The sequence below is a fragment of the Oncorhynchus clarkii genome, chromosome 1, assembly GCF_045791955.1.
Source record: "Oncorhynchus clarkii lewisi isolate Uvic-CL-2024 chromosome 1, UVic_Ocla_1.0, whole genome shotgun sequence".
Taxonomy (NCBI): Eukaryota; Metazoa; Chordata; class Actinopteri; order Salmoniformes; family Salmonidae; genus Oncorhynchus; species Oncorhynchus clarkii.
In genome coordinates this window covers 10,506,167-10,650,345 of record NC_092147.1, presented here as the reverse complement: position 1 = coordinate 10,650,345, position 144,179 = coordinate 10,506,167, and the positions used below count along the sequence as shown (strand labels likewise).

Genomic DNA, 144,179 nt, shown 5'->3' with positions numbered 1-144,179 from the left:
GGTTTTATACAGGGGACTGTGGTTCTTTTCTAGGGATTGTGAACTTACAATGAATTTCTTTTAGGAGATGTTCTCCTACCCGGAATAACTTTAGGTCAGTGCGTCACAAGACAAGAATTCACAAGGTTTCCTGGATAAGTCAAAAACATAGTTATTTTTTCGTTGCAAAAATACATTTTATGATTTGTGATTGTGAAATAGAGCCCCACAGTGGAGGCATCATAATATTCGCAAAGCTTAGCAGTCGAACAGGGAAATGGTTCAAAGTGTCGTTTCACCATTCCTTTTTCCCATAGGGGATTTTAGGAATCCTTAAAATAAGGGCTGTGTTTCTTGTAGGTTTACCCTGGCGTGATGTTTTGATCACCATATAAATCTCTCTCGGACAAGGTGACTTTTATCAATATATTTCGGCTCTATTTACTCTCAGATTCGAAAAATGCTAATTAGCATCAAAGTAGACATCGTGCAAGGCTAGACATTTCTGCATGCTCCTGCATGTCTTCTCTATCTGGCACTTTTGCTAACAGATACATTTAAAGAAATGTAGCCAATTTATTCACTACTACATTTAGCTAACATTAGATCGTTAATCCAGAGATTCTTACTTTTGCCTTGATTCTGCAGTCTTGTCCAGATCATCATGGCATTAAGTCGTTCTTTATGATAACCACATAAGCAGCTAATTAGAATGTTTACTTATTTATTTATTTAATCTATATTTAACCAGGTAGGTTAGTTCTCATTTACAACTGTGACCTGGTCAAGATAAAGCAAAGAAGTTTGACACAAACAACAACACAGAATTACACATGGAATAAAAAAACATACAGTCAATAATACAATAGAAAAAGTCTATATACTGTGTGTGGAAATGAGGTAGGATAAGGGAGGTAAGGCAATAAATAGGCCATAGTGGCGAAATAATTACAATATAGCAATTAAACCCTGGAGTGATAGATGTACAGAAGATGAGTGTGCAAGAGATACTGGGGTGCAAAGGAGCAAGATAAATAAAATAAATAACAGTATGGGGATGAGGTAGTTGGATGGGCTATTTACAGATGGGCTATGTACAGGTGCAGTGATCTGTGAGCTGCTCTGACAGCTGGTGCTTAAAGTTAGTGAGGAAGATATGAGTCTCCAGCTTCAGTGATTTTTGCAGTTCATCCAAAATTTGTTGGGGGTTAATACAGGCGAATATATTTATAAAAGTCCCCTTGTCCGAGAGAGATTGACACAGTTATAAAAATGTCACGTCAGGGTAAGCCGAGTTATTAAGTTCTTCAAGTTCTACTTAAGTAGTTTTTTTGTATCTGTACTTTACTATTTTTTTTATTTTTGACAACTTTTACTTTTACTTCACTACATTCCTAAAGATAATCATGTACTTTTTATTCCAAACATTTTCCCTGGCACCTAAAAGTACTCGTTACATTTTGAATGTTTAGCAGGACAGGAAAATGGTCTAATTCACACACAAAATGCTTTGTATGTAAATTATGGCTGAGTGTTGGAGTGTTGGCTATCCTTAAATAAAAATAAATAAAAAATGGTGCTGCCTGGTTTACCTAATATGAGGAATTTGAAATGATTTAAACTTTTACATTTGATACGTAAGTATATGTTATAAATAACTGTCACACCCTGGCCATAGAGAGGCTTTTTCTCTAGTTTGGGTAGGCCAGGGTGTGACTAGGGTGGGCAGTCTAGTTTCTTAAATTTCTATGTTTTCTGTTTCTATGTTTTGGCCTAGTATGGTTCTCAATCAGGGACAGCTGTCATTCGTTGTCTCTGATTGGGAATCATATAGGCAGCCTGTTTTGCCACCTTAGTTGTGGGTAGTTGTCTGTGTTAGTGGCCTGTATAGCCCTAGTCAGCTTCACGTTCGTTTTTGTTGGCGACATTTATAACATTAAAAGAAAATGTACGCTCACCACGCTGCACCTTGGTCCGGTCATTTCCCTGACGACGTTTGTGACAGAACTACCCACTACAAACGGACCAAGCAGCGTGGTAAGGAGGACTGGACATGGGAGGACATCCTGAATGTGAAAGGATCCTGGATGTGGGAGGACATCCTGAATGTGAAAGGATCCTGGATGTGGGAGGACATCCTGAATGGGAAAGGATCCTGGACGTGGGAGGAGATCCTGGCAGGAAAGGATCGCCTGCCGTGGGAGCAGGTGGAAGCAGCGAGGAAGGCGGAGGCAGTGAGTAAAAGGGCCCAGGATTACACAGGGTCATGGCTGGCACAAAAGACAGGAAGGCCACTCCAAAACAAAAAAATTGGGGGGGCACACGAGGAGATTGGCTGAGTCAGGTTGGAGACCTGAGCCAACTCCTCGTGCTTACCGTAGGGAGCGTGGTACTGGTCAGGCACCGTGTTATGCGGTGGAGCGCACGGTGTCTCCAGTGCGCGTTCACAGCCCGGTGCGCTACATTCCAGCTCCCTGCATCGGCCAGGCTAGAGTGGGCATCCAGCCAGGACGGATGGTGCCGGCTCAGCGCATCTGGCCGCCAGTGCGTCTCCGGTGCGTCTGCACAGCCCAGTGCGTCCTGTGCAAGCTCCCCGCCCTTGCCGGGCGAAGGTAACCATCCAGCCAGGACGGGTTGTGCAGGCTCTATGCACGAGACCTCCAGTGCTCCTCCACGGCCCAGTGTATCCGGTGCATACTCCAAGAACCAGGCCTCCTGTATGTCTCCCCAGCCTGGTGAGTCCTGTGCCTGCTCCCAGAACCAGGCCTCCTGTATGTCTCCCCAGCCTGGTCTCCTGTATGTCTCCCCAGCCTGGTAAGCCCTGTGGCAGCACCACGCACCAGGCTGTCCATACGTCTCCTCACTCCAGTGATGATCCATGGCACAAAGCCTCCAGTGGTGATCCATGGCACAAAGCCTCCGGTGATGATCCATGGCACGAAGCCTCCGGTGATGAGCCATGGCACGAAGCCTCCGGTGATGATCCATGGCACGAAGCCTCCGGTGATGATCCATGGCACGAAGCCTCCGGTGATGATCCATGGCCCTGAGCCTGCGGTGAGGATCCATGGCAAGAAGCCTCCAGTATTGATCCACCGTCCTAAGCCTCCAGCGACGGTCCCCAGTCCGGAGCCTCCAGCGACGGTCCCCAGTCCGGAGCCTCCAGCGACGGTCCCCAGTCCGGGGCCTGCAGAGAAGGTCCCCAGTCCAGGGTCGACGACGAGGGTCCCCGCACCAGAGGCGCCACCAAAATGGGGGGAGCCAGAGGTGGAGCGGGGTCTCCGTACCAGAGCCGCCGCCGTAAGGGATGCCCAACTGGACCCTCCCCTTTAGAGTCAGGTTTTGCGGCCAGAGTCCGCACCTTTGGTGGGGGGGGGGGGGGTACTACTGTCACGCCCTGGCCATAGAGGCTTTTATTCTCTAGTTTAAGTAGGCCAGGGTGTGATTAGGGTGGGCAGTCTAGTGTCTTTATTTCTATGTTTTCTGTTTCTATGTTTTGGCCGGGTATGGTTCTCAATCAGGGGCAGCTGTCATTCGTTGTCTCTGATTGGGAGTCATACTTAGGCAGCCTGTTTTGCCACCTTAGTTGTGGGTAGTTGTCTGTGTTAGTGGCCTGTATAGACCTAGTCAGCTTCAAGGTAATTTTTGTTGTTTCTTGTTTTGTTGGCGACATTTATAACATTAAAAGAAAATGTACGCTCACCACGCTGCACCTTGGTCCGGTCATTTCCCTGACGACGTTCGTGACAATAACATTTACTTTTGATACTTAAGTATATTAAAAACCAAATACTTTTACTCAAGGAGTATTTACTGAGTGACTTTCACTTTTACTTGAGTCATTTTCTTTTAATGTTTCTTTACTTTTATTAAAGTGTGACAACTGGGTACTTTTTCCACCACTTCTCATGGGTCGTTACCACTGCCAACACGAAACACAGCCCTTATATGAAGTGTTGCTAAAAATCCCCTCTGGGAAAAACGATTACAACCATTTCTCTGTTTGACCGCTAGGTTTTATGGGTATTATGACTCATACTGTGGTACTCTATTGCTTTAATAACTGCTGGTGAAAATATATTTCCTGACCTTTCAAAATCATATTTTGCAGTGTTATGTTAATTTCTTTATGTATACTCCAAAGAGTCTAGTTCGCGTTATACTGACTATTGGTAAATGTTTCTGTTATTGTTATATGTGGTATAAATGTACAGTGCCTTCAGAAAGTATTCACACCCCTTGACCATTTCCCCAAGAAATTGGGTTAGAACCTGAATTTAAAATGGATTAAATTTAGATGTGTCACTGACCTACAAACACAATACCCCATAATGTCAAAGTGGAACTATGTTTTCAGACATTTTTACAAATTCATAAAAAATGAAATGGTGAAATGTCTTGAGTCACTAAGAATTCAACCCCTTTGTTTTTATTTTATTTAACCAGGAAGGGCTCATTGAGATTAAAATCTATTTTTCAAGAGCGCCCTGGCCAAGATAGGCAGCACTAAGTCATTACAAACAAATTACAGACAACATGAAAAACTACAAGTAATCTAGTAAAAACCAGTGAATTCACAAGAGTATAAAACAGCAAATCAAAAACATTGACAGGTCAGGGAATCGGCCTCAAAATCCTTCATCAGTGATTTAAAAAAAACTATCGGGACAAGTTCTTCCAGTTTAAAAGTATTTTGTAAGGTGTTCCAAGACTATGGTGCAGAGTGCATAAAAGCCCTTTTACCAAATTAAGTTTGGATATTTGGAACTGTTAGCACGATAAAGTCCAGCGAACGAAGAGAGTACCCACCACATTTCTGAACAATAAAAATGTGCAAATATAAAGGTAGTAAACCCAAAATGGCTTTGTAAATAAAAGTATACCAGTGACTGAGCCTACGAGTGACTAGAGAAGGCCAGCCAACCCTGGTATACAAAGTGCAGTGGTGCGTAAGGGTTTTGCAGTTTAAAATAAATTTCAAAGTGCCATGGTAAAGAGTGTCAATTGATCTCAAACACTCAAACACGTGTTATGGCAAGCCTAAATAAGTTCAGGAGTAAAAATGTGCTTAACAAGTCACATAATGAGTTGCATGGACTCATTCTGTGTGCAATAATAGTGTTTAACATGATTGTTGAATGACTACCTCATCTCTGTACCCCACACATATCATTATCTGTAAGGTCCCTCAGTCAAGCAGTGAATTTCAAACAAAGATTCAACCACAAAGACCAGGAAGGTTTTCCAACACCTCGCAAAGAAGGGCACCTATTGGTAGATGGGTAAAAATAAAAATACAGACATTGAATATCCATTTGAGCATGGTGAAATTATTAATTTGACTTTTGATGGTGTGTAAATACACCCAGTCACTACAAAAATGCAGGTGTCCTTCCTAACTTTGTTGCCGGAAAGGAAGGAAACTGTGAATGGATTAACAGCATTGTAGTTACTCCACAATAAACGACAGAGTGAAAAGAAGGAAGCCTGTAAAGAATACAAATAAATATTCCAAAACATAAATCCTGTTTGCGATAAGACACTAAAATAAAACTGCTAAACATTTGGAAAATAAATTAACTTTATGTCCAGAATTGAAAGTGTTATGTTTGGGGCAAATCCAACAACACATCATTGAGTACCACTCTTCATATTTTCAAACAAGGTGGTGACTGCATCATGTTATGGGTATGCTTGTCATCAGCAAGGATTAGGGAGTTTTTTGTTTGTTGTATAAAAAGAAACAGAATTGAGCTAAATTCTAGAGGAAAACATGGTTCAGTCTGCTTTCCAACAGACACTAGGAGTTAAATTCACTTTTCAGCAAGACAATAACCTAAAACACAAGGACAAAAATGCACTGGAGTTGCTTACCAAGAAGACATTGAATGTTCCTGAGTGGCCTAGTTACATTTTTGACTTAAATTGGCTTGAACATCTATGGCAAGACTTAAAATAGTCTGTCTAACAATGATCATTAACCAACTTGACAGAGCTTAAAGAACTTAAAAAATAATAAATGTGAAAATATTGTAAAATCCAGGTATGCAAAGCTCTTCGAGACTTACCCAGAGAGACTCGCAGCTGCAATCACTGCCATTGGGTGTTTCTGTATTGACTCAGGGGTGTGAATACTTGTGTAAATTAGATATTTTTGTATTTAATTGTCAATACATTTGAAAAAATATATAGAAATCTGTTTTCACTTCGTCATTATTTGTGTGTAGCTGAGTGAGACTTTTGTTCATATTTGATCTATTTTTAATTCAGGCTGTAACACAACAAAATATGGAATAAGTCAAGGGGTATGAATACTTTCTGAAGGCCCTGTATGTAGTATTTTGGTCGATGCCAGTTACCACAATCCTCAAGACAGAGACTCCCTGAAACAACCATGACCAGAGGATACACAACTATCTCCAATCTGAAGCATTTGTTATTCATGCAGATTCCAACAGCCATCTGTATGGCACTACTCTGTACGAACACAGAGAGGGCCTTCTAAAGACACATTAAATGAAAACTGATGTTCTCAATAGCATCTCAGGACAGCTTATTCAGTCCAGATGGGCCCTGAGAGTGCTGGATTGGCCCCCAGAAAGGCCCCTGCAAAAACATTATTATGTGCCTGTGTGCTCAACCATTGATGGGCCCTGCATTATTTTGTCCGCCTAGCCTAGCCCAACCTCGTCAAGGACCAGGTTTCCCTAAAACAGGAAGCCTGGGGAATTTCATGGCAGAAAAATAGCTATATAGGGGGGATGACACGGTGTAAATCAGTGACGGCTCGCAACACGTCAAACCAATCAAATGCCTTTCTTTGGCGGAACTCCAATAGCGCTGACTTGATAAGTGTCGTTGTTGCAACAGTGCGTCAGAATGACTGGGAAATCGCAGCTTCAAACCCCATCAAAATATGTTGATGTACAGTACCAGTCAAAAGTTTGGACACACCTACACATTCAAGGGTTTTTCTTTATGTTTAATATTTTCTACATTGTAGAATAAGAAGACATCAAAACTATGAAATAACACATATGAAATCTTGTAGTAACCAAAAATGTGTTAAACAAATCAAAATATATTTTAGATTTTAGATTCTTCAAAGTAACCACCCCTTTCCTTGTTGACAGCATTCCACATTCTTGGCATTCTCTCAACAAGCTTCACAAGGAACGCTTTTCCAACAGTCTTGAAGGAGTTCCCACATGTGCTGAGCACTTGTTGGTTGCTTTTCCTTCACTCTGCGGTCCAACTCATCCCAAACCATCTCAACTGGGTTGAGATCGTGTGATTGTGGAGGCCAGGTCATCTGAAGCAGCACTCCATCACTCTCCTTCTTGGTAAAATAGCCCTTAAACACCCTGAAGGTGTGTTGGGTAATTGTCCTGTTGAAAAATGAATGATACTACCACTAAACGCAAACCAGATGGTATGGCATATCGCTGCAGAATGCTGTGGTAGCCATGCTGGTTAAGTATGCCTTGAATTCTAAACAACTCACAGACAAGTTCACCAGAAAAGCGCCTCCACACCATCACACCTCCTCCTCCATGCTTGATGGTGGGAACCACACATGCAGAGATCATCCGTTCACCTACTCTGCGTCTCACAAAGACACGGTAGTTGGATCAAAAATCTCAAATTTGGACTCATCAGACCAAAGTACAGATTTCCACAGGTCTAATGTCCATTGCTCATGTCTCTTGGCCCAAAAAAGTATCTTCTTCTTATTGGTGTCCTTTAGTAGTGGTTTCTTTGCAGCAATTCAACCATGAAGGCCTAGTTCACGCAGTCTCCTCTGAACGGCTGATGTTGAGATGTGTCTGTTACTTGAACTCTGTGAAGCATTTATTTGGGCTGCAATTTCTGAGGCTGGTAACTCTAATGAACTTATCCTCTGCAGCAGGTCTTCTTTTCCTGTGGCAGTCCTCATGAGAGCCAGTTTCATTATAGTGCTTGATGGTTTTTGCAACTGCACTTGAAGAAACTTTAAACATTTTTGAAATGTTCCGTATTGACTGACCTTCATGTCTTAAAGTAATGATGAACTGTTGTTTCTCTTTGCTTATTTGAGCTGTTCTTAATATGGGCTTGGTCTTTTACCAAATAGGGCCATCTTCTGTATACCACCACAACTGAATGGCTCAAACGCATTAAGAAGGAAAGAAATTTGACAAATTAACTTTAAAGATATACTTCTCCTTAATGCAACCGCTGTGTCAGATTTCAAAAAAGCTTTACAGAGAAAGCACACCATGGAATAATCTGAGTGCTCAGAGACAAGCCATACAGATACCCGCCATGTTGTGGAGCCAGAAATAGCATTATAAATATTCACTTACCTTTGATGATCTTTATCGGAATGCACTCCCAGGAATCCCAGTTCCACAATAAATATTTGTTTTGTTCAATAAAGTCCATAATTTATGTCCAAATACCTCTTTTGTGTTTGAGCGTTTAGTTCACAAATCCAAATTCACAAGGCCGCAGGCACTTAGTTCAGACGACAGTTCCATTACAGTTTGTAGAAACATGTCAAACGATGTATAGAATCAATCTTTAGGATATTATTATCATACATCTTCAATAATATTCCAACCGGACAATTCCTTTGTCTTTAGAAATGAAAAAGAACAGAACTCGTGCTCATGGCCGCGCACGAGACTTAGCTCATGACATTCTGCCAGACCCCTTAGTCAAACAGCTCTTATTCGCTCCCCCTTCACAGTAGAAGCCTGAAACAAGGTTCTAAAGACTGTTGACATCTCGTGGAAGCCATAGGAAGTGCAATCAGACCAAATTTTACACTGTATATTGGATAAGACTTGAAAACCTACAAACCTCAGATTTCCCACTTCCTGATTGGATTTTTTAGAAACTTCAGTGTTTTCTATCCAAATCTACTAATAATATGCATATCTTAGCTTCTGGGCCTGAGTAGCAGGCAGTTTACTCTGGGCACCTTATTCATCCAAGCTACTCAATGCTGCCCCCCAGCCATAAGAAGTTTTAACAAGGCACACCTGTTATTTGAAATGCATTCCAGGTGACTACCTCATGAAGCTGGTTGAGAGAATGCCAAGAGTATGCAAATCTGTCATTAAGACAAAAAGGGTGGATACTTTGAAGAATCTAAAATCAAAAATATATTTTGATTTGTTTAAGACTTGTTTGGTTACTACATGATTCCATGTGTGTTATTTCATAGTTTTGATGTCTTCACTATTATTCTTCAAAGTAGAAAAGAGTAAAAATAAAGAAAAACCCTGGAATGAGAAGGTGTGTCCAAACTTTTGACTGGTACTCTATGTCGATTTTGTGTATAGGGCATCAACTTCTGACAAAACAGAATTCCGTTTTCTTAAATTTTCTACAATATTGCAAACTAGCATACAGAACTATTCTCTGCAAAATATATCCCGGTCTGAAAACAGTGACAGACATAATACGTCGCACTAACGGGCATGTGAAAGAGGGTTCTTGAAATGTAACATCCAGCGGACTATAAAATGGGAGCTAGCGAACTATAAAAATTGTTTCTGCAATATAACATTCTCCAGACCTTCAAGGGAGGCCTGACAAAAATGTGATTTTGGAGGTATGGCAATGTGAGACTAGTGGCCGCCAGGCCGGCAACCCTCATTAGCCCGAGCCACCGGTGTACCCCGATCCCCTCACTTTCACTCACTCTCGCCCCCCCCCCCTCGTCTTGACCACTCGCCCCCGAGGGCCTTTTGTCAGTGGTAGCTAACCAGCTACTATGGCCCTCCTCACAGCAGGGTGCCCTCCTCACAGCAGGGTGCCCTCCTCACAGCAGGGTGCAAGCTAGGCATGCGAACCGCTGGAAAGGGAGCAGGGGTGCACGAGCTGGTGTGGAGTCCGCTCCCGGGTTGTTGACACTGGGCTCTGACCCTGACCTGGTGCTCCTGTGGAGAGTAGAGGAATCAGGTTGTATTCAGCAGAGGCTAACTAGGGCCTGGACTGCTGAGTGCTGACCGATGGGGACACGACAGGTCACACACCAGCTGCTCTCTAGAGCTCAGGCAGTAAAATCACACTCAACAGCAGCTGCATCCAGACTGGAAATATGTGTGAAAAATCACAATGAGGTGGAATTACATATCAAGTAAGAATATGGATCCAGTATTCATCATATTCTTCCGATTGATCAAATCCATCCATATAAAAGTCCCAATTAGATAGTATTACGTTTCAAGTCCCCAAATCATCCCCCAAAAGATATTGTCATACTCCTTAAACTCATTGTCTTCTTTAAACCTCTATGTAACTCCACAAGACAAGCAGCACTAACAAATGAGCAGACAATCCATCAGAGTCTTGAGTCTCTCTTTACACCAGTATCCACACATGGCCCAGTCACCCACATACTGTAGGAGAACCATCCCAGCCCAGACGTCCAGAGCAGTGGTGTGTATCTAATCTGATCTCAGTGTAATGGGTCAGCTGTGGTGGGTTGGGCATCTTCCCTGGCTGTTTGTTGTTCCAGATGACACCTCTGATCAGTGGGCTGGTAAGAGAAGTATGGTGAGGGCTGTGGATCGGGCTGTGGTGTCTATAGGGTGAAGAGGAGGCTGATGAGGCTGCCCTGAGGTATGGGGTTATGAAGTGGTTCTTTGGTGTAAGTAGAAGATAAGCAAGGTTCTAAATTGTCCCTTTCTGTATTAAACATAGCCTAAAATGCCTATTCTATAGAGTAGAGGGGGTACAGAAGACCGAGGATAAACGGGTAGAGGGTATAGAGGAGGGGAAGGGGATAGAGGGGGTAGACGGGTAGAGGGTGAGAGGGGTAAAGCGGTTTAGGATAGAGGGGGAGAGAATAGAGGTGGTAGAGGATAGAGGGAGTAAAGGGGAGAGGAGGAAAGGGGTAGAGGATAGATGAGATAGAGGGGGAGTGGATAGAGGGGGTAGAAGGGGAGAGGGTAGAGGGTAGAATATAGGTAGAGGCAGAGAGAGGGGGTAGAGGATAGAGGGGGTAGAGGGGGTAGAAGGGGAGAGGGTAGAAGATAGGTAGAGGCAGAGAGAGGGGGTAGAGGATAGAGGGGGTAGAGGGTGAGAGGGGTAAGTTTCAGTAGAGGAGATAGAGGTGGTAGAGGGGGTATAGTGGTAAGAGGGGGTAGAAGGGGGAGAGGGGATAGAGGGTGTAGAGCGATAGAGGGGATAGAGGGGTAGTGTAGGAGAGGATCAAATCAAATCAAATCAAATTTTATTTGTCACATACACATGGTTAGCAGATGTTAATGCGAGTGTAGCGAAATGCTTGTGCTTCTAGTTCCGACAATGCAGTAATAACAAGTAATCTAACTAACAATTCCAAAACTACTGTCTTGTACACAGTGTAAGGGGATAAAGAATATGTACATAAGGATATATGAATGAGTGAGCAGCATAGGCAAGATACAGTAGATGGTATCGAGTACGGTATGTACAAATTAGATGAGTATGTAAACAAAGTGGCATAGTTTAAAGTGGCTAGTGATACATGTATTACATAAGGATACAGTTGATGATATAGAGTACAGTATATACGTATGCATATGAGATGAATAATGTAGGGTAAGTAACATTATATAAGGTAGCATTGTTTAAAGTGGCTAGTGATATATTTACATAATTTCCCATCAATTCCCATTATTAAAGTGGCTGGAGTTGAGTCAGTGTCAGTGTGTTGGCAGCAGCCACTCAGTGTTAGTGGTGGCTGTTTAACAGTCTGATGGCCTTGAGATAGAAGCTGTTTTTCAGTCTCTCGGTCCCAGCTTTGATGCACCTGTACTGACCTCGCCTTCTGGATGATAGCGGGGTGAACAGGCAGTGGCTCGGGTGGTTGATGTCCTTGATGATCTTTATGGCCTTCCTGTGACATCGGGTGGTGTAGGTGTCCTGGAGGGCAGGTAGTTTGCCCCCGGTGATGCGTTGTGCAGACCTCACTACCCTCTGGAGAGCCTTACGGTTGAGGGCGGTGCAGTTGCCATACCAGGCGGTGATACAGCCCGCCGGGATGCTCTCGATTGTGCATCTGTACAAGTTTGTGAGTGCTTTTGGTGACAAGCCGAATTTCTTCAGCCTCCTGAGGTTGAAGAGGCGCTGCTGCGCCTTCTTCACGATGCTGTCTGTGTGAGTGGACCAATTCAGTTTGTCTGTGATGTGTATGCCGAGGAACTTAAAACTTGCTACCCTCTCCACTACTGTTCCATCGATGTGGATAGGGGGGTGTTCCCTCTGCTGTTTCCTGAAGTCCACAATCATCTCCTTAGTTTTGTTGACGTTGAGTGTGAGGTTATTTTCCTGACACCACACTCCGAGGGCCCTCACCTCCTCCCTGTAGGCCGTCTCGTCGTTGTTGGTAATCAAGCCTACCACTGTTGTGTCGTCCGCAAACTTGATGATTGAGTTGGAGGCGTGCGTGGCCACGCAGTCGTGGTTGAACAGGGAGTACAGGAGAGGGCTCAGAACGCACCCTTGTGGGGCCCCAGTGTTGAGGATCAGCGGGGAGGAGATGTTGTTGCCTACCCTCACCACCTGGGGGCGGCCCGTCAGGAAGTCCAGTACCCAGTTGCACAGGGCGGGGTCGAGACCCAGGGTCTCGAGCTTGATGACGAGCTTGGAGGGTACTATGGTGTTGAATGCCGAGCTGTAGTCGATGAACAGCATTCTCACATAGGTATTCCTCTTGTCCAGATGGGTTAGGGCAGTGTGCAGTGTGGTTGAGATTGCATCGTCTGTGGACCTATTTGGGCGGTAAGCAAATTGGAGTGGGTCTAGGGTGTCAGGTAGGGTGGAGGTGATATGGTCCTTGACTAGTCTCTCAAAGCACTTCATGATGACGGATGTGAGTGCTACGGGGCGGTAGTCGTTTAGCTCAGTTACCTTAGCTTTCTTGGGAACAGGAACAATGGTGGCCCTCTTGAAGCATGTGGGAACAGCAGACTGGTATAGGGATTGATTGAATATGTCCGTAAACACACCGGCCAGCTGGTGGGCGCGGCTGGGGATGCCGTCTGGGCCTGCATCCTTGCGAGGGTTAACACGTTTAAATGTCTTACTCACCTCGGCTGCAGTGAAGGAGAGACCGCATGTTTTCGTTGCAGGCCGTGTCAGTGGCACTGTATTGACCTCAAAGCGGGCAAAAAAGTTACTTAGTCTGCCTGGGAGCAAGACATCCTGGTCCGTGACTGGGCTGGATTTCTTCCTGTAGTCCGTGATTGACTGTAGACCCTGCCACATGCCTCTTGTGTCTGAGCCGTTGAATTGAGATTCTACTTTGTCTCTGTACTGGCGCTTAGCTTGTTTGATAGCCTTGCGGAGGGAATAGCTGCACTGTTTGTATTCGGTCATGTTACCAGACACCTTGCCCTGATTAAAAGCAGTGGTTCGCGCTTTCAGTTTCACACGAATGCTGCCATCAATCCACGGTTTCTGGTTAGGGAATGTTTTAGTCGTTGCTATGGGAACGACATCTTCAACGCACGTTCTAATGAACTCGCACACCGAATCAGCGTATTCGTCAATGTTGTTATCTGACGCAATACGAAACATCTCCCAGTCCACGTGATGGAAGCAGTCTTGGAGTGTGGAGTCAGCTTGGTCGGACCAGCGTTGGACAGACCTCAGCGTGGGAGCCTCTTGTTTTAGTTTCTGTCTGTAGGCAGGGATCAACAAAATGGAGTCGTGGTCAGCTTTTCCGAAAGGGGGGCGGGGCAGGGCCTTATATGCGTCGCGGAAGTTAGAGTAACAATGATCCAAGGTCTTTCCACCCCTGGATGGAAGAGGCATGATGAGTGTGACAAGGACGGGTTTCATCTTTCCCCCTCAGTCCCCTCATCAATCACTCTCCCATCCATCCATCTGTCCCTGCCGACAGACAGTGTTTGACTGGGCTCAAACATTGGGAGGAAGCCGCTGTCGAGATACGGCTGTTATCAGGTCTGTGCCTTGCTGCCTCCATCCATCCATCCATCAGCCGGCCAGCCGACTGGAAGACTGAGTACGCCTCACCTCAGACATTCTTAACCTTGATTGGACTGCCCGTAACCAAGACAGAGACATGGGGAGAAAGAGAGAAGTGCAGGTCAGTTAGACATTATACATGAATAAATAGACGGCCATACATAATACATACCAATCATTAAATAATCATCAGATACAAACTATCTTCCCAACACAATATGTATTGCCACATAAACAATAGGCTATGAGGAAAACATGAAAAGGGAAGAGTTTCAAATGTACAGTCACAGACACCATCAAAAGCCTTCTACTGGATTCCGATTCCGTTCCTCACACGGTGCCCTGGCCCATATTTTCACAACTTTGAGATGGGGAAAGCCTTGGATCCCTAGAGGCACCCTCTAGACTCCTCCTCATCCCTCTCTCATCCCCTTGCATCTCTCTCTCCTCCTCCCTATGTGTATTTCTCTGCATGAGAACCTCAGAGAGACAGATTATGAATCAACTGAGCAACAGTAAGCTCCATCTCGTGATAAAATAAGTGGGCAATTAATGCCAAGATGGCCGTGTGCAGTTGTCCTGTTCTGACTGTAGATTAATGACCGGCGACCAGTTTCCCTTCCCATGGCCATTTATCAGGCAACTAGGTCACCTGATGATTAAAGGCCCGGCTCCGGGCCTCCAAGGACACCCAGTCCCAGGCTCCAATTGCATTTAATTGCTCCTCTTGGTTGTGTGGGCGGAGAGAAAAGTAAAGAGCCTCCATTGCCAGGTCCTATTAGCCTGTAAAGTGCCAGAGACCAGGCTTCTGGGTCCTCGCACATCCTCCGTAGAGCCAAGATGCTGGGCAGTCTGCTTTATTAGAGGAGACACACTGAGCTACAGTTGGACTCTTCCTTCTCAGATTCAGTGCAACGTCAGCCATTTTGGGTCAAACTTACTGGAATGGGTTTCTGGTGGTATTTAGAGGGGAAGATGCCAACTCATTAGGGTAATGAAGAGCATTACCAGGAATCTACGTTTGTGTGTGCATTCCAGGAAGGCATCAGATGTACTGTATTTGAGGAAAAGGTTGTTGATTGACTGAGAGACATCAGATCAATATGAAAAGATGGTTATTTTAACCTGCAGTCAACAGTCAAGATAACAGAGCCACAAAAGGTGCAATGCTCTGTAGTAAGGACTCCTGACCAGACTGACAATAAGCAAAACTAATTCACCTTCAAATCCAGCACCAAATATCCTATTACTCAAAGAGTGCTCCACAAATATCAGCCACAAGATAACCTCCAACACAGAATGTTATGGTCAACAGGAAAAGTAGGTTTCATCCTAACATTTCCAGTTGAATGTGTGCAAAAACAGGCTGTCCCTATAGCTGCCTGCCCACTGATTAATGTATCTCTATTGGCAGCTTCAGTGATTGCTATTCGTTAGACTGGAATGTGATTAGTACGTTTAAGTTAGCACGGGACACTTGATGAAATTACCAGACGCTGTGGAACATGCATCTCTAATAGAGTTAGCGTCTTTAGGCTAGCTCTATGAAGGGAGGCTCAAGACATTAGCGGCTGTGCTCAAATGACTTGGCCCTGTGCGTTTATCAGCCCTACGTGAGTTCTGTATCAACAAACGGAGTACATGTCTGGAGAGTGAAGGAAGTTGGGGACTCCTTACATAGCAGAGTGCAAACTCAATTAGGACACCTGTTAAAAATCTTCTGTATAAGGACAGTGATGGACCACTGGTATCTTTATGTCCTGTACAAACTGTACATCCAATATGAACCCATTTTGATTTACCTTCCGTCATAAGAATGATATAGAACTATATTTTGCTGATGGATAAGTACATTTTGTCCATAGTTGCTATAACAACTAGCACCCGTGGATAGCGTCCTTTGCAGAGCGGACTGGAGCAGAACAGAGTGGACGGGCGAGGAGGAGCTACCGATGACCGCTCCCTGCATTCCCATTCAGCGCCAGGTCTTTGAGAGGGCAACTGGACAAAGCCAGCCGGGCCCAGACCAGCCTCTGAACTGATTACAGACTGGAACTGCCACTGAGAGAGGCCCCGCTATGAGGCACCTGGTCTCTGCTATCGCCCCGCTATGCCCTGACGCCCTCTCAACCGGAGGACCACCGTGGGGCCACCAAGGACCAAGGTCAGTGGCCAGCGTGACCTCTGACCACCCCACCATGTTTGGACACGTCCAGAGACAAAGCAGCCCTGGGCCTAATCCAGCAGATTAGAATATGTGAGGATGAAAAAGGGCAAAGGGCTCCGGACTCTGTGGTGATGGGGGGAGGAGAGGACGGTGGGTATTAGAGCAGGGTCGATGTGGAGACGTGGTCAGAGAATGGCCACCGGCCCGGCTGTGGGGGCGGTAGGGGGAGGAGAGGACGGGGGGGTGTTAGAGCAGGGTCGATGTGGAGACGTGGTCAGAGAATGGCCACCGGCCCGGCTGTGGGGGCGGTAGGGGGAGGAGAGGACGGGGGGTGTTAGAGCAGGGTCGATGTGGAGACGTGGTCAGAGAATGGCCACCGGCCCGGCTGTGGGGACGGTGGGGGGAGGAGAGGACGGGGGGTGTTAGAGCAGGGTCGATGTGGAGACGTGGTCAGAGAATGGCCACCGGCCCGGCTGTGGGGACGGTGGGGGGAGGAGAGGACGGGGGGTGTTAGAGCAGGGTCGATGTGGAGACGTGGTCAGAGAATGGCCACCGGCCCGGCTGTGGGGGCGGTAGGGGGAGGAGAGGACGGGGGGGTGTTAGAGCAGGGTCGATGTGGAGACGTGGTCAGAGAATGGCCACCGGCCCGGCTGTGGGGGCGGTAGGGGGAGGAGAGGACGGGGGGGTGTTAGAGCAGGGTCGATGTGGAGACGTGGTCAGAGAATGGCCACCGGCCCGGCTGTGGGGGCGGTAGGGGGAGGAGAGGACGGGGGGTGTTAGAGCAGGGTCGATGTGGAGACGTGGTCAGAGAATGGCCACCGGCCCGGCTGTGGGGGCGGTAGGGGGAGGAGAGGACGGGGGGGGGGTGTTAGAGCAGGGTCGATGTGGAGACGTGGTCAGAGAATGGCCACCGGCCCGGCTGTGGGGACGGTGGGGGGAGGAGAGGACGGGGGGTGTTAGAGCAGGGTCGATGTGGAGACGTGGTCAGAGAATGGCCACCGGCCCGGCTGTGGGGACGGTGGGGGGAGGAGAGGACGGTGGGTGTTAGAGCAGGGTCGATGTGGAGACGTGGTCAGAGAATGGCCACCGGCCCGGCTGTGGGGGCGGTAGGGGGAGGAGAGGACGGGGGGTGTTAGAGCAGGGTCGATGTGGAGACGTGGTCAGAGAATGGCCACCGGCCCGGCTGTGGGGGCGGTAGGGGGAGGAGAGGACGGGGGGTGTTAGAGCAGGGTCGATGTGGAGACGTGGTCAGAGAATGGCCACCGGCCCGGCTGTGGGGACGGTGGGGGGAGGAGAGGACGGGGGGGTGTTAGAGCAGGGTCGACGTGGAGACGTGGTCAGAGAATGGCCACCGGCTGTGGGGGCAGTAGGGGGAGGTAGGGCCGTATTACAGCAGGGATGATCCCATATTACTGGGTCCTCTCTGCTCTTTCAGGTTGGACTTAGTTTTGTTGTCTGGCCTCAGTAGTCTTATCCTCCTATGTCTAAACCACTGAGCTGGGAGCTTTGATGTCCTGATACACTGACCAACAGGGAACCGGAAGCTATAGCACACAGTGATGGAACCATCCAGATAAACATTTCAGAAGTAAGAAACAAGTGGTTAATGGTGAGCAGACATTTTTAAAGAGGTACTCACCACCGTTCAAAAGTTTGGGGTCACATAGAAATGACCTTGTTTTTGAAAGAAAAGCTTCTTTTTTTTGTCAATTCAAATAACATAAAATTGATCAGAAATACAGTGTAGACATTGTTAATGTTGTAAATTACTATTGTAGCTGGAAAGGGAAGATTTTTTTTATGGAATACCTACATAGGTGTACAGAGGCCCATTATCAGCAACCATCACTCCTGTGTTCCAATGGCACGTTGTGTTAGCTAATCCATGTTAATTATTTTAAAAGGCTAATTGATCATTAGAAAACCATTTTGCAATAATGTTAGCATAGCTGAAAACTGTTGTTCTGATTAAAGAAGTAATAAAGCTGGCCTTCTTTAGACTAGTTGAGTGTCGGAAGTATCAGCATTTGTGGGTTCAATTACAGGCTCAAAATGGCCAGAAACAAAGCACTTTCTTATGGAACTCGTCGGTCTATTCTTGTTCTGAGAAATGAAGGCTATTCCATGCGAGAAATTGACAAGAACCTGAAGATCTTGTACAACGCTGTGTACTACTCCCTTCACAGAACAGCGCAAACTGGCTCTAACCAGACTAGAAAGAGTGGGATGCCCCGGTACACAACTGAGCAAGAGAACAAGTACATTAGAGTGTCTAGTTTGAGAAACAGACGCCTCACAAGTCCTCAATTGGCAGCTTCATTAATTAGTACCCACAAAACACCAGTCTCAACGTCAACAGTAAAGAGGCGATTCCAGGATGCTGGCGTCTGTTTCTCAAACTAGATACTCAACTAGCCTAAAGAAGGCCAGTTTTATTATGTCTTTAATCAGCACAAATTTCTGATCAATTTAATGTAATTTTAATGGACAAAAAAAATGGCTTTATATTTCTAAGTGACCGCAAACTTTTGAATGGTGGTGTACATCTAAATCTCAACAAATACAAATTGTCATCCTCAGCATTACGACAGAATTTACCCAACCGAAACGGTAGCTTCATACTGACTGATTGTTCCTCGTTTCCTTCAGGTAGTCCTAGGGAAATAACGTTTCTCAACCTACACGGCTAATTGATAAGATATTTACATTGTATTTGGTACATGATAGACAATGCATGTTGTGATAAACAAAGTCAGCAGTGAGCCTTTACTGTGTAAGAAAGTCTCTCTGTCCACTAACCTGAGCGTGGCCTACATCTGCTATGGGCCTCTTAAGCCATTGTCTTCCTGGCTGGGAAGTAGACTTGTGCGTAATCAATTATTCTGTATGCTTTAGTCTTTATTAAACACTTTTACAAATCGCTCTGTGTGTGTTTATGCGTACGTGTATGTACCCTGTAATAATGTCTTACCATAGTCTATATAGTGCCACCGTCACGGGCTGTAGTCTGCAGATTATCAGAGATGCTGCTGTCAGCCCCAGTCTACAGCTGTTCTGACCCTCCCCAATCTGGACTGTATTCACCTATGCCCCCAACTTACCCCTCACCCTCTATCTCTCTGTGTGTTTGTGTGTGTGCTCGTGGAGGGTGGAAATGCTTGGGGTCTCGCTCTGAGACTCCTGTGTGTTCTCATTCAGCACAAAGATTGTGTGTCAGGGGGGGTCGGTAGGGGTCGGTAGGGGTGGGATGGTCTCAGGCAGTTAAACACTCTCTTAATTGGTCCCTGAAGACCTCAGCAGAATGGTGTGCCTGTCAGGTGTGTGTGTGTGTGGGGGGGGGGGGGGGGGGGGGGGGTGTATCTTGACGGACGTGGAGCACACTAGGGCGAGCAGAGGTGTGTGTTGAGAGATCAGGGGGAGGGGAATAGGAGTTTCGAGAGGGGAAATGAGGCCTTCAGGTAAAGCTATTGAACTCTCCTACTGTCTCCACCTTGACACTGCGATGGAGGTCAGGGTGTGCAGAGTGATGAAACCAGTGGATATGTTCTCAAAGGATGACAGTCAGGACATGATGAAAGTGTCCATATGTTTGAGTTGGTGTGTGTGTGTGTGTGTGTGTGTGTGTGTGTGTGTGTGTGTGTGTGTGTGTGTGTGTGTGTGTGTGTGTGTGTGCGTGCCAGCACGGTTGAAATGGAGACCGAGATTTAATTGCAAGGCGCCAATTGATTGATTGATGAGTTTATTGTACTTCACGACAGTCTTTCCACAGCATCAACATGATAAGATAGTCCGGAAAATACACATTCCTGACAAACACATAGCAACAATTCTCCACTAACAATGCTCAGAGGCTATGGGCATTTAACCACCCAGGTCAATGGCCCCCAGGCCCAGTGTTCAGCATGTGGAATCACCAGGTGACAAAGGCTGTGTTTACACAGGCAGTCCTGATCTGATCTTTTTTTTCTTCATAAATTGGTGACCAGATTAGCTCTGAAAAAGAGTTGTCAAAAAAAGACTGGTCAAAAGACCAATAAGTGGAAAAAATATCAGAATTGGGCTGCCTGTGTAAACACAGCTAAAGTGCTGTAGGTCTATGATGGAGTCCCATCCCATCTGCGGGCATGGAAGCTAGTAACACTTTAAGGGTTTCCTGGGTTTCCTGGTCACATAAAGGCTAGTCCTGGACTAAGGAGCACTTTCAATGGAGGACCTCATTTGAAAATATATTTTAGTCTAGGACTAGCCCTAATCTGTGCCCAGTAGTCTGGCCCAAACTAATTTCACTTTAGTGAGACCACTACAGAACCATTTTGGGAAGGATATAAAAATTGTATTGACGAATCTACCAGACTAATGCAAAAAAAATGCATTAAGTTTGAATTGATTAAAAATGTGATGTTAGTCTATTTGAGTATGAATTCATCATCAAAACCTCTCTTTCAGTCGTAGATAGAGAATCCCACTGTGATAGTCACACAGATTCTCCTTAATCAACAGAACCGACACAAAGACAAAACTCACTCTCTTGTATTGTATGTGTTTCAGATGAAAGCCCAGAATGTGTGTGTTTCAGATCTTTACATCTCTCCGCAGTCAGATCTCTTTGGTCAGTGTGCAGGAACGTGCTGTATCCCTCTGGTCAGAGGACGGGTCTGTTTACACAGTCCCAGTCAGCCCATGCACCACATTACACACCTACTAAAGCCCTGGCATTATTTACCTTCCTCTTCTTAAAGGATGACCCACGTCTCTGAGATAAAGGGCCTCCTCTCAGCTCTCGGCCAGCCAGTGTCTGTGACATGAGGGGAGAGGGGAGAGGGGAGAGGGGAGAGGCAGGGACTACAGTTGCTCTGTATAGTCAGAGCAAACATTTCTGAGCACCACATCAGTGATATGAGGGATACACACACACACACACACACACACAAAGGGTGTACACACACACATGGACACACATACTTTGTTTACCCTGGCTTGGAGGGGCAAAGGGGCCATGTACCCTTGCTGGAAAATAGGGACAAAGCTCTTGGCTAGCTACTGTCAACCGCAACAGGCAGCGTAGCAGCCTCCCCAAGACACTGCCCCAATATTTGAGGAAGCGCCGGGATGCCCTTGTCTAAGAAGGGGCGTGTGGAGGCTGGTGAGGGGGCAGAGGGCAGGAGTTGGACCTTTCAGAGGGAACTGACAGCCAGGCAGGTGAGCAAGCAGGCTCAAGATAGAGGGAGAAAGAAGGAGGGAGAGAGAAGTAGAGAGAGAGAGAAAGATCATGTCAGAATTATAGGGAGAGATGGAAGAGAAAGAGAGAGAAAGAAAGAAATGTGCCACAGGGGTCCAGATGGAATGTGATTCAGCATTTCCACACATACGTGTTCCCATAGGAGTACGAGCCAGTTCAGCACGAGTCCACACCTCTGACTCCGTGAGAGACATGACCTTATTGTCTCCACAAAACGCTCTAATTCAACATTGGATCAGATCTGATATTTATTTGTCTGTAGGATTGCAGAATTCTGGTAACTTGCCAGTCATAATCTTATCCATACTAACCCACTACCACATCCACGACAAGGCCCGGGCCACGTTTTCTCCTCTTACTTTAAGAGTTTGTGTGGTGATGTGTTTTTCCATGGCAACATGAAATTATCACACACACACACACACATGCACACACACAAAAGCATGCACATACACACACACACCACTACCTCAGTATTCACACGCGTGCACTGCTCTTACAATACAGTCATTAACTCTAGGAACTCATCGTAATTTATGGCTCACCCAGAATCTGAGGACAGTGGGTGAGAGGATGCGAGATGTGTGTGTGTGTGTGTGTGTGTGTGTAGGGTCACTTGTGTGTGTGTGGAGGGTCGCTGACCTCTGTGACTTGGTGAAATCCCCATGGGCTCAATTCAGCGTTGGAATAAACCCCACAGTCCGCAACATAATGAGCACAATAGTGACATCTTTTCTACCCCGCCCAGAAAGCACACTGGGCCCTGGGGACAGTCAAGGGTTTGTTGCTGAAAGTGGAGAATGAAACCTGTTGCCTACAGCCCTCTGATAAGATACAGACTGTGTCAGTTTGCCAGAAGGGTGCAAACGATTTACATATTTACTTGCCAATTGACATATGTTTACTTTTTTTTTAAAATCCCTGTGAATCAATAAATAAGATGACCTCTGATGGAATTTGAAAAGGAAAACATGATGTTTCAATTCACCTAATGACCTGAGGCCAACCACAGAATATTTGACAAAACATGTAGATGGCAGTTTGCTCAATAGCCGAGTTGTTGTAGGCTACACCTCTTGCCTGATCTCCCCTCCACTGGTGGACCAGTTTTGGGGTTCCCAGGGTCTCACACCCTGTCCCTCAGCCTCTCCGTACTTCTCTCTCTAACCCAGGAGGCACACAGCGAGACAATGAATAAAGTCTGCCTATCGGACAAGCCGGCAAACAAATGCTAACACGACCCAAACTGCCCAAAATCGTATATTTTTTCAAGATTGATTCACAGTAGTGCTAACCACCCCTCACACTGACTGACCTATTTCACTAAAAGGCAAGGGAGGGAGGGGTGCGTGTGAAGGAAGGGAGGGGTGCGTGTGAAGGGAGGGAGGGGTGAGGGGAGGGAGGGGGGAGGTGAGGGGAAGGAGTGGTGAGGGAAGGGAGGGGAGATTAAAAAAGAGAACAAGATGACTCTTTGGGAAAGAAGATCAAATCCACACTACAAAGGGAAGCACAGCCGAGAACTGCCCAGTGACACAAGCATCCCAGATGAGCTTGTATCCAAATCCGGCTTTAAACTTCTTCACAACAGTATCTCGGACCTGCCTGGTGTGTTCCTTGTTCTTCATGATGCTCTCTGCGCTTTTAACGGACCTCTGAGACTATCACAGTGCAGGTGCATTTATACTGAGACTTGATTACACACAGGTGGATTGTATTTATCATCATTAGTCATTTACAGTGCCTTGCGAAAGTATTCGGCCCCCTTGAACTTTGCGACCTTTTGCCACATTTCAGGCTTCAAACATAAAGATATAAAACTGTATTTTTTTGTGAAGAATCAACAACAAGTGGGACACAATCATGAAGTGGAACGACATTTATTGGATATTTCAAACTTTTTTAACAGATCAAAAACTGAAAAATTGGGCGTGCAAAATTATTCAGCCCCTTTACTTTCAGTGCAGCAAACTCTCTCCAGAAGTTCAGTGAGGATCTCTGAATGATCCAATGTTGACCTAAATGACTAATGATGATAAATACAATCCACCTGTGTGTAATCAAGTCTCCGTATAAATGCACCTGCACTGTGATAGTCTCAGAGGTCCGTTAAAAGCGCAGAGAGCATCATGAAGAACAAGGAACACACCAGGCAGGTCCGAGATACTGTTGTGAAGAAGTTTAAAGCCGGATTTGGATACAAAAAGATTTCCCAATTTCCCTTTAAACATCCCAAGGAGCACTGTGCAAGCGATAATATTGAAATGGAAGGAGTTTCAGACCACTGCAAATCTACCAAGACCTGGCCGTCCCTCTAAACTTTCAGCTCATACAAGGAGAAGACTGATCAGAGATGCAGCCAAGAGGCCCATGATCACTCTGGATGAACTGCAGAGATCTACAGCTGAGGTGGGAGACTCTGTTCATAGGACAATAATCAGTCGTGTATTGCACAAATCTGGCCTTTATGGAAGAGTGGCAAGAAGAAAGACATTTCTTAAAGATATCCATAAAAAGTGTTGTTTAAAGTTTGCCACAAGCCACCTGGGAGACACACCAAACATGTGGAAGAAGGTGCTCTGGTCAGATGAAACCAAAATTGAACTTTTTGGCAACATTGCAAAACATTATGTTTGGCGTAAAAGCAACACAGCTGAACACACCATCCCCACTGTCAAACATGGTGGTGGCAGCATCATGGTTTGGACCTGCTTTTCTTCAGCAGGGACAGGGAAGATGGTTAAAATTGATGGGAAGATGGATGGAGCCAAATACAGGACCATTCTGGAAGAAAACCTGATGGAGTCTGCAAAAGACCTGAGACTGGGACGGAGATTTGTCTTCCAACAAGACAATGATCCAAAACATAAAGCAAAATCTACAATGGAATGGTTCAAAAATAAACATATCCAGGTGTTAGAATGGCCAAGTCAAAGTCCAGACCTGAATCCAATCGAGAATCTGTGGAAAGAACTGAAAACTGCTGTTCACAAATGCTCTCCATCCAACCTCACTGAGCTCGAGCTGTTTTGCAAGGAGGAATGGGAAAAAATCCAGTCTATCAGTTTTGCACATCGAGAGAGACATACCCCAAGCGACTTACAGCTGTAATCGCAGCAAAAGGTGGCGCTACAAAGTATTAACTTAAGGGGGCTGAATAATTTTGCACGCCCAATTTTTCAGTTTTTGATTTGTTAAAAAAGTTTGAAATATCCAATAAATGTCGTTCCACTTCATGATTGTGTCCCACTTGTTGTTGATTCTTCACAAAAAAATACAGTTTTATATCTTTATGTTTGAAGCCTGAAATGTGGCAAAAGGTCGCAAAGTTCAAGGGGGCCGAATACTTTCGCAAGGCACTGTAAATCACTTCTATGCTCGCTTCGAGGCAAGCAACACTGAAACATGCATGAGAGCACCAGCTGTTCTGGACAACTGTGTGATCACGCTCTCCGCAGCTGATGTGAGTAAGACCTTTAAACAGGTCAATATTCATAAGGCCGCAGGGCCAGACAGATTACCAGGACATGCACTCTGAGCATTCTCTGACCAACTAGCAAGTGTCTTCACTGATATTTTCAACCTCTCCCTGTCTGAGTCTGTAATACCAACATGTTTCAAGCAGACCACCATAGTCCCTGTGCCCAAGAAGACTAAACTAACCTGCCTAAATGACTACCAACCCGTAACACTCACGTATGTAGCCATGAAATACTTTCAAAGGCTGGTCATGGCTCACATCAACACCATTATCCCAGAAACCCTAGACCCACTCCAATTTTCATACCGCCCCAACAGATGCACAGATGATGCAATCTCAATTGCACTCCACACTGCCCTTTCCCCTCCTGTACTCCCTGTTCGATCATGACTGCACGGCCAGGCACAACTCCAACACCATCATTAAGTTGGCCGATGACACAACAGTGGTAGGCCTGATCACCGACAATAACGAGATAGCCTATTGGGAAGTCAGAGACCTGACCGTATGGTGCAAGGACAACAACCTCTCCCTCAACGTGAGCAAAGGAGATAATTATGGACTACAGGAAAAGGATGACCGAGCACGCCCCCATTCTCATCGACGGGATTATAGTGGAGCAGATTGAGAGCTTCAAGTTCATTGGCGTCCACATCATCAACAAACTAACATAGTCCAAGCACACCAAGACAGTTGTGAAGAGGGCACGACAAAACCTATTCCTCCTCGGGAGACTGAAAAGATTTGGCATGGGTCCTCAGATCCTCAAAAGGTTATACAGCTGCACCATCGAGAGCATCCTGACGGGTTGCATCACCGCCTGGTATGGCAACTGCTCAGCCTCCGACCGCAATGAACTACAGAGGGTAGTGCGTACGGCCCAGTACATCACTGGGGCCAATCTTCCTGCCATCCAGGACCTCGAAACCAGGTGTGTCGAAACCAGTGTCAGAGGAAGGCCCTAAAAATGGTCAAAGACTCCAGCCACCCTAGTCATAGACTGTTCTCTCTGCAACCGCACAGCAAGCGGTACCAGAGCACCAAGTCTAGGTCCAAGAGGCTTCTAAACAGCTTCAACCCCTAAGCCATAAGACTCCTGAACATCTAATCAAATGGCTACCCAGACTATTTGCATTCCCCCGCCTACTTTTACGCTGCTGCTACTCTGTGTTATTATCTATGCATAGTCACTTTAATAACTCTACCTACATATTACCTCAACTAACCAGTGCCCCTGCACACTGACTCTATACCGGTACACAGTGTATATAGCCTTGCAATTGTTATTTTACTCTTTTATTATTTGTTACTTTTATTTATTTATTTTCTTAAAACTGCATTGTTGGTTAAGGGCTTGTAAGTAAGCATTTCACTGTAAGGGCTGCACCTGTGGATTTGGCGCATGTGACAAATACTTATGCATGTATAAATAAAATTTAATTGTATGTAGACACCCCTTAAAATGTGTGGTTTCTATCTCCATTCTCCATAGACAAACATTGGCAGTAGAATGGCCTGACTGAAGAGCTCAGTGACTTTCAACGTGGCACCGTCATAGGATGCACCAAAGTGGTAGACGAGACAAGCTCACAGAACGGGACCGCGGAGTGCTGAAGCGCGTAAAAATCGTCAGTCCTCGGTGCAACACTCACTACAGAGTTCCAAACTGCCTCTGGAAGCAGCGTCAGCACAAAAACTGTTCGACTGGAGCTTCTTGAAATGGGTTTCCATGGCCAAGCAGCCTCACACAAGGCTAAGATCAAGCGTCGGATGGAGTGGTTTGAAGCTCGGCTCCATTGGACTCTGGAGCAGTGGAAATGCTTTCTATGGAGTGATCAAATCAAATGTATTTATATAGCCCTTCGTACATCAGCTGATATCTCAAAGTGCTGTACAGAAACCCAGCCTAAAACCCCAAACAGCAAGCAATGCAGGTGTAGAAGCACGGTGGCTAGGAAAAACTCCCTAGAAAGGCCAAAACCTAGGAAGAAACCTAGAGAGGAACCAGGCTATGTGGGGTGGCCAGTCCTCTTCTGGCTGTGCCGGGTGGAGATTATAACAGAACATGGCCAAGATGTTCAAATGTTCATAAATGACCAGCATGGTTAAATAATAATAATCACAGGCAGAACAGTTGAAACTGGAGCAGCAGCACGTCCAGGTGGACTAGGGACAGCAAGGAGTCATCATGTCAGGTAGTCCTGAGGCATGGTCCTAGGGCTCAGGTCCTCAGAGAGAGAGAAAGAAAGAGAGAAAGAGAGAATTAGAGAGGGCATACTTAAATTCACACAGGACACCGGATAGGACAGGAGAAGTACTCCAGATATAACAAACTGACCCTAGCCCCCCGACACATAAACTACTGCAGCATAAATACTGGAGGCTGAGACAAGAGGGGTCAGGAGACACTGTGGCCCCATCCGAGGACACCCCCGGACAGGGCCAAACAGGAACGATATAACCCCACCCGCTTTGCCAAAGCACAGCCCCCACACCACTAGAGGGACATCTTCAACCACCAACTTACCATCCTGAGACAAGGCCGAGTATAGCCCAGATCTCCGCCACGGCACAACCCAAGGGGGGGCGCCAACCCAGACAGGAAGATCACATCAGCAACTCAACCCACTCAAGTGACGCACCCCTCCTAGGGACGGTATGAAAGAGCCCCAGTAAGCCAGTGACTCAGCCTCTGTAATAGGGTTAGAGGCAGAGATGGCACTATGCACTGGGGCAGACAGTGGCAGTCTGACGGACAAATCTGGGTTTGGCGGATGCCAGGAGAACTCTACCTGCCCCAGTGCATAGTGCCAACTGTGAAGTTTGGTGGAGGAGGAATAATGTACTGGGGCTGTTTTTCATGGTTAGGGCTAGGCCCCCTTAGTTCCAGTGAAGGGAAATCGATGCTACAACATACAATGACATGAAAGACGATTCTGTGCTTCCAACTTTGTGGCAACAATTTTAGAAAGGCCCTTTCCTGTTTCAGCATGACAATGTCTTCGTGCACAAAGCGAGGTCCATACAGAAATGGTTTCTCAAGATCAGTGTGGAAGAACATGACTGGCTTGCACAGAGCCCTGACCTCAACCCCCTCGAACACCTTTGGGAAGAATTGGAATGTCGACTGCGGGCCTAATCGCCCAACATCAGTGCCTGACCTCACCAAAGCCCGCGGCTGAATGGAAGCAAGTCCCTGAAGCTATGTTGCAACATCTAGTGGAAAGCCTTCCCAGAAGAGTGGAGCTTGTTTTAGCAGCAAAGGGGGGACCAAACTCCATGTTAATGCCCATGATTTTGGAATGAGATGTTTTACAAGCAGGTGTCCACATACGTTTGGTCATGTAGTGTATATATTGTCTCGGTGGGAACATGGACGTGTACAAGCAGACCAGCTACGACCTCCGTAAGGTAATCAGAGAGGCAAAAAAACAGTGCCGGGACAAAGTGTAGTCGCAAATCAATGGCTCAGACATGAGACGCATGTGGCAGGGACACCAGACTGTAAAGGCGACGCTCACAAGGACTGTGTGCTCTTGTTCTCTGTAGATGACGTGAGTAAGTCATTTAATGTGATAACCCTCGCAAGGCTGCCGGCCCTGACGGCATTCCAAGCCGCATCCATAAAGCATGTGCAGACCAGCTGGCTGGAGTGTTTTCGGACATATTCAATTCGCTCCATATCCCAGTCTGATGTCCGCACCTGCTTCAAGATGTACACCATTGTTCCTGTACCCTAGAAAGAAAAGGTAATTAAACTAAATGACTATCGCCTGTAGCACTCACTTCTGTAATCATGAAGTGCTTTGAGAGGCTGGTTAAGGACTATATCACCTCCACCTTACCCAACACCCTAGGCCCACTACAATTCACAGTATCGCACCCACAGAACCACAGAATCCCCATTGCACTGCACACTGCCCTATCCCATCTGGACAAGATAAATATCTATGTAAGAATGATGTTCATTGACTACAGCTCAGCTGCCCTGAACCTTAGTCACTGTTCTAGCCGGCCTCCGCCCAGTACCCTGCCCTGAACCTTAGTCACTGTTCTAGCCGGCCTCCGCCCAGTACCCTGCCCTGAACCTTAGTTACTGTTCTAGCCGGCCTCCGCCCAGTACCCTGCCCTGAACCTTAGTCACTGTTCTAGCCGGCCTCCGCCCAGTACCCTGCCCTGAACCTTAGTTACTGTTCTAGCCGGCCTCCGCCCAGTACCCTTCCCTGAACCTTAGTCACTGTTCTAGCCGGCCTCCGCCCAGTACCCTGCCCTGAACCTTAGTTACTGTTCTAGCCGGCCTCCGTCCAGTACCCTGCCCTGAACCTTAGTTACTGTTCTAGCCGGCCTCCGCCCAGTACCCTGCCCTGAACCTTAGTCACTGTTCTAGCCGGCCTCCGCCCAGTACCCTGCCTTGAACCCTAGTCACTGTTCTAGCCGGCCTCCGCCCAGTACCCTGCCCTGAACCTTAGTTACTGTTCTAGCCGGCCTCCGCCCAGTACCCTGCCCTGAACCTTAGTCACTGTTCTAGCCGGCCTCCGCCCAGTACCCTGCCCTGAACCTTAGTCACTGTTCTAGCTGGCCTCCGCCCAGTACCCTGCCCTGAACCTTAGTCACTGTTCTAGCCGGCTACCACCTGGTCCTGCTCCTTAGACACTGCTGCCCTTTGTACATAGAGTCATTGAGAACTGGACACAGTAATGTTCACATACTGTTACACTCACTTTATATGTGTATATTGTATTCATGGCTCATTCTATATAACTACTGCTGTACACACCTTTTCTATTCATATACTGTCCATACACAGCACGATATGTATATCCATACATTTATATTCCGTCTCCTACATTGTTTGTTCTGATATTTCTTAATTTCTTGATTTTATTTTTCTGGATTACGTGTGTATTGTGTTTTTTCTTCTTTGCTAGGTATCAGTGCTCTGTTGGAGCTAGTAACACCAGCATTTGGCTAGGCATTACTGCACTGTTGGAGCTAGAAACACCAGCATGTGGCTAGGTATTACTGCTCTGTTGGACCTAGAAACACCAGCATTCGGCTCAGTATTACTGCTCTGTTGGAGCTAGAAACACCAGCATTTGGCTAGGCATTACTGCACTGTTGGAGCTAGAAACACCAGCATGTGGCTAGGTATTACTGCTCTGTTGGACCTAGAAACACCAGCATTCGGCTCAGTATTACTGCTCTGTTGGAGCTAGAAACACCAGCATTCGGCTAGGTATTACTGCTCTGTTGGAGCTAGAAACACCAGCATTCGGCTAGGTATTACTGCTCTGTTGGAGCTAGAAACACCAGCATTCGGCTAGGCATTACTGCTCTGTTGGAGCTAGAAACACCAGCATTTGGCTAGGTATTACTCTTCTGTTGGAGCTAGAAACACAAGCATTTGGCTAGGTAATACTGCTCTGTTGGACCTAGAAACACCAGCATTTGGCTTGGTATTACTGCTCTGTTGGAGCTAGTAACACAAGCATTTCGCAAGTATATGTACGCAACCAATAAACATTTATTTTGATACCCTGGAGTACTGTAGTTTCAGGACAATATAGGCTTGAGCAACAAACACACATCTCTAAAGAGAGGCAGATACTGTAAGCAAATGGTGTGGACATTTAAGGATAGGTACTAATTTACACTACAAAAGCGACAATCTTTAAAAAAACATTTTTTTTTACTGAAGTTATACATTGGTCTTAGAATAAGGAACAAACCTGACGGAGGAATTATACAACTGTATGAGGATTAGTATGGGTGAGGAGAATGCATACTGTCTGCAAGAAAACTAAATAATAAAGTACAAGACAGACCAACAGGATCGGCGGCCATGCACAGTAGATCACCCGCTTGTTTTTGATAAACGGTGGCGATTCAACATGTAGAATCGCCTGGAGATTAGCTGAAAATGACGGCCAATGTTCTGTGATCAGAGGCTATAGGACGACCACCCGTTGCATTTAACGTTTCGTCAGCAACGGTCTGTTTAGTCTTTCACACTACAAGACTGTGGTAACAAAAGGTAGTATGTGCTAGGTAAAGCGTTGCCTTATCTCAGCTCACTGGTCACCATAGCAACACCCACCCGTAGCATGCTCTCCAGCAGGTATATTTCACTTGTCATCCCCAAAGCAAACACCTCCTTTGGCCGCCTTTCCTTCCAGTTCTCTGCTGCCAATGACTGGAACGAATTGCAAAAATCGCTCTAGTTGGAGACTTATGTCTCCCTCACCAACGTTAAAGTCAGCTGTAGGAGCAGCTTATCGACCACTGCAGCTGTACATAGTCCATCTGTAAATAGCCCATCCAACCAACTACCTACCTCATATTTTTGGCATACTATTGGCCTATTTATTTCCTTACCTCCTTACGTCATTTGCACACACTGTATACAGATTGTTCTATTGTATTATTGACTATACGTTTGTTTATCCCATGTGTAACTCTGTGTTGTTTAAGTCGCACTGCTTTGCTTTATCTTGGCCAGGTCGCAGTTGTAAATGAGAACTTGTTCTCAACTGGCCAACCTGATTAAATAAAGTTAAAATAAAAAAACATTTTAAAAGACAAATGTCAATGACATAAAACGGAAACAACTTCTTGGAAAATTACATTTTTATTAACATCAATTTTATTTTCACTTTCTTAAACAATCAAATTTGTAATAAATAAAGCACATCTGATGGGGTATACCATGCAAACATTACATTCTATAACATCAAAGAGAACTGTAGGTGTTGAACCAACCGATGGATATCTTGTTACAAGAGCATCACACTCTGACATTCATCCCATAAGCAATAACGGATTCATGATTGGTATTAACTTTACATGTACACCACGTACGGTATTAACCCATATACACATATGAAGGACCGGGGTTAAGTATACCAGTCACCATTTCATTCCACTCTTTAGAGCCGGGAAGAGTGGGGGGGGTGAAATAGGAGACAGAGAGTATAGAAGATGAGGGCTTGAGAGAAGAGCAAGAGAGAGGATCAAAAATAAAGAAAACATGGATGGATGGAGTAGAGCAGAGAGAGAAAAAGGTCCCTCAGGAGACACCAGTAGAGACCAGCAAGTCAGACAGTGTGACCTGCCCAGAGGCAGAGGAGCATAAAGAAGCAGAAAAAGTGAAAGGAATGAATGTACCAAGAACCCAAAGATGCCTGTGCAGCTCTGTCACCACGTTTGAATACAACGAGCATCTTTCCTCCAACGTGATTGGACAATATGGTTCCATCCACTGCAGGTTGAACTAGATTCTAGTCCAACACTGGATCTTCACCCAGAACAAAGATAGTAGAGGCCGTTTCGTCCAACAGTGAAATGAAATGCCATAATATAAACCCTTTTGATGATGAGGTGCACACAGTAGGGCAGAGAGAGTGGTGCATAGTGGGGCATTGCGCGCTGCCTATCAATAGCAAACATAACTCTCTTAAGTCAGCTTCCCTGAAATAAGAAATCCAATCTATATTATATTATCTTTGTTACAACTAGTGTGGAATATTCTACCCACTGTTCATATATTCTAGTTTTAGGAGGATGGAGGTTGACTGTTGTGCAAGTGAGGGTTAATAACTGAGGCCTGTACCTGTACGGTTAGTGACGCACTGGCTTAAAGCTAGCTGCTGGGATAACTGAAGTGAATTCACATTAAGTCTTATGTGGAACGAGTGCTAACAATAGGCAGGAGAATGGCTTCAACCCAACAGGCAATTCAACCCCTTGCGTTAATTTACAGCTAGTCAATCCACAGAGAGGAGGGTGGTTCCCGTCACCCTTCCATCACACACCACGTCTGACTCACCTGGTCACCAGCAGACATTCTGGGATGCGTCCCAAATGGCATCCTACTCCCTCCACAGTGCACTACTTTTGACCAGTGCAATTTGGGACACAACTTCTGACAGGTGCTCAAGCCGATTAAAGACATTCCCAAACAAAGGAAAGGAAGTTGGCAGTGAGAGAGAAAACCTTCACAACCGCCTCATTTATTAGAAACGAGGGAGCAATGAGAGAGCGAGGAAGACGACATGAGGTCGATCCGTCAGTCAGTCACGAGGTGTGTAACTTCAATCTTGTCCTCCCCCTTCTCTCTTCGTCTTCCCTGCCAAAAATGCAGAGCAAAAAAAAGCCCGGAGACAGTTGTTGGATTCCTGTGTGAAGAGGACATGTCTGGTGTACTCATCATGGGCCTATAAAGCATGGTGCCCACTCTGAGCAGAGGAAGTGCTATCTGCTCAGCAACACTGATAACCTGATCCTCCTCAGTGTTAAGGGCTCCATCCGATAAACTCCACTCGCAGAAAAAAAACTAGGAGCAACAGTTGGGCGTCACTGGGGGGGGGTTCAGTCATTTACAGAGGGAGGATTTAGTCTTCTTTGATCAGTGCAATGCTTCTGTGATCCATTGGTTTCTGCCAAGGAGAAATGGTGAGATGAATTACTGTATATCTATATCACACACACACACACTCAAAAGTTTGGAGTGACTTAGAAATGTCCTTGTTTTTGAAAGAAAATCAATTTTTTTGTCCATTAAAATAACATAAAATTGTTCAGAAATACAGTGTAGACATTGTTAATGTTGTAAATTACCATTGTAGCTGGAAACAGCTGAAACGATAGTGTATATGTATTTGTATGTGTATATATGTATTCAAATCAAATTCTAATCATATCATATTTGTCGGATGTGCCGAATACAACAGGTGTACACAGTGAAATGCTTACACATATATATTTATATTAGAGACATTTCTGTACAACACTGCTCACTAATAGTCTATGTACTGCAGCATGTGAGATGCTTGACAGGCAGATACCTGGTGTTCTACTTCTCCTCGTGAAGAGCTTCTATGAAGGCTTCAAGTTTCTCCTGAATCTCACGGACCTTCTCTGCAGAGGAGGAAAGAGAGGATGAGGGTTAGTTGAGTCTTTGCAAAACAAAAACAGTAGATATGGAGAGCATCCAAGATGCCTCAATTGATACAGTACAACCCAGGAAACCACTGTTGTCATGGAAGTTGGTTGAGTTGGCTAAACAGGCCTATTCTATTGTGTTTCCACCTGCGAGACCCAACACTACTTGAAGTTTCTCAGACTCTACGTCCTCCTGTTGTGACCATGGCCTTCCAACTACCAGCACACAAGAAATATATACACAAGAAATATATACACAATAAATATCCTGTGGCATACTTTCTTAGAATGAGTGTGAAACCAATGACCTGACATTCTGTATGTATTCACTAGCAGAATAACAGACGTGTCACAGGCCATTGTTCTGCCACCTCTTGTGTCAGCTAATCAGCAGACAGTCCCCACTGACATCCCTCAAACCTAAATAAAACTACCACTTAAGTGAAATATTCTATTGAAGAGGGGAGTTGTTGACCATACCATACCTCACACACCCACACCACATTAAAGACCCCCCCCCCCAAAAAAAAACATGACATGGTATGTCCCTCCAGGCACATGTCTAGCTAATGGATGGGAGATACCATAACATTATTCCACATGAAAGGGAAAATACACTGAAGAAAAGTTAAGTCACCGCGTCCCGCTGTTGGGGTCCTTTTGTCCGAGATGGTGTTCTGAGGAGAAATCCGTCCGTACAACATGTACTGTCACACGATGGGCTGCAGTTATAAAGAGTCTTTAAAATCGCTGAATAAACAAATGGCAAGAGTAAGTCTTAGCAAATTAGAAAAAAAGAGGCCTATAGGGGACTAGCAGTGCCAGCTGCCCCGTCTCTCCGTCTCACTCTATTCCAGTAGACTAATCCAACTGGAGCTGCCCCAAGCACAAACAAAACTCTGAGGCGAGATATTATCAGAAGAGAATCTTCAAATGCTCTTGACAACAAACAAAAAACTTAAGACAAAGGTCTGAAAGCTTCAAAACCAGAAGACTCCTTGATTTCTACGGCTCGATAAATCATAGCGGTTTAGCAGACCAACAGTGTTTTAAAAAGGAGTAGATCACAGCTTGACATTAGATGGTTCTTCACCCTTAAAGTAGTCTATGGGCCAAGAGGAACTGTAATCCATGGTTCAGTTCTTTAAAAAACAGCCACTTCAGCTAATCTTAACCACCACAAGCTAACAGTCAATGGAAGTCAGAGGCATGTGAGCATGTTAACAAAAAAACAGTATGAGGAATCATCTAACACATCAAGCTGTAAAAAAGTGAAGTACTCCTTTAAGTGTCCATTTCAACACGACGGTGGGAGCTGCATTTAGAGGGTAACCTTATCCTAAAGAGAGGGGCTGGGGCAAGACCCTTTGGTGGGGGGCACGGGTGTAGATGTATCCCTTTCTGAAAGATGAAAGTCACACGGCAGTCTTTAAGTACACACACACACCTCAGAGTCCTGAAATATGACACTAAAAGTGCTGAGAAATCACTATGACCAACACACACATCTAAGCCATGAAAAACAGCAGAAGAGTGGTAGAAAAACACCTTTCCCCTCCTCCCTCTCTCAACACACACACACACACACACACACACAAATAAATTCCCCCAGTCTTTGATACTTTAACACAGAGGCACATGGGGAGATTCCAACGCGTACTGGTGGCATTAGGGCTGGGAAAGAGGGCACGGTGACACGGTTCCACCCAGTCTTTGATACTTTAACACAGAGGCACATGGGGAGATTCCAACAAAATAGGAAAAATGTCAAGGGGGGTGAATAGGGCTGGGAAAGAGGGCACGGCGACACGGTTCCACCCAGTCTTTGATACTTTAACACAGAGGCACATGGGGAGATTCCAACAAAATAGGAAAAATGTCAAGGGGGGTGAATAGGGCTGGGAAAGAGGGCACGGTGACACGGTTCCACCCAGTCTTTGATAATTTAACACAGAGGCACATGGGGAGATTCCAACACGTACTGGTGGCATTAGGGCTGGGAAAGAGGGCACGGTGACACGGTTCCACCCAGTCTTTGATACTTTAACACAGAGGCACATGGGGAGATTCCAATACGTACTGGTGGCATTAGGTCTGGGAAAGAGGGCACGGTGACACGGTTCCACCCAGTCTTTGATACTTTAACACAGAGGCACATGGGGAGATTCCAACACGTACTGGTGGCATTAGGGCTGGGAAAGAGGGCACGGTGACACGGTGCCACCATCACGGCAGGTGCGTTGGGGCTGAAACCTAACCTGGCTGGAGCCCCACTCTAGAACTCTCTACCCAACCACAAGGGTGCAAAAGAAGTTAAGGAACACACATACCGGGTGAAGGAGAGTGGGTCGGGCACCGAACGCAAAACATAACTCAAATGGAGTCAATAGCAACATCTATCTGTCCCAGACCCATGAAGGAGGAGGGAGGGACATCTCTGTCATATCAAAACAAGCCAAGGGAAAACCCCTGCCGCTCAGCGGAGTCTAGATGTGCCACTTATAAAAGAGCTACTGTGTACAGTTCATTTATTTTTTTATGAACCTTTATTTTAACAGTCTTTTCAAAATCAACCCTGCATACAAACATCAACACAATAAAATACTCAATCACAAAACAAACCCAATCTTCACTTAGAGGATTCCCCACTAATGTTATAAATTCTCTAAAGGGCAACAGGTATTCAAGCCTGAGCTTCCCCCGCAACACATTTCACATCTATGGAGCATAAAAACCTTGGAACCTCTAGCACTACACAATGTTGTGCTCTTGTACCGTACGCTGTTGTTGTGACCTTGACCAGTGTTGTCAGATACATGGGAAGTCTCTGCAGGAGTGCTTTGTAAATAAACCAAAGAAAACGCTGCTCTCTTCTTAGATACAGAGGCCCAACCCACTTTTTGATACAATACACAATGGTGAGTTCTAAAACGATCAGCAGTAATGAATCCAAGGGCACAATGGAAAGCAGCATCTAGTGGTTTAAGTGTGGAAGCTGCTGCATGCATATAGATAATATCCCCGGAATCTAAAACAGACATAAGTGGCCTGGACAACTTCCTTTTTATTAGCAAAACAACAGTTAATCACATCTTGATCTTCAATTTCCTAACCAGCTCAGAAACATGCGTTTTAAACCCCAATATATCATCTAGCCACATACCAAGATATTTAGAAGAGGGCAAGTCATTTAAAAAGGTCAAATATGTCTAAGTTACAGGACCTATAGCATGTATTTTGTTTTGTTTGCATTAAGAACTAACTAAAGATCCAAGTGTGACTTCTGCAGCGCATGGAAATCACACTGCAAATGTGAAAAGGCTTGGTTTACAAATGGTGCAACAGAGTACAACACTGTTTGATCAGCATAAACATTTATATATATATTTTAAATCACAGTAGTTCCAATGTTATTTATATACAGCGTAAACAATAGTGGCCCCTGAATCGAACCCTGGGCTATCCCTTTATGCACATCAAGTAATTCAGATTTGACCCCCCCTCTGTCACAATATAGTTATATTACAGAGATAGTTCCGAAACCACATACAGGCATCAGTGTTCAGGCCTACTGAGGACAACTTACTCAATAAAACAGAACGATCAAATGGTGTCAAAAGCCTTTGACAAGTCAACAAAACGAGGCAGCACAATTCATTTAGGCATCTAAAGCATTGACAATATCATTTACAACTATTGTGGTTACAGTAACAGTACTGCGCCCTGGTCTAAACCCTGAATGATGTGCAGTGGCTGGTGATAGTATTCACCCCCCTTGACATTTTTCCTATTTTGTTGCCTTACAACCTGGAATTAAAATGGATTTTTGGGGGATTTGTATCATTTGATTTTCACAACATGCCTACCACTTTGAATATGCAAAATATTTTTAAATTGTGAAACAAGAAATAAGACAAAAAAAACTAACAAAAGTGCATAACTATTCATCCCCCCCAAAGTCAATACCTTGTAGAGACACCTTTTGTAGCAATTACAGCTGCAAGTCTCTTGGGGTATGTCTCTATAAGCTTGGCACATCTAGCCACTGGGATCTTTGCACATTCAAGGCAAAACTGCTCCAGCTCCTTCAAGTCGGATGGGTTCCGCTGGTGTACAGCAATCTAAGTCATAGAACAGATTCTCAATTGGATTGAGGTCTGGGCTTTGACTAGGCCATCCCAAGACATTTAAATGTTAACCCTTAAACCACTTGAGGGTTGCTTTAGCAGTATGCTTAGGGTCATTGTCATGCTGGAAGGTGAACCTCTGTCCCAGTATCAAATCTCTGGAAGACAGAAACTGGTTTCCCTCAAGAATTTCCCTGTATTTAGTGGCATCCATCATTCCTTCAATTCTGAACAGTTTCCAAGTCTCTGCTGATGAAAAACATCCCCATAGAACGATGCTGCCACCACGAGTCACTGTGGGGATGGTGTTCCCGGGGTGATGAGAGGTGTTGGGTTTGCGCCAGACATACAGTTGAAGTCGGAAGTTTACATACACTTAGGTTGGAGTCATTAAAACTTGCCTTTCAGGCCTCCTGGGTGGCGCAGTGGTTAAGGGCGCTGTACTGCAGCGCCAGCAGTGCCACCAGAGACTCTGGGTTCGCGCCCAGGCTCTGTCGTAACCGGCTGCGACTGGGAGGTCCGTGGGGCGACGCACAATTGGCCTAGCGTCGTCCGGGTTAGGGAAGGTTTGGCCGGTAGGGATATCCTTGCCTCATCAAGCACCAGCGACTCCTGTGGCGGGCCGGGCGCAGTGCGCGCTAACCAAAGTTGCCAGGTGCACGTTGCGTGCTGTGTTAAGAAGCAGTGCGCCTTGGTTGGGTTGTGTATCGGAGGACTTTCAACCTTCGTCTCTCCCGAGCCCGCACGGGAGTTGTAGCGATGAGACAAGATATTAGCTACTAAACAATTGGATACCACGAAATTTGGGAGAAAAAGGTGTAAAAAAAACAAACAAAAAAAACTCGCTTTTCATCCACTCCATAAATTTCTTGTTAAACTATAGTTTTGGCAAGTCGGATAGGACATCTACTTTGTGCATGACACAAGTCATTTTTCCAACAATTGTTTACAGACAGATTATTTCACTGTATCACAATTCCAGTGGGTCAGAGGTATATATACACGAAGTTGACTATGTCTTTAAACCGCTTGAAAAAATGCCATAAAATGATGTCATGGCATTCGAAGCTTCTGATGGGCTAATTAACATAATTCGAATCAATTGGAGGTGTACCTGTGGATGTATTTCAAGGCCTACCTTCAAACTCAGTGCCTCTTAGCTTGACATCATGGGAAAATCAAAAGAAATCAGCCAAGACCTCAGAGAAAAAATTGTAGACCTTCACAAGTCTTTGACCATCCTTGGGTGCTATTTCCAAAACGTCTGAAGGTACCATGTTCATCTGTACAAACAACAGTACGCAAGTATAAACACCATGGGACCACACAGCCGTCATACCACTCAGGAAGGAGACGCATTCTGTCTCCTAGAGCTCAACGTGCTTTGTTGCGAAAAGTGCAAATCAATCCCAGAACAACAACAAAGGACCTTGTGAAGATGCTGGAGAAAACAGGTACAAAAGTATCTATAACCACAGTAAAACGAGTCCTATATCGACATAACCTGAAAGGTTGTTCAGCAAGGAAGAAGCCACTGCTCCAAAACCGGCATAATAAAGCCAGACTACGGTTTGCAACTGCACATGGGGACAAAGATCGTACTTTTGGGAATAATGTCCTCTTGTCTGATGAAACAAAACTAGAACTGTTTGGCCATAATGACCATCGTTATGTTTGGAGGAAAAGGGGGATGCTTGCAAGCCGAAGAACACCATCCGAAACCGTGAAGCATGGGGGCTTCAGCATCATGTTTTGGGGGTGCTTTGCTACAAGAGGGACTGGTGCACTTCACAAAATAGATGGCACCATGAGGAAGGAAAATTATGTGGATTTATTGAAGCAACATCTCAAGACATCATTTAAAGCTTGGTCACAAATGGGTCTTCCAAATGGACAATGACACCAAGCATACTTCCAATGTTGTAGCAAATGGCTTAACTTCTTGGTGACGGCGGCAGTATTGAGTAGCTTGGATGAATAAGGTGCCCAGAGTAAACTGCCTACTACTCTGTCCCAGATGTTAATATATGCATATTATTAGTAGTATTGGATAGAAAACACTGACGTTTCTAAAACTGTTTGAATGATGTCTGTAAGTGGTAGGCAAAAACCTGAGAAAAATCCAACCAGGAAGTGGGAAATCTGAGACTCGTACTTTAACTCAGCCCCTATTGTCGATACAGTGGATTATTGGTTATGTTGCACTTCTTAAGGCTTCCACTAGATACCAACAGTCTTTAGAATGTTGTTTCAGGCTTCTACTGTGAGTGTGACCGAATGAGAGAGGAATGAGTCAGGTGTCTGGCAGAGTGCCACAGGCCCTGAGGCGCGGTCACGAGAGAGTTAGCTCTCGTTCCATTGCTTTTCTACAGACATTGGAATTCTCCAGTTAGAACATTATTGAAGATTTATGATTTTAAAAAATCCTAAAGATTGATTCTATACTCAGTTTGACAAGTTTCTACGGGCTGTAACGGAACTTTTTGAACTTTTCTGAACACACTTTTGGATTTGTTTACTAAACGCCCTAACAAAAGAAGCTATTTGGACATAAATGGACATTTTCGAACAAAACAAACATTTATTGTGGAACTGTGATTCCTGGGAGTGCATTCTGATGAAGATCAAAAGGTAAGTGAATATTTATAATGCTATTTATGACTAATGCTGACTACCCAATATGGAGGATATCTTTTTGGCTGCTTTGTTGTCTGAACGCTGAACTCAGATTATTGCATGGTTTGCCTTTTCCGTCAAGTTTTTAAAAAATCTGACACAGCGGTTGAATTAAGGAGAAGTATATCTCTAATTCCATGTATAACACTATTTTCATCAACATTTATAATGAGTATTTCTGTAAATAGATGTGGCTCTCGGCACAATCACTGCATGTTTTATAACTACTGAACGCCAATGTAAACAGATTTTTGTATATAAATATGCACTTTATCGAACAAAACATGCATGTATTCTGTAACATGAAGTCCTATGAGTGTCATCTGATGAAGACCATCAAAGGTTAGTGATTAATTTTAATCTCTATTTGTGCTTTTTGTGACTCCTCTCCTTGGCTGGAAAAATGGATGTGTTTTTTTGTGAGTTGGTGGTGACCTAACATAATCGTTTGTGGTGCTTTCGCTGTAAAGCATTTTTGAAATCAGACACTGTGGCTGGATGAACCGTTAATTTTATATTTAAAATGGTGTAAAATACTTGAATGCTTGAGGAATTTTAATTATGAGATTTTTGTTGTTTTGAATTTGGCGCCCTGCACTTTCACTGGCTGTTGGCGAGGTGGGACGCTACCGTCCCACATATCCCAGAGAGGTTAAGGACAACAAAGTCAAGGTCTTGGAGTGGCCATCACAAAGCCCTGACCTCAATCCTATAGAACATTTGTGGGCAGAACTGAAAAAGCGTGTTCGACCAAGGAGGCCTACAAACCTGACTCAGTTACACCAGCTCTGTCAGGAGGAATGGGCCAAAATTCACCCAACTTATTGTGGGAAGCTTGTGGAAGGCTAGCGAAAACGTTTCACACAAATTAAACCATTTAAAGCCCATGTATGTAAACTTCTGACCCACTGGGAATATGATGAAAGAAATAAAAGCTGAAATAAATCACTAAACTATTATTCTGACATTTCACATTCTTACAATAAAGTGGTGATCCTAACTGACCTAAAACAGGGGATTTTTACTAGGATTAAATGTTAGCAATTGTGAAAAACTGAGTTTAAATGTATTTGGCTAAGGTGTATGTAAACTTCTGACTTCAACTGAAGCATTTTCCTTAGTGGCCAAAAAGCTCAATTTTAGTCTCGTCTGAACAGAGTAGCTTCTTCCATATGTTTGGGGAGCCTCCCACATGCCTTTTGGTGAACACCAAACGTGTTTGCTTATTTTTTTCTTTAAGCAATGGCTTTTTTTCTGGCCACTCTTCCGTAAAGCCCAGCTCTGTGGAGTGTACGGCTTAAAGTGGTCCTATGGACAGATACTCCAATCTCCACTGTGGAGCTTTGCAGCTCCTTCAGGTTTATCTTTGGTCTCTTTGTTGCCTCTCTGATTAATGCCCTCCTTGCCTGGTCCGTGAGTTGATGGGCAGCCATCTCTTGGCAGGTTTGTTGTGGTGCCATATTCTTTCCATGTTTTAATAATGGATGTAATGGTGCTCTGTGGGATGATCAAAGTTTAGGATATATTTTTATAACCCAACCCTGATCTGTACTTCTCCACAACTTTGTCCCTGACCTGTTTGGAGAGCTCCTTGGTCTTCATGGTGCTGCTTGCTTGGTTGTGCCCCTTGCTTAGTGATGTGCAGACTCTGGGGCCTTTCAGAACAGGTGTAGATACTGAGATCATGTGGCACTTAAAGTTCACTTGTGTGACTTATGTGACTTCTGAAGGTAATTGGTTGCACCAGATCTTATGTAGGGGCTTCATAGCAAAGGGGTGAATACAAATGAGCACCACTTGTCCGTTTTTTTTCCTTCCATTTCACTTCAACAATTTTGACTATGTCCATTCCATGAAATCCAAATAAAAATCCATTTAAATTACAGGTTGCAATGCAAGAAAATAGGAAAAACGCCATGGGGGTGAATACTTTTGCAAGGCAGTGAGTGTACATTCAGAATATAATTCTCAGATAAAAAGGAATGAAGTTGTACATTTACATTGTACATAGACAAGAAACCCAAGACATGGCATGATAATGACGAAGAACACTAGTGTCCCCAACCTTCTGGAGTAGCGACACATAAGCAGCCTTCCATACTTGTGGAATATTTCCCGATATCAATTTTTTAAATTGATTTCAAATGTGGTTTATTACGCCAGCGATGATGCAGCCCGGCTCCAGTTTATCAGCCCCTGTGGACTTTTGTGTCTATAGATAGCAGGGCATCTAAGTCCTCTTTTTATGCAAATTGCAGAAAATAATATCCTCAACTACCATTTTCCAAATCATTCCGCAAATTCCCCCTATCAGCATTAAGTCCAAACTCCTAGAGAGTAGGCCTAGCAGTTATTTCAAAGCCAGCTGAAATAAAAATGGTGGTTAAATTGCTCGATGTGGACCACTTACTGCATCAGGTCAACCACGGAGGAGACGACACACGTCGAACAAACCTTAACTGAAGTACATTTTACATCTCTCGCCATTTAGATCAGAATTTGATAGGCAAAATGTTACGCCATTCATTTAATGCCATTCATTTATAACAGCGTTACAATTATGCCCCTGTCATCATGAAGGGAAAAGCGAGGGGATGCACAAAAAAAAATCTAATATTCTGGTTAGTAATGGTGCGAAACAGATTGATTTCTCCTCTGCCATCTGTTTGTCCCACAAGACGACAAGGGACATAAACAGCTTTTCTTTCAGGACGCGCGGAAACGCAACACACAAAGTGGACAGAGTCGCCGTTCGCTGCCTGTTGCCTCAGAGGGAGGCAACAATTTAGGCGCCTGTTTACCTAAGAGATGAGCCCCAAGACACTGCCATTCAGCTGCCCTCCCTTTTATCTGGTCATGAATATTCCCATAATCCTCTGAAATCCCTTATTTCAGGTCCCTCTTTCGGCTGATCTCCACAGGAAATGATAGGTCTCTTTCACTCCCACTCATCTGCGCCGTAAGGCTGCAAAGCCTTCAGTGAACAGAGCAGGAACTGCAGAAGGGACTGAGGGAAAAGCTTTTAATTGACCTGTAATTAGACTGTGAAACAGTGTGGCCGTGGTCAAACAACCGCTCCATACAGATGGAAAGAGAGTAGAAAGAAGGTGAGAGGGGGTCGTAGGGCACGCTGTGAGGGAGGGTCGTATAGCACGCTGTGAGGGTAGTAGGGCACGCTGTTAGAGAGGGTCGTGTAGCACGCTGTGAGAGAGGGTCGTGTAGCACGCTGTGAGAGAGGGTCGTGTAGCACGCTGTGAGAGAGGGTCGTATAGCACGCTGTGAGAGAGGGTCGTATAGCACGCTGTGAGAGGGTCGTATAGCACGCTGTGAGAGGGTCGTGTAGCACGCTGTGAGAGAGGGTCGTGTAGCACGCTGTGAGAGAGGGTCGTGTAGCACGCTGTGAGAGAGGGTCGTGTAGCACGCTGTGAGAGAGGGTCGTGTAGCACGCTGTGAGAGAGGGTCGTGTAGCACGCTGTGAGAGAGGGTCGTATAGCACGCTGTGAGAGAGGGTCGTATAGCACGCTGTGAGAGAGGGTCGTATAGCACGCTGTGAGAGAGGGTCGTATAGCACGCTGTGAGAGAGGGTCGTATAGCACGCTGTGAGAGAGGGTCGTATAGCACGCTGTGAGAGAGGGTCGTATAGCACGCTGTGAGAGAGGGTCGTATAGCACGCTGTGAGAGAGGGTCGTATAGCACGCTGTGAGAGAGGGTCGTAGGGCACGCTGTGAGAGAGGGTCGTATAGCACACTGTGAGAGAGGGTCGTATAGCACGCTGTGAGAGAGGGTCGTATAGCACGCTGTGAGAGAGGGTCGTATAGCACGCTGTGAGAGAGGGTCGTATAGCACGCTGTGAGAGAGGGTCGTAGGGCACGCTGTGAGAGAGGGTCGTATAGCACACTGTGAGAGAGGGACCTTAATCTCTTTAAATATTGAGGATGCTCCTCTCTGGAGTTTGATGTGAAAGGAGAGAGGCAACCGTTAGAAATGGGAGACTTTGTTATAAAATGTGTCAACGGAAGAGTTTCAGTGGCTAACATTTGGTGCCAAGACAGAGTTTCAGTGGCTAACATTTGGTGCCAAGACAGAGTTTCAGTGGCTAACATTTGGTGCCAAGACAGAGTTTCAGTGGCTAACATTTGGTGCCAAGACAGAGTTTCAGTGGCTAACATTTGGTGCCAAGACAGAGTTTCAGTGGCTAACATTTGGTGCCAAGACAGAGTTTCAGTGGCTAACATTTGGTGCCAAGACAGTTTCAGTGGCTAACATTTGGTGCCAAGACAGAGATTCAGTGGCTAACATTTGGTGCCAAGACAGAGATTCAGTGGCTAACATTTGGTGCCAAGACAGAGATTCAGTGGCTAACATTTGGTGCCAAGACAGAGATTCAGTGGCTAACATTTGGTGCCAAAACAGAGTTTCAGTGGCTAACATTTGGTGCCAAGACAGAGATTCAGTGGCTAACATTTGGTGCCAAGACAGAGATTCAGTGGCTAACATTTGGTGCCAAGACAGAGATTCAGTGGCTAACATTTGGTGCCAAGACAGAGATTCAGTGGCTAACATTTGGTGCCAAGACAGAGATTCAGTGGCTAACATTTGGTGCCAAAACAGAGTTTCAGTGGCTAACATTTGGTGCCAAGACAGAGTTTCAGTGGCTAACATTTGGTGCCAAGACAGAGTTTCAGTGGCTAACATTTGGTGCCAAGACAGAGATTCAGTGGCTAACATTTGGTGCCAAGACAGAGATTCAGTGGCTAACATTTGGTGCCAAGACAGAGATTCAGTGGCTAACATTTGGTGCCAAGACAGAGATTCAGTGGCTAACATTTGGTGCCAAGACAGAGTTTCAGTGGCTAACATTTGGTGCCAAGACAGAGTTTCAGTGGCTAACATTTGGTGCCAAGACAAACAGCAGTTTTTTTTGTATGGTGCTCCAGTCCATCAGCCAACTCTGAAGACAGGACTGAGTTCAGCGCCTGGTCAGGACGAGTCTCCCGTACCAAACGGTCATGATTCAGAAACACATTTTTACATTCAACTTCTGTCACCGGCAAGGTTACAGTCGAGACGGGATCCTTGTACGTCTGCATGATCCTGTCCCACCTGAAAAGCCATGTCTTAAAGTAAAAAACAGAAGAGGAGGCATGGCCTTGTCACTGGATTTGTCTCTGAATCCGTATGTTAACATGCTATAAAAAGGCAGGGAGGCGGATGCAGAAAGCTGGGATCTTGTGGGCAAAACCCCCATCAGTGGCAAAGCCATGAATCACAGCTGGCTCTGGGGGGCTTATCTAGAAACCAGATGCATGAGGAGAACAGAACCAAGAAGTCGAGCCCTGGGACTGAACAGGTTCAACCTGGGGTCACATGGGCCAGACCAAACAAAAAAGCAGAGTGGGGAAAACAACACGTGAAACCGTCAGATGTTGTGTAGTCCCCTGGGTAGTTATGTCAGGTGTTGTGTAGTCCCCTGGGTAGTTACGCCAGGTGTTGTGTAGTCCCCTGGGTAGTTATGTCAGGTGTTGTGTAGTCCCCTGGGTAGTTACGCCAGGTGTTGTGTAGTCTCCTGGGTAGTTATGTCAGGTGTTGTGTAGTCCCCTGGGTAGTTACGCCAGGTGTTGTGTAGTCCCCTGGGTAGTTACGTCAGGTGTTGTGTAGTCCCCTGGGTAGTTATGTCAGGTGTTGTGTAGTCCCCTGGGTAGTTACGCCAGGTGTTGTGTAGTCCCCTGGGTAGTTATGTCAGGTGTTGTGTAGTCCCCTGGGTAGTTACGCCAGGTGTTGTGTAGTCTCCTGGGTAGTTATGTCAGGTGTTGTGTAGTCCCCTGGGTAGTTACGCCAGGTGTTGTGTAGTCCCCTGGGTAGTTATGTCAGGTGTTGTGTAGTCCCCTGGGTAGTTACGCCAGGTGTTGTGTAGTCCCCTGGGTAGTTACACCAGGTGTTGTGTAGTCCCCTGGGTAGTTACGCCAGGTGTTGTGTAGTCCCCTGGGTAGTTACGCCAGGTGTTGTGTAGTCCCCTGGGTAGTTACACCAGGTGTTGTGTAGTCCCCTGGGTAGTTACGTCAGGTGTTGTGTAGTCCCCTGGGTAGTTATGTCAGGTGTTGTGTAGTCCCCTGGGTAGTTACGCCAGGTGTTGTGTAGTCCCCTGGGTAGTTACGCCAGGTGTTGTGTAGTCCCCTGGGTAGTTACACCAGGTGTTGTGTAGTCCCCTGGGTAGTTACGCCAGGTGTTGTGTAGTCCCCTGGGTAGTTACACCAGGTGTTGTGTAGTCCCCTGGGTAGTTACGCCAGGTGTTGTGTAGTCCCCTGGGTAGTTATGTCAGGTGTTGTGTAGTCCCCTGGGTAGTTATGTCAGGTGTTGTGTAGTCCCCTGGGTAGTTATGTCAGGTGTTGTGTAGTCCCCTGGGTAGTTACGTCAGGTGTTGTGTAGTCCCCTGGGTAGTTACGCCAGGTGTTGTGTAGTCCCCTGGGTAGTTACGCCAGGTGTTGTGTAGTCCCCTGGGTAGATACGCCAGGTGTTGTGTAGTCCCCTGGGTAGTTACGCCAGGTGTTGTGTAGTCCCCTGGGTAGTTACGCCAGGTGTTGTGTAGTCCCCTGGGTAGTTACGCCAGGTGTTGTGTAGTCCCCTGGGTAGTTACGCCAGGTGTTGTGTAGTCCCCTGGGTAGTTACGCCAGGTGTTGTGTAGTCCCCTGGGTAGTTACGCCAGGTGTTGTGTAGTCCCCTGGGTAGTTACGCCAGGTGTTGTGTAGTCCCCTGGGTAGTTACGCCAGGTGTTGTGTAGTCCCCTGGGTAGTTACGCCAGGTGTTGTGTAGTCCCCTGGGTAGTTACGCCAGGTGTTGTGTAGTCCCCTGGGTAGTTACGCCAGGTGTTGTGTAGTCCCCTGGGTAGTTACGCCAGGTGTTGTGTAGTCCCCTGGGTAGTTACGCCAGGTGTTGTGTAGTCCCCTGGGTAGTTACGCCAGGTGTTGTGTAGTCCCCTGGGTAGTTACGCCAGGTGTTGTGTAGTCCCCTGGGTAGTTACGCCAGGTGTTGTGTAGTCCCCTGGGTAGTTACGCCAGGTGTTGTGTAGTCCCCTGGGTAGTTACGCCAGGTGTTGTGTAGTCCCCTGGGTAGTTACGGGTAGTTACGCCAGGTGTTGTGTAGTCCCCTGGGTAGTTACGCCAGGTGTTGTGTAGTCCCCTGGGTAGTTACGCCAGGTGTTGTGTAGTCCCCTGGGTAGTTACGCCAGGTGTTGTGTAGTCCCCTGGGTAGTTACGCCAGGTGTTGTGTAGTCCCCTGGGTAGTTACACCAGGTGTTGTGTAGTCCCCTGGGTAGTTACGCCAGGTGTTGTGTAGTCCCCTGGGTAGTTACGCCAGGTGTTGTGTAGTCTCCTGGGTAGTTACGCCAGGTGTTGTGTAGTCTCCTGGGTAGTTATGTCAGGTGTTGTGTAGTCTCCTGGGCAGGATGTGTTGTGTAGTCTCCTGGGTAGTTATGCCAGGTGTTGTGTAGTCTCCTGGGCAGGATGTGTTTCGTAGTCTCCTGGACAGGTCAGGACGTGTTGCCAGGTGAGGATGTGTTTTGTAGTCTCCTGGGCAAGATTTATTGACAGACATTACTATGGCTTTGAAGGGTGACAGGTAAAAATTGGGTTACGGGGGAAAATATGGAGATTTAATTTGCAAAGTAGATTTATCCTAGCTAGCTCTGCTGGGTTCCAAAAGCTTTCATGCAGGAAAACATTAGAATTATTCAACGCAGAGGAGTAGGCCTAACCAGAGAGAGCAGAGGAGTAGGCCTAACCAGAGAGAGCAGAGGAGTAGGCCTAATCAGAGAGAGCAGAGGAGTAGGCCTAACCAGAGAGAACAGAGGAGTAGGCCTAATCAGAGAGAGCAGAGGAGTAGGCCTAACCAAGGGGGGAGAGGAGTAGGTCTAACCAGAGAGAGGAGAGCAGAGGAGTAGGCCTAACCAGAGAGGAGAGCAGAGGAGTAGGCCTAACCAGAGAGAGGAGAGGAGAGGAGTAGGCCTAACCAGAGAGAGGAGAGCAGAGGAGTAGGTCTAACCAGAGAGAGGAGAGGAGGAGTATGCCTAACCAGAGAGAGGAGAGGAGGAGTAGGCCTAACCAGAGAGAGGAGAGGAGTAGTCCTAACCAGAGAGAGGAGAGGAGGAGTAGGCCTAACCAGAGAGAGGAGAGGAGGAGTAGACCTAACCAGAAAGAGGAGAGGAGAAGTAGGCCTAACCAGAGAGAGGAGAGGAGTAGTCCTAACCAGAGAGAGGAGAGGAGTAGTAGGCCTAACCAGAGAGAGGAGAGAAGTAGTCCTAACCAGAGACAGGAGAGGAGGAGTAGGCCTAACCAGAGAGAGGAGAGGAGGAGTAGGCCTAACCAGAGAGAGGAGAGGAGGAGTAGGCCTAACCAGAGAGAGGAGATGAGGAGTAGGCCTAACCAGAAAGAGAGGAGAGGAGTAGGCCTAACCAGAGAGAGGAGAGGAGTAGTCCTAACCAGAGACAGGAGAGGAGGAGTAGGCCTAACCAGAGAGAGGAGAGGAGGAGTAGGCCTAACCAGAGAGAGGAGAGGAGGAGTAGGCCTAACCAGAGAGAGGAGAGGAGGAGTAGGCCTAACCAGAAAGAGGAGAGGAGAAGTAGGCCTAACCAGAGAGAGGAGAGGAGGAGTAGGCCTAACCAGAGAGAGGAGAGGAGGAGTAGGCCTAACCAGAGAGAGGAGAGGAGGAGTAGGCCTAACCAGAGAGAGGAGAGGAGGAGTAGGCCTAACCAGAGAGAGGAGAGGAGGAGTAGGCCTAACCAGAGAGAGGAGAGGAGGAGTAGGCCTAACCAGAGAGAGGAGAGGAGGAGTAGGCCTAACCAGAGAGAGGAGAGGAGTAGGCCTAACCAGAGAGAGGAGAGGAGTAGGCCTAACCAGAGAGAGGAGAGGAGTAGGCCTAACCAGAGACAGGAGAGGAGTAGGCCTAACCAGCCTAACCAGAGAGAGGAGAGGAGTAGGCCTAACCAGAGAGAGGAGAGGAGTAGGCCTAACCAGAGAGAGGAGAGGAGTAGGCCTAACCAGAGAGAGGAGAGGAGTAGGCCTAACCAGAGGGAGGAGAGGAGTAGGCCTAACCAGCCTAACCAGAGAGAGGAGAGGAGGAGTAGGCCTAACCAGAGAGAGGAGAGGAGGAGTAGGCCTAACCAGAGAGAGGAGAGGAGTAGGCCTAACCAGAGAGAGGAGAGGAGTAGGCCTAACCAGAGAGAGGAGAGGAGTAGGCCTAACCAGAGAGATGAGAGGAGTAGGCCTAACCAGAGAGAGGAGAGGAGTAGGCCTAACCAGAGAGAGGAGAGGAGTAGGCCTAACCAGAGACAGGAGAGGAGTAGGCCTAACCAGCCTAACCAGAGAGAGGAGAGGAGTAGGCCTAACCAGAGAGAGGAGAGGAGTAGGCCTAACCAGAGAGAGGAGAGGAGTAGGCCTAACCAGAGGGAGGAGAGGAGTAGGCCTAACCAGCCTAACCAGACAGAGTTTCAGTGGCTAACATTTGGTGCCAAGACAGAGTTTCAGTGGCTAACATTTGGTGCCAAGACAGAGTTTCAGTGGCTAACATTTGGTGCCAAGACAGAGTTTCAGTGGCTAACATTTGGTGCCAAGACAGAGTTTCAGTGGCTAACATTTGGTGCCAAGACAAACAGCAGTTTTTTTTGTATGGTGCTCCAGTCCATCAGCCAACTCTGAAGACAGGACTGAGTTCAGCGCCTGGTCAGGACGAGTCTCCCGTACCAAACGGTCATGATTCAGAAACACATTTTTACATTCAACTTCTGTCACCGGCAAGGTTACAGTCGAGACGGGATCCTTGTACGTCTGCATGATCCTGTCCCACCTGAAAAGCCATGTCTTAAAGTAAAAAACAGAAGAGGAGGCATGGCCTTGTCACTGGATTTGTCTCTGAATCCGTATGTTAACATGCTATAAAAAGGCAGGGAGGCGGATGCAGAAAGCTGGGATCTTGTGGGCAAAACCCCCATCAGTGGCAAAGCCATGAATCACAGCTGGCTCTGGGGGGCTTATCTAGAAACCAGATGCATGAGGAGAACAGAACCAAGAAGTCGAGCCCTGGGACTGAACAGGTTCAACCTGGGGTCACATGGGCCAGACCAAACAAAAAAGCAGAGTGGGGAAAACAACACGTGAAACCGTCAGATGTTGTGTAGTCCCCTGGGTAGTTATGTCAGGTGTTGTGTAGTCCCCTGGGTAGTTATGTCAGGTGTTGTGTAGTCCCCTGGGTAGTTACGCCAGGTGTTGTGTAGTCCCCTGGGTAGTTACGCCAGGTGTTGTGTAGTCCCCTGGGTAGTTACGCCAGGTGTTGTGTAGTCTCCTGGGTAGTTACGCCAGGTGTTGTGTAGTCTCCTGGGTAGTTATGTCAGGTGTTGTGTAGTCCCCTGGGTAGTTACGCCAGGTGTTGTGTAGTCCCCTGGGTAGTTACACCAGGTGTTGTGTAGTCCCCTGGGTAGTTATGTCAGGTGTTGTGTAGTCCCCTGGGTAGTTATGTCAGGTGTTGTGTAGTCCCCTGGGTAGTTATGTCAGGTGTTGTGTAGTCCCCTGGGTAGTTACGTCAGGTGTTGTGTAGTCCCCTGGGTAGTTACGCCAGGTGTTGTGTAGTCCCCTGGGTAGTTACGCCAGGTGTTGTGTAGTCCCCTGGGTAGATACGCCAGGTGTTGTGTAGTCCCCTGGGTAGTTACGCCAGGTGTTGTGTAGTCCCCTGGGTAGTTACGCCAGGTGTTGTGTAGTCCCCTGGGTAGTTACGCCAGGTGTTGTGTAGTCCCCTGGGTAGTTACGCCAGGTGTTGTGTAGTCCCCTGGGTAGTTACGCCAGGTGTTGTGTAGTCCCCTGGGTAGTTACGCCAGGTGTTGTGTAGTCCCCTGGGTAGTTACGCCAGGTGTTGTGTAGTCCCCTGGGTAGTTACGCCAGGTGTTGTGTAGTCCCCTGGGTAGTTACACCAGGTGTTGTGTAGTCCCCTGGGTAGTTACGCCAGGTGTTGTGTAGTCCCCTGGGTAGTTACGCCAGGTGTTGTGTAGTCTCCTGGGTAGTTACGCCAGGTGTTGTGTAGTCTCCTGGGTAGTTATGTCAGGTGTTGTGTAGTCTCCTGGGCAGGATGTGTTGTGTAGTCTCCTGGGTAGTTATGCCAGGTGTTGTGTAGTCTCCTGGGCAGGATGTGTTTCATAGTCTCCTGGACAGGTCAGGACGTGTTGCCAGGTGAGGATGTGTTTTGTAGTCTCCTGGGCAAGATTTATTGACAGACATTACTATGGCTTTGAAGGGTGACAGGTAAAAATTGGGTTACGGGGGAAAATATGGAGATTTAATTTGCAAAGTAGATTTATCCTAGCTAGCTCTGCTGGGTTCCAAAAGCTTTCATGCAGGAAAACATTAGAATTATTCAACGCAGAGGAGTAGGCCTAACCAGAGAGAGCAGAGGAGTAGGCCTAACCAGAGAGAGCAGAGGAGTAGGCCTAATCAGAGAGAGCAGAGGAGTAGGCCTAACCAGAGAGAACAGAGGAGTAGGCCTAATCAGAGAGAGCAGAGGAGTAGGCCTAACCAAGGGGGGAGAGGAGTAGGTCTAACCAGAGAGAGGAGAGCAGAGGAGTAGGCCTAACCAGAGAGAGGAGAGCAGAGGAGTAGGCCTAACCAGAGAGAGGAGAGGAGAGGAGTAGGCCTAACCAAAAAGAGAGGAGAGGAGGAGTAGGCCTAACCAGAGAGAGGAGAGGAGGAGTATGCCTAACCAGAGAGAGGAGAGGAGGAGTAGGCCTAACCAGAGAGAGGAGAGGAGGAGTATGCCTAACCAGAGAGAGGAGAGGAGGAGTAGGCCTAACCAGAGAGAGGAGAGGAGTAGTCCTAACCAGAGAGAGGAGAGGAGGAGTAGGCCTAACCAGAGAGAGGAGAGGAGGAGTAGGCCTAACCAGAAAGAGGAGAGGAGAAGTAGGCCTAACCAGAGAGAGGAGAGGAGTAGTCCTAACCAGAGAGAGGAGAGGAGTAGTAGGCCTAACCAGAGAGAGGAGAGAAGTAGTCCTAACCAGAGACAGGAGAGGAGGAGTAGGCCTAACCAGAGAGAGGAGAGGAGGAGTAGGCCTAACCAGAGAGAGGAGAGGAGGAGTAGGCCTAACCAGAGAGAGGAGAGGAGGAGTAGGCCTAACCAGAGAGAGGAGAGGAGGAGTAGGCCTAACCAGAAAGAGGAGAGGAGAAGTAGGCCTAACCAGAGAGAGGAGAGGAGGAGTAGGCCTAACCAGAGAGAGGAGAGGAGGAGTAGGCCTAACCAGAGAGAGGAGAGGAGGAGTAGGCCTAACCAGAGAGAGGAGAGGAGGAGTAGGCCTAACCAGAGAGAGGAGAGGAGTAGGCCTAACCAGAGAGAGGAGAGGAGTAGTCCTAACCAGAGACAGGAGAGGAGGAATAGGCCTAACCAGAGAGAGGAGAGGAGGAGTAGGCCTAACCAGAGAGAGGAGAGGAGGAGTAGGCCTAACCAGAGAGAGGAGAGGAGGAGTAGGCCTAACCAGAAAGAGGAGAGGAGAAGTAGGCCTAACCAGAGAGAGGAGAGGAGGAGTAGGCCTAACCAGAGAGAGGAGAGGAGGAGTAGGCCTAACCAGAGAGAGGAGAGGAGGAGTAGGCCTAACCAGAGAGAGGAGAGGAGGAGTAGGCCTAACCAGAGAGAGGAGAGGAGGAGTAGGCCTAACCAGAGAGAGGAGAGGAGGAGTAGGCCTAACCAGAGAGAGGAGAGGAGGAGTAGGCCTAACCAGAGAGAGGAGAGGAGTAGGCCTAACCAGAGAGAGGAGAGGAGTAGGCCTAACCAGAGAGAGGAGAGGAGTAGGCCTAACCAGAGACAGGAGAGGAGTAGGCCTAACCAGCCTAACCAGAGAGAGGAGAGGAGTAGGCCTAACCAGAGAGAGGAGAGGAGTAGGCCTAACCAGAGAGAGGAGAGGAGTAGGCCTAACCAGAGAGAGGAGAGGAGTAGGCCTAACCAGAGGGAGGAGAGGAGTAGGCCTAACCAGCCTAACCAGAGAGAGGAGAGGAGGAGTAGGCCTAACCAGAGAGAGGAGAGGAGGAGTAGGCCTAACCAGAGAGAGGAGAGGAGGAGTAGGCCTAACCAGAGAGAGGAGAGGAGTAGGCCTAACCAGAGAGAGGAGAGGAGTAGGCCTAACCAGAGAGATGAGAGGAGTAGGCCTAACCAGAGAGAGGAGAGGAGTAGGCCTAACCAGAGACAGGAGAGGAGTAGGCCTAACCAGCCTAACCAGAGAGAGGAGAGGAGTAGGTCTAACCAGAGAGAGGAGAGGAGTAGGCCTAACCAGAGAGAGGAGAGGAGTAGGCCTAACCAGAGGGAGGAGAGGAGTAGGCCTAACCAGCCTAACCAGAGAGAGGAGAGGAGGAGTAGGCCTAACCAGAGAGAGGAGAGGAGGAGTAGGCCTAACCAGAGAGAGGAGAGGAGTAGGCCTAACCAGAGAGAGGAGAGGAGTAGGCCTAACCAGAGAGAGGAGAGGAGTAGGCCTAACCAGAGAGAGGAGAGGAGTAGGCCTAACCAGAGAGAGGAGAGGAGTAGGCCTAACCAGAGACAGGAGAGGAGTAGGCCTAACCAGCCTAACCAGAGAGAGGAGAGGAGTAGGCCTAACCAGAGAGAGGAGAGGAGTAGGCCTAACCAGAGAGAGGAGAGGAGTAGGCCTAACCAGAGAGAGGAGAGGAGTAGGCCTAACCAGAGACAGGAGAGGAGTAGGCCTAACCAGAGAGAGGAGAGGAGTAGGCCTAACCAGCCTAACCAGAGAGAGACTTACAAAAAACAAGCCAATACAACATTTTGTTTTGGGGGGGGGGTGACTTCACTGACAAGTAATCAAGTAATGACGTCTGTATACAGTTAAAGCTGTGAGTTAAAGATACTCAAGTTGTAAATTCAGAAAATGTCTATGTAAATTGTGAGTTGATTTTTGGGGGGGAGGGGTTGTAAGTCATGGTAAACCACAGAGAGCCAGTTAAGTAGCCTGGACAATCAATCTTACGGGGTAACGTTGGCCTCGGGATGACAGAGTGTTTAAAATGAAGTCGCTGTTATAATCCCTCAGAGCCACAGGTGTGTGGACTTTCCACTGATGAACTCCGGGTGTGCACGCCGCAGTCACGCACATAGGCAGGCAGGCAGGCAGGCAGGCAAACACACACCACACACACACAGACAGGCAGGCAAACACACACACACACACACACAGGCAGGCAAACAAACACACACCACACACACAGGCAGGCAAACAAACACACACCACACACACACACAGGCAGGCAAACACACACCACACACACACACAGGCAGGCAAACACACAGGCAGGCAAACACACACCACACACACCACACACACACACAGGCAGGCAAACACACAGGCATGCAAACATACAGGGACAGACATAGACAAACTGACCTGAATCACCTGTGATGTCAATTCCAAGGCAAACCAGGGTCCCACTCTGGTAAAGCCACACCTGTCTCAGTCTCCATGTCTTCTATCAGACAAGGATGAATCTGGTGGTCCGACTCGGGACATACCCTAAAGCCTGCATGTCACTACATCCCATTAGGCACAGCGCTGATCCTAAACAACCTCAAAAACCACAGAGATTGCACGGCCGATGCCGACCGACACATCATACTCTGCACATCAGCCCCCAGAAGAACACCCAACACTTAAACACCCTCAGGTAAATACGGGCCTCTAGCTGGTGCTGAGCCCACACACACATCCCATTGTGCAGGAGCAGCAAACCACAAACTAAATTCCCTAAAGACACGATTGAGTGAAACATACATTCAAACTCTATCTGAAAACGGATATGTGCCTTTATCTAGGACAGCGGGAGACGGGGAAAAGTCTGGATGAAATATCTAATACACAATTAGAAGACCAGCCAACTTTAACCATTCAGCAATAAACACGACAAATCATCTACATATTAGCTAAGAGTTGCCCTGGCAACCCACCTACTGGGAAACATCATCTGTTCAGAAGCCGAACCTGACCAGGAGAAACAGAAGAGACCAAGAGAGAGCTCTTAAAAACAGCCCTGCTCAATTTTCACAATGTAAAGGAGGAAGTGTATGGTTTTCCTAACACCTCGTCCAGGTTATCTGAGCGATGGACAGCTAGCAGGAGCCTCGTGTGTGAACAGCAATGGTACACCAGTGTTAGCTTCTCTACACTGGCTTCGTGTTAAGGCTAGGGCTGATTTCAAGGTTTTACTGCTAACCTACAACGCATTACATGGGCTTGCTCTTACCTATCTTTCTGATTTGGTCCTGACGTACATACCTACACGTACGCTACGGTCACAAGACGCAGGCCTCCTAATTGTCCCTAGAATTTGTAAGCAAACAGCTGGAGGCAGGGCTTTCTCCTATAGAGCTCCATTTTTATGGAATGATCTGCCTATCCATGTGAGAAACGCAGACTCGGTCTCAACCTTTAAGTCTCTACTGAAGACTCATCTCTTCAGTGGGTCATATGATTGAGTGTAGCCTGGACCAGGAGTGTGAAGGTGAACAGAAAGGCTCTGGAGCAACGAACCACCCTTGCTGTCTCTGCCTGGCCGGTTCCCCTCTCTCCACTGGGATTCTCTGCCTCTAACCCTATTACAGGGGCTGAGTCACTGGCTTACTGGTGCTCTTCCATGCCGTTCCTAGAAGGGGTGCGTCACTTGAGTGGGTTGAGGTTTGGCGCCACCCTCGAGTTTGTGCCTTGACGGAGATCTTCGTGGGCTATACTCAGACTTGTCTCGTAGGTTGGTGGTTGAAGATATCCCTCTAGTGGTGTGGGGACTGTGCTTTGGCAAAGTGGGTGGGGTTATATTCTGCCTGTTTGGCCCTGTCTGGGGGTATAGTCAGACGGGGCCACAGTGTCTCGACACCTGTCTCAGCCTCCAGTCATTAGGCTGCAATAGTTTGTGTCGGGGGGGGCTGTTATATCTGGAGTATTTCTCCTGTTTTCTGTGTGTTCCTCCTCCCTCCCCTCAGGACTAACTGGCCTGATGACTCTTTGCTGTCCCCAGTCTACCTGGTCGTGCTTCTGCTCCTGTTTCAACTGTTCTGCCTGCGGCTATGGAACCCTGACCTGTTCACCGGACGTGCTACCCTGTCCCGGACCTGCTGTTTTCGACTCTCTCTCTACCGCACCTGCTGTCTCTAACTCATGGGTTGGCTATGAAAAGCCAACTGACATTTACTCCTGAGGTGCTGACCTGTGGCACCCTCAACAACCACTGTGATTATTATTATTTGACCCTGTTGGTCATCTATGAACATTTGAACATCTTGGCCATGTTCTGTTATAATCTCCACCAGGCACAGACAGAAGAGGACTTGCCACCCCTCAGAGCCTGGTTCCTTTCTAGGTTTCTTCCTAGGTTTCTGCCTTTCTAGGGAGTTTTTCCTAGCCACCGTGCTTCTACATCTGCATTGCTTTCTGTTTGGGGTTTTAGGCTGGGTTTCTGTACAGCACTTTGTGACATCGGCTGATGTAAAACGGGATTTATAAATACATTTGATTGATTGATTGATTGATTGAGCTCTAAGCCTGTGGATTTTCTCTCAAATGGCATCCTATTCCTCTATATAGCAAACTAGGCTTGGGCGGGTCCAGATTGTCATATGGTCATACCGACCATGTGCCATCCCAGGATATTCATAATAACAGCACAGAACACAAGGTGGGTGCTATTTCCAACGCCCACTGCCTCTGTAATCCAAAAGGTTATCAATGCTAACAAGTACATGTAAAATCTCAGAGAATGCTAACTAAATGTTAATGAGCACACTGCAAAAATGTTATACAATCTCTGGCCTAAACTATTTATTTGCAAGACAGACATCCCCAGCTCATGAATTATACAAGTAACTACAAAATGCTAGTCACAGTTAGCTGCTCACTCAAACAAATAGACAGCAAGGCTCTTGATCCAAGGGGGATTCTCTGCTGTTACCAGGGAAAGCTTGATTTTAAAAGAAGCTAACCACTTAGCTACACAGCTACTAAATTAGCAAAGCAAATGCACCAACCGCAGAGCATTTAGCACATTTTATACAGTTAACTTATTAGTTAAGATCTCTAGCTGGAAAACATTCAGTTGTGAATTCCATACTGTAACTAGATCACCTGGTGCGTGTTGCACCCGTGAGTGACTCACAAGGCTCCGGTCTCTAGTCACTGTGTGCTTATAAACCAATGAAAAACTACAGTGCATTCGCAAAGAATTTAGACTGTGGATATTGATACTTTGCACCTGTTTTCTCCAGCATCTTCACAAGGTTTTTTGCTGTTGTTCTGGGATTGATTTGCACTTTTCGCACCAAAGTACGTTCATCTCTAGGAGACAGAACGCGTCTCCTTCCTGAACGGTATGACGGCTGTGTGGTCCCATGGTGTTTATACTTGCGTACTATTGTTTGTACAGATGAACGTGGTACCTTCAGGCATTTGGAAATTGTTCCCAAGGATGAACCAGACTTGTGGCGGTCTGCAATTCTTTATCTGAGGTCTTGACTAATTTTGTTTGATCTTTCCACGATGTGAAGCAAAGAGGCACTGAGTTTGAAGGTAGGCCTTGAAATACATCCACAGGTACACCTCCAATTGACTTAAATGTCAATTAGCCTATCAGGAACTTCTAAAACCATGACATCATTATCTGGAATTTTCCAAGCTGTTTAAAGTCACAGTCAACTTAGTGCATGTAAACTTCTGACCCACTGGAATTGTGATACAGTGAATTATAAGTGAAATGATCTGTCTGTAAACAATTGTTGGAAAATTACGTGTCATGCAAAGTAGATGTCCTAATCGACTTGCCAAAACTATAGTTTGTTAACAAGAAATGTATGGAGTGATTGAAAAATTAGTTTTAATGACTCCAACCTAAGTGTAAGTAAACGTCCGACTTCAACTAAGTATTCAGCCACTTTACACAGTACTTTGTTAAAGCACTTTTTGCAGCGATTACAGCCCCGAGTCTTCCTGGGTATGACACTACAAGCTTGCACACATTAATTATCAGGTCTCTCCAGAGATGTTCGATCAGGTTCAAGTCCGGGCTCTGGCTGGGCCACTCAAGGACATTGAGACTTGTCTGAAGCCACTCATGCGTTGTCTTGGCTGTGTGCTTTGGGTCGTTGTCCTATTGGAAGGTGAACCGTTGCCCCAGTCTGAGGTCCTGAGTGCTCTGGAGCAAGTTTTGATCAAGGATCTGTTTAGACTTTGCTCAGTTCATTTTCCCCCTCGATCCTGGCTAGTCTCCTAGTTCCTGCCACTGAAAAACATTCCCACAGCATGATGCTGCCACCACGCTTCACCGTAGGGACGGTGCCAGGTTTCCTCCAGACGTGGCGCTTGGCATTCAGGCCAAGAGTTAGAGAGTCCTTTAGGTGCCTTTTGGAAAACTCCAAGCGGGCTGTCATATGCCTTTTACTGAGGAGTAGCTTCCGTCTGGCCACTCTACCATAAAGGCCTGATTGGTGGATTGCTGCAGAAATCGTTGTACTTCTGGAAGGTTCTCCCATCTCCACAGAGGAACTCTGGAGCTCTGTCACAGTGATCATCGGGTTCTTGGGCACCTCCCTGACCAAGGCCCTTCTCCCCCTGATTGCTCAGTTTGGCCGTGCGGCCAGCTCTAGGAAGAGTCTTGGTGGTTCCAAACTTCTTCCATTTAAGAATTTTGGAAGTCACTGTGTTCTTGGAGACCTTCAATGCTGCAGAAATGTTTTGGTACCCTTCCCTAGATCTGTGCCTCGACACAATCCTGTCTTGGCACTTTAAGGCTAATTCATTCGATCTCATGGCTTGGTTTTTGCTCTGACATGCACTGTCAACAGTGGGACCTTATATAGACAGGTGTGTGCCTTTCAAAATCAAGTCCAATCAATTTAATTTACCACAGGTGGACACCAATCAAGTTGTAGAAACATCTCAATGACGATCAATGGAAACGGGATGCTGTAACGGTTTTCTTGATGCGAAGGAGAGTCGGACCAAAATGCGGCGTGTAGATTGCGATCCATGTTTATTAAACAAACGTAAAACACGAATCAAAATACAAACACTACAAAATAATAAACGTAATGAAAACCGAAACAGCCTAAACTGGTGCAAACTAACACTAAGGACACTAAGGACACTAAGGACAATCACCCACACCAAACTCAAAGAATATGGCTGCCTAAATATGGTTCCCAATCAGAGACAACGATAAACACCTGCCTCTGATTGAGAACCACTTCAGACAGCCATAGACTTAGCTAGAACACCCCACTAGCTACAATCCCCATACATACACACCACATACAAAAACCCATGCCACACCCTGGCCTGACCAAATAAATAAAGATAAACACAAAATACTTTGACCAGGGTGTGACAGAACCCCCCCCCTAAGGTGCGGACTCCCGAACGCACCTCAAAACAATAGGGAGGGTCCGGGTGGGCGTCTGTCCATGGTGGCGGCTCCGGCGCGGGACGTGGACCCCACTCAATCAATGTCTTAGTCCCTTCTCCTCGCGTCCCTGGATAGTCCACCCTCGCCGCCGACCATGGCCTAGTAGTCCTCACCCAGAACCCCACTGGACTGAGGGGCAGCTCGGGACTGAGGCAGCTCGGGACTGAGGGGAAGCTCAGGAGTGAGAGGAAGCTCAGGAGTGAGAGGAAGCTCAGGCAGGTTGATGAATCTACCAGATCCAGGCTGGCTGGTGGTTTCGGCAGATCCTGGCTGACTGGCAGATCTGGAAGAGTCTGGTCGACTGGCAGATCTGGAAGAGTCTGGTCGACTGGCAGATCTGGAAGAGTCTGGTCGACTGGCAGATCTGGAAGAGTCTGGTCGACTGGCAGATCTGGAAGAGTCTGGTCGACTGGCAGATCTGGAAGAGTCTGGTCGACTGGCAGATCTGGAAGAGTCTGGTCGACTGGCAGATCTGGAAGAGTCTGGTCGACTGGCAGATCTGGAAGAGTCTGGTCGACTGGCAGATCTGGAAGAGTCTGGTCGACTGGCAGATCTGGAAGAGTCTGGTCGACTGGCAGATCTGGAAGAGTCTGGTCGACTGGCAGATCTGGAAGAGTCTGGTCGACTGGCAGATCTGGAAGAGTCTGGTCGACTGGCAGATCTGGGAGAGTCTGGTCGACTGGCAGATCTGGGAGAGTCTGGTCGACTGGCAGATCTGGGAGAGTCTGGTCGACTGGCAGATCTGGGAGAGTCTGGTCGACTGGCAGATCTGGGAGAGTCTGGTCGACTGGCAGATCTGGGAGAGTCTGGTCGACTGGCAGCTCTGGCTGCTCCATGCTGACTGGCTGCTCCATGCTGACTGGCTGCTCCATGCTGACTGGCAGCTCTGGCTGCTCCATGCTGACTGGCTGCTCCATGCTGACTGGCAGCTCTGGCTGCTCCATGCTGACTGGCTGCTCCATGCTGACTGGCAGCTCTGGCTGCTCCATGCTGACTGGCTGCTCTGGCTGCTCCATGCTGACTGGCTGCTCCATGCTGACTGGCGGCCCTGGCTGCTCCATGCTGACTGGCGGCCCTGGCTGCTCCATGCTGACTGGCGGCCCTGGCTGCTCCATGCTGACTGGCGGCCCTGGCTGCTCCATGCTGACTGGCGGCCCTGGCTGCTCCATGCTAACTGGCAGCTCTGGCGGCTCCTTGCAGACTGGCAGCTCTGGCGGCTCCTTGCAGACTGGCAGCTTTGGCGGCATCCTGCAGACAGGCAGCTCTGGCGGCTCCTTGCAGACTGGCAGCTCCTTGCAGACTGGCAGCTCTATGCAGACTGGCAGCTCCTTGCAGACTGGCAGCTCCTTGCTAACTGGCAGCTCCTTGCTAACTGGCAGCTCTATGCTAACTGGCAGCTCTATGCTAACTGGCAGCTCTATGCTAACTGGCAGCTCTATGCTAACTGGCAGCTCTATGCTAACTGGCAGTTCTGAACAGGCGGGAGACTCCGGCAGCGCTGTAGAGAAGGAAGGCTCTAACAGCGCTAAACAGGCGGGAGACTCCGACAGCGCTGGAGAGGAGGAGGGCTCCGACAGCGCTGGACAGGCGAGGCGCACTGTAGGCCTGATGCGTGGTGCTGGCACTGGTGGTACTGGGCCGAGGACACGCACAGGAAGCCTGGTGCGGGGAGCTGCTACCGGAGGGCTGGGGTGTGGAGGTGGCACAGGATGGGTTAGACCGTGAAGGCGTACTGGAGATCTTGAGAGCGGTGCTGGCACAGGACGTGCAAGGCTAGGGAGGTGCACAGGAGGCCTGGTACGTGAGACTGGCACCATCTTCACCAGCCGACTAACACGCACCTCAGGACGAGTATGGAGCGCTGACCCAGGTGCCATCAAATCCCCGACACGCTCCGTCGGGCGAATTCCATGTTTAAAACACCAACACAGCAACTCCCTCATTTCTCTCTCCTCCAATTTCCCCATTAACTCCTTCACAGTCTCTGTTTCGCTCACCTCCAATTTCCCCATTAACTCCTTCACAGTCTCTGTTTCGCTCACCTCCAACACCGGCTCTGGTCTCCTCCTTGGCTCCTCACGATAAACAGGGAGAGTTGGCTCAGGTCTGGCTCCTGACTCTGCCACACTCTCCCTGAGCCCCCCCCCAAGAAATTTTTGGGGCTGACTATGGGGCCTCCGTCCGCGCCGCCTTGCTTGCTTCGCAAACTCCATTCTCCTATATCCTTCCGCGCACTGCTCCATCGAATCCCAGGCGGGCTCCGGCACTCTCCCTGGGTCGACCGCCCACCTGTCTATCTCCTCCCAAGAAGTATAGTCCATACTGTACTCCACTTTGGGCTGTTCTTGCCTGTTGACACGCTGCTTGGTCCCTTTGTGGTGGGTGATTCTGTAACGGCTTTCTTGATGCGAAGGAGAGTCGGACCAAAATGCGGCGTGTAGATTGCGATCCATGTTTATTAAACAAACGTAAAACACGAATCAAAATACAAACACTACAAAATAATAAACGTAATGAAAACCGAAACAGCCTAAACTGGTGCAAACTAACACTAAGGACACTAAGGACACTAAGGACAATCACCCACACCAAACTCAAAGAATATGGCTGCCTAAATATGGTTCCCAATCAGAGACAACGATAAACACCTGCCTCTGATTGAGAACCACTTCAGACAGCCATAGACTTAGCTAGAACACCCCACTAGCTACAATCCCCATACATACACACCACATACAAAAACCCATGCCACACCCTGGCCTGACCAAATAAATAAAGATAAACACAAAATACTTTGACCAGGGTGTGACAGATGCACCTGAGCTCAATTTCGAGTCTCATAGCAAATGGTCTGAATACTTATGTAATAAGGTATCTGTTTTTTGTTTGTAACATATTTGTAAACATCTCTAAAAACCTGTTTTTGCTTTGTTATTATGGGGTACTGTGTGTAGATTGATTAGTACATTTTTAAAAAACATTATTATTATTATTTTTTTTAAAGGCTTGGACGTAAAAATTAAAAATGACTTTAGTTTGTGTTTTAGGCAAAGAAAAAATTACTTTGAGAAGCTCCACAGTGATGGTGAGTTAAGACAATCAAAAATACCATCAGATCCCCAGATGGGAACAGTAGGACTACATTTGCGCGCAGGCCAGGTAACCTAGGCCTACTTCTTCAAGTAATCAGGCGCACTTCCTTTCTCAAGATTGACAGGAGCGCTCCAAACAAAAGACAATTAATAAATTTACAACCCATACATGGGATTAAATAAACAACAAACTTTTGTTTAGTGTAGCCTAGCAAACATAGAAGATGAGAAATTATGGGAACTAATGGCAAATGTACTACTGATGATACTTGTGTGCCATCCTAGTGGCCTCTGCAATGGATTAGTCCACTCAGAAAGGTGAGAGTCAGACAGGTGTCTTGTGTGCCATACATTTTTTATATATTTGCCACTGTTCGGGAAAAAAAAAAAAAAAAGTCCACCAACAGCCTATCAACCAAACAATCGACTAAATGGGATCAGCAGTAGATAGGTGACAGGTAAGGTTGTGTCCTAATAGTTTAAAAATAGCTTCCTTTGCTCTTTACTTCATTATCATGGATAAATGAAAGGACTTGATTGGTTACTTTTAACATTATTGCTTTCACCTGTTGCCTTCAGTGATCTTGGAAAAGACGAGGCAAGATGAGAGTAATGAGGCCGGTCCTGGGAAAGGCAGGGCCAACAGCCTAGCCCTTTTCCTTCTGGCTGGGTGTCTGACAGACTGAACAGTCTCCCAGAACACACCTCTCTCCCATCCACACACTCAGGCCCAGTGAGGACAGATTTACACCCACCCAGAGACTGTTGCTGCAGGGCTGTCAAACACATGTGGTGGAGCAGGATGTGTGTAGAGAGCGGAGCGGGTCACTAAAACACCAGGTGTCGGAGGGAGCGTGGACAGCCCCGGTTCCCAGCCTCAGAGAAGAAGGGGAGGGGGGAGGAAAATAGAGAGGTGAAGGCAGGGGGTTGTAACTGGGACTGGGAGCGGCTGGCTGGCCGAGGTGTGGAGAGCAGAGGAGGAGGAGGAATGGAGGGCCTCTGATCCAGCTGTAGGAATGGCGGAAGCTGTTTCCTCCCCTGGCAGTCAGGGAGGGGTATAAACAGTCCTGTGTTGGCGAGAGGGTGGGAAAAACAGAGGAAGAACTGCTCAAAGAAAAGGAGGGGGGAGAAACAAAAATAGCGATGAAAGATATGGAGGGAGAAGAAGTGAGATGGAGGACTGCGTGAGAGAGGAAGGGGAACAGGTACAGACTACCAAGAGTGCTACTGTGGTCTTTACACAGCACAGGAACAGCTCAAAAAGACCTGGGGTAAAAGGTGAAAAGGCTCTAGTCTGGTGTGAGTGTGTGGCCGTGCTGGCGGGCGCATGCGTCTGTATACACACGCCGTGTATATAAAAAGGACTCCTCCGCCTGCCTGCCTGTCTTCCCGTCTGCCTGTGTGTGTGTGAGTACTGTTATACACGTTCCCTCCATCAACGAGAGATAGAAAGAGAGAGCTAGAGAGTGAGTAAGAGAGCGAGAGAAAGAAAGAGCTAATGTTTCCCTTCCATCCAGTAACTACCAGACTCCTGGGGCTGAGTCCTGACCAAATACCTTTACGAGGGGCCGTCATCTCGCCTCCACAGAAGAGGAGCGTGTAAAAACAGATCGGAGGGGATTTCAAGTACCACCGTGTTCAGTTTTACACACCCACACACACCCACCTCCCCACCCAGCACGGCTAAACTGGTGGAATCTCCTGTTGAGTCTTGCAGGGGAGGGCGAAACAGCACACAGGTGTGCGAGAGGGGACATGCTTACGTCAGAGTTTAACCTAATTTCCCAGCTGCTCCCTACATCACAAGACTTTTGTTCGCACCATATCACAAGTCTATCTCCATCACACACACAATAGCTCGGTATTGACTATTTACCAGGAAAAATCATTGAATAACATGAAACGTTAACATCATAGATGGTTAACAATCATCATCAGATGATTAATGTTGGGTTCACAGACTAGATCTGGTGTCTCAAACTCATTTTGCCTGGGGACTGCATTTGGATCGCAGACCAGTAGTTGAGACTTGATGGAGAGGAGAAATTACAAGAGCATAACCACATATTGAACAATGAGACCAATATTTCAGATATAAAACGACAGGCTGTGGTCTATCTTGGTTAGGTTATAAAACATCTTTGGAATAACTTTCAGCGAGAGCTCAAAACGTTCTAGTTGGAGATGGAGTCCATAGTTGGACTTCCACACTTAGTCTTGTGACTGTGTGTTGAGGATCCCCTTGGAGACAGCAGTCGACCAAGCAAAATCATGGTCGACTGAAAGTCATCTGTCCTTTCGACCAATCGATTCGTAATCATTTTTAAGTCTATTGTCCATGTATAGACAGACATAGATAGACATGTGTTTTAATAAAATCAACTATATATCCATTGAGCTTGTCTGATGAAATATAATACAAATGACTCAAGAGGGAGCCAGAGATCAAAATAAATACAAATAATCACCTGTCCCGACCATCCTCCTCCCGCTCCTACTGGCCTACTGGCAGTTACTCTCCTGAAGTTGTCGGTAATAGGCTACAAGAGGAGTCTGCAAAATCCTCATTTGGAATGCAAATTTATCTTAGCATTTTCTGCCAATCTGCATGCCAGTTATGGTTTTCATTTGCACATTTTCGTGGAACAGTTTCATTTCGTATCTCAAAATGTTCATGTGGTTAATCCAAATGCGATCCAAATGTAAATGACAAACCTAAAAACTATCTTCTATTGCCAACTATGTAAAAATAGTCTATAAAGTCAACAAATATAAACATTGCAGCCTGCAGGTAGAAAATACCCTGATAAAAATAAATATCCTATAAAATCACATTGTTGCAGACAAGCCATGCATAGCCAAACTTGAAACATTTAATCAACTACCAACTAATGTGTCCATCCAGAAGCTCATGCTTGCAAAACTGTATAAAATATTCTGGACCCTCTGAGTTTCCTGCACCAGTGAGCTCAGGACAGACAGCTGTAAGCTATTTGCACAAGGGATAAGAAGAAATTATGTTTCCACTGGCATTTTTCCCTTTTCACGCTTAGTGGTTATCAAAAGAGAGAAGGGAGAAATGGAAAGATTTTTCAAACACATTTGACAAACTATTATTCACGCTTAATGGTTATAAAAAAGGGAGAGAGATGGAATTATTTTTCAAACACATCGAGGAACTTTTGTTATTCTCATATAAAAATATAAGATATTAAAAAAAAAAGACGTTTGCTTGCTGTTTGAGGTGAAGAAAACACTATTTTGAGAAGCTCCACAGCTCATTAGTAGTGGTGTGTTAAGCCAATCATACATAGTAATAAGATCCCCAAATGGGCACATTTATATGCCTACAGTTGAGCGCAGGCCAGGTAGCCTCTAGGCCTAATTCTATGCGTAATCTGGTGCGCGTGATTACCCAACATTGACAGGAGCGCTCCAAACAAAAGACAATTACTAAATTACTAAACTAAACTCGTAAAAGGAATGATAAACCAAAACTTGTTTCTCATAAGTGTAGCATAGGTTGTCCACTCCGACAGTGAGAACGGTAAAATACCAGAATAATATTATATTGAATGCAATAAGACGTTAACCTAACCAAACAAACATTACAGATTAGAAATAGGAATGAATAGTAAATGTACTAGAGGTCGACCGATTATGATTTTTCAACGCCGATACCGATTATTGGAGAACCAAAAAAAAAGCCGATAGCGATTAAACCGGCCGATTTTTTAATATATATTTGTAATAATGACAATTACAACACTGAATGAACACTTAACTTAATATAATGCAAAAATAAGATCAATTTTGTCTCAAATAAATAATGAAACATGTTCAATTTGGTTTAAATAATGCAAAAACAAAGTGTTGGAGAAGTAAAAGTTCAATATGTGTCATGTAAAAAAGCAAACGTTTGAGTTCCTTGCTCAGAACATATGAAAGCTGGTGGTTCCTTTTAACATGAGTCTTCAATATTCCCAGGTAAGAAGTTTTAGGTTGTAGTTATTATAGGACTATTTCTCTCTATACCATTTGTATTTCATATACCTTTGCCAGCCTAATCTCGGGAGTTGATAGGCTTGAAGTCAGCTGAAGCACAGCAAAGAGCTGCTGGCAAATGCAGGACAGTGCTGTTTGAGTGAATGTTTACGAGCTTGCTGCTTCCTACCACCGCTCAGTGAGACTGCTCTATCAAATAATAGATTTAATTATAATATAATAACACACAGAAATACGAGCCTTAGGCCATAAATATGGTTAAATCCGGAAACTATCATTTCGAAAACAAAACGTTTATTCTTTCAGTGAAATACAGAACCGTTCAGTATTTTATTTAACGGGTGGCATCCATAAGTCTAAATATTGCTGTTACATTGCACAACCTTCAATGTTATGTCATAATTACGTAAAATCCTGGCAAATAAGTTCGCAACGAGCCAGGCGGCCCAAACTGTTGCATATACCCTGACTCTGCGTGCAATGAACGCAAGAGAAGTGACACAATTTCACCTGGTTAATATTGCCTGCTAACCAAGATTTGTTTTTAACTAAATATGCAGGTTTAAGAAAATATACTTCTGTGTATTGATTTTAAGAAAGGCATTGATGTTTATGGTTAGGTACATTCATAAAACGATATGCTTTTTTCGCAAATGCGCTTTTGTTAAATCATCTCCCGTTTGGCGAAGTTGGCTGTCTTTGTTAGGAACAAATAGTCTTCACACAGTTCGCAACGAGCCAGGCGGACCAAACTGCTGCATATACCCTGACTCTGATGCACAGAATGCAAGAGACATGACACAATTTCCCTAGTTAAAATACATTCATGTTAGCAGGCATTATTAACAAAAATGTATACTAGTGTATTGATTTTAAGAAAGGCGTTGATGTTTATGGTTAGGTACATTGGTGCAACGACAGTGCTTTTTTTTGCAAATGCGCTTGTTAAATCACCCGTTTGGCGAAGTAGGCTGTGATTCAATGATAAATTAACAGGCAGCGCATCGATTATTTGCAACGCAGGACAAGCTAGATAAACTAGTAATATAATCAACCATACGAGTTCACGAGTGATTATGTTAAGATTGATTGTTTTTTATAAGATCCGGTTAATGCAGGCTAGCACCTTACCTTGGTGCACTCCTTGCTGCACTCGCATAACAGGTAGTCAGCCTGCCACGCAGTCTCCTCGTGGAGTGCAATATAATCAGCAATGATCGGTGTCCAAAAATGCCGATTACTGATTGTTATGAAAACTTGAAATCGGCCCTAAATAAAAATCGGCCATTCTGATGAATAGGTCGACCTCTAAAATGTACTATTGGTGATACATGTAATGGGGAATGGTTAGACTAGCAATCAAATGCAAATAATTCACACAATGAAGATATGAAACAATGAATGTGCACAAATTGGCGGGAGAGCCTGCATTCTGGTGAGAGAAGTGCATCGTGCAGCCACATTCCCCTTCTTCTTGGACTGTGCCATCCCCAAACTGCCGCAATCAATTCGTTTAGTAAGATGGGCGCGAATAAGACAGGTGTCTAGTGGGCCATAAAAATATATACACTACTGATCAAAAGTTTGGGGTCACTTAGAAATGTCCTTGTTTTTTGTCCATTAAAATAACAAATTGATCAGAATTACAGTGTAGACATTGTTAATGTTGTAAATGGCTATTGTAGCTGGAAACAGCAGATTTTTTATGGAATATCTACATAGGCGTACAGAGGCCAGCAACCATCACTCCTGTGTTCCAATGGCACATTATGTTAGCCTGTTCACCCCGCTATCATCCAGAAGGCGAGGTCAGTACAGGTGCATCAAAGCTGGGACCGAGAGACTGAAAAACAGCTTCTATCTCAAGGCTATCAGACTGTTAAACAGCCACCACTAACATTGAGTGGCTGCTGCCAACACACTGACACTGACTCAACTCCAGCCACTTTAATAATGGGAATTGATGGGAAATGATGTAAATATATCACTAGCCACTTTAAACAATGCTACCTTATATACGTATATACTGTACTCTATATCATCGACTGTATCCTTATGTAATACATGTATCACTAGCCACTTTAACTATGCCACTTTGTTTACATACTCATCTCATATGTATATACTGTACTCGATACAATCTACTGTATCTGCCTATGCTGCTCTGTACCATCACTCATTCATATATCCTTATGTACATATTCTTTATCCCCTCACACTGTGTACAAGACAGTAGTTTTGGAATTGTTAGTTAGATTACTTGTTGGTTATTACTGCATTGTCGGAACTAGAAGCACAAGCATTTCGCTACACTCGCATTAACATCTGCTAACCATGTGTATGTGACAAATAAAATTTGATTTGATTTGATGATTTGATTTGAATCCAAGTTGATCATTTTAAATGGCTAATTGATCATTAGAAAACCCTTTTTACAGTGATGTTAGCACAGCTGAAAACTGTTGTTCTGATTAAAGAAGCAATAAAACCTTCTTTAGATTAGTTGAGTATCTGGAGCATCAGCATTTGTGGGTTCGATTACAGGCTCAAAATGGCCAGAAACAAAGACCTTTCTTCTGAAACTCGTCAGTCTATTCTTATTCTGAGAAATGAATGCTATTCCATGCGAGAAATTGGAACGAAACTGAAGATCTCGTACAACGCTGTGTACTACTCCCTTCACAGAACAGAGCAAACTGGCTCTAACCAGAATAGAAACAGGAGTGGGAGGCCCCGGTGCACAACTGAGCAACAGGAAAAATAGTGTCTAGTTAGCAGCTTCATTAAATAGTACCCGCAAAACACCAGTCACAACTTCTACAGTGAAGAGGGAACTCCGGGATGCTGGCCTTTTAGGCAGAGTTCCTCTGTCCAGTGTCTGTGTTCTTTTGCCCATCTTAATCTTTTCATTTTTTTGGACAGTATGAGATATGGCTTTTTCTTTGCAACTCTGCCTAGAAGGCCAGCATCCCAGAGTCGCCTCTTCTTTGGCGGTGAGGTGGCACACAGTGAAAGAGAGATGTGTATGTTTAAGGAAACACCTGGATACCTGTCTACCTAGCTGGCACCCAGGTAGGAGTGAAACATTAGCGCCTCTACAAAACAACATCAATAGCTGCAGGTGGAAGGCTTTAGCAATGCAGACACCTTCACCAAACTTAGGGGGAAATAACAACACTCTAGTGTTAGTGTGAGGGTGTGTGTGTGTCTAGGGTTCAAATTGACTAAACATTGACTTGTGACTCATAAGGGTGCCCTGATTGGTTTTGAGAGAGCCCAGCACCCTTATTTGTCTAACACTGTGTATGTGTATGTGTATGTGTATGTGTGTGTGTGTGTGTGTGTGACCAAGACAACAAGGGCCTGGCAGCTTCACTAATGCACACTTATAGGAAAATACCATTCAAAAAATATATTTTGGTATTTATTTCATTAGTCCACTGTTGATACAGTTCCTAAATGTCAGCAGTCACGTTGTCAAGACATTGAAGAAGCAATGTGTCACCTGCCACATGATCATGTGCTAATTGAGGTGGCAGCACAAAAAATTTGCTTCCTCTGTTTTCGGAGTGTGAGAGGGCGTGCGGGCAGTGTACGAGAGGACAGGCGGGTGGTGTGCGAGAGGGAGGACGGGCGGGCGTTGTGCGAGAGGGCGGGCGTTGTGCGAGAGGGCGGGTGGGCGGTGTGCGAGAGGGCGGGCGGGCGGGCGGTGTGTGGCTTGTGTGTGTGAGAGTGCGAGCTAGTCTGGGCTTGTCGGCAATCCACTCGGCCGCTCCACAAATTGCTGTGTTTAATCAGTAGGGCTTCTTACCAGGGAGCAGGGCAGGGAGGGTGGACATGACAGGTGGCAGGCAGCATACTGTTAGCTACTGCTGCCTGGCACTCTCCCTTCCTCTCTTTCCACCTCCTCTCCTGAGAGAAGCAAGTGAAGTCTCAAGCCTCATGGAGAGACAGACAGCATGGGAAGAGCGAGAGAGAAAGAGAGAGAAAGCGTGGAAAGAGCTAGGGAGAGCGTGGAAAGAGCGAGAGAGTGTGGAAAGAGAGAGAGAGAGCGAGGAAAGAGCGAGAGCGAGGAAAGAGCGAGAGAGAGACAGCGAGGAAAGAGCGAGAGAGAGAGAGCGAGGAAAGAGCGAGAGTGAGAGCGAGGAAAGAGCGAGAGAGAGAGAGCGAGGAAAGAGCGAGAGTGAGAGAGAGCGAGGAAAGAGCGAGAGCGCGAGGAAAGAGCGAGAGGAAAGAGCGAGAGAGAGCGCGAGGAAAGAGCGAGAGAGAGCGCGAGGAAAGAGCGAGAGAGAGCGCGAGGAAAGAGCGAGAGAGAGCGCGAGGAAAGAGCGAGAGAGAGAGCGAGGAAAGAGCGAGAGAGAGAGCGAGGAAAGAGCGAGAGAGAGAGCGAGGAAAGAGCGAGAGAGAGAGCGAGGAAAGAGCGAGAGAGAAAGTGAGGAAAGAGCGAGAGAGAGAGAGCGAGGAAAGAGCGAGAGAGAGAGCGAGGAAAGAGCGAGAGAGCGAGCGAGGAAAGAGCGAGAGAGCGAGCGAGGAAAGAGCGAGAGAGCGAGCGAGGAAAGAGCGAGAGAGAGAGAGACAGTGTGAAAAGAGCAAAAAGAGAGAAGAGAGAAGAGGAAAGAGAATGAGGATCAAGAGAAAGAACATGTTTCTCGAAGGAGAGAATGTGTGTCTTTCCCAATGGAAGGCACATGTACAGTGAGGGAAAAAAGTATTTGATCCCCTGCTGATTCTGTACGTTTGCCCACTGACAAAGAAATGATCAGTCTATAATTTTAATGGTAGGTTTATTTGAACAGTGAGACAGAATAACAACAAAAAAAATCCAGAAAAACCCACGTCAAAAATTGATTCACATTTTAATGAAGGAAATAAGTATTTGACCCCTCTGCAAAACATGACTTAGTGGCAAAACCCTTGTTGTCAATCAGAGGTCAGAGGTTTCTTGTAGTTGGCCACCAGATTTGCACACATCTCAGGAGGGATTTTGTCCCACTCCTCTTTTCAGATCTTCTCCAAGTCATTATGGTTTTGAGGCTGACGTTTGGCAACTCGAACCTTCAGCTCCCTCCACAGATTGTCTATGGGATTAAGGTCGGGAGACTGGCTAGGCCACTCCAGGACCTTAATGTGCTTCTTCTTGAGCCATTCCTTTGTTGCCTTGGCCGTGTGTTTTGGGTCATTGTCATGCTGGAATACCCATGCACAACCCATTTTCAATGCCCTGGCTGAGGGAAGGAGGTTCTCACCCAAGATTTGATTGTACATGGCCCTGTCCATCGTCCCTTTGATGCGGTGAAGTTGTCTTGTCCCCTTAGCAGAAAAACACCCCCAAAGCATAATGTTTCCACCTCCATGTTTGACGGTGGGGATGGTGTTCTTGGGGTCATAGGCAGCATTCCTCCTCCTCCAAACACAGCGAGTTGAGGTGATGCCAAAGAGCTCCATTTCGGTCTCATCTGACCACAACACTTTCACCCAGTTGTCCTCTGAATCATTCAGATGTTCATTGGCAAACTTCAGACGGGCAAGTATATGTGCTTTCTTGAGCAGGGGGACCTTGCGGGCGCTGCAGGATTTCAGTCCTTCACGGCGTAGTGTGTTACCAATTGTTTTCTTGGTGACTATGGTCCCAGCTGCCTTGAGATCATTGACAAGATCCTCCCATGTAGTTCTGGGCTGATTCCTCACCGTTCTCATGATCATTGCAACTCCACAAGGTGAGATCTTGCATGGAGCCCCAGGCCGAGGGAGATTGACAGTTCTTTTGTGTTTCTTCCATTTGCGAACAATCGCACCCACTGTTGTCACCTTCTCACCAAGCTGCTTGGCGATGGTCTTGTAGCCCATTCCAGCCTTGTGTAGGTCTACAATCTTGTCCCTGACATCCTTGGAGAGCTCTTTGGTCTTGGCCATGGTGGAGAGTTTGGAATCTGATTGATTGATTGCTTCTGTGGACAGGTGTCTTTTATACAGGTAACAAACTGAGATTAGGAGCACTCCCTTTAAGAGTGTGTTCCTAATCTTAGCTCGTTACCTGTATAAAAGACACCAGGGAGCCAGAAATCTTTCTGATTGAGAGGGGGTCAAATACTTATTTCCCTCATAATTTATTTTGTTGTTATTCTGTCTCTCACTGTTCAAATAAACCTACCATTAAAATGATAGACTGATCATTTCTGTGTCATTGGGCAAACGTACAAAATCAGCAGGGGATCAAATACTTTTTTCCCCTCACTGTATAGGCTATAGGTAAATAAGCTACACAGTGGTCAGCCAGCCTTTTGCCTTTTCTTAGGCAGTCACTGTAAATAAGAATTTGTTCTTAACTGACTTGCCTAGTTAAATAAAGTTTAAATAAATAAAAATGAAAAAGCAGACACCCTCCTTCTGAGCAGCTGTCAATCTGTAGCAGTAACAGAAACAGGAGAGATCCACTCGACCCTGTCCAATGAGTGACGACTTCACCTCTTCTTCATGGTAACCATGACTACATGCTGTGGCAGATTTAGGTATGGCCTAGATGAGCGGCATCTTGCCGGGGGTGGCAAGATCGGTTGTGCGATCGGTTTTCTATCGCTCATTTGCACATCATGTCAATGATATCATGTCACCGTGTAGGACTGTAGGTATATTAACCTTGTCTGAGTATGCGCCCCGATTCTAGTTTGTGAGCTAAGTAGGCTACTTTCTGGGAAGGTCTCCCACTCAGAAGTACGAGATGGGGAGGGGGGCGGGTTGACCTCAGGTCTCCCCACTGTAAGCCCGAGGTAGGGGGGCGGGGGTAGGTTGACCTCAGGTCTCCCCTCTGGAAGCCCGAGGTAGGGGGCGGGGGTAGGTTGACCTCAGGTCTCCCCACTGGAAGCCCGAGGTAGGGGGGCAGGGGTAGGTTGACCTCAGGTCTCCCCACTGGAAGCCCGAGGTAGGGGGGGGGGGGGGTAGGTTGACCTCAGGTCTCCCCACTGGAAGCCCGAGCAATCAAATAGCGCACCTCTAACTTTGTACAGTACTAATGCAATTAGATGTGTAATTTAGTTTGTGTGTTTCTTGTTTGAAATTCAATAGTGTAATAATCAGGTTCTCTTCTTTATAAGTGTGCTATTCTATTTGTGTATTTGTGTCATAGAGGATTTGTGCAATTTAGTTTTATTTGTGTTTTTTGTTTGCAATAGGGTAATAATTAAATTCTCTTTTCTATTTGTATTTATATACTACAATTTGTTTTTATTTGTCTTTAATTATTTTTGATATTTATGAATCTTATTTTTTGTATATATTTTTAAAATGTCATGATTATTTACAGGTGTTCCAAAAAATGAGTTAGTGCAGAATGGGGGGGGGGGGTTCACCCTGGGAGCCATACAACCTAGAACCGCCACTGCCTACATGGAACTGTACTCCACATCAAGTTACTCATGTAAGCAGTAAAATTAGATACAAAAAAACAGATAAAAAAATACACCTTATGGAACAGCGGGGACTGTGAAGCAACACAAACACATGGATACAAACACACAATAACATACACACTAAACATTTTGTGTTGTAGATATGTGGTAGTGGAGTAGGGACCTGAGGGAACACACTTAATATGTTGTGAAATCTGTTGTGAATGTTTTTAGTTTTTTTTTTACATGTAGAACTGCCTTAATTTAGCTGGACCACAGGAAGAGTAGTTGCTGCCTTGGCAGAAGCTAATGGGATCCATAATAAATACAAAGATAAAAACACCACTGCCATCTAGTGGTGTCAGGTATATTGCACTAAACACACAATTTACAGTGCCATCAAATCAAAGAAATCTCACAGCCGATTCAATCACATTCATTTATCTGCATAAAAAGTCTCTGTTGCTCCTCATATTATCACTATAATATAAATGATTTTCCATAATATAGGTAGTAATCTATTCACTATTATAAACTGGGCGGTTCAAACCCTGAATGCTGATTGGCTGAAAGCCAGATACGACAAAACATTTCTTTATAATGCTCTAATTACGTTGGCAACCAGTTTATAATAGCAGTAAGGCACCTCGGGGGTTTGTGATATATGCCCAATATACCATGGCTAAGGGTTGTATCCAGGCACTCAGCAATGCGTCGTGCCCAAGAACAGCCCTTTGCTGTGGTATATTGGCCATATATCACACCCCCTCGGAACTTATTGCTTAAGGAAGGTATAAGCAGGAGGGACCAGCACAAATGTGACTAACGATACCATTCTGGTTAAACCCAAATTGGTGTAATGTAGTCTGTGTGTATACACCCAGTGTGTGTCTGTGTAGCCAGTGTGTATGTGTACCCAGTGTGTGTGTGGTGTGTGTGTACCCAGTGTGTGTGTGTGTGTGTGTGTGTGTGTGTGTGTGTGTATGTTTAGGTGACTCACTAAGGTCTTCTGCCAGCTGTACTCTGCGTCCGGTGATGAGGTGGACCTTCCTCTCGTTGTCCTCACCAAAGTCCTCCAGCACCTCCTTCACGTTCTTTTCCAGGCGCCGGACTGAGTGTGCAAATGCAAACACACAACCCCACACACACACACCCAGAGACAAAATGTCAGACATCAAAGATAAAGGGAACACAGGCCTACAGACAGACAAGACAAGGACTCCAGACAGACAAGACAGGCCTCCAGACAGACAAGACAAGACAGGGCAGGCCTCCAGACGAGACAGGCCTCCAGACGAGACAGGCCTCCAGACGAGACAGGCCTCCAGACGAGACAGGCCTCCAGACGAGACAGGCCTCCAGACGAGACAGGCCTCCAGACGAGACAGGCCTCCAGACGAGACAGGCCTCCAGACAAGACAGGCCTCCAGACAGGGGCCTATACAGCCCTGTAACACAGCCCCAGATCTAGTCCCAGCCTACCCTCTGTGTTGATGAGCTGCTGTCTGAGTGTGTTGGCTGTGATGAGCAGCATCCTCTGAATCCTCCAGAACAGGACTACATCATTGCACTCCAGCTGTGGTGAGAGAGAAACATGATGCACTGAGACAGGGCATGTATTATATTATTAAGTTACATGCAACAGTCAGAGACAACAGGATGTTGTGTAGATGGACAACTTACTACAGTCCACAAAGGGTTACAAAATTCCAATATCTTTCCCAGATTTCCAAGATATTCCAAAAATCTTTCCAGGAATCTTCCAACCGGGATTTCTGGAATTACAGAGAACGTTGGGAAAGTTACTGGAATTTTGCAAACCCACGTCCAAACCTACGTCCCTCTGAAAACCTACGTCCCTCTGAAAACCTACGTCCAAACCTACGTCCAAACCTACGTCCAAACCTACGTCCAAACCTACGTCCCTCTGAAATCAGCTAACTCTGGCAGCTTACCAAAGAGCCTAGGACCCTTACCTCCGAGTCAACAAATTGTCTCTGGTAGTAGTAGAAGCCTCGTCTACACAGGTTACAGTGATGCAGCGCCTTCTGCAGGAAGTGACGTCGGTACAGCTGGTGCCACGTGTCCTTGATCTAGAAATACAGGAAGTAAAAGAGGGAACCGAAGTGAGAGAGGAAATGCATAGGCAAAAGACATGCAGAGCTGTGGTCTTCCTGGCACGTCACATATACAACAACAACGGAGACGGGGTTCAATACCCGCGTCCACCTCTCCCACACCTGCTAGTCTCCCTCTCTGATTACATTACTGTCTGAAGTAAGAATAGGTATGAGTCCTCAAAACAGACAATGTCAAAAATCCATATTTAACTAAAGATCACATTGTTTTCAAATACAGTAAAAGTAATTGGTGGAATGTGTCTTGAACACAACGTTCATTTGCCGGGGCACAAAAAAACAAGGCAAGCATCACACAGTTCTTCTCCCTAAATTCCATTTCCCCTCCATGTTTCACTCATTCAATTGCGTTCCGACCACTCCCTCTGCACACGCGTGCCGAGTTTGCACACAAGCTACAGTTAGGCCTACAGAAATAAATGCCTATAAAAGGTGGGCATAAAAAAATCCCTCTAACTGACGGGATACACAAGCTACATTCCATGCCAAACGACAACAGTTTTATCACTAATTCAAAATGGACTGGTTAATTGAAGTACGAAAGTGTGTTGAAACAACGAGCTGCAGTTTGGGAATAATTGCTTCTCGTCTATTTTCCGCTAAGGCTACTTTGTGAACTGCTAGTACCATTTAGAATAGGTTAGCCTAGGCTATAACCCCACTAAACATACAGGTTCCACATTGAGCATATGGCTAAGGCTACTTTGCGAACTGCTAGTACCATTTAGAATAGGTTAGCCTAGGCTATAACCCCACTAAACATACAGGTTCCACACTGAGCATATGGAAACACACTTTGATGAAGACAAAGAGCATATTTCATCAGTCATTGAGCTATGGCCTACTCATCAAATAGATGTAGTGGCCGTAATTCATCACCATGCAGCCAGTGTTCAATGTAGAACTGTTAATTACATTTAGAAAATGACAAAGAACACGCAAAATAAAATCTAATCAAATGTATGCAGGCCATTAGCAAAAAGACGACAGATTTTGGTTTGTAACCCTGAAAAAAAATTGGTATTTCAAAGGAGCCAAACTAAGCCCTGTTTCAAACGGTCACAGAGAATAACTCTCCCAGAGAGGCACCACTTCGCAATGGCAACTTTTCTTATCTGGAAAAATATTCTGTTCTATTTAACTCTGTTACATTACATCATGTTTTTTTTGCTATAAAATAGGTGTCTTGACTGTAGGGCCCCTGACCCCATTTAGTCGACTGGTCTATTGAATGGTCGACAGGCTGTTGGGCGACCAAGATTTCTTTAGAAAAACAATAGACCCCCCAAAAAATGGTGTACAAGATACTTGTCTGATTGGTACTAGTCTGAGTGGACTCAACCATTGTGGAGGCCTTGAGGATGGCACAGTCCATCACTCTAAGACATGTGCTACTGAAATTGTATGAGGTTATATTACGTAAGAACACTAACAACATTTGTATTATTGAATTGGCGACTTTTCCTCAACCATGCTGCTAAGTGCATAATAGAGAAGTTATTGAATATTGGTGTTGAGAACAACGAGGCAGCAGCGGAGTTCAGGGACGAGAGAACAGCCCTCGTCTAATGGAAGTGAGGAGACGAGAGAACAGCCCTCGTCTAATGGAAGTGAGGAGACGAGAGAACAGCCCTCGTCTAATGGAAGTGAGGAGACGAGAGAACAGCCCTCGTCTAATGGAAGTGAGGAGACGAGAGAACAGCCCTCGTCTAATGGAAGTGAGGAGACGAGAGAACAGCCCTCGTCTAATGGAAGTGAGGAGACGAGAGAACAGCCCTCGTCTAATGGAAGTGAGGAGACGAGAGAACAGCCCTCGTCTAATGGAAGTGAGGAGACGAGAGAACAGCCCTCGTCTAATGGAAGTGAGGAGACGAGAGAACAGCCCTCGTCTAATGGAAGTGAGGAGACGAGAGAACAGCCCTCGTCTAATGGAAGTGAGGAGACGAGAGAACAGCCCTCGTCTAATGGAAGTGAGGAGACGAGAGAACAGCCCTCGTCTAATGGAAGTGAGGAGACGAGAGAACAGCCCTCGTCTAATGGAAGTGAGGAGACGAGAGAACAGCCCTCGTCTAATGGAAGTGAGGAGACGAGAGAACAGCCCTCGTCTAATGGAAGTGAGGAGACGAGAGAACAGCCCTCGTCTAATGGAAGTGAGGAGACGAGAGAACAGCCCTCGTCTAATAGAAGTGAGGAGACGAGAGAACAGCCCTCGTCTAATAGAAGTGAGGAGACGAGAGAACAGCCCTCGTCTAATAGAAGTGAGGAGACGAGAGAACAGCCCTCGTCTAATAGAAGTGAGGAGACGAGAGAACAGCCCTCGTCTAATAGAAGTGAGGAGACGAGAGAACAGCCCTCGTCTAATGGAAGTGAGGAGACGAGAGAACAGCCCTCGTCTAATGGAAGTGAGGAGACGAGAGAACAGCCCTCGTCTAATAGAAGTGAGGAGACGAGAGAACAGCCCTCGTCTAATAGAAGTGAGGAGACGAGAGAACAGCCCTCGTCTAATAGAAGTGAGGAGACGAGAGAACAGCCCTTGTCTAATAGAAGTGAGGAGACGAGAGAACAGCCCTCGTCTAATAGAAGTGAGGAGACGAGAGAACAGCCCTCATCTAATGGAAGTGAGGAGACGAGAGAACAGTCCTGGCCTAATAGAAGTGAGGAGACGAGAGAACAGTCCTTGTCTAATAGAAGTGAGGAGACCAGAGAACAGCCCTCGTCTAATAGAAGTGAGGAGACGAGAGAACAGCCCTCGTCTAATGGAAGTGAGGAGACGAGAGAACAGTCACACAAATATATGGCTCTAATTTATCAATGCAAACAACGTATATATCTCCACGTATGCTAGAATTTAGTAAGAAATGTACACATGGTTGATAAATGAGGGCCCTGGTTCCAGGTTCTCACCAGGACAGGGTCCACCTCCACCCCTCCAGGTTCTCACCAGGACAGGGTCCACCTCCACCCCTCCAGGTTCTCACCAGGACAGGGTCCACCTCCACCCCTCCAGGTTCTCACCAGGACAGGGTCCACCTCCACCCCTCCAGGTTCTCACCAGGACAGGGTCCACCTCCACCCTCCAGGTTCTCACCAGGACAGGGTCCACCTCCACCCCACGACCCACAGGTTCTCACCAGGACAGAGTCACCTCCACTCCTCCAGGTTCTCACCAGGACAGGGTCCACCTCCACCCTCCAGGTTCTCACCAGGACAGGGTCCACCTCCACCCCACGACCCTCCAGGTTCTCACCAGGACAGGATCTACCTCCACCCCTCAGCCCTCCAGGTTCTCACCAGGACAGGGTCCACCTCCACCCCACAACCCTCCAGGTTCTCACCAGGACAGGGTCTACCTCTACCCCTCAGCCCTCCAGGTTCTTACCAGGACAGGGTCCACCTCCACCCCTCGACCCTCCAGGTTCTTGCGGACGGTTGTGACCTCGTCGTTGGCCAGGTATGCTGTGTGGTCCTCATGGAGTTTTAGCAGGCGCTCCAGCTCCTTTTTGGTTTCGTTGCAGATGTGCTGTTCGGGCGAGCGGCTCGTCCAGCTCATCCAGCGTTGTTTCCAGTAAGGACCTGCCATGTCATTTATCACAGAGTCAGCTAGAAAGAAAGAGAGAGAGCGAGAGAGAGAGAGAGAGAGAGAGAGTGACGAAGGGGAGTGAGAAGAGAAGATGGCAAGAAAGACAGCGATAGTGGTAGTAAGAGAGACAGAGCAGAGATAGGAGGGGGAGAAATATTTGAATGTCTGACATATCTGACCATAACCCAGAAAGCAGGTGAAGTAAATAAAGCATGTGACAGAACAGGGGAGAAGTCATGGTGGGGGTGTATAACCCACTGTCTTTGAGGCGTGCCTGCAGGGTCTCCTCCATGAACTGGATGGCTGCGTCCCACTGGGGCTTGTCTGTGATGGAGCGGTCCTCCAGAGTATTGTGCTGGATCACCCTCTGACAACACACAGAGAGGAGAAACTACATTACCCACAAGGCATGGCAAGACAGGAAAAAAATGCATACTAATGTTTGCCTGCTGTATATGTGGTTGAATATAACAAAGTGTGTGTGTGCCTGTTTGTAAACGTACGCATGTCTGTACAGGCGCATGAATGTGTGTACACGGGCACGTGTGTGTGTGTGTGTGTGTGTGTGTGTGTGTGCAGGGATTTTTTAAATCTTGGGGTTTTCCGGTCGCCCAACAGTGTAAAATAAAATATATACAGTATCAGTCAAAAGTTGGGACACACCTACTCATTCAAGGGTCTTTATTTTTTGCTATTTTCTATATTGTAGAATAATAGTGAAGACATCAAAACTATGAAATAACACATGGAAAGTGTTAAACAAAATCAAAAAATATTTTATATTTGAGATTCTTCAAAGTAGCCACCCTTTGCCTTGATGACAGCTTTGCATACTCTTGGCATTCTCTCAACCAGCTTCAGTAGGTAGTCACCTGGAATGCATTTCAATTAACTAGTGTACCTTGTTAAAAGTTAATTTGTGTAATTTCTTTCCTTCTTAATGCATTTGAGCCAATCAATCAGTTGTGTTGTGACAAGGTAGGGGTGGTATACAGAAGATAGCCCTATTTGGTAAAAGACCAAGTCCATATTGTGTCAAGAACAGCTCAAATAAGCAAAGAGGAACAACAGTCCATCATTACTTTAAGACATGAAGGTCAGTCAATAAGGAACATTTCAAGAACTTTGAAAGTATCTTCAAGTGCAGTTGCAGAAGCCACAAAGCGCTATGATGAAACTGGCTCTCATGAGGACCGCCACAGGAAAGGAAGACCCAGAGTTACCTCTGCTGCAGAGGATAAGTTCATTAGAGTTAACTGCACGTCAGATTGCAGCCTAAATGAATGCTTCACAGTGTTCAAGTAACAGACATCTCAACATCAACTGTTCAGAGGAGACTGTAAATCAGACCTTCATGGTTGAATTGCTGCAAAGAAACCACTACTAAAGGACACCAATAAGAAGAAGAGACTTGCTTGGGCTAAGAAACACGAGCAAGGGACATTAGACTTGTGTAAATCTGTCCTCTGGTCTGATGAAACCTGTTTAAATTGATCATTCTTGAGATGTTCCTACAACTTGATTGCAGTCTACCTGTGGTAAATTCAATTGATTGAACATGACTTGGAAAGGCACACACCTGTCTTTATAAGGTCCCACAGTTGACAGTGCATGTCAGCGGAAAAACCAATACTTCCCGAATGCACTGTATACACATATACGTGGACACCCCTTCAAATTAGTTGATTTGGCTATTTCAGCCAAACCCATTTCTGACAGGTGTATAGAATCAAGCACACAGCCATGCATTCTCCATAGACAAACATTGGCAGTAGAATGGCCTTACTGAAGAGCTCAGTGACATCCAATGTGACAACGTCATAGAATGCCACCTTTCCAACTAGTCAGTTGGTCAACATTCTGCCCTGCTAGATCTTCCCCAGTCAACTGTAAGTGCTGTTATTGAGAAGTGGAAACGTCGAGGAGAAACAACGGCTCAGCCGTAAGCTAACAGAACGGGACCTCAAAGTGCTGTAGTGCGTAAAAATGTTCTGTCCTTGGTAGCAACACTCACGACCGAGTTCCAAACTGCCTCTGGTAGCAAAATCAGCACAATAACTGTTCGTCGGAAGCTTCATAAAATGGGTTTCCATGGTCGAGCAGCCACACACAAGACTAAGAACACCATGTGCAATGCCAAGCGTCGGCTGGAGTGGTGGGAAGTTTGCCCATTTGAACTCTGCAGCAATGGAAAGATGTTCTCTGGAGTGATGAATCACGCTTCGCCATCTGTCAGTTCGGCGGACGAATCTGGTTTTGGCGGATGCCAAGAGAATGCTTCCTGCACCAATGCATAGTGCCAAGTGTTGTGGCAAGTTTGGTGGAGGATTAATAATGGTCTGGGCCCATTTTCTATGGTTCTGGCAAGGCCCTTTAGTTCCAGTGAAGGGAAATCTTAATTCTACAGCATACAATTAACTTCTAGACGATTTTGTGCTTCCAACTTTGTGGCAACAGTTTGAGGAAGGTCCTTTCCTGTTTCAGCATGACAATGCCGCTGTGCACAAAGTGAGGTTCATACCAAAATGTGTTGTCGAGATCAGTGGTGAAGAACTTGACTGGCCTGCACAGAGCCTTGACCACAACCACAATGAAAGCCTTTGGGATGAAGTGGAATGCTGACTGCAAGCCAGGCCTAATCGCTCAACATCATCACTAATGCTCGTGGCTGAATGGAAGCAGGTCCCCGCAGCAATGTTACCACATCTAGTGGAAAGCCTTCCCAGAAGAGTAGAGGCTGTTATAGCAGCAAAGGGAGGGGACCAACTCCATATTAATGCCCATGAATTTGGAATGAGATGTTTGACAAGTAGGTGTCCACATCATTTTGGTCATGTAGTGTACAGCCATCCATCATTTTTGTATTTATACATTTTGGGATGGAAAAACGCTTTCAGTGTTAACTTAAACTACTGAAAATCTGGCATATATTTTTGTTATAATATTATTTGAGAACTAACAAGCTAGACATTTAGGGAGAATCAAAAATGTGAAAAACAATGAATTTAGCATGACTGATTGTTATTATGTTTGAGCAACACCACATTGGCCATGGCAAAATGCATAAAACTGCCAAAATGTATGTCAGCTCCATGGAGAAACGTGTAGAATTGCAGGAAATGGTCTTAAATTGTACTATTTCTCTACACAGATGTGAGCCTCGAAAATGTTCTCGAAAATTCACTCCACCCATTGCCACGCCCACCACCTAAGCTCCTTTTTGATCCAGAAGAAACCCTGGTGTGTGTGTGTAAGTAAGTGTACCAGGCTGTCCATGGCTGTCTCGTTCCACTTGTGCCTCTTGATACTCTCGTCCTTCACCGCCTCCTTCAGCTTGTCAAAAATGTCGTCCTGGTCCTTCCCTTTGTACTCCGCCATGAAGCGGGCAAACTCCTCCTGCAGCGTCTCCCAGGCAACCTGGAGGACAGAGAGCCAGGTATCAACACGACACCATGGCCTGCTACAGACAGCACTACAACACCCATACACCACTCCTGTCAGACCAACCAGAACACATATATTTGACTGGCACAGTAAATCCAATCTTCAATGATCTAAATTATCTCTCGACTTAGACCTGACACCAACATCTCCTTATGACATGCATCTCCGCCATTAGCAAGAAGAGGTTTAAAGAGCTATTGAGGCAGCAGCAGCGCAACTCTACCTCTAATGCTTTGTGAGGCAGCAGCAGAACTCTACCTCTAATGCTTTGTGAGGCAGCAGCAGAACTCTACCTCTAATGCTTTGTGAGGCAGCAGCAGCAGAACTCTACCTCTAATGCTTTGTGAGGCAGCAGCAGCAGAACTCTACCTCTAATGCTTTGTGAGGCAGCAGCAGCAGAACTCTACCTCTAATGCTTTGTGAGGCAGCAGCAGCAGAACTGTACCTCTAATTCTTTGTGAGGCAGCAGCAGCAGAACTCTACCTCTAATGCTTTGTGAGGCAGCAGCAGAACTCTACCTCTAATTCTTTGTGAGGCAGCAGCAGAACTCTACCTCTAATGCTTTGTGAGGCAGCAGCAGCAGAACTCTACCTCTAATGCTTTGTGAGGCAGCTGCTTGTCCGTCCACTGTTTGAGCTTGATGTCCACGGTGGTGTTGAAGGTACCAGAGTTTATGGTCTGGGCTGCAGGCAGGTAGATGTTCTCGATGACGTGGATGGACACACGCTCCCACAGCTTCTTCTCTAGGATGGCCTCCCTACAGGGTTAAGATAGGAAAACAAGTGCTTCTAGTTTGGACAGCAGTTTTGAAGACGACGCTGTGTGAGTGTACGTTAAGTCTAAAGTAGTGACCTGTGTGGTTCAGAGGTTAGTGCCGCAAACACCGGTGCACACAGCCTACACCAGAGTCAGCATGGGCTTGAATCCAACCCAGTGCACTTCTGACTCGTAATCTAGAACCTCACCTGTCTTCACGGTTCCATCTCAATAAATAAATATAAACTCACAAAGACAAAAAAATATTTGTAAAAAGTCTCAATTTGCTTCCTTTGGTTATGTCCTCTCCAGATTTGCAGCTGATCTGAACAGGCATAATAGCTGAAAGCAATAGGGCAGAAAGCGGTAGTGATGTGTCCTTTGACTTTGCCAGATCTGTCATGTCAGGTTTTATGAAGGGAATGAAAATTACCCTTTTAGTAAATGAAATAAACGCTCACTATTCAGACTGCACTTTACTGTAGATTCCCAATGGTTGCATCCCAAATGGTGACCTACTCCTTATATAGGGGGCCATTTAGGCCGCATAGCCATGAAAGCCCAGCAGCTTGTTAACTTAAGCAAGGCTCTTTATCTGAACAGGGCTCTGTGACAAACCCCAGCTCAATCCCCATGGGCTTCTGAAAGACTAATTTATCATAAACCCACCCACACCCATTCATAGCTTCTACAACATAGCTGGCAGACAGGCATTTCAGAATTAGTTTAACGGCCTTTGAATATGAAGCATTCAACACTCCGTTGATGTTGGCTATGTAAAAATTATAACATGTTTTGTTTTTTTTAAATCGATACATAATAATCAATAATAATGATGTACATAAGCTGCAGGTGACCAAACTTCCTTTAAAGGGGAAACATCAGGTCAAACACTAACCAGTGTTTCGGTGTCACTTGACTCAAGCTAATGACTTCGTCCAAGATTTCGTTCTTGGCTTTTTCGAAGAGTTCATTCTGGGAGGAAAAGACAAACAGAAGTGATTATTGGGCGGAATCTGGCACTCCAATATGGCCGCTCCAAAAATCTCAGAATCAGTAGACGAGTCAAGGATAATATTGTTGACTTGACATACCCTGTCCAGCTCTCTCAGACGGGGGTAGTTGTTCTTCCACTCTGTCTCCAGGTTGAAGCGGGACGCTGAGAAAGGAGAGGACAGGCAGTCAGTGGACCAGACCTTTGGGGGGGGTTCTCTCATAGTGAGTCTGTTTATAAGTCTGTAAGTTTATCTGTACTGTATTTAACAAACAAGAGATTAAATTAGATGTATAAATTAGAGACATTATAACGAATATAAGGTATATAAAAAGTGAGAGAGGACCAATACTATGTATTTTGTCTCCATTGCTAAAGATCCAAGCCAGGGTTGAGAGTCAAGCAGCCCCTGATAGTAGCATGGGTGAGCTAGCTGGTTATACGGTCTCATTGTCCGAATGTCTCATCTGTTTGGTGTTATGAATTAACCAGTAGATAACATGCAGTTTGTATAGGGACAGCTTCACTACTACCTGCTATGATGATGAGAGTTCAAAAGGAAAAATAAAACCTATTTTGGCACGCCAGGGCAGTAGGGATGTCTGAGATCCCTTGCTAGAGAACACACTCCTAATCAGAAACCCCCCCTCTCCCATCATCCCTACACATTCCCCTCTCCCCCACATTTCCCAATCTCACCCCAGCTCTCCCATCATCCCTACACACCTCCCCTCTCCCACACATTTCCCATCATCCCTCACCTCTCCCTACACACCTCCCCTCTCCCACACATTTCCCATCATCAATCACTTCTCCCTACACACCCTCTCTCCCCCACCATCCCGCCTCTCCCTACACAAAAGAGATGGTGGTAATTGTTGGGGTGGGTGGGTTATTGGGCCAGGATGTCCGGCACCAGGCTCGGTGCCTGTGAGAGGTTTTGACGTGCAGCAGATCAATACACCACACAATGGGAAGGAGATCCATGGGGACACCACAGCCACAGGGCCATAAATCTAGTCCCTGATGTTACTGTTAGAGAGGACCACCGGCAGCCGTGGATAACAGCCACTAGGAAGCAGCGCAGGGACAAGGGGAGAAGTGTGGCACCCTGCGAGAACAGGAAGGGGAAGAGGGGAGCGAGTAGTCGGTGGTGGTCGTGGTCAGTCCTGGCTATAAGAGGACGTAGATGACTAGATGACCTAGCATGAAGGAAAGGAGAGGAGGTTGATGACCTAGCATGAAGGAAAGGAGAGGAGGTTGATGACCTAGCATGAAGGAAAGGAGAGGAGGTTGATGACCTAGCATGAAGGAAAGGAGAGGAGGTTGATGACCTAGCATGAAGGAAAGGAGGGGAGGTTTGATGACCTAGCATGAAGGAAAGGAGAGGAGGTTGATGACCTAGTATGAAGGAAAGGAGAGGAGGTTGATTACCTAGTATGAAGGAAAGGAGAGGAGGTTGATGACCTAGCATGAAGGAAAGGAGAGGAGGTTGATGACCTAGCATGAAGGAAAGGAGAGGAGGTTGATGACCTAGCATGAAGGAAAGGAGAGGAGGTTGATGACCTAGTATGAAGGAAAGGAGAGGAGGTTGATGACCTAGTATGAAGGAAAGGAGAGGAGGTTGATGACCTAGCATGAAGGAAAGGAGAGGAGGTTGATGACCTAGCATGAAGGAAAGGAGAGGAGGTCGATGACCTAGCATGAAGGAAAGGAGAGGAGGTCGATGACCTAGCATGAAGGAAAGGAGAGGAGGTTGATGACCTAGTATGAAGGAAAGGAGAGGAGGTTGATGACCTAGCATGAAGGAAAGGAGAGGAGGTTGATGACCTAGTATGAAGGAAAGGAGAGGAGGTTGATGACCTAGCCTTTCAGTCATGCTAGGTCATCAAATCAAAGTTTATTGATCGCGTACACAGTTTTGCAGATATTATAGCGGGTGCAGTGAAATGCTTATGTTACTAGCCCCTAAAAATGTAGTAAAATGTCAAACAAGTACACAAATAATTTTTTTAAATAACAAGAAATGTTGAACAAATCCAATTAACCTAAATAGCACTAGCAGCAATCAAAACGCTATCTACACATATATATATATATACTAGGTGAATTTCCACTCAATATACTAAGAATGATATGTACAGCAGAATATATATTAGAGTAAGCTACAGTATGTCAATATTTCTTTACATGTTTACCTTTATTTAACTAGGCAAGTCAGTTAAGAACAAGTTCTTATTTTACAATGACGGCCTACCCCGGCCAAACCATCCCCTAACCTGGACGGCTCTGGGCCAATTGTGCGCTGATCTATGTGACTCCCGATCACGGCCGGTTGCGATACAGCCCAGGATCGAACCAGGGTCTGTAGTGACGCTTCTAGCACTGAGATGCAGTGCATTAGACCGCAGCGTCACTCGGGAGCACGAATCCAGTGTATAGCGGCTAAGAACTTTCAACCTCAGCTGATATTCTTCACCAGTCTGGTTCTAGACCTGAACATAGCACCGTTTCAGCAGCTACGCTTGTCTTTTAAATGGCTTAGATCACAGGAATCACTCTGCTTCTTTTATACTGTCCACCATCCTCTACTCATTTAAAGGGTGTCTGAAATGGGCCATGACCAGGCGTCTTTGTAAGTGGTTTGGGAACTAGACAGAACACAAATGTGTGCTTTCTGATGGTGCCAAGTCACCTCGGTATTAATAAAAGGTATCCTGCAGGATCTGTCCTCTTTACTATTTATATAAATACTATTGGTCTTTCTGCAAAAAGCTGTAACATTCATATGTATGCAGATGATACTTATCTACGTTAGAGCCCCTTACTGCTGCTGACCGGGCCATGTTAGAACCCCTTACTGCTGCTGACCGGGCCATGTTAGAACCCCTTACTGCTGCTGACCGGGCCATGTTAGAACCCCTTACTGCTGCTGACGAGGCCATGTTAGAACCCCTTACTGCTGCTGACCGGGCCATGTTAGAACCCCTTACTGCTGCTGACGAGGCCATGTTAGAACCCCTTACTGCTGCTGACAGGGCCATGTTAGAACCCCTTACTGCTGCTGACCGGGCCATGTTAGAACCCCTTACTGCTGCTGACGAGGCCATGTTAGAACCCCTTACTGCTGCTGACCGGGCCATGTTAGAACCCCTTACTGCTGCTGACGAGGCCATGTTAGAACCCCTTACTGCTGCTGACGAGGCCATGTTAGAACCCCTTACTGCTGCTGACGAGGCCATGTTAGAACCCCTTACTGCTGCTGACCGGGCCATGTTAGAACCCCTTACTGCTGCTGACGAGGCCATGTTAGAACCCTTACTGCTGCTGACCGGGCCATGTTAGAACCCCTTACTGCTGCTGACGAGGCCATGTTAGAACCCTTACTGCTGCTGACCGGGCCATGTTAGAACCCCTTACTGCTGCTGACCGGGCCATGTTAGAACCCTTACTGCTGCTGACCGGGCCATGTTAGAACCCTTACTACTGCTGACGAGGCCATGTTTGAACCCCTACTGCTGACAAGGCCATGTTAGAACCCCAACCTGATTTTGTTGCTGTGTAGAAAGCTGTTGATTTAAAATGGGTACTTAATGCAGGAAAAATCAAATGTATCTTTTCTAATTCTCTTAGAAATATTTTAGAAGGTTTACATATTTATGCATTGGATGGTTCTCTCGTCGAGCAGGTTTTTTTTTTAAACATACAGATGAACTTGTTAAGATTTAAAGTAGGCCTCTTAAATAGAAGTAGTTCCTGACTCTCCACAAACAGCAGGAAACAGGATGTACAGGCAACCTTCCTGCCAGCTCTTCATTGTGGTGACAACATTTTTCAGAATGCAGCAGCCACTTCTCTAAGACCCTTGGATGCAGTGGACGGCAGGTGGTTAGAGCGATGGACTAGTAACCGGAAGGTTGCAAGTTCAAATCCCCGAGCTGACAAGGTACAAATCTGTCGTTCTGCCCCTGTTCCTAGGCCGTCATTGAAAATAAGAATTTGTTCTTAACTGCCTAGTTAAATAAAGGAAAAATAAAATATCAGGCCTCACTTTATCAGAAGTGGTAGGTTTAATATTGATCACTGCATCCTTTGTCAAAAGGTCAACTGGACCTCTAAATTCCTGTAGATCACTTAATTTCTCCCTTTCTGTTTACAACGCTCTGCTGCACAAGCTTCCAACATATCACACTTCCCTGTTAAAGTATAGAAATATGATGCACCAACAGGCTCACAGGGTTGGTTAACTCTTGATGTCCCTTGATGTCCCTACGTCGGTTAAATCAATAAGCCTTTGGGGTTCACGCATCAGAGGACTATTTTGGGGCCCTCACTCGCCTGGTTACCTTTGAAGGCGTCGGCCTGCTGCTCCACTGACTCCCTGACCATCTTCCAGAAGCAGTCAGAAACGGCCAGGCTCAGGTTCTTAGTAGTCACCTGGTGGGCCTTCAGCATGCCGTCTCTGGGGTGGACAGAAGGACACCGGTCAGGTTAACGTGCTCCAGCGCAGTTCCATTTCTATTCAATTAGAAAAATTATATAATTGAAAACCATAGCCTTTCACCAAATGAATGAATTGACTGGAAATTCAGGGAGTGAGGACACCCACCTGAGTAGTCTAGTTCGCAGGGAGTCAGGACACCCACCTCAGTAGTCTAGTTGGCAGGGAGTCAGGACACCCACCTGAGTAGTCTAGTTGGCAGGGAGTCAGGACACCCACCTGAGTAGTCTAGTTGGCAGGGAGTCAGGACACCCACCTGAGTAGTCTAGTTGGCAGGGAGTCAGGACACCCACCTGAGTAGTCTAGTTGGCAGGGAGTCAGGACACCCACCTGAGTAGTCTAGATGGCAGGGAGTCAGGACACCCACCTGAGTAGTCTAGATGGCAGGGAGTCAGGACACCCACCTGAGTAGTCTAGATGGCAGGGAGTCAGGACACCCACCTGAGTAGTCTAGATGGCAGGGAGTCAGGACACCCACCTGAGTAGTCTAGATGGCAGGGAGTCAGGACACCCACCTGAGTAGTCCAGATGGCAGGGAGTCAGGACACCCACCTCAGTAGTCTAGATGGCAGGGAGTCAGGACACCCACCTGAGTAGTCCAGATGGCAGGGAGTCAGGACACCCACCTCAGTAGTCTAGATGGCAGGGAGTCAGGACACCCACCTCAGTAGTCTAGATGGCAGGGAGTCAGGACACCCACCTGAGTAGTCTAGATGGCAGGGAGTCAGGACACCCACCTGAGTAGTCTAGATGGCAGGGAGTCAGGACACCCACCTCAGTAGTCCAGATGGCAGGGAGTCAGGACACCCACCTCAGTAGTCTAGATGGCAGGGAGTCAGGACACCCACCTCAGTAGTCTAGATGGCAGGGAGTCAGGACACCCACCTCAGTAGTCTAGAGTTCTGGAAGAAGTCCTCTTCGTAGTCTTTGATGGAGTCTATGCTTTCCCCGGCACTGCCTAAAGAAGAGGGGACAATGAATCACTGATGTGAATCTAAGGCCTGACCACGGGACAAGCATTACTATAGAACTTTGGTTATGTTATTATTACCCCAGCATGTCCGTTATTCCAGAGAACCATTCACACAGGAAGAGGCTTTCCAAACTGGCCCCTGGAATTCCTTTTTAAATTGATATATATATATATATATGTTTTTTTTTCTTATAATGGAAGCCTGGAGGTTTTTATTTAAAGCGTGAAGATACCTCAACAAGTCTAGACAATAATAAGCAACACTGATAACTCGTGCTTGGCTGCCACGTGTGTAGGTGTCCCAGTAATATTTAAACTGTCTGTGCTAATGAAAGTGCCCCCTGTTCTGCTATTTTGAGCCGCTGGACAGAGCACCTGTTTATAGATGAGAAAGTTTACTTTCTCAATTTCCCAAAAAGTTTAGCTTAGAGGGAAAATCGGGGATGCCCCGCGATCTACTGCCTATATTTACAGCCAGAGTTTCATTAAAATAGGCCTAGGGACGATTGCACATGGAATTGAAACTCATGTGGCCATGTTCAACTTCCATTCATCAGCACAAAAAAAAGCCTCTAAACAAAAGTATTCACTGTGAAAGTAGATTCATATGAAATACTATATATGCACAGCACTTCTTGTTTTCTTGCTCAAACAGCGCAGCAACTGTTACGCACGTGACTCGTATTGTCAGAGGACTTTGGAGTTTGCCAAAAAAACTGTAGGTTATTCTGGCTGGAATAGTTACTCTCCTGCTATGTAAAAATGACTGACACGGCAGACACGGACATGACAAAAATGGCAGATGTGTTTTGCGCTCGTGCACATAATTACATCACCAGACCTCCACCAGCTAAATCATTAATATATAGTGCAGATAAAGTGGGCCAGAGTACATCTCCTCGCTTTATACAGGAAGGCAGGGAATCATCAACTAGATTCAGAGTAGAGTAACCAGAGTAAATTGGTAACCATTAACGTTCCACTGAACCAGAATAAACTGGTCTGCACTTAATGGCTGGGCAGTTGAGTCTCAGTCCTCCGGTTCTCCCGGACCCTACGACCAGCATCAAGTCCAGGTAAAAGCTGTTGTATCGGTCAACAACTCCCAGTGATGTAGAAGTTCTTGCTGGTTGGGATCTCAGATCAATGAGTCGTTCCGTCTGAGACTTTGGTGATCCTTGAACCTTAAGTAACTCTTCAGCTTTTGTTTCTGCCAAAGGACAGCCACTTTGTCCTGGCCCCGGCCCCTTGCCTGCATCCACTCTGCAACTACTAGCTCCGTGGTCACACTGGATCAGAAGTACCCTCGCTCTCTCCATCACATCCTCTCCCTCTTCAAAAGGTCGGCCTGCTAGAATGATGGACACCTCAGGGTTGAATTTAGTGGGTGGGTGGGTCCACATTGCCTCTTCTCGCTAGGTGCCTTATATCCAAGTTCTCCTGGAATTGTTTGGCTTTTCTTTCAATCTCTCGCTTAAGTTTGTCTCTGTCTACATAGATTATCTTTTTAGGGTCACTTGCAGACAGTCAACTTCTCTATTCAGCTGTTTCGTGAAGCTTAAACAATATATGGTCTATTTTGTTGTTAAATCAGCTTTGGCTCATGCTGTAAGCCAGATTCAGATTCTTTCTGGTCTTCCCACCCGGTACTCCTTGCGTATTTCTAAATCATGTTGTTAACGATGTTGACCTTCAACAGTTGCTTTGGTTGAAGAGTATTTTTTTTAAGCGGTATATACTCAAATTACAAACCTTTTTGTTAAAATGTTTGACATCGATACACAACACACACACATTCTCAACGCCAGCCATGCGTTCTCTCGTAGGCTACACACGTACCTCAAGTCTTTACTTTTCTAAGGAAGCATAAAAACAACAGAACATGTTGAAGTGAACAGTCCTGTCTTTTTAGATGCGTTTAAGATAGTTCTGTAAGATTGTTTGTATGCTTCCTTAGAAACGTATAGATTTGAGTTACATGTGTAGCCTCATTTGATTTAAATAAGATCTGATGGGTAGGACTTGAAAGGGGAATGCATCGTACCTTTCCCGGTCACCACAGCAAAGTAACCCAAGGCTTTCATAGGGAACAACTTTCCTTCAACAATCTGTTGAATCTGTAGGGAGAAAAACACATGAATAAAATCCCAGATGAGAAGTCTTTAGATTTCATTCAGTCTGTAGCTCGTGACTGTTTGAGTGAACCATTCAGCTTTTACAACTAATGAAAGGCTACCCCTTTGTGGCTACGGAGGGATATAATAGTTCTCAGACCATTTTAACTTGTCAAATGTATATCGTCCATGCTCATTGGGATGACCTTGACCACGGTTGTCATTTGAGCTTCCCGTTGCAAAACGTCTTGAACGTGTGTGATGCATGTGTCGTGGCGGGTGTGCGAGTTTATATCTCACCCGGTTAGGGCTGGCCAGGTTCTTCTCTGCTAGGTCGACTTTGGTCAGGACAAAGATGGTCCTCTTCCCCTGCGGGTCCATCTGACTGACCAGGTCTGTGACGATGCTGCGCTCTGCATCCACTGACCCATCTGAGGACCAGAGAGATGAAGGGTGAGAAAACAGCAGGTCAGGAAGAGGAAAGGAGAAGAGACAAGAGGACACAGAAGCGGAGGAGAGGAGACCGAAGCGAACAGAGGATCAAAGTGGAGGCGAGGGAGTAAAGAGGGAGAGGAGCTACAGGATGTTCTGTTAGGTCAGAGGAAGGTGAAGGTGACTGCAGTGTTGACTCACCCTGGATACAGAGGATGATGGCGTTGGGGTTCTGCATGTAGTTCTTACTGATGCTGAAGATGGTCTCCTTGGTGTCTGCTGCCATGCCTGCAGTCACAGTCTGAGAGGAACACACACCATCACTGCTCCTACCACTGTATGGTCACTGTTTTCATACACGCGTGTGTGTGTTTCTGCATGTGCGTGAGTGAGTGAGTGAGTGAGTGAAGTACTCACACTGATGACTCCTGGTAGGTCTACTAGCACCATCCTCTGGATGCCTGGTCCTTTGACACTCAGAGAGATCGTCTGTCACACAGGAGAAAGGAAAAACATTTAGCACTACAAACAGTCAGGGATCGACACAGAGCTGGTACAACGTTGAGTACTAGTGAGCTTTCATTATATAGCTGGTAGACACCCAAATAGCACCCTATTCCCTAGTCTAGTGCACTACTTTTGACCACTCCAGTCAACATTGGGGATGCAGGCAGAAGATGTGGAGCAATAGGGAGTTCTGTCCTCACCTCAGGGCTGACTGTCTGTCCCTCCTTGACACTCTTCCTCATCCTCAGCTCAATCTCATGTCTCAGGGAAGCCAGCTGCAGGGAGGAGAGGATCAATGGTTCACGATATGAATGAACCAATCAACAAATGAAGTGGTGTGAATGAACTCCAATGAAAACCCTGATGAAAGGCTGATTCCATGGTGGGAGAGAGAACGCCTCACTCTTCTATGCTGGGTTAAACTTACGTCCTCCTCTTTTCCCAGGTCAAACTCTCGACTGCTGTCCTTGAACATGGCCACGTGGTGAGGTCCCTCGCTCAGCGTCACCTAGTAGAGGAGAGAAGCAGGTGGCAAAATGCAATAAAAAAACAAAAACATTCAAAGTCCCCAGTCCAAAAGCACAATGCTAGTAACGCTGCCCATCCAGCCAGACCACACAGGCCTCATTCCACCACTCAAACTGTGGACTACAACGTCCCATATGAAACAGTGCAGACCAACAGAAGTCTGGACAAACAACAAAGCGGTCATCCCACCACTTAATAAGCAATATTCTTCAAGAATAATGGCTATATATCAAATCCAAAAATGGATGTGCCAAATCCCAGATTGCCCCTTTAAAATAAGAACATAAATTGGGTCGGCAGTTAGCCTAGCGGTTAAGAGCGTTGGGTCAGTAACCCGAAAGGTCACTGGTTCGAATCCCCGAGCCGACTAGGTGAAATATCTGTCTATGCCCTTGAGCAAGGCACTTCACCCTAATTGCTCATGTAAGTCGCTCTGGATAAGAGCGTCTGCTAAATGACTAAATTGTAAAATAAATAAATATATATATATATATATATATAAATCAACACTTCTGCATCAAATGTATGTAGTTCTGTCCTTGAGCTGTTCTTGTCTATTAATGTTCTGTATTATGTCATGTTTCATGTTTCGTGTGGACCCCAGGAAGAGTAGCTGCTGATTTTGCAACAGCTAATGGGGATCCTAATAAAATATCAAATACCAAAGGTAAAACACTGGCTTCTATACATCTTTGATATCTTTACAGCTACAGCGGAGGAAGGTAGGTGTCTTGAGGGGCTGAGGTAGTCTAGTAAATGAGTTCCTATACCTTGACAGGAGAGCGGGTCATCATTTCTCCAGAGCCCCGGGGGAAGATCCTAGCCTGGGCTATCATCTCCAACACACTGGTCTTCCCTGCACTCTGGTCTCCCACCACCACCACCTAGAGTAGAGTAGAGTAGAGAGTAGAGAGGGAGAGAGAGAGAGAGAGGACAAGATTAATGGGGTGGTAGAGGGGAGGGATTAGATGACATAGGTGTGATAGATAGAGACCTACCATTTTACAACAATGCCTTTCCAACAGGAAACAATGTATTTCTGGCAGTACAGTATACAGTACACAAAGGGTTCACAATAACGTCTCCATAATTTGATTGCATTTCCAGAAAGCCATGAGCCACTTGTTGTTCCTTACCCTGGGTAGATGGTCCTGGGTGTTGTAGTTAGAGTCGAAGTCTGAGAGGATGTCCAGGACCTCAGAGTACATGTCAATTAGAGACTTCTGGAGAAGGAATACAGATGGAAGAACACTTAAGAGCAATGCCTGATGGGAGAATTAGTATTTTTACTGCAGAGACTATAAAATAATGTTTCAAAAAGAAAAATTGATGAACTTTACTCACATGCACAACCCTGGTGTGTACGTGTGTCTGTGTGTGTACGTGTGTGTGTGCGTGACTCACACTCACCTTGACTTTCCTCTGGTGAATACCCTTCTCATCTTTATGCAGCACCACTTTCCTCAGGTCCTTGTTCTCCCTCTCCAGTCTCTCCAGCATGCGCTGGTACTTGACCTGAGGACAACAGAGAGACAGAAGACTTCATCTTAAACAACAAATTCTCTCTTTAATTCAGTCGATTTATCAAAGTAAAACTGATGTTTTCTAACCAGACTTTACAACGCCAATGTAGTATAATATGTGGAATCTACTGGAGGAAAGGGATGGACCATTCGGTCCCTTAGCCAAATTAAACTGGATTTTTACTGTGTAAATGTGTTCCACTTGGACATGGAAGGATACAGACCATATTGTGCTGTACCTGAGTTCGGAGCAGTTCCTCTTGAAGCTGGTCCACCTTCTCCTTGTCTGAAGACTAGAGACACACAGATCAGTCACAGAGCGAGCAGGTTTATTAAACCTCGTTCTCACAAGTCTGGGACATTGTGATCCAGTCCAAACCCGCTGAGACAACTAGCATCATGACAGACAGCCAACGTGCACATGACAGAGATCAGCGGGCACCACAGTGGAGGAAAGACAAGTCAAGGCAACAAAAGGGGGATAACAGATTCCATTCCAGGTTGTAGTCATTTGTTTGGTGTTAATCTGTATTACAGGTGAATCACAGTGCAAAAAAAAAATATCACACAGGCACAAGTCAAATCCAACCCTGGAAAAGACAGCTGAATTATCGCAATCGTCAATCAAAGAGATCATTATCCAGGTTATTACTCCATGATGATTCACATGGCTTCGGCAGCCTCCAATAATGAACAGTTCCACACCTGCACTGCATTATTGACAGAAAGAGATCACAAACCAGACAGAGGGAGACCGAGCACCAATGAGTGGATGGATAGGGACGGCAAGGATGGACAGGAGATTCAAAACACACATACGGTACACACACATACAGTACACACACATACAGTACACACACATACAGTACCAGTCAACAGCTTTAGAACACCTACTCATTCAAGGGTTCTACATTGTAAAATATTAGTGAAGACATCAAAACCATGAAATAACACATAGAATCATGTAGTAACCAACAAAAAAAAAGTGTTAAATCAAAATATATATTTCATATTCTGTATTCTTCAAAGTATCCACCCTTTGCCTTGATTACAGCTTTGCACACTCTTGGAATTTTCTCAACCAGCTTCACCTGGAATGCTTTTCCAACAATCTTGAAGGAGTTCCCACAGATGCTGAGCACTTTTTGGTTGCTTTTCCTTCACTTTGCGGTCCAACTCATCCCAAACCATCTTAATTGGGTTAAGATCAGGTGATTGTGGAGCCAGGTCATCTGATGCATCACTCCATCGCTCTCCTTCTTGGTCAAATAGCCCTTACACAGCCTGGAGGTGTGTTTGGGTCATTGTCCTGTTGAAAAACCATTGATAGTCCAGCCATGCTGGTTAAGTGTGCCTTGTATTCTAATTAAATCACTGACAGTGTCACCAGCAATGCACCCCCACACCTCCTCCTCCTCCATGCTTCACGGTGGGAACCACACATGCAGAGATCATCCATTCACCTATTCTGCATCTCACAAAGATCGGTTTGAACCAAAAATCTCAAATATGGACTCATCAGACCAAAGGACAGATTTCCACAGGTCTAATGTCCATTGCTTGTGTTTCTTGGCCCAAGCAAGTCTCTTCTTCTTATTGTTGTCTTTCAGCAGTGTTTTTTTGCAGCAATTCGACCACGAAGGTCTGATTCACACAGTCTCCTCTGAACAGTTGATGTTGAGATGTGTCTGTTACTTGAACTCTGTGAAGCAGTGATTTGCGCTGCAATCTGAGGTGCAGTTATTGAATCGGGACTAGATCATGAGAGCCAGTTAACTCTAATGAACTTATCCTCTGCAGCAGAGGTAACTCTGGCTTTTCCTTTCCTGTGGCGGTCCTCATGAGAGCCAGTTTCATCATAGCGCTTGATGGTTTTTGCGACTGCACTTGAAGAAACTTTCAAAGTTCTTGACATTTTCTGGATTGACTAAGCTTCATGTCTTAAAGTAATGATCGTCTTTTCTCTTCACTTATTTGAGCTGTTCTTGCCATAATATATTTTACCAAATAGGGCTATCTTCTGTATACCCCCCTACCTTGTCACAACACAACTGATTGGCTCAAACGCATTAAGAAGGAAAGAAATTCCACAAATTAACTTTTCACAAGGCACACCTGTTAATTGAAATGCATTCCAGGTGACTACCTCATGAAGCTGGTTGAGAGAACGCCATAAGTGTGCAAAGCTATCATCAAGGCAAAGGGTGGCTATTTGAAGAATCTCAAAAGGGAATTTTTTTTGTTTAACACTTTTTTGGTTACTACATGATTCCATGTGTTATTTCATAGTTTTGATGTCGTCGCTACTATTCTACAATGTAGAAAATAGTACAAATAAAGAAAAACCCTGGAATGAGTATGTGTGTCCAAACTTTTGACTGGTACTGTACACACAGACGAAAGACAGGGACTGCAGCTAAGGTGATTGTGCTAATTACTTGCAAATTGCAATGCCGGGATAACAGCATTCTGATTACGGAACTAAGAAGAAAGATCTAGTATTGATTCCTATATCATGATCTAGTCCTTATCTAGTCCTGTCCTAATCTGATCTAGTCCCGTCCCTGACCTAGTCCCGTCCCTGACCTAGTCCCGTCCCTGATCTGATCTAGTCCCGTCCCTGATCTGATCTAGTCCCGATCCTGATCTGATCTAGTCCTGATCTAGGACTATAATTCAATTAGATTTCACTGTATAGCTGATATCCAGAGTTATTCCATAAGTTCCCTGCTGCATGGTGTGCTGTGTATCACTCCACTCCATGCAGTGTAGGTTAGTGGAGTGTTACGGGAGGAGCGTTTGGTCTTGGTCCAGCGGTTTACATGAGAGAGGGAGCCAGGGCTATGTTACTGTGGTACTGAACTGGCATGAGCGGATTCTGAGATTGCCATGCATCAGACATGCCATTCCACCAGTGGAACACAAAATAGTGTCACGGCACACTGCCCTGACGGATACCATAAGGATGGATGATAATTCCTTCAATGCCTTGTTCAAACTAAGAGGAAGTTTGAGGGAGATGGCAGGGTACTATGTTTGGGCAGGCTGAATGAAGCGAGATGGCAATGTGTGCTATGTAGGCTAACTAACACAATGTAGGCTAACTAGCATATGTAGACTACCTTAATAATACAAAAACAGCTAGCCCAGAATCAAATAAACTGACAAGAACATTTTGGGCAAAGTGACACAAAAGATGTGGTTAATGAAATAATTGCTACTTATCATTGCATTGTATTCAGCGACTGGAAACTAGCACTACACAATACGATCTGTTGTTAGTAGCATATAGCCTTGGCTATAAAAAGACTGGGAGAAATCAACAATGACCAGAGTTTGAATACAGTACACGACAGTGCCTTCTTGTCCACTTTTCATAAGTGAGCTAAAAAAGAGCTCTAGGCTTGCTCAATGCTACCAATCCAAACGACATATGACCATAACAATTCCATCCACCAATTTCATAAACAGTACACTTATAGGATTACCCGGGCAAATTTCCATTAGTCTGAATTTGAACGGCAGGGGGTTTGTCCTTCTTGAGGAGGGTGGGTGGCTTTGGGTGCGGTTCTACCGTTTACGTTCAGACGGGGGCTTCTACAGGTGAGTGCTGGGTGTTGGTGTGGGGCGAGGCGGGGGGTAGGACCTTCACCTTGCCTTTCCGCCGTGGGGGGCTGGGGCTCAGGGAGCTGGCTGGGATTGGCTCGGGTATCTGGCGCGGCGGCAGGCTCAGAGGTGGAGGCGGTGGTGGAGACAGGCGCAGGGGTGGGCTGTGGGCGGGCTCTGGGCTTGGCTGTGCGTTATTGGCTGTGGAGGCCTGCCTGACCTCCTCCTCAGCCTGCTGGATCTGCTGCTGTATGAGAAAGAGCTCGTCGAGCAGACCCTGAGGGACGTCACAATGAGAGAGAGGCAGGAGCAACACAGCCGTCAACACAACGTACTGTACCCGTCATTCAAGCAACACACTAACCCAACCAACCAGGCTTCGGGTTGTCTATGCCCAATCTATGCCCAAAGGGTCATCATCATAGGACCTCTATGGTCAAAATTCTGTCACTGAATCCATGTCTAGGACTATATCTTGCCACCATCAGCGGTACCCAACAGTCAGGCTTTCTCTGTCACAGACTCCAGAACAGTCGGGAGACTGAAAGCGGAAGAGGCAACAGATACCACAACCAGTGTCTCGCAGCCAGTGGCACAAGTGGGTAAGATTCTGTACAGTTTCTTAGCAGTCTTCCATAGTGTCCACTGCTATGGCTTTTATAGTAATACTAAAACAACTGATGCCTACCAACTTACACAATGATCATGCTATTCGACGCAATGAAAATATGAACACTCTGGAAAACGGTCTTAATATTCAACAGGTTTTAGGATAATGTAGATGTGGAGACATTATTGAATTTCGGATAAACTACTAAAATAATTGCTGATATTAAAAAAATGTAATATAATCACCGTAAAAATTGTGGGATGTTGGTCAGTATCATACAATTAAATGATCTGCTAAAATCAGCCTGATGATAAACGAAGCTAGCTACACAGGGAAGAGGGTTTTAAAATTCCAGGAACATTATTAACATCCCTAGGTTTTTCAGAAATCCCAGTTGGAAGATTTGACGGAACCAGAAGGGAATAAGCAGGAAATCTGTTAATCTTCCAACCACCATTTCTGGGAAAACCTGGGAAAATTGGAAAAGTTACAGTAGCAGAATGTTGCAACCCCTAGCAGGGAATGAGTGATCTGTCGGGGATGGAGCAGGAAGCTTGCTGAAGCCCAGGGGAAGATGAGCAAAGCCACAGTCCAATGATCCTCAACTCATCCCTCTCCCTTGGTTTTAGCTGCCCAATGAACAGTACATCCAAAAACTGAGGCAACTTAATATTGAGAGACTTTCCAAAAATGTCTGAAGCAGGGTTGGGGTCCGTGTGTTTTATCTCAGTCCATTCAGGTAATTAATATAAATTATATATATATCAAACTCATTCATTTAAAATACAAATAAACATTGGCTGAGTTGAGACAAAATTGACTCCAACTCAGGAATCAAGTTGATCTATGATAATGTTTTTCCATGTTCGGGACCACCCCTTAAGACTGAAACATGTTCCTCTTAAAGTCACCGGAGTTCAACAGTGTGAAAGGTTGAAAAGTGTAAAACAACATTAAAAAAGCAGGACTACTCCACTGAACATGGAGACAACCGTGTAAGAGCCCTTGAGAGGAGAGGAACAAGACAAAATGGATTAACTGAGAAGAGAACAGAAATGGATGCAAAACAGTGTCATGGTTCAGAAGCTAAAGAGCATTATGTCATGAATGCAGCACAAGGCTTCTGGAAAAAACAAACACATGGAGAAGCATGAGATGAAAAAGCAACGGCAAATATCCTCATATGTACGTATAGCAGTAGCCTGTATTCATATTCTACCGATGAAGTCACAGAATGTAAGGTCAAGCACTGAACTTTCAAAAAATGATACATGGATCGTTCTAACACAAGAAAGAAGAATATTACCAACAGCATACAAATGCACAAGAGAAAGACTGGCACAGTAGAATGAAACTCGGTCCTACAGATTACAAATGTCGAAGAAAACCAATGGTCCAAACCTCATGTCTCTAGTTTAATCTGTTAAGTTATTGGAGTTTTTACCCCTGTAGGATGGCCAGAATTAGGATGACTAAATCAATGGAGGCCAGAGAGAAAAAGTGGTCAACATAAGGAAAATTGCAGTGTGTTGTGTCAGCTAAACTGGATTCTGTGCAAGAATAAAGGCTAACTGACAGGCTCACTTTCCCGTTGAACTCATCATCTTTATTTTCGAATCCGTAGGTCATAAAACACTATAGATATGGATTTTGAGAAATGACATGTAGTATTTTCATATTTTAGTAAATGCTTTTCATATTAAAATGTGAAATTCCTGTTATTTTTCAAAGATTTCTCACAAAAACATGTGTATCTCAAATGTAAACAGAGCATCGAATGTACAAGCTTTTCGTTTTCCTTTTACATTTAATTCAACTCGTGTTGCACGAACCCGAGTGGCACAGCGGTCTAAGGCACGACATCTCAGTGCTAGAGGCGTCACTACAGACACCCTGGTTCGAATCCACGCTGTATCACAACTGGCCGTGATTGGGAGCGCCATAGGGCGGCGCACAATTGGCCCAGCACCGTCCAGGTTTGGCCGTTGTAAGCCGCCATTGTAAATAAGAATTAGTTCTTAACCGATTTGCCTAATTAAAACAAAAACGCCAAATGAGCTTTTTGCAAACTGCAGAAACAGCTTTGAAGACGACCACCACTACAGGTAAAATCCTCAAAAGTAGCTGCAAGAAAGCTGAACCACTCAACAGAGCTCTGTATTTATTATCGGATGTATTAAGTTACGAAATCCGACTTTTTGGATCTACTGTTAATTAAAATGTTAGAGAAAGATACAACCGAATGATTCAGAGCACGAATTATGTGTCTTTGTCAAATCTATTTTATAGTACAAGGAAGTGAAATATCATCACCAAAACGTGGTTTCACCCATTCTGGCAGAGTGGGTAGACACCCTATAGGAATGAAAAACCATTATGTACAGTGCATTCGGAAAGTATTCAGACCCCTTAACTTTATCTATATTATTACCTACAGCCTTATTCTAAAATGGATTACATTGTTTTTCACCCTCATCAATCTACACACAATACCCCATAATGATCCTTTACCCAGTACTTTGTTGAAGCACCTTTGGCAGCGATTACAGAATCAAGTCTTCTTGGGTATGATGCTACAAGTTTGGCACACCTGTATTTGGGGAGTTTCTCCTATTCTTCTCCGCAGATCCTCTCAAGCCATGTCAGGTTGGATGGGGAGCGTTGCTGCACAGCTATGTTCAGGTCTCTCCAGAGATGTTTGATCGGGTTCAAGTCTGGGCTCTGGCTGGGCCACTCAAGGACATTCAGAGACTTGTCCCGAAGCCACTCCTCCGTTGTCTTGGCTGTGTGCTTCGGGTCATTGTCCTGTTGGAAGGTGAACTTGAGCCCCAGTCTGAGGTCCTGAGCGCTCTGGAGCAGGTTTTCATCAAGGCTCAGATAAAAAAACATTCCCTCAGCATGATGCTGCCACCACCATGCTTCACTGTAAGGATGGTGCCAGGTTTCCTCCAGATGTGACACTTGGTATTGAGGCCAAAGAGTTCAATCTTGGTTTCATCAGACCAGAGAACCTTGTTTATCATGGTCTGAGAGTCCTTTAGGTTCCTTTTGGCAAACCCCAATCGGACTATCATGTGCCCTTTACTGAGGAGTGGCTTCCGTCTGGCCACTCTACCATAAAGGCCTGATTGGTGGAATGCTGCAGAGATGGGAGAACCTTTGAGAAGGACAGCCATCTCCACAGAGGAACTCTGGAGCTCTGTCACCTCCCGGGTTCTTGGTCACTTCCCTGACCAAGGCTCCTCTCCCCTAATTGCTGTTTGGCTGGGCGGCCAGCTCTAGGAAGTGTCTTCTTCTATTTAAGAATGATGGAGGCCACTGTGTTCTTTGGAACCTTCAATGCTGAAGAAATGTTTTGGTACCCAACCCCCAGATCTGTGCCTCAACACAATCCTATCTCTAAGGACAATTCAATTGTTTTTTGCTCTGACATGCAATGTCAACTGTGACACCTTATATAGACAGGTGTGCCAAATCATATCCAACCAATTGAATTTACCACAGGTGAACTCCAATCAAGTTGTAGAAACATCAAGATTGCTCAATGAAAACAAGACTCACCTGAATTCAATTTCAAGTCTCATAGCAAAGGGTCTGGACAAGTATCCTACAATGTGATTTTCTGGATTTTTTTCCCTCATTTTGTCTGTCATAGCTGAAGTGTACCTATGATGAAAATTACAGGCCTCTCATCTTTTTAAGTGGGAGAATTGCACAATTGGTGGCTGACTAAATACTTTTTTGCCCCACTGTATATGCCACAGGGAGTGAGGGTGAGCTAGTCAGAGCATACTTGCCTTCCTAAACTGCTTGCCGCTGGCCTCTGGTGTGGCCGTGACTGGGGCATCTGTGGCAGATTTCACTGGAGTGTCCCCAGGGGCTTCGGCTAGGAGACATAAACAGCACAAAGCATGAGAAAAACCACGAGGTTACACCACGCATCATCGATAACAGTTTATTAGCAAAAAGCAGTAATGAGTGAAAAGTATTGGCATGCCCAACATTAGAGAGGACTCTATCTACCATCTATGCCCCAGGTCAGAACCCGCATGATGGAATCTCAAAGGTTTGGAAAATATTGCTCACAATAACATTTGGGAGCTTGTGCTTTTCATTGGCTCTCTGACCAGTTATGTCTGATATGGTACTATAAAATAATGACAATGAAATCATTCATTAATTGGCAAACCCTTACACAGTGCTGTTATGAAAGACGTTTCTCTCCTGTACAACGCAGCTTGGAGTTGCGAGGTGCTACAGAGCCAGCTGGACCAGCAGCAAAACATTCACTTGGTACATATTTATATACTTCCCTTCAGAACATCATGGAACAATCCTTCATCTAGCCAATGAAAGACCTGTCAATAACAAGCCTCACAACTACAGTACTGTGTCCCAAATGGCACCCTATTCCCTACATTTCCTATATAGCGCCCTAATTTCGACCAGATCCATATGGGGCCTTGGTCAAAAGTAGTGCACTACATAGGGAATAGGGCGCCACTTTCGACACAACCCAGGAATACACCTATTATTTTAGCAAGTCAAAGAAGAGGTATGAATGGACTTCAAGATGTTTCCATTTATCATAGGCAGATGTATTTTCCAAACATTTGAGAAGCATCAGCTACCAGCAGACAAGGAGAGCCCTCCGAGACGAAGACTATCCTCCCATCATGTAAGTAGAGGGGGAGAGTGACCAAAGAGGCCAAGCAAGCCAGGGAGAAAGGAGGAGGAACTTGGAAATCAAAAGGAGGAAAAAACACACAAGTAGGACAGACAAAAGCCACAGTCAGATGAAACCAAACCCAAAGGAGAAGATGCAGTGGATCTGTTGTTGAAACCACTGTGGACCACAAGATCGACAGCATCACATCCAATTCATTCCAAATACATCCTATTCAGTGGTCAACTTTGGTTCAGAGAAAGTGTTTTTAGAGGAATTCGATTACATAAGACAGTGAAAAAATGTCAAATGTCAATCTGATATCAACAATATGATGTAAGAATATATCCTGTACATCAATTAAAGACTATGTCAATCTAAGCATTCTCTCCACCCAAAAAAACAAATCCTGCCATCAATAATTTGTCATGGGTGTCTGAAACAGCAGCATCATTGGATAAAGACAACGAGTTGGTAGTCTAGAAGCCAATCGTGTTGGGTTTGGAGGTCCCCATCTAAGAGCACTGGACAACGTCTGTGGCTCCAAAGCACTACTAAACAGGGTGCTGCCGCACACACGCCAATGTTGGGTATTCAAACAGCACCAGGACGGAGTGTAGGGGATACACACCTAACAAAAAACGCTGACCAGAAGCTCCTTTACTACCAACACCTGTGAAGAACGCAGAGGGGGAGAAGGGAAGAACACAAAACAAATCAAAAGACTGAAGCAAAGGGGTTGGAGCAGGGTCACTGCAGGGTCAAGGCCCCGCTGTGAGCCTGATGTCATGGCTGCATCCTGCAAGTCCAGAGTCAGATACCATTGGCTACGTGTGCAATCTGGGCACGTTATTGTGATACTACTAATAATGCAGAATAGCTCATCGGGAAAGTTAAAAGTGATTGCAACTGACAGTACGTTAGCGAAAATCAAAATGCTTTTCCTGCTGGAAAGTATGAAGGTAGATTGCTAGGTAATGCAGGTATGAAGGTAGATTGCTAGGTAATGCAGGTATGAAGGTAGATTGCTAGGTAATGCAGGTATGAAGGTAGATTGCTAGGTAATGCAGGTATGAAGGTAGATTGCTAGGTAATGCAGGTATGAATCGACAAAAGAAGCCCACTTCAAATTTAGATGACCAATGACAGAAATGTTTCTACCACTTGAAGCAGCTGCAATTGCTATTCTAGGTTCACAAAGCTCAAGATGTTTATTCATCACTTTTGCCACTTGTTCAAAAAATAATAATACAATCCTGGCCAAAAAGAGTTTAGTAACTGCTGTGTCTGACACAGCCTCCAAAACGGCTATTTCTTAATCTGACAAGACTGTACTCACCGGTGAAGAGGATGCTCTTGAGAAAGGTGACGTTCTCTCCTATCTTATCTAAATCGGGTAACTCTGGTAGAAACTTGGCAATCTCCACTAACTCAGGCAGCATTTTGGTTAGTTTATCTGTGTGCAGAAGAGAAATGCGATAGGGTAGGTGGAGTTTATCCTTTGAACATGAGAATCAAATTAAACAAACTAACTGAGCAGCCTTAACAGAAAGACAGCACTGGCTTAGCCCAAATACTACATACAATTCACGTCAGATTAACCCCACACACACACACACTACACTACACTACACTGATTAACAGGAATTAAACCAACATGACAAGTTATTTAACAGTGGTAAATCTATATACGAATTTTAGGTTCACAGGCTTCTAACGAGTCATTTCATGTCGGGGGTTTTCTGCATGTGTTTCTTCGACCCACCTAAATCCAAACAGTAAAACACATCCAAATATTTCAGGGGCATTGAAAAACATTTTAAGTGTAAAGTGAGACAGACAGAAAGTACCCCCAAAAAAGACAATGGATCTATATATTTTTTTAATAACATCTTTGAGAGCTAACAATCACCAAAATAAAAGCTAGACAGTCAAGGAGAATCTAAAACTCCAGAAATTATGCATTCAGGAGTTTTTTCTGTGATAGCATGAGGCTGATTTAGTTATGTAAATGGCATAAAGCCATGGACAAATGAGTAGAAAGGAGGGCCACTAAATGTTCCAGTCGAACGACACACCTACTGTCACCTAAGACCCATTTGATCCAAAAACAAATCTCACCTAGGTCAATTTGTTTACTCATCTCCCAGAAGAAATCGGGTATTACCCAGTTGTATTCATCCATATCAGGCAGCATATCCTTCCATTCCTCAAAGGTCTGGAAGAACAGAAGAGACGTGGCATTTCAATCACATACATGGTCAACTTACAATTTTTGTTGTGATAATGGGGAAACAAATTACCTCAGTTAAAGATTAACAACAACATTATTTCAAGGGATGGGTTAGGGTACAATAATTGGACATAGAGTGCATTTGTTAAGTATTCAGACTAGAGGTCGCCCGAATATGATTTTTCAACGCCGATACCGATTATTAGAGGACCAAAAAAAGCCAGTACCGATTAATCGACCGATTTGTATTTATTTATTTCTAATAATGACAATGATAACAATACTGAATGAACACATTTTTAACTTAATATAATACATCAATAAAAATCCATTTATCCTCAAATAAATAATGAAACATGTTCAATTGTGTTTAAATAATGCAAAAACAAAGTGTTTGAGAAGTAAAAGTGCAATATGTGCCATGTAAGAAAGCTAACGGTTAAGTTCTTTGCTCAGAACATGAGAACATATGAAAGTTGATAGTTCCTTTTAACATATTCCAAGGTAAGAGGTTTTAGGTTGTAGTTAATATAGTATTTATAGGACTATTTCTCTCTATACCATTTTTATTTCATATACCTTTGACTATTGGATGCTCTTATAGGCACTATAGTATTGCCAGTGTAACAGTATAGCTTCCGTCCCTCTCCTCGCCTCCTCACATCGACAACAGCCACACTCGAAGCAGAGTTACCCATCGCTCCACAAAAGCCGCGGCCCTTGCAGAGCAAAGGGAACAACTACTCCAAGTCTCAGAGCGAGTGATGTTTGAAACGCTGTAAGCGCGCACCCCGCTAACTAGCTAGCCATTTTACATTGGTTACACCAGCCATTAGGCTGATAGGCTTGAAGTCATAAACAGCGCTATGCTTGCGAAGAGCTGCTGGCAAAATGCACAAAAGTGCTGTTTGAATGAATGATTACGAGCCTGCTGCTGCTCAGTCAGACTGCTTTATCAAATCGGATTTAATTATAACATAATAACACACAGAAATACAAACCTTTGGTCATTAATATGGTCGAATCCGGAAACTATCATTTCGAAAGCAAAAAGTTTATTATTTCAGTGAAATATGGAATCGTTCGGTATTTAATCTCACGGGTGGCATCCCTAAATCTAAATATTCTTGTTACATTGCACAACCTTCAATGTTGGGGAAACAAATTATGTGTGTTTTGCCAGCAGCTCTTCGCAAGCACAGTGCTGTTTATGACTTCAAGCTTATCAGCCTAATGGCTGGTGTAACCGATGTGAAATGGCTAGCTAGTTAGCTGGGTGTGCGCTAATAGTGTTTCAAACGTAACTCGCTCTGAGACTTGGAGTAACGATGCTTCGAGGGTGGCTGTTGTCGATGTGTTCCTGGTTCGAGCCCAGGTAGGGGCGAGGAGAGGGTCGGCTAAATTGATTTTATTGATGTATTATATTAAGTTAAAATAAGTGTTCATTCAGTATTGTTGTAATTGTCATTATTACAAAAATATATATGTTAAATCGGTAACGGCTTTTTTGGTTCTCCAATAATCGGTATCGGCATTGAAAAATCATAATCGGTCGACCTCTAGTCTAGACACATCTAGCCTATATACAAGATCAACTTCAACAGAATCATGTGTAAATATAGTCCATATAGTGAAAGGGTTTTGAGAGCTCATAAGGGAATCTCATCTGTGCTGGCAGTCTGGCATAAACACATACTCTACATTTGATTGGCGCTCTGCTAGGGTAAGTCACCTCTGTTCCACTGGGAGTGGAGGTAAGTAGGGCGACTCGTACATTAGGATTAGAAAAGCAGCACTCAAAGCCAATATCGCTTAAGCACAGTGTGAACGGTAGTAAACCACCTATGTGTTTGTTACTCTCACTGCGCTTACCAAGCAGATCCAGCCAATTAGAGATCAAAGCACCAACTGGTATTTAGATGAGAGATGCACTTGTATCATGTGTCTTAAGTCTAACAGACAAGTACAACAGCTTTTTTCGAACAACATTATATGGCAGTAACCTGGCTCCGGCTATACGTGTCTGGGAAACTGGCCATTATCATTCAACTCTCTCTCCTCTACCTCAAATGTACTGTACCTTCTTAGCGGTATACCCGCCTCCCACTGCTGAGCCCAGCACAATGTACCGGAGCTTGAGCAGCCTGGAGGCCAGGCGGAGCATCCAAAAGTTGCGGTGTTGCTGGTAGCGCCAGCCGCCGTGACCGCCCGGGGGAGGCTTGGGGGGCTGCATGGGCAGCCGGGACATGGAGGTGAAGTGGCGGGCTGCCGAGCGGTGCGGGGTGGTGACACTGGCGTTGTACCGGTGGTGGATGGCACGAGACAGAGGGTGCAGCTTCTGTAAGGGCATCCTGAACCTCACCCCCATGTTTGGGGAGACCAGCTTTCTACAGGCCATGCTGAGAGGATAGAGACATGGAGAAAACGTGTCAGGGATTTAGACCCACAAGTAACATTAACACTATACCTTCTGCAGACATCAGGTGTGATGAATAGAACGATTGATCGTATACTGTACAGTACAACATGATGAACAACAACGGCATGATAGTGTTGATTGAATGGTGTACAAATAACGTTAGTTAGCTACAGTAGCTGCACATCTGCCTGGCTAAATACAGTAACGTTGCTAAAATGCATCGTTAACTTACAATGTCAACCTTTTGTTTCGCAGATAATTACCTAACCCACACACAATCGAGCTGGCCACTTGATATCAGTGATTCCAATTTGTTTAACACCAAGCTAATGTCTAGCTAACTAACTGTTATCGTTACCTTCTTGAACATCATCAAGCGTAATAACAACCTTTTCGTAGCCAGCCTCTAGGCAACAAGCAACTTAACTAAGCTAACGTTAGCAAGACAGTCATGTAATTAGGAGAAGTACAGCATTGTCATCAACTAGCTATTGCTGTTAAGTCAATCAATGAATGATGCATCAATTATCTAGCTAGCATTGTGGTCAACATTGCTAGCTAGTTATCTCTATATAGCACAGCGAGAAACACCGTCCTCATGCCCAGATAGCTACTGTTAGATAGCGAGCTGGCATTCTATTTATCTAGTTAGCCGAAAATATTGTTACCCTACTTACCAGGCCACTGCGCTTCCAACTCGTAACATAATGCTATTACCAAAAACGGGTAAATGAAAATGTGTTATAAATTCGCGCTCACGTACAATTCAAATCATTTTTACAGAGGGTACACATTGGTTAATAACTTGCTAACTAAAAAGGACACAGCATGACATCGGAATGACATGTCTGCTTGCTGGAAACGAGTCCAACCTCCAAATCAGCACTGACACAACTGCCTATGGTGCTTCAAGTTCCTATACGGTATCTCAGTCACGTCAATAGTAATGCTCTCTAATTTGTCAACATATAGCTAAATCAAATGGATAAATTATGATTGAAAAAATATATAGTAAGAATTTCCACACTGTAGCCTAATCAGACTAAAAATACAATGTCTTAATTTTTCTACCATGGACGCTGTAGACCTCACAAAACTGTGTAATTAACCCACTCAAATGCTTGAGGGCATAACAAACTGCACACATCCACTACTACTCATTATCTGTGGTGTGGATGGTCTAATAATGCACAATGTCAAAATGAACTATTCAATGTTGTACAATTATGATGAGTCATTGCTGCTTTGCTCACTACACTCCTGCTTCTCGCTGTTTAGTATCTATGTATAGTCACTTTACCCCTACCTACATGTACAAATTACCTCGACTAACCTATACCGCCGCACATTGACTCGGTACCGGTACACCCTGTATATAGCCTCATTATTATTATTTAATTTTTTTGTAAATATTTTCTTAACTATATTTTCTTAAACTGCATTGTTGGTTAAGGGTTTGTAAGCATTTCACCTTAAGGGCTTGTAAGTAAGCATTTCACCTGGCGCATGTGACAAATATTATTAGATTTGATTCGTCTGATTTTTACAATGATCTGTTGAACACTAAATAAGCCAAATTTAAAAAATGGTGCTTTTACCATTAAATAATGCCCCCAACATGTGGATAACATGTGAGAATCTCAATTGCCATCTCCTCGCAGCCGCTCACCTCACCTCCTTATCAAAACCCATTGGAGAAGAAGGTCAGAGGGGCGGGACCTCTGGCTTTTTCCTCCAATGAGTTTTGAGAAGGAGGCGAGGAGAGAGGACACGAGGTGTACCAATTGAGATGTACCCATAGTCTCACCATCAGGCTGAGGAAGAGGGGGAGCAATGATGTACAGTATACTGACACTAGATTGCTGATGTTATGTGTTGGCCAATGAGGCTCTGATGCCACCATCTACCATATTGGTACTGCTGAGAAGGAGCATTCCTGCATCAGAATAAATGAAATTCAACAGTACTTCAGTTTAATGTTTCATGAATAAAGTGATGGAACTACCATGAGCCTGTGTTGTTACTGTGTCAGACTGGGTAACACCTCATTAGAAACATCACACATTGACATTTAACCCGTTGGCCATTTTTGATTAAATAAAAATATGGATATACCCAACCAGAATTACCTATAACATTACCGACTGATACTTTCTATGACATCCCTGAGACACAGCCCACGGACGTCGCAGCAACATAATTTTATTAGTGACTCAATGTATGAATGTGGGAGCCAGTAGACCAACTGTAAAATACAGGAGAGCTGTTTCAAAGTGTAAACACTTAATCAAAATGCATTCTGCTTCATTGTGACAATAATGCTTGTACGAACTCAAACCCATGCGGAGAGGTAGGGGTAAATCCAGAACTTTTACTTTAACTTTAGTCTAAAATGAAACAAGGCAACAGCACAAGAGCACACTAACAAAACATGAGACCATAGCAATGATACAGGCCAACTGAGGAACCAAAATAACCAGGCAACCATGTGAACAGAGAACATAATTAAACACAGGTGAAACCAATAAGAAATAATCAGGGTAACCTGGAAAACAAGGTAAGGGAGCCCTCCAGGGATAACCGAAGGAAACAACACTCAAATTAAACAGAATCTGTGACACTTCATAATATTACTGAACCTCTCAATTATTTTGTGATGCCTATTACCATTACTGCGGGATGATGCATGTATAATGACACATGAAAGGAAATAAAATTCATGTATACACTCCTTGTATTGACAAAATCATTTCTCAACATTTATGAACAAGAGCAAGTGACTTAACACTGAGACCCAACATTGCAAAAATACATTTCCTAAATTGTACCCCGTACAGGTCCTAAAAATAAATAAAAAACACTATATAATGCATCTCCTTAGACCCACATGCATCTCTTAGTAGTATTTGTTGTGTGTCAGTATGATTATTGTGGTTTCAGTAGCCTCAAACATTGGAAATCTGTCCACTCTGTCAAGGCTCAGGCGAAGACCTAGAATCATACAGTTTCAAAGTAAAAAAAGTTAATTACAAAAACAGGGGGGCAGTCAAACGACAGGTCAAGGGCATGCAGAGGTCAGTAATCCAGAGCAGAGTGCGAAAGGTACAAAACAGCAGACAGGCTCAGGGCAGGCAGAATGGTCAAAACCAGGAACTAGAGAATGACAGGAAAACCACTGGTAGGCTTGACGAGACAAAAACTGGCTACAGACAAACAGAGAACTCGGGTATAAATACAGTGGGGATAATGGGGAAGATGGGCGACACCTGGAGGGGGGTGTAGACAATTACAAAGACGGGGGAAAGACATACTAACATTTGCAGTGGTCAAATGTTTTTGATCCATTTTGATGTGATTTTAATATAATTTTTCAGTTTTCTTACCACACATTTGTTTTCTACTATTGAAGCCCAATGTTGCATTTTGCAACGTTTCCAGAATATTGTTCTACAAATGATAATCAGAGGCCTATTGCACGTATTTCTGAAGGGTAATAACATGTTTTCATCTCACAGGGTTAAGCTTTTGTTTTACAGCAACAAATAATCTTCAAAGTATGTGAAAGAAAGTGAATAATTATGATTTTCTCGAAAACATAACAAAAAAATGGTCCCGCTTTAAATGACATGCAGCTTATAAAGGCTTCATAAACACTACACAACTATGTCACAAATCATCTATAACCATATATCATGCTTTATATAGGGTTCATTAATGTGACATAACTGTGTGACATAACTACCCATGTCAAATTTGACATAACCCACTATGTCAAATATTACATAGTCCACAGTCCACAGACGATGCAATCTCAACCACACTGCACACTGCCCTAACCCATCTGGACAAGAGGAATACCTATGTGAGAATGCAGTTCATCGACTACAGCTCAGCATTTAACATCATAGTACCCTTCAAACTCGTCATCAAGCTCGAGACCCTGGGTCTCGACCCCGCCCTGTGCAACTGGGTACTGGACTTCCTGACGGGCCGCCCCCAGGTGGTGAGAGTAGGTAACAACATCTCCACCCCGCTGATCCTCAACACTGGGGCCCCACAAGGGTGCGTTCTGAGCCCTCTCCTGTACTCCCTGTTCACCCACGACTGCGTGGCCACGCACGCCTCCAACTCAATCATCAAGTTTGCGGACGACACAACAGTGGTAGGCTTGATTACCAACAACGACGAGAAGGCCTACAGGGAGGAGGTGAGGGCCCTCGGAGTGTGGTGTCAGGAAAATAACCTCACGCTCAACGTCAACAAAACTAAGGAGATGATTGTGGACTTCAGGAAACAGCAGAGGGAACACCCCCCTATCCACATCGATGGAACAGTAGTGGAGAGGGTAGTAAGTTTTAAGTTCATCAGCGTACACATCACAGACAAACTGAATTGGTCCACCCACACAGACAGCATCGTGAAGAAGGTGCAGCAGCGCCTCTTCAACCTCAGGAGGCTGAAGAAATTTGGCTTGTCACCAAAAGCACTCACAAACTTCTACAGATGCACAATCGAGAGCATCCTGTCGGGCTGTATCACCGCCTGGTACGGCAACTGCTCCGCCCACAACCGTAAGGCTCTCCAGAGGGTAGTTAGGTCTGCACAATGCATCACCGGGGGCAAACTACCTGCCCTCCAGGACACCTACACCACCCGATGTCACAGGAAGGCCATAAAGATCATCAAGGACAACAACCACCCGAGCCACTGCCTGTTCACCCCGCTATCATCCAGAAGGCGAGGTCAGTACAAGTGCATCAAAGCTGGGACCGAGAGACTGAAAAACAGCTTCTATCTCAAGGCCATCAGACTGTTAAACAGCCACCACTAACATTGAGTGGCTGCTGCCAACACACTGACTCAACTCCAGCCACTTTAATCATGAGAATTGATGGGAATTGATGTAAAATATTTCACTAGCCACTTTAAACAATGCTACTTAATATAATGTTTACATACCCTACATTATTCATCTCATATGTATACGTATATACTGTACTCTATATCATCTACTGCATCTTTATGTAATACATGTATCACTAGCCACTTTAAACTATGCCACTTTGTTTACATACTCATCTCATATGTATATACTGTACTCGATACCATCTACTGCATCTTGCCTATGCCGCTCTGTACCATCACTCATTCATATATCTTTATGTACATATTCTTTATCCCTTTACACTTGTATGTATAAGGTAGTAGTTTTGGAATTGTTAGCTAGATTACTCGTTGGTTATTACTGCATTGTCGGAACTAGAAGCACAAGCATTTCGCTACACTTGCATTAACATCTGCTAACCATGTGTATGTGACAAATAAAATTAGATTTGATTTGATTTGATTTACATAAACATGCACTCTGCACTTAATAAGTGATGACATAAGCGCCACTTAATAAAGGCCTTATATATCATATTAAATTGAGGCTTCACAACTATTCATAACCCTGCCATAGATCTTGGTAGAGCATTGCAACGCCAGGATAGTGGGTTTGAGTCCCGGGACCAGCCATACATAAAAATGTATTCACGCATGACTGTAAGTCGCAAAAAAGAGTTTGCTAAATTGTATTCTAATATGTTAATTTAAAACATTTCTAGGATGGCCAAACCTCTTTCCCTCTCAAGTGCATAGTCATTGGACCTGAGCCAAACTGGTATGGGCAATCTGTTGAAATCACACTGGATGTATTAGACTTTAGAGTTGCATTGGGGGCAATTACCTCTGGATTGTGGATTAATGACATGGGGTATCAGTCTACTCAGTGACACCCAGAGAACATTAGCGTTGTAGCTCTTATTGCGGGACTCTGAAACAACTATGAATTGAGCCACATTTATTGTCAACCTACTATGTGTATTGAACCCTATGAATTTAAACATTCCTTGTTTCCACTTGTATAGGGTGAGTCCGAATCCAACCTCGAGGAACCTGCTCCTCGGAGAGTCTGTCGTAGAGTCTGTAGCAGAGGATGCTACCGTAGGGTCTGCTGGACAAGGTGCCAGACGGTTTGCAGACCCAGAACCGCTCAAAATGCTTAGGTTTACACTCCTAAATTGTGGTTTGATCCACATCTCTTTTTCCTAAATACTAAGGCAAACAACGCTGCTGATTTGCATTTCACATGGGGTTTCTTTTGATTATGGTGCTGATAAGGATCATTATGGGTGTGTTAGGGTTGCGTCAATTCGATTCTGGTGTCAGGATAAGAATGACACTGAGTCACCGATTGTATGCTATGTATTTTTTATTAGCTAAGCAATAAGTGGTAAATGCAATTTTCGTATATACGGGCTCTCTGTCCCACCTCGCAGGGCAAACAGAGAACTGACAGGATGTACGTAAACAGTTCTTCTTATACTGTGATAGACATAGTTCCAACCAGTCTGTTGGCCTATCACAGCAGAGGCTGAGCGTAGTTTAGACTTTGCTCAGCCTATGGCAGGCACTCAGACTAGTCCTAATCTCTTGGCGCATCTTGGAGTCCACCCTCTGTCGATGTATAGATTCTCACTGTTCTGGAGCCATACCCTAGTTCCTGCAACTACTCAGTTCCCGTTATTGTGTTATTCAGTATTTTCTAATTCAATCAAACCTTGTGATGAGCCTCCCCTCCCTGTACCTGATTAATCACAACTTTGTAAGATACAGCAAGTCACAGCATGTGCTCAATATTGTCACATACAAACACAAGGACAAAGCATCTGCTGGGCTGTTATCTACAGTTTTGCAACATGCAGCAGTCTCAGCATGTTGCTCGGTCCTTCACACACACACACACACACACACACACACACACACACACACACACACACACACACACACACACACACACACACACACACACACACACACACACACACACACACACACACACACACACACACACACCTGCTGTTCAAACAATTCAATCTTACGTGATATAGTAGTGGGTTATAGAGCATAAACATAAATCCTCACAGTTCACACATTGGAGTTGCTGGCCATACTCTTGGCTGCAGAGTGGTTGGAGGTGAGGCCTCACAGGGTAGTCTGACTCCTGTGCAGTACTGATGAGCTTAAATTAATTTGTGTCTCGGAGCAGACAATATAAGAACTGTTTAAAAACAAATGGCAAGTTTTGTGGGAAAAGGTGGAGGCAAGGAGGTTCTCAGGTAGGAAAGTGTCATTAGGCTGAGACTGGGACACACAAAGCTCAGCATCAAATTGAAATTGGAAGGAAAACATCCAACTGGGAGGTGTGATCAATGTGGAGACAGAGGAACATATTTCAGAGGCAGCAATATGGGAGGGAAAGGCAGTGTCTGTTATTAGAATTAAGTAATGGTGTTGAAGAGCCAAGCTTAAGTGAACTGCTGAGAAAATCTTCAGGGGATGTAGTTTTTAATTATGTATTTAGTTTCCTTAGGGAGATGAGAATAATGGGTATGATTATTTTTTTTAAAACCTTCCTCGTCTTTGGTCCACACTCCAGTCCAGTTGTTGATGGTAATGCACCTTAAAGTTAGTTACCAACCGCCATATAAAATCCATAGAAGAACCCACGCTATCACGCTGTTGTGGTAAGATGAACAATGGCGTTTGAAGCAGGGTGCTGTCCTTTAAAACAAGGAATGAATAGTTTTGGTGCTGGGTTGGATGAGAGGCATGAATATAAAACATTATTTAGGGCATCGGGAGGTTTTCCTTTAACTGTGAACAAAAACAGGAGGTTTTATGTTATTTTGTTCACACTTGGCATGATATTCTCCCGCCAAACTGAACAACAGGACAGGAACACTGGATGCACAACATCACGCTCTGGCAGTACATGGCTGTGACCATCAAGTTTGCTATGAGAAAGTAGTTTTTTCAGTTTGAAGAAATCACATAGATACATTTGACAGAAAAAATGCACAAACGTTTGCTGTCGATCTGTCATGTCGCAGGCATAAAGTTGTGTTAAAAGTTTGTAAATCACAGATCTGTTTCTGTGGTTGAGTAATAAAAAAATTGACCGTACAATCAATCTCGCGCCAAAATCCTCGGAAGAGGGAAGGCTAGCGAGACCCTAGTTTCGCGGGCTGAGGCTAAGCTCCGCTCACAGTTTTGATTGACAGGAATTACAGCCCACCAGAGAGAAATTCAAAATGGTAATAGCCAATAGCGGAAAGAAGGCGGCGACATTCACTGGTTGAAGGAGTCGTATTGATTGAGTCCTCTAAAAACAGTCTACAGAAGAGTTGTGCGTTTGATCCAGAAGTAGTATAGGATTACGTTTTTCACGGTTTAATAAATGCCATATAATTATTTGCATTTGTAAGAAAAGAAAATAAGAAAAACAGGTAACGTAATGTTTCTTCTTTGGTCAAGTGTACATATTTTTTTTGGAAAGTTGCCTAGCTAACTTGGTACAGTGATTGCCTCATTCCAACCAGTTAACTTTTGATAGTGAATTATTAATATTATAATTTCACTCGACAGTTTGCATGGTAACTCACAAGCTAGGTGTCCGTATGTTTTCAATGTAAAGATAATCTTTCTTTTGGTTAGCAACTACAACGTATTAGTTGATGTTGTAGCTAACGTTAACTAGCTAGCTAGGCTAATGTAACGTGGTGTGTTGTTAATGTCGATTAACGTTACTATCAGTGTACTATTTGTTACTATGGTGGCTGATAACGTTGTCTATAGTTAGTTACAACATTTCAATGGCTAATCACATTTACATTCGCTGTTAACCAACGTTAGTATGACTTCTTAGCTAGTTAGTTATAATTTACTAAGATGCTTACTTAACGTTTGCTATTGCAAAAAAAATGTTTGTTTACGACGGCTGAATATGATCGAACTTGTTTATTTAATGTTAGTTAGCGTTAAAGTTACTTGTCCACCAGCCGAGAAAACGAAACAGCGCGCTTTTTTGAATCATAGCTAGCTAATTATTACATTAAATTACCTGATTTAAAATGTTTTTTTAGTTAGTCAATTAAAATAGCTAGCTGCTTGTCAATTGTTTCCCAATATTGTTTGATTCGTTTGTGTAGCAAGCTAACCAGCCAACAATAGTAAGTCTAAGTAACAGGTCAAGTATAGTAACAGTAGTAGTTACTGCCACAACAATGTGTAAAACTCATCACAGCTGACCCGATAGAACCTACCTCCTCCCAGCTGAACACAAAGCTTCGCTAGCTAATGTAAAATAAAACGAATTATATTTATTTATTTCATACTGTCTACCATAGCAATTCTATTCAAGTTTTGAGCCGGTCAAATATGTGCGCTTGGAACATTGTCAGGAAGCGAAGCCACGTTGTTTGATATCAGCGTTGCCTTCGCGCCAGGATGAGGTCGCAATAGCTGCATTTAAAAGGGTAGGAGTGGCTTACTCACCCAGTTTCCCGCACTGTTAAAATCAGCATGGCATGTTGGTTGAATAATCCCCCAGTCATTGAATGGGGTTTGGGGAAGTATTTATTCAAATAAATAAATAATGAATGATTGATCCACTTGATCAATAGTTGGCACAGTAATACTCAAAGGAAAGTGGGAGAAAAACATTGAATGGTGCTGCTTTTGAAGCTCAGATGATGCAATGCTGCCATTAACTCCCAGTTTGGCTCCCCTTTGCACAGGGCAGCTGCAATGTGGATTCAAGTGCGCACCATGGATGGCAAGGAGACCCATCGGATCGACTCCCTGTCCAAACTTACCAAGGTGGACGAGCTGCGCCTCAAGATCTTGGAACTCTTTAAGGTTGACCCAGAGAAGCAGAGGCTTTTCTACCGGGGAAAGCAGGTGGGGCAGATGGATACTTTCCTGTTTAATTCAGTTACAACCGTGTTGCTGGGGTCCTTAGTAATCATGTCTGGATGAATATGTTCTGTTTCTGTTCCCAGATGGAGGACGGCCACACAATCTTTGATTACAACGTGGGTTTGAACGACATAGTGCAGCTGCTTGTTAGACAGGCCGCGCCCCCTGCTGCTGTCCTCAAAAGCAAGGACAAAGAGGCCGAGCTGTCCGACTCTGACTCTGGCTGTAGCTCTGCGCAGAGTGAGTCAGACAAGAGCTCCACCCACGGGGAGGCCGAGGTGCAGGCAGCTGGCACCTCCACCCAAACCGACTTGCCAGACCTGGTCGACCCCGGCTTTGGCTGTTACAAGGTAAGGATCTCTAAAAGCCCTAGTATTTGCTGTACTGGTATCACTTGATGGGGTGAAATGATGCTTTAACTTAAAATCAAAAATGGCATTTGCGTTAATATTTTGGAGTTATTGAATTGGGGTTGAATATAATAGCTAGTCTTAATTTGAAGTTTGCAAAACACAAGTTAAAAAATTGTTACTTCAGCAGTGTCAATATCAACTTTGTGTAATTTTCCCCCCCAGATTAACGAGTTTGTTGATGCCAGAGACTTGAACATGGGTGCCTGGTTTGAGGCCCAAATTGTGAACGTTACAAAGACATCTGGAGAGGAGGGCTCTGACACGAAACCCAGCGAAGAGGAAGTTATTCACTACCATGTCAAATATGAAGAGTGAGCATTTTATCAAGTATTTTATATTTAAAGATCGGATGGATAGGTCATGCCTCACTGTTGAATGTTAACTTCCGCAAACATGTATAGAAAACATGTGTTCATGTGGAACTTATTGCCGTTTAGTAAAGAGGTGGACCAATGGGGAAATTGATTGGCCATGTCCCAATTATCTCTCCTTCCTCCCAAAAGGTGCACTTGTTCACTTCCCTTTACTGATTTTTAAAGGAAATGACTGGTATAAGAAATTGTGATACTCTCACTAGCCCAGGTCTCCACCCATCTAATGCTTTTAGATTTTGTGTGAAGTAGTGAACGAGTGCACACTTCACAGGGCTCGACATTAACTCGTGTCTGGGACATTAAAAAAATTATATATTTGTTGGATGACAATATAGATTTCAGTAGTACAAATGGACAAGTACATTTAAAAAAAATAAAATATAAACAAGTTAATCATTGCACAATATCAAACAATTACTTATATCAGAATTGGATCAGAGCCAACATTGTAATAATATTCAAATCTGTTTTTCATGTAGACCTACATGTATAAAATAAAAAACAGTTAAAAAAGAAAGCCCACAGGACAAATTGTAGGTGATATGCATATTGTCAAAACAATGCAGACATGGGGGAGGCAATTCCATAACACGACAATTGGCAAACGAATTACAAATATTTGTGCTTGATAATTTGTACACCACCATGCCACCTTGTTTTGCCTGCCAGTGTGTAAAAACCAGAGGAACATTTGAAATTACCGATTTGTATTACTCCAATGTGCCCCCAGCAGTCAAGTCCCTCAGAATTCAAACACTACTTTGAGCTGCTTCTGTTCTATCAGATATGTCAATCAGCTTACAAAAGCCCCATTATGTAGGAAGCACCTGCCGTATGCATCTGAGCTGAATACTGACACTGCCTCTGTGTGGTCTCTCTAGCTACCCAGAGAATGGTGTGGTGCTGCTGCATTCCAAGGATGTGCGCCCGCGTGCTCGCACTGTCTACCAGTGGCACCAGCTAGAGGTGGGCATGGTGGTCATGGTCAACTTCAACCCTGACGAACCCAAGGAGCGCGGCTACTGGTACGATGCCCAGATCCAGAAGAAGAGGGAGACACGCACCCTGCACGAGATCTACACCAAAATACTGCTCGGGTAATAATTGGTCCTGTTCGTCTCTGCTTTAATAAACAAAAAGAGAGTACATTGTCTCTCATAGCATAATTCAATAGTGTGTTTCTATTGATTACTTGTTTTATATTATCTACACGGTATAGATTGCACTTTTGTATTATGTTGATGTCATAGTTTTCCATTGGCCATGTATAGCATTTTGTTTGCACAGTAGTACCATGACGGGTATCCGAAGAGCTTGTGTTTTATTTCAGGGATGCCGGTGACTCTCTGAATGACTGTAGGATCATGTTCTTGACTGAAATTTACAAAATCGAGGAGCCTGGAGCATTGGATGGATCTGGAGTTGGATCTGACAGTCCACTGAAAAGTAAGTTGGAGCTGTTTAGCTGGATTTCATCGGCTGTATTCACTGAAGGCAAACGGAACAAAACTATATATATTTTTTATTTAACTAGGCAAATCATTATTTACAGTGACGGCCTAGGAACAGTGGGTTAACTGCCTTGTTCAGGGGCAGAAGGACAGATTTTTATCTTGTCAGCTCGGGGATTCGTTCTAGCAACCTTTCGGTTACTGGCCCAACGCGCTAACCACTAGGCTTCCTTCCACCCCCTTAAGGGACCTACCTGGATTTGTCCAATAACTTGTGTTTGTTTTGCTACTCTACCAAATGTTTTGCACCAGAATCTGACTACTGTATACACCCCTGATGAGCTTTTGAGGCGACTGAAACCACATACACAGTAGGATAGTTATTATTTGTCACATGCGCCGAATACAACCAGTGTAGACATACTGTGAAATGCTTAGTCTCAATTGTCCTGAACGGTGCAGCGGTCTAAGGCACTGCAGACCGTGGTTCAATTCCAGGCTGTATCACAACCGGCTGTGATTGGGAGTCCCATAGGGCGGTGCACAATTGGCTCAGCGTTGTCTTTGTCAATAAGAATTTGTTCTTAACTGACTTGCCTAGTTAAATAAAATAATCCAGTTCAAGAGTTATATTTATTAAATAAAAGTGACACAATAACGAGGCTATATACAGGGGGTACTGATACTGAGTCAATGTGTGGTGGTATAGGTTAGTTGAGGTAATTTTGTACATGTAGGTAGGGGTATGGGTAATAACCTTGAGTAGTAGCAGTGTACAAAATCAAAGGGGGGGTGTCAATGTAAATAGTCCGGGTGGCCATTTGATTAATTATTCAGCAGTCTTGTGGCTTGGGGGTAGAAGCTGTTAAGGAGCCTTTTGGTCCGGTACCGCTTGCTGTGTGGTAGCAGAGAGAACATTCTGACTTGGGTGACTGGAGTCTTTGACAATTTTTTGGGCCTTCCTCTGACACCCCCTAGTATATAGGTCCAGTGATGAACTGGGCTGTACGCACTACCCTCAGTAGTGCCTTACCGGACGTGTTGCGAACGTTGCAAAATAAATTTACACACGTTTTCAATCGTTGCACCCACACTGCTCCCGCGCTCCAACGAGCATCTGCTTTGCCAGGCGCTAAAATGGGAGTTGATTCTATTTGTGACATAGGAGAGGCAGAACGCGCTTCAAGTCCTATTTTCTCATTGGTTTTTTAGGAACATATACCCACGTGGGTGATTGAAAGATTAACTGAGGTCGGTTGTGGTAATGCACCTTATTATGAAAGTTAGTTGCCATATAAAGTCCAAAGAAAAAGAAGCCTGGAAGGAGGAGAGATGACTAGAAACAATTCGGTTGACCGTTTTATGTGTGGATTAAGTATCGGAGTAGAGGACCTAGTGTTACGGTTGGATGCCGAGCAGTTGCCATACCAGGCGGTGATGCAACTGGTCAGGATGCTCTCAATGGTGCAGCTGTAGATCTTTTTGAGAATCTGGGGACCCATGCCAAATCTTTTCAGTCTCCTGGGGGGGGGGGGGGTGATGTCGGCTCTCCTTTTCCTGTTGTCCACGATCATCTACTTTGTCTTGCTCACATTGAGGGAGAGGTTGTTGTCCTGGCACCACACGGCCAGGTCTCTGACCTCCTCCCTGTAGGCTCTCGTCGTTGTCTGTGATCAGGCTTACTGTTGTCGTCAGCAAACTTAATGATGGTGTTGGAATTGTTTGGCAACGCAGCCGTGGGTGAACAGGGAGTACAGGAGGGGATTAAATACACGCCCCTGTGTTGAGGATCAGCGTGGCGAATGTGTTGCTGCCTACCCTTACCACCTGGGGGAGGCCTGTCGGGAAGTCCAGGATCCAGTAGCAGAGGGAGGTGTTTAGTCCCAGGGTCCTTAGCTTAGTCATGAGCTTTGTGGGCACTGGTGTTGAATGCTGAGCTGTAGTCAATGAACAGCATTCTCACATAGGTATTCCATTTGTCCAGATGGGAAAGGAAGATTGTGTTATCTGTTGGGGTGGTATGAGGATCTCGGGTTTCTGTAATGATGGTGTTGTGAGCCATGACCAGCCTTTCAAAGCACTTCATGGCTACTGACGTGAGTCAATTAGGCAGGTTAACTTCACAGGGACTATGGTGGTCTGCTTGAAACATGTTGGTATTAGATTCGGACAGGGAGAGGTTGAAAATGTCAGCGAAGACGCTTGCCAGTTAGTCCACGCATGCTTTGAGAACACGTCCTGGTAATGCATCTGGCCCTGTGGCTTTGTGAATGTTGACCTGTTTACAAGTCTTACTCACATCGGCTACCGAGAGCGTTATCACACAGTCGTCCGGAACAGCTGGTGCTCTCATGTATGCTTCAGGGTTGCTTGCCTCAAACAAGCATAAAAGGCATTTAGCTCGTCTGGTAGGTTTGTGTCAATGGGCAGCTCGTGGCTGGGTTTCCCTTTGTAATCTGTAATAGTTTGCAAGCCATGCCACATCCAACAAGCATCAGAGCCAGTGTAGGGGGATTCAATCTTAGTCCTGTATTGACACTTTGCCTGTTTGATGGTTCATCTAGTTCCGGATTAGTGTCCCGCTCCTTGAAAGCAGCGGCTCTAACCTTTTTGCTCGGTGCGGATGTTCCCTGTAATCCATGGCTTCTGGTTGGAATATGTACGTACGGTCACTGGGGACGACGTCGTCGACGTACTCATTGATGAAGCCGGTGACTGAGGTGGAATCCAAAGCCATTGGATGAATCCCGTAACATATTCCAGTATGTGCTAGCAAAACGGTCCTGAAGCGTAGCATCTGCTTCAGCTGACCGCTTCCGTATTGAGCGAGTCACTGGTACTTCCTGCTTTAATTATTGCTTTTAAGCACAAATCAGGAGGATAGAATTATGCTCAGATTTGCCAAATGGAGGGTGATGGAGAGCTTTGTATGCGTCTGTGTTTGGAGTAAAGGTGGTCTAGGATTTTCTTTTCCCTGGTTGCACATGTGACATGCGGGTAGCAATGAGGTAAAAAGGATTTAAGTTTGCCTGCATTAAAGTCCCCGGCCACTAGGAGCACCGCGTCTGGGTGATAATTTATTTTTGTTTGCTTATGGCCTTATACAGCTAGTTGAGTGCAGTCTTAGTGCCAGCATCTGTTTGTAAATTGAAGTATCAACACATTTTATACACTGATGTAAATAATTGACTTGCACTCAATACACAGATGCAGTGATAGCACGTATTTTCTATTTTGTCATGAACGGCCTACGTGTTTAGTCTGTTCTCTTGTAGGGGTCCGTGCATTTATCAGCCTGATTTTCATGAAGGATTAGGATACATGTAAATCACATGCAGAGTTGCAAATGTTCTGCAGGCTTGAAATTAGGCTATAGTTCAATGTTGGAGGCAGATGTTAGAAAACGACATACACATACTATTGTAACCATAGAGACTGGGATTAATCTTGACATGCTTCGCGATCCAGCACGAGATTCATTTTTTGTTATGATGGCTGCACAAATAAATATGTTCTTACTTTGTAAAAAAAAAAAAAAAAAAAGTGCTGACTGAGCATATTTAGTTTGCTTGTGCAGATTCATCCAAAACACTGGTTGTAACTGGAATTTCCAGGCAAACGGAAAAAAGGAGAGCAGTCGTTGATAATGTCAATCAAAGATGAACCCAGTTTAATATAATTTAGGGAAATGCCTTCAATAGCATAGAAAATATCTCGCTGGCCTCTTGGAGACAGGCCATTTAGTCTAATACAGGGCTCTCTAACCCTGTTCAGTCCTGTAGGTTTTCACTCCAACCATTATCAAGCCTACCTGATTTCTAATAATTACTTGGTTTTATAAGCTGAATCATGTTAGTTACAACCTACAGGAGGGTAACTCCAGGAGCAGGGTTGGTGAGCCCTGGTCTAATCAGACGGTATCAAATGTTCTCTAAACATCAGCCTGAGAGGCTTGTACGAAGTCAAAACAATACTGTGACTTTGCAAGCTGCTACAGAATCACGTTCATAATGTCATCAATACTAGAACATTCAGTGTGTCCTTGTGCCTTCAGTAACTGACGTCAATCACTATCAGATGATATGAGAACAACCCATAACATTCAGTATCAAGTCTAGTGACCATCAACCCCAACACACATCACTGTCACAAACAGAACACTGGAAATCTTGTGTGTTGCAAAAACGTGTGGATATGCTAAGCATTGTGAATTTTTCTTAATTAAATATGAACTTTATTCATCTTAAATATTCCCAGTACACACACACGCGCATCTCCTACTGAAGGGTTTACAGTACTCATCTTAACGTTTACAAGTCAACGGGCTGACATTGTCTTCGCTCCTGTTTTTACTCCAGGGTCAAACGGACCCGAGTGCAAACACTGCAAAGATGACCTCAAAAAGAACTGCCGCTGGTGCAACTGCCACGTTTGCGGTGTGAAGCAGGACCCTGACAAGCAGCTGCTGTGTGACGAGTGTGACATGGCCTTCCACATCTATTGCCTTAACCCCCCACTGACCAGCCTCCCCGATGATGATGACTGGTAAGTATACTACAGTGCTGATGTCTGTGCTGGCAGTCGGTCTGGCCAGTGCCCCCTTCTAGAGCTGCTTATGTGACTGTCTTAGTCATGCCATTGATTCAGATGACACTTTAGGCATGTTTCTAAATGGAGTTTGATGTGATTTCAGGCTGTTTATTTGGCAAATTTGAATTGAGTATTAATCATTAGTTTCTTTCTACTGTGAGCTGTACGTACTGTCCAAATTACTTGGAAGAAAAAAAGTCTCTGCACAGAGAACACCCACAGGTGCTGGTGTTGCTCCCCCTGGTCTCCATATCTGTGCTACAGTGAAATGTGGTCTGTTACCTCTACATTGGGGGAGTTGTCTTCTCTCCGACATGTATTCAGCAGACCAGAACAACATTCCCCATGCCCATATTAACACTACACGAGCCATGCAGTGGCTTTATACTGCATCATTTATTTTGATGTCCTATTCCCTGCTTGCTCTAACCTCTGTATTTATCTAGGTATTGTCCCGAGTGCCGCAACGATGCCAGTGAAGTGGTCCTAGCAGGAGAGAAACTCAAGGACAGCAAGAAAAAATCCAAGATGGCGTCCGCTAGCTCAACCAGCCAGAGAGACTGGGGAAAGGTAAGCACATTGAGGAATGTTGATGGGTGGATCTACCTCTTAGTGAAATAGCAGGGGTGTAACGATAGGTCCTGAGACATCATACACCCAGTTACCCTTCTGAACTTTTTGCTTTTAGTTTAGTAAACTGTGTATACCCAAGTGTTTTTACACGACCTCTTCTCCTATCAGGGCATGGCTTGTGTCGGCCGCAGCAAGCAGTGCACCATCGTGCCCTCAAACCACTACGGCCCAGTCCCTGGCGTCCCCGTTGGAAGTATTTGGAAGTTCAGGGTCCAGGTGAGTCACTTCTGTTTGCAACAGGCTGAAAAGGAAAGTCATAACTGCAGTAACTGTCAAAGGGAGTCTTGTGGGTGGCGAATGTGGATTTGATTGAATGAACCCCTTAGGGTTTGTTGTGATGGCTGTCGGTCCTGGTAGGTTGTTCTCTGACATTAAACACTGTGTACAGGTGAGTGAGTCTGGTTGCCACAGGCCACATGTAGCTGGGATCCATGGGAGGAGCAACGATGGATCTTACTCCCTAGTGCTGGCAGGGGGTTATGAAGATGACCAGGTACATAGGCTCTCTTCCATATTTTTCCTTTGTTACATGTGCCCATAATGTACATAGTTAAAAAAACTAAATGGAAGATTAAGTGACTAGATGTAACGGAATGTTGTGAACACCTTAAGCATTAGAAGTCACTGTGCAAATTCTGGTTTTCAATTGGTTCTCAGGATAATGGCAACGAGTTCACCTACACCGGTTCAGGAGGACGAGACCTGTCTGGCAACAAGAGGACAGCCGAACAGTCGTGTGATCAGAAGCTCACCAATATGAACAGGTAAGTCTCTGCACAGAGAACACCCACTGGTGCTGGTATACCTCCCCTGGTCTCCATATCTGTGCTATAGTGAAGTGTTGTATGTTTCCTCTTCTCCTACATGTATTCATCAGACCAGCACAACTTTCCCCATGCCACTATTAACGCTCCGTGTGTGATAGTGGTTTGAATGAGGTTGAAATGAGTGGAAGCCTGGGCTTTGCATGTCTTTGCCTCGAGCTTTAGGTTTACTGTTTTTAACAATCATGACCTGTTCTAACAATTCACCTTTTATTGTATTCAGTATAATTCAAAATGATTCAAGTAGGACATCTTATTTGCTGTTTTAAACTGTCTGTAATGTATTTTGAGTGGGTTTTGACATGGATTATTCACTGCCATCCACAATTTGATTATCATTTGAATGACCCAATCCTCATTTGCCTGTATGACCCAGAGCTCTGGCTCTGAACTGCAACGCGTCGGTGAACGAGAAGGACGGGGCCGAGGCCAAAGACTGGAAGGCAGGCAAGCCGGTCAGGGTGGTGCGCAGCTCCAAGGGCCGCAAGCATAGCAAGTTCAGCCCTGAAGACGGCAACAGATACGACGGCATCTACAAGGTGGGAATGCCCAGGCGTGAAATGAGGATGTTGAATCTGAAATTAATTTCAAAATGAAAATACTGTGCATTGTTACACCCTTAGCAATTCACAAGCCTGCATCCTTTGTCTTGTCCTGTGGTTCCATGTTGACTGAACAAATTCACTCATCTCTTCCAGGTGGTGAAATACTGGCCAGAGAAGGGCAAGTCCGGCTTCCTGGTCTGGAGGTACCTGCTCAAACGAAACGATGACGAGCCAGCGCCATGGACCAGGGATGGCAAGGAACGCATCAAGAAACTGGGACTCACAATGCAGGTAGACGCACGGATTATCCTGTTAACTGCAGCTCGGGCCACTATGCCTTTCTAAAACTCGTTTTGATGAGTCTACATCCTTTTGATATTTTGTAGTATCCTGAGGGCTATCTGGAGGCCCAGACTGCCAAGGAGAAGGAGAAAGAAAACAAGGAGAAGGAAAATGAGGTGACTGAAACACCCACCAAAGGAAAGCGGAAGAGAAAGTCTCAGTCTAATGGTGGGTACTTTGTCAAAGTAGCTGCGGAACTAGCTATAGCCACACAAAATAAATTGGTAGCATTCAAATTTCCAACAGAATACAGGTGCAAATGGTTAATGAACACTATTCTCACTTTTACAATCACGAGTGGTATTGACCCTGGAGTAAGTTCTAAATGGGTGTCCATCTCTTTCTCCCAACCTTCTGTATCCATATGCTACCTCTCCTAACCTCTTTTGTAGCTGAAGAGAAGTTGTCACCAACCAAGGGAACTCCCAAGAAGATGAAAGTTGAGGCTTATAAACTGACCAAAGAACAGAAGGCTTGGGTCAAGGGTGACGAGTCCAACAGTAAGCTGTGGGGTGAAGCCATGGAGTCTCTGGCCCTTGGCCCGGTACGTCAGATTTCACACCATTGGGATTAATTTATTTACCCTTATCCAGATAAAATATCCTTTCTCAATGAGACTAATGCAAAGCCAATGACTCTTGATATGACCATCTGAAGCTTTAAAACCAGGCAAGCATTGATGTTAATGCTTTATCTTTTGATTGTCATCATCACTGGTGGTGTACTTAGCATTGTCTTTATGCTATGTCCATTGAAGGGCTGATAGAAAGCATTAGAATGTGTAACATGACTTGGTTTTGCAGCTTCTGCTTTTCCATGTCATTCTCCTCACCATGGGTTTGGATACTAGGTACTTAACAGTTTACTTTTGCTTTCCCAGAAATTCCTGAACAAAGTTGAGGAAGTCTTCTCATGTATATGCTGCCAGGAAGTGGTCTTTCAACCTATCACCACTGAGTGCCAACACAATGTCTGCAGGGTAAGTTGATCTTCTTTGCTAGCCTTGACATTTTGCCTTTCTGTCCATTTTGAGAGCAAGAAAAGTAGACAAAAGATTGAAAGTTGCACTTTTCCTTTTTATAGGAATGCCTTCAGCGGTCTTTCAAGGCAGAGGTGTACTCATGCCCGGCATGTAGGCACGATCTGGGGAAAAACAACCCAATGACTGTCAACAATCCCCTCCAAGCAATTCTCAACCAGTTCTTCCCAGGATACAGCAGTGGACGGTGATAACTTGTTCCACATGCTTGACCAGCATGGAGACAACATGAACTATGAGGGAAGTTAAGCATTTCAGTAAAGACAAATAATAACTTTTCCTAATATATTTTACAAATGTAACACTGTCTGTTTGGCGAAATGCCACCCCCTCTTCTCTGGTCCTATGTCATTAACTGTAGTTGATGTAATTAAACTGCCTTGATCAAATGTATCTGTAACATTAATGTTCTTCTGTTAACAATGCATTTTAACTTGAACTGCCAAAATTAATACACAAGTCTAATTCCTTCAAGCACATGTGGTTTGTTTGTTAGAGCAGATAGACATGTTAATCAATTGCATACACTTTTATTTAGGAAACACTCCCTTATTGAATGTGTTTTATATTCTAAGTTTGATGTCCAATAGAACTGGCCAGAATTCATGTTTTTCTTAAGCGAAGCACAACTGAAATCTGTTAGCGACCCCATTTAAACAATTTTATTTTAAGTGTCGGTATGGATTTGATATTGCAACCCCCCTCGCCCCCAAGTTATTTTTAAATGTTTATAGAAATTACTTGTCATGGTGGATGTGAGGGTCATTTCAGTAACAAATGTACTCGTTGTTTTGTGTGTTTACTCGTTTACAAAAGTTTTTTTACATTTATTTTCCCATGTGTAATCTGATGGAGTTTAGTGAACATTTGATTTCAATTTGAGGGGAATCTATACCTTTCACTAATCTATACAATTATTGACTTTTGTTCCAATTTATTGTCATAATTATCCCTTTTTAATTGTCAAATGTACGTCACCTTAATCCTTTAACTGCTGTCGAAGCACACTGTTTCTGAACAAGCCCAAAGATGTCATGTGTAACCTTTACTGTTGTGCACAATTCCTGTTTAGGTGTCCCACAAAATGCTTTTGATTCAAGGCAGGGCTATAGAACACTTAAAACACCTAGCTCTGTTAAACTTTTCTCTGGTGGTTCAACAGGAAATATTTAAGACCCAGAATTGAAATGTTGCTCAGTTTTATGTTTCTGCTTGTTCTTTTCCAATATTGCAAAATGAATGCCAGTGGCTGCAGATGTTAGTAATACCTCAAATTTACAATTTGCATAAACTGGAAATGTATATTTTCTAAAATTGTATATTTTTAGAATTGTTTTTTTGATATGTAGTATTAGAAGTTACTTGCTTGCACATGTTTACCAAGTGCAGAATTTTCCAATAAAACCTTTTTATAAAATGCAATTTTGAAATGTTACTTTTTCGCTAACAAAGGATGTAATGGTGCCTTTTTGTCCTAGGTGTCAGTTTTATGACCAGTCTTGTAAGAATAAAATGTGCAGATATTTCTGTATGTCCATTTTGGAACTGCATTTGAAACACTACCAAATCGAGACTGTCTAATCAAACGGCTACCCAGACTATTTGCACTGCCCCCCCCCCCCCCCCCCCTTTTTTTACACGGCTGCTACTCTTAGCTATGTACATATTGCCTCAACTAACCGGTGCCACCACACATTGGAAATCATATTTAATATACGGCCTCATGTTATATTTTTTGGAGCAAGCATTTCCTGAAATCCATGTTATTGGTTTTTGTTATAAGAACATTTACACGTATTTCTTTGTTGCAAAGTATACTACACTGTTTCTAAGAACATGGCCACATTTGGATCAACATAACATTCCTTAAAATTAAAATAAAAAACAGTTCCGAGGACTTCTGTAGTAGAAGTTCCCATTTTGGTTGTTTCCACTAGTTACCACAGCCACAAAGTCAGTTTGCTTTCGTAAAAATATGAAGACAATTTGCTTGTTGGTTTTCTAATTTAAGCGTTAGCCATGCGGTTAACATTGTGTTCAAATTTAGGGTTAAGATTAGGTTTGAAATCCGATATTAGGAAAATAGACTGTAGAAAGAGGCGGGGTTTATGACTTTGTGGCTGGGGTAACTAGTGACGACCCATCTTGGTAACATTTTCGTTTTGATATCGTAAAATGACGCTTCCTGGAGGTTAACCCTTTTCACAACCGGAAAATGTGCTGCCCAGTTCGTTCTGCCTTATTGGTTCATATAGCAATCTATCAACGAGGTCATCCAAACAAATCCATAGAACGTATCCAGTGAACGCCTACAAACCTAATCTGGCCAATCACTGAGCTGAAACGTCGTGAAGGAGGCGTGAGGCCTAGCTCTCCTGTATGCAACCAGCTAGCTAAAGCTCTAAAAGATAATCGATCGTGTGTGGATTTTATAAAACGTGAAACATCGATTGAGTAAAATAAAGAAAAGGAACATATTTTGCTGCAGGAGGTAATGTTGAATGATTTGCTTATTTTTGGGGGGCTCAAATGCACCTAGATACGTGTTATTTCCGATGTGATCTAAACAGTTGTAGCTAGCTAGTTAGCCAGCGACGGTGCCTGTTTTGTTGACTTGTATGGATGGAATGGGGGAAGGCAGCCTGCGAGCGGAGGACTGACTGGCTGTCAAAACTCCCAAAACGGCCATTCTCGACAGTTGAAATTGGTGTTAGCTTACAACTATTATTAACTAGCTACGTTAACTACATAACATTTCGTGATGTTTCTAGGCGCGGGCTAACTTAACTAGTTTTAATTGCATACATCGGACACCCATATAGCTAGCATGCAGTGCTGACATAAGTGACACTAACGTTACACAGTCGTTTTTTGATCGATCCATAGCATGCACTATTTTCCTAGCTTAGTAGCTACTGTTAATTCTGAATATCGAGTTTGCTTGCTAGCTGCCTGTGTCACGACGGCCAGCATACGCTTGCAGGCGAACAATTAACTTACTGTAACTAGTTTAGCTGCGAAACACTTCGTTACTTTTTCGTAGCAGGTTTGGAAAATTTACGCAGCAGGTTAGGATACTGAGGTTAAGTTTGGGGAAATGGTTAGCGAAAATGCTGTCCTAACCTGCGCCGAAAATCACTTTGTGCTTGCTAACATTATCTTGAAATACTTGCTAGAAATGCTACAAATACCTTGAGCGTTATTCCTGTGAGTTTACAGTTGAGTAATTTAGCAGACACTCTTATCCAGAGTGATTTACAGTAGTGAGTGCATACATTTTCCTATTTGTTGGTACTGGTCTCCAGTGGGAATCGAACACACAAACATTACCTTGAAATACTTGATAGCTAACGTATGCTACAAATACCTTGAGCGTTATTCCTGTGAGTTTACAGTTGAGTAATTTAGCAGACACTCTTATCCAGAGTGATTTACAGTAGTGAGTGCATACATTTTCCTATTTGTTGGTACTGGTCCCCAATGGGAATCGAACCCACACCCCTGGCGTTACAGGTGCCATGCTCTACCAACTGAGCCACACGGTAAAATGCATGGTGAATAGCTAGTGGGATCAATGTGCCAGTTTTATCAGTGTACTAATACAATTGCTAGTTTCAGTTTGTGTAGCTAGTTGGCTAGCTAGCCAGATATTGGCTAAGTTCCCCTGTCTTTGTTTTTGACAAAGCCAGCTGTATACTGTCTACGTGCGTCCTGCCATAGTTTTATGTATCACTCAGAAAAGTGTATAAAAGAGTGAATTTAAGAACACACGTATTACTCAGTTTAAAGACCCTTGGAGAGGTGAAACAATAAGTAAAATAAGTTAAGAATTTAAATGGTAAAATGTAGGCAATAAAATCAGTGTGTGAAGAACTGACAGGAAAGACCAGTGTTTTTGATATTGGATTTTAAATGTTTTTCTAATAACGTTGGGTATTATATTAGTACCAGTCAAACGTTTGGACACACTTACTCACTCCAGGGTTTTTACTATTTTTTACATTGTAAAATAATAGTGAAGACATCAAAACTATGAAATAACACATGGAATCAAATTTAAATATATTTTAGATTCTTCAAAATAGCCACGCTTTGCACACGTTTGGCATTCTCTCAACCAGATCATGAGGTAGTCACTTGTTAAAAGTACATTTGTGGAATTTCTTTCCTTAATGCATTTGAGCCAATCAGTTGTGTTGTGACAAGGTAGGGGGGTATACAGAAGATGGCCCTATTTGGTAAAAGACCCAAGTCCATTTTATGGCAAGAACAGCTCAAATAAGCAAAGAGAAACAACAGTCCATAATTACTTTAAGACATGAAGGTCAGTCAATCCTGAAAATGTTAAGAGCTTCATAAGTTTATTAGAGCTTTAAGTGCAGTCGCAAAAACCATCAAGCACTATGATAAAACTGGCTCTCATGAGGACCACCACAGGAAAGGAAGTCCCAGAGTTACCTCTGCTGCAGAGGATAAGTTCATTAGTTACCAGCTTCAGAAATTGCACAGTTAAATTGCAGTCCATATAAATGCTTCAGAGTTTAAGTAACAGACACATCTCAACATCAACTGTTCAGAGTAGACTGCGTGAAGCAGGCCTTCATGGTCAAATTGCTGCATAGAAGCCACTACCAAAGGACACCAATAAGGAGGAGAGACTTGCTTGGGCCAAGAAACACAAGCAATGGACATTAGACCCGTGGAAATCTTATTTTGGTCTGGGGTTTTTGGTTCCAACCGCCGTGTCTTTGAGACGCAGAGTAGGTGAACGGATGATCTCTGCATATGTAGTCACCACCGTGAAGCATGGAGGTGGTGTGATGTGGGGGTGCTTTGCTGGTGACATTGTTGCCGACTTATTTAGAATTCAAAGCACAGTTAACCAGCATGACTACCACAACATTCTGCAGCGATATGCCATCCCATCTGGTTTGCGCTTAGTGGGACCATCATTTGTTTTTCAACGGGACAATAACCCAACACACCTCCAGGCTGTGTAAGGGCTATTTGACCAAGAAGGATAGTGATGGAGTGCTGCATCAGATGACCTGGCCTCCCCACAATCACCTGACCTCAACCCAATTGAAATGTTTTGGAATGCAGAGTGAAGGAAAAGCAGCCAACAAGTGCTCATTATGTGTGGGAACTCCTTCAAGACAGTTGGAAAAGCTTTCCCGGTGAAGCTGGATGAGAGCATGCCAAGAGTGTGATAAGCTGTCGTCAAGGCAAAGTGTGGCTACTTTGAAGAATCTAAAATATATTTTGATTCAACACTTTTTTTTGGTTACTACATGATTCCATGTGTTATTTCATAGTTTGATGTCTTATTCTACAATGTAGAAAAAAATGAAAAATAAAGGAAAAACCCTTGAATGAGTAGGTGTCCAATCTTTTGACTGGTACAGTATATCTACAGTAATAAGACAGATCCTGCTCCTGTTGCCAGTTTGAGTCTTTGTTTAATAGCCTACTGATTAGGCCCCGCGGGAAACAGAATTTGTCATACCGTCCTTCTCTCATCTCTGGATTTACGGTATTACAGGTTTATTACACAAGGGTCGCAAAAACAGCTAACACGTCTATTGGGTATCTACCAGAATGCTAACAAAATTAGCATACGTAATATCGAATATCCACGGAGGCTGCTAGCTAAAAATGCTAATGAGCCTAAACGAGCAAATGTGAACGAGACATTGTGCAAATGAACAAAGTTTTGTCGCATGCTTGTCTGAAGGAAGAACTACTGTCTCTGAAGCAGCGTGTGTACACGCCGTGCCTGTGGTGTCGCTAGGGCGTCTTGAAGGATTTCCCACATATAATGAGCACTTGTTGGCTGCTTTTCCTTCACTGCTAGAAGAGAGGAAATAAACGCAAGGAAATCTAGCAGTGGCAGATGTACACAACTCATCCAACGGGCATTAATTTCGCAAACACCTCAGAAAGCGAACACTATATTATACCCGTCACATTATTTCAGTTAGTTTCTTAGATGACTATCAGGTTAAACTTAAGGATCGCGTTAATGCAGAAATGTTTTTCACGCAATAAAAATAAAATGCATAATAAATAACTTGCTGCGTTTGGAAGCGCAGGTCTAAAATGCTTCTTGTAATTTCTGCTCGTCATCAGACTAATTTCATGCTTCAGTTGCATTTCTCCACTCAGATGCAAATTCACAAACAGGCATTCTGTCAGCAGACAGCGCTCTGACTGAAGGAAGTGGAGCTACTTTTCTCTTGTACTTTTCTTGGTGTAGCCAGCCTACTTTTCGCTGGTAAAATTTAAAGATTACCTTTTTTTAAACAAAAAAAAAACCTTTATGAAATGTAGCTGGCTACATTATTTCTATGATAAACATGAACAAGATGATGGCCATGCAAAAACATTAAGCTTATTTACTCGTGTGGCTTCCAACCATATAGCGTTACACTTCTGTTATCTGATGAAAATGAAGCTATTTTCTACTTATTGTTTTGCACTGTGTTTTATATGAAGGAAAACTATAGTTGCACGTCCCTGAATTTTTTTTATTGAAGCAAAAAGCAAGGTTGACTTTCAATATAAAACGCGACCCAAGTCAATACACAGCTGGACTCTGCTCCCGCTGTGTCCCTTTGTGCTATTTGCAAACAAACACGTGACTGGCTCAACGGTTCTGGAGAACTACGGTAAGCTTCATAATGTGACAAGTGAAATGAAGAACGCGATCCGTTTTATGTCCTAACGTGTTGCACAAGTTTACTGCATTCATACTGAACAAAAATATAAACGCAACAATTTCAAAGATTTTACTGACTTAGTACATAAGGAAATCCAGTCATTTGCCCCCAAAAATCATTAGGCCCTTATTCTATGTATTTCACTTGCCTGGGAATACAGATATGCATCTGCGTGTCACAGACAGCTTTTGCCTCATGCAGCGGTACACATCTCATTTGCATAGAGTTGATCAGTCAGTTGATTGTGGCCTGTGGAATGTTGTCCCACTCCTTCAATGGCTGTGTGAAGTTGCTGGATATGGTCAGGAACTGGAAAATGCTGGCGTACACGTTGATAGAAAAGATCCCGAACATGCTCAATGGGCGACATGTCTGGTGTGTATGCGGGCCATTGAAGAACTGGTACATTTTCGTCTTCCAGGAATTGTGTACAGATCCTTGCGACATGTGGCTGTGCATTATCATGCTGAAACATGAGGTGATGTGGGCGGATTAATGGCGCGACAATGGGCCTCAGGAACTCATCACGGTATCTCTGTGCATTTAAATTGCCATAGATAAAATGCAACTGTGTTCATTGCACGTAACTTATACCTGCGTATACCATAACACCACCGCCAACATAGGGCACTCTGTTCACAACGTTAACATCCGCAAACCGCTTGCCCACACGACTCCATACACGTGGTCTGCGGTTATGAGGCCGGTTGGATGTACTGCCAAATTCACTAAAACATGGTAAATAAATGAACATTAAATTCTCATTCTCTGGCAACAGCTCTGGTGGATATGCATGCAGTCAGCATGCCAATTGTAAACTCCCTTAACTTGAGATATCTGTGGCTTTGTGTTGTGTAACAAAACTGCTCATTTTAGAGTGGCCTTTTATTGTCCCCAGAACAAGTCACACCTGTGTAATGATCATGCTGTTTAATCAGCATCTTGATATGCCACACCTGTTAGGTTGTTGGCAAATATTCACTAACAGCGATGTGAACACATTTGTGCACAGAATTTGAAATAAATACGCTTTTTGTTTGTATGGAACATTTCTGACATCTTTTTATTTCAGCTCATGTAATATGGGACTAACACTTTACTTGTTGCGTTTGATATATTTTCCCAGTATAGTTGATTTTATTTAAATACATAGCGTCTGTCTATATGTGGTAAAATACACGTTTAAAAATGTCGACCTGTTCTCTCGATTGCTCTCGGTCGACCTATAATTTTTTGTTGTTGTCTGGGACAGCCCTAGTCATGCGCCCGTTAAACAGCCGCCATTACATTAATAATGCAACATGTTTAGTGACAACCTATAGTAGAGTTGAAAATGCGATGGAAATATATATATATTTTTGGCACCACGTCATCACACACTTTTATCAGCAACAAGTCAATTTGATAGAAACGCATCTCTGGTTGAATAAAAAAAAAAAAAAAGTAAAATGTTATTTATGCAGCTCTTAGAATATTCGCATGAAAATCTGTCGCCAAGGACACATAGCTACTGATTGTTATTTCCCCACCTAGAAAATCCTACAAAATTATTGCCTAAACGTCTCAATACCTTTTCTGATGCATTTCAAAAACCATACTTCCTTCAGTTTGAAATGCTTTTGAATGTACTGTCAGGCTGATGTGTAATAAACTGAAACATTTGCCGTTTGGCAACCTGTGCCGTAGTCACTGTTACCTAGGGTGGGGTTTTCGAGACTAGATACATATGAACCCAGGTCTGTCGGTGCCTTATTGGGCTCCCGGGTGGCGCAGCAGTCTTAGACACGGCATCACAGTGCTAGAGGCATCACTACAGTCCCTGGTTAGAATCCAGGCTGTATCGCATCCGGCCGTGATTGGGAGTCTCATAGGGCGGCGCACAATTGGCCCAGTGTCGTCAGGGTAGGCCGTCATTGTAAATAAAAATGTGTTCTTAACTGACTTACCTAGTTAAATAAAGGTAAAAAAATAAATACAAATGTATTGCTTTTTTTATTCTATTCGCTGTCATTCCTTTCTATTTCCAGTTCTACCTGCCACCATGTCGCTGGAAGCACCAGACATGGGCCAAGATCCTGCACCAGACATGTCCCCAGAACTAGCAGCAGATTCCTCTCCAGCCCCAGAATTACCCCCTGAGCTAACACCAGATACAGCCCCAGAACTAGCTGCAGATTCAGCTCCGGTCCCAGTAATGAATCCAGGTTGTAAGATCATGACATTCCGGCCCACCATGGAGGAATTCAAGGACTTTGCCAAATACATTGCCTACATGGAGACTCAAGGAGCACACCGCGCAGGCCTGGCGAAGGTACACACACATCAGGACAGTTTAGTTTAAATTGCCAAACACTAATAATTCATCCTTGTATTGTTATTGCCTCTCCATCTCACTTGGTCACGGTTGTCTCTTTTCCCTTTCTTTCACTCTCGCCCCCTCACATCCTCACTCACTCACTTTCACATTTCCTCCCTCCATCCTGCCCTTCTTGCAGGTGATTCCCCCCAAGGGCTGGAAGCCACGGAAGTCATATGACGTCATTGAGGAGATGACGATCCCTGCTCCCATCATGCAGGTGGTGACGGGCCAGTCAGGCCTCTTTACCCAGTACAACATCCAGAAGAAGTCCATGACTGTGGGGGAGTACCGCCAACTGGCCAACAGCAGAAAGTAGGACCTCACATCACCCAGCTCCCAGACATTCTACACCCATCGAGACCCATTCAGAATAATGAAGAAGATACATTACTGTTATGATCAGAGACAGTTTTTTTTTTTTCACAGTGAAAACTAAAGAATAATTTATTCTCCCAGTTTACATTATTTTTTTTTTTTTGTAGTTTAAAAACAAATTTTATATAAAATGTTTTCTTTCCCAATCACAGCAATTTAGGTTACCACAGTTATGAAGAGTTGAAACCATTACAAATGGCACAGTATGATTGTGAACCTTTGATTTATCACTTTTCCATTGATATTATTGGGTTGCCTTTTATCACCTGTTTCACTGCCTTTCTCATTTAATATCTGTCTGGTGAACTATAGACCTCTCTCCCCTCCACTCCCAGGTACTGTACTCCCCGACACAAGGACTTTGACGACCTGGAGAGGAAGTACTGGAAGAACCTCACCTTTGTGTCTCCAATCTACGGGGCTGACGTCAGCGGCTCCATCTATGACTCCGTAAGTCAGCCCAGGAACAAGCCTTACTTATTAGACATGCAGACCTGCGAACATGCATGCATTTTGCGTACCAAAATTCTCTGGCCATGTACGATCCGAGTTAAAAGTACGCATAAATGAAAATGGGCTGATACATATATTTTTTATAAAAAAATAAATCCACTGAGTAAATCTAATATCCCGATTGTCGAGCTGCAACACACAGACATGTACAGAGTTTTTATCAACGGACATGGAGATGAATATATAATTGTTCGACTAGCTACCCCATGTCTGCCCCTCCTGTTTGTTGTCATACTGAGTTTGCCCACTGTCAGCTGTACGTCAACACATGGACAAATCCCTTTTCGACTCAGTGTGTTGTGGAAAGGTAAACACTAATTGTTTCAAGTTAATGTTAGGGAACATTTTTCCACTTAACATTACGAGGATCACGCAACCTGATAGACTGTAACTGTCATTATTATCCACGTCACAAAAAGCATTACAAAAGTATAATGAAAAATAAATATGAACGTCTTGGCGGCGGGGGGGTTGCGTTCCTGCACGCGTCTGGTACTCTTAAAAAGTTGGACAGGGTTGGCAGGGCTGCACATGGATTGTGAACATTAGTAACGTGTTTCTTATGGGACAAGTTCAAATAGTGCTTACCTCCCTGTTACTGTTTTCTTCTGTTTCACGCCATCTGAACACGACCCTGGATTCGGAAAGTATTCAGACTCCTTCACCTTTTCCACGTTTTATTATAAAAGGGATTAAATAGTTTTTTTCCTGCCGCTCATCAATCTACAAACAATATCCCATAATGACAAAGCAAAAACAGTTAAAAAAAAAAATAATGTTTGCATGTATTCAGACCCTTTACCCAGTACTTTGTTGAAGCACCTTCGGCAGCGATTACAGTCTCGGGTCTTCTTGGGTATGACGCTACAAGCTTAGCACACCTTTATTTGGGGAGTTTTTCCCCATTCTTCTCTGCAGATCCTCTCAAGCTCTGTCAGGTTGGCTGGGGAGCGTCGCTGCACAGCTATTTTCAGGTCTCTCCAGAGATGTTCGATCAGGTTCAAGTCCGGGCTCTGGCTGGGCCACTCATGGACATTCAGAGACTTGTCCCGAAGCCACTCCTGCGTTGTCTTGGCTGTGTGCTTAGGGTCATTGTGCTGTTGGGAGGTGAACCTTGGCCCCAGTCTGAGGTCCTGAGCTCTCTGGAGCAGGTTTTCATCAAGGATTTTTTAAAATACTTTTTTATTTAACCCAGCCATCGGTTAAGAACAAATTCTTATTTTCAATGATGGCCTAGGAACAGTGGGTTAACTGCCTTGTTCAGGGGCAGAACGACACATTTGTACCATGTCAGCTCGGGGATTCGATCTTGCAACCTTTCGGTTACTAGTCCAACACTCTAACCACTAGGCTACCCTGCCAGATCTCTCAGTACTCTGCTCCATTCATCTTTCCCTCAATCCTGACTAGTCTCCCCTTCCCTGCCACTGAAAAACATCCCCACAACAAAGTTCAATCTTGCTTTCATCAGACCAAAGAATCTTGTTTCCCATGGTCTGAGAATCCTTTAGGTGCCTTTTGGCAAACTCTAACAAGCTGTCATGTGCTTTTTACTGAGGAGTGTCCTCCACTCCACTATAAAGTCTTGCTTGGTGGAATGTTGCAGAGATGGTTGTCTTTCCGGAAGGTTCTCCGATCTCCACAGAGGAGCTCTGTCAGAGTGACCATCGGGTTCTTGGTCACCTCCCTGACCCAGGCCCATCTTCCCCGATTGCTCAGTTTGTCCTGGTAGCCAGCTCTAGGAAGAGTCTTGCTGGTTTTAAACTACTTCCATTTAAGAATGATGGAGGCCACTGTTCTTGGGGACCTTCAATGCTGCAGAAATGTTTTCGTACCCTTCCCCAGATCTGTGGCTCGACACAATCCTGTCTCAGAGCTCTATGGACAATTCCTTCGACCTCATGGCTTGGTTTTTGCTCTGACATGCTCTGTCAACTGTGGGACCTTATATAGACAGCTGTGTGCCTTTCCAAATCATTTCCAATCAATTGAATTTACCACAGTAGGGCTCTAATGAAGTTGTAGAAACATCTCAAGGACGATCAATGGAAACAGGATGCTGAGCTCAATTTAGAGTCTCTTAACAAATGGTCTGAGTACGTATGTATAGAAGGAAGGTATTTCCGTTTTAATTTTTTACTAAATTAGCAAAAAATTATAACCTGTTATCGCTTCGTCATTATGTGTGTAGATGGAGGACATTTTGTAATTAATCCATTTTAGAATAAGGCTGTAACTTAACCAAATGTGGAAAAGGGGAAGTGGTCTGATTACTTTAAGAATGCACTAAAGTTACAAATGGTGTGGAATTCCTTAGTACTAAGTACACGACGGTAACACCTGTTGAGAAGTTTTAATTAAAAATAGCTGAAATATCATGTCTTCATGTGATGTGGCCTTAATACCATCTGGTGGTGAACATGTATTACTACATGGCCTTGAACATCAATGGCAATCTTAGTCCTCATAGTAGTATAGCTAGCTATGTTATGCACTGGTATAAGACTAGCTGAAGTACAATTGTGACAAACAAACAGTTTAACTCCATGTCTATAGGCATGGCTTTTTTTTCATTCAATTTATTTTTTAAATGTAGCCAATATGCTTTCATTGGGTCACCGTATTCACCCCCCCCCCCCCCCCCCCCTCCTCTGTCTGTGTGTTTCCAGGAGATCAGTGAGTGGAACATCGGCCACCTGAACACGCTGCTGGACATGGTGGAGCAGGAGTGTGGCATTGTGATCGAGGGGGTGAACACTCCCTACCTGTACTTTGGCATGTGGAAGACCACCTTCGCCTGGCACACAGAGGACATGGATCTCTACAGTATCAACTACCTCCACTTTGGAGAGCCCAAGTCCTGGTCAGTGGCTACATTTGTCTTTTAACTTCTTTGCATCTCTGTCTCTCACTGTCTCACTGTCTCTGCATCTCTGTCTCTCACTGTCTCACTGTCTCTGCATCTCTGTCTCTCACTGTCTCTGCATCTCTGTCTCACTGTCTCTGCATCTCTGTCTCACTGTCTCTGCATCTCTGTCTCACTGTCTCTGCATCTCTGTCTCACTGTCTCTGCATCTCTGTCTCACTGTCTCTGCATCTCTGTCTCTCACTGTCTCACTGTCTCTGTCTCTCACTGTCTCACTGTCTCTGCATCTCTGTCTCACTGTCTCTGCATCTCTGTCTCACTGTCTCTGCATCTCTGTCTCTCACTGTCTCACTGTCTCTGCATCTCTGTCTCACTGTCTCTGCATCTCTGTCTCACTGTCTCTGCATCTCTGTCTCACTGTCTCTGCATCTCTGTCTCACTGTCTCTGCATCTCTGTCTCTCACTGTCTCACTGTCTCTGTCTCTCACTGTCTCACTGTCTCTGCATCTCTGTCTCTCACTGTCTCTGCATCTCTGTCTCACTGTCTCTGCATCTCTGTCTCTCACTGTCTCTGCATCTCTGTCTCACTGTCTCTGCATCTCTGTCTCACTGTCTCTGCATCTCTGTCTCACTGTCTCTGCATCTCTGTCTCACTGTCTCTGCATCTCTGTCTCTCACTGTCTCTGCATCTCTGTCTCACTGTCTCTGCATCTCTGTCTCACTGTCTCTGCATCTCTGTCTCACTGTCTCTGCATCTCTGTCTCTCACTGTCTCACTGTCTCTGTCTCTCACTGTCTCACTGTCTCTGCATCTCTGTCTCTCACTGTCTCTGCATCTCTGTCTCACTGTCTCTGCATCTCTGTCTCACTGTCTCTGCATCTCTGTCTCACTGTCTCTGCGTCTCTGCATCTCTGTCTCACTGTCTCTGCATCTCTGTCTCTCACTGTCTCTGCATCTCTGTCTCACTGTCTCTGCATCTCTGTCTCACTGTCTCTGCATCTCTGTCTCACTGTCTCTGCATCTCTGTCTCACTGTCTCTGCATCTCTGTCTCTCACTGTCTCACTGTCTCTGCATCTCTGTCTCTCACTGTCTCACTGTCTCTGCATCTCTGTCTCTCACTGTCTCTGCATCTCTGTCTCACTGTCTCTGCATCTCTGTCTCACTGTCTCTGCATCTCTGTCTCACTGTCTCTGCATCTCTGTCTCACTGTCTCTGCATCTCTGTCTCACTGTCTCTGCATCTCTGTCTCACTGTCTCTGCATCTCTGTCTCTCACTGTCTCACTGTCTCTGTCTCTCACTGTCTCACTGTCTCTGCATCTCTGTCTCACTGTCTCTGCATCTCTGTCTCACTGTCTCTGCATCTCTGTCTCTCACTGTCTCACTGTCTCTGCATCTCTGTCTCACTGTCTCTGCATCTCTGTCTCACTGTCTCTGCATCTCTGTCTCACTGTCTCTGCATCTCTGTCTCACTGTCTCTGCATCTCTGTCTCTCACTGTCTCACTGTCTCTGTCTCTCACTGTCTCACTGTCTCTGCATCTCTGTCTCTCACTGTCTCTGCATCTCTGTCTCACTGTCTCTGCATCTCTGTCTCTCACTGTCTCTGCATCTCTGTCTCACTGTCTCTGCATCTCTGTCTCTCACTGTCTCTGCATCTCTGTCTCACTGTCTCTGCATCTCTGTCTCACTGTCTCTGCATCTCTGTCTCACTGTCTCTGCATCTCTGTCTCTCACTGTCTCACTGTCTCTGCATCTCTGTCTCTCACTGTCTCTGCATCTCTGTCTCACT

The 144,179-nt window shown here is 45.0% G+C and overlaps 3 protein-coding genes across 8 annotated transcripts in view; 2 read left to right on the top strand and 1 right to left on the bottom strand.

Moving 5' to 3' along the window:
* Positions 1 to 31,443: 31,443 nt before the first annotated feature.
* Positions 31,444 to 110,430, bottom strand: LOC139420491 (dynamin-like GTPase OPA1, mitochondrial). 4 transcript variants are annotated; one of them, XM_071170723.1, is made up of 30 exons: positions 110,224 to 110,427; positions 109,208 to 109,526; positions 107,016 to 107,112; positions 106,234 to 106,350; positions 105,526 to 105,567; positions 104,026 to 104,114; positions 99,665 to 99,895; positions 96,252 to 96,305; positions 95,900 to 96,004; positions 95,626 to 95,712; positions 95,260 to 95,373; positions 94,389 to 94,469; positions 94,162 to 94,236; positions 93,872 to 93,943; positions 93,656 to 93,755; positions 93,323 to 93,453; positions 92,953 to 93,025; positions 90,821 to 90,893; positions 89,781 to 89,896; positions 85,535 to 85,599; positions 85,339 to 85,415; positions 84,276 to 84,441; positions 83,505 to 83,657; positions 80,499 to 80,607; positions 80,040 to 80,260; positions 76,499 to 76,615; positions 76,005 to 76,098; positions 75,523 to 75,633; positions 33,675 to 33,747; positions 31,444 to 33,266 (listed from the first exon to the last, which is right to left on the bottom strand). In XM_071170723.1, the coding sequence occupies exons 1-29, from the start codon at positions 110,250 to 110,252 to the stop codon at positions 33,683 to 33,685; spliced, it is 3,183 nt and encodes a 1,060-aa protein (XP_071026824.1). In that variant the 5' UTR covers positions 110,253 to 110,427; the 3' UTR covers positions 31,444 to 33,266; positions 33,675 to 33,682. The 4 variants fall into 4 exon arrangements, with proteins under 4 accessions (XP_071026824.1, XP_071026872.1, XP_071026952.1 ...); XM_071170771.1 differs by having other exon boundaries at positions 80,040 to 80,233; positions 110,224 to 110,391; XM_071170851.1 differs by lacking the exon at positions 105,526 to 105,567 and having other exon boundaries at positions 110,224 to 110,417.
* Positions 110,431 to 117,713: 7,283 nt separating this feature from the next.
* On the top strand, positions 117,714 to 130,980 carry LOC139420404 (E3 ubiquitin-protein ligase UHRF1-like). Of its 2 annotated transcripts, none has more exons than XM_071170512.1 (17): positions 117,714 to 117,876; positions 119,167 to 119,329; positions 119,431 to 119,697; positions 119,923 to 120,071; positions 121,016 to 121,231; positions 121,465 to 121,580; positions 125,944 to 126,130; positions 126,622 to 126,745; positions 126,917 to 127,024; positions 127,197 to 127,301; positions 127,466 to 127,572; positions 128,009 to 128,171; positions 128,331 to 128,468; positions 128,564 to 128,687; positions 128,912 to 129,063; positions 129,400 to 129,498; positions 129,603 to 130,980. In XM_071170512.1, the coding sequence occupies exons 2-17, from the start codon at positions 119,177 to 119,179 to the stop codon at positions 129,747 to 129,749; spliced, it is 2,355 nt and encodes a 784-aa protein (XP_071026613.1). In that variant the 5' UTR covers positions 117,714 to 117,876; positions 119,167 to 119,176; the 3' UTR covers positions 129,750 to 130,980. The 2 variants fall into 2 exon arrangements, with proteins under 2 accessions (XP_071026613.1, XP_071026709.1); XM_071170608.1 differs by having other exon boundaries at positions 117,766 to 117,876; positions 119,172 to 119,329.
* A 906-nt stretch (positions 130,981 to 131,886) lies between these two features.
* LOC139420304 (lysine-specific demethylase 4B-like) overlaps positions 131,887 to 144,179 on the top strand; it is an 86,280-nt gene continuing 73,987 nt past the window's right edge. The window contains exons 1-5 of one of the 2 annotated variants that reach the window (XM_071170290.1): positions 131,887 to 132,049; positions 138,305 to 138,588; positions 138,773 to 138,948; positions 139,347 to 139,461; positions 142,194 to 142,387. In XM_071170290.1, coding sequence (XP_071026391.1) covers positions 138,319 to 138,588; positions 138,773 to 138,948; positions 139,347 to 139,461; positions 142,194 to 142,387 — 755 coding nt within the window. In that variant the 5' untranslated portion in view covers positions 131,887 to 132,049; positions 138,305 to 138,318. Of the gene's footprint in view, positions 132,050 to 136,479; positions 137,016 to 138,304; positions 138,589 to 138,772; positions 138,949 to 139,346; positions 139,462 to 142,193; positions 142,388 to 144,179 lie in introns of those variants that run through there. The other variant, XM_071170377.1, reaches the window with a different exon arrangement.

Bases quoted from the DNA above. Each gene is read 5' to 3' on its own strand.
- LOC139420491 (XM_071170723.1), bottom strand. From the start codon at position 110,252: ATGTTACGAGTTGGAAGCGCAGTGGCCTG. The intron at 104,115-105,525 runs GTGTGTATCCCC...TATGTCTCCTAG, and splicing joins TGGTCAGCGTTTTTTGTTAG to CCGAAGCCCCTGGGGACACT. The intron at 33,748-75,522 runs GTGAGTCACCTA...CCTCCTCTGCAG, and splicing joins ACAGCTGGCAGAAGACCTTA to AGAAGGTCCGTGAGATTCAG.
- LOC139420404 (XM_071170512.1), top strand. From the start codon at position 119,177: ATGTGGATTCAAGTGCGCACCATGGATGGCAAGGAGACCCATCGGATC. The intron at 120,072-121,015 runs GTGAGCATTTTA...TGGTCTCTCTAG, and splicing joins TACCATGTCAAATATGAAGA to CTACCCAGAGAATGGTGTGG. The intron at 127,573-128,008 runs GTAAGTCTCTGC...TGTATGACCCAG, and splicing joins AAGCTCACCAATATGAACAG to AGCTCTGGCTCTGAACTGCA.